General features: G+C 42.7%; 2 protein-coding genes across 2 annotated transcripts; one reads left to right on the top strand and one right to left on the bottom strand.

Moving 5' to 3' along the window:
• Positions 1-24,085: 24,085 nt before the first annotated feature.
• Positions 24,086-127,712, top strand: XPO4 (exportin 4). Its single transcript, XM_082859723.1, has 23 exons — positions 24,086-24,176; positions 38,786-38,891; positions 44,046-44,187; positions 48,333-48,471; positions 58,402-58,518; positions 59,230-59,383; positions 75,763-75,875; positions 80,114-80,271; positions 80,501-80,675; positions 102,419-102,595; positions 103,071-103,213; positions 103,717-103,862; positions 104,729-104,906; positions 108,237-108,396; positions 108,916-109,085; positions 109,861-110,035; positions 113,148-113,441; positions 114,346-114,529; positions 117,666-117,784; positions 119,151-119,282; positions 119,793-119,909; positions 120,322-120,414; positions 122,958-127,712. Exons 1-23 carry the CDS (start codon positions 24,108-24,110, stop codon positions 123,153-123,155), a joined length of 3,459 nt encoding a protein of 1,152 aa, XP_082715849.1. The 5' UTR covers positions 24,086-24,107; the 3' UTR covers positions 123,156-127,712.
• On the bottom strand, positions 96,289-96,782 carry LOC309974512 (small ribosomal subunit protein uS19-like). Its single transcript, XM_082859162.1, has one exon. It carries the CDS (start codon positions 96,765-96,767, stop codon positions 96,330-96,332), a length of 438 nt encoding a protein of 145 aa, XP_082715288.1. The 5' UTR covers positions 96,768-96,782; the 3' UTR covers positions 96,289-96,329.
• Positions 127,713-128,592: the final 880 nt, after the last annotated feature.

The following is a 128,592-nucleotide window of genomic DNA, read 5'->3' as shown; positions in this document are numbered from 1 at the left end:
GTACTTGGTGGGAGGCGTAGGAACAATCTGCTCCACCTTCCTGGAGGTGGAAGTGGGTTTCGGTTTCAATTTCGGTTTCGAGTAACGAAGGCTCACAACTCACCTCAGTCACGCCGGCCACGTTGCGCAAGCTTGTCGCCGTGCTCAGCGGCCCACGCTGGACAGCACGGGTCTGCGCAGATCCTCTGGCTGTGCGTTAGTCCTTGCGCTGACACCTGGCAGAATCTGGGCACTAGCGGAGCAGTTGGCCTTCATCTCTTTCTCATGTGTCATTCCCTCTTGGGTAGTGGAGAGACCACCCTTCCTCGGCAGCGGGTCAGCTGACGTGACCACCCACAATGTCCAGCCTTCAGCTCTGCAGCATTGCGCCCTCTTTCCTGCTTGCCCGCCGCTCTGAACGCGCGGACCCTCCTAAAGTCACCAGCTTCCTGCCTTTTCTAAGCCGGTGACTGGTGTCTCCAAAAGGGTCAGAGTAGCTTATGGGTCCAGGACCCGGGTACAAACGTGGAGCCCGCCTCCCCACCCCTGCAGTGGGAGCTCGGAGTCTTAACCACTGGACCGCCTGGGAAGTCCCCAAATTATATTATTTTTAGAAAAAGAGTCTCTGTCCATATCTCGCCATTTCCTGCTTCCCAAACACAGCCTCTCCCATGTCTTCTATGTCATTTTTCTGGCATTTTCACTGATTGATAGGCTCTTAATGATATTTCTTGATTTACTTATTTTAAATATTTTCTATCAATGACATATATGGTGATTCTCTTATAGGCCTCCCTCAACCTCTGTTTCCTAGTGTAAGTTCTCTCACAACTTTTAGTTAAATCAGTTATCAACGTAAATATTATGAAGACTATGCTGGGGAATTCCCTGGCAGTCCAGTGGTTAGGACTTTCACTGCCGTGGCCCCGGGTTCAGTCCCTCGTTGGGAAACTAAGATCCCATAAGCCTCGAAGTGTGGCCAAAAACAAAAACCAAAAAACAAAAACAAAAGACTGCTAGGTTGTCTTTGAGCCAAATAGTGTATTCTGATTATGTTTCCTTCTCATACAAAAAAATTTTCCTCTTGGACTTAGTAATTACCTTGTTTTTTCATTTACTTTGTTTTCTTTGAAAGTACAGGTGTTTTGTCCATCCTTCCCTCCTTCCCTCCTTCCTCCCCTCCCTCTCTCCGTCCCTCCCCAGTTGCTGCGGTGGATCTGTCAAATCCCAGCCTGTTTTCCAGGAGCACGAGTGCTGTGTCTACCTCATCCTGCAGTCTGGACCAGCTGCCCTTCAAGCCTGACAAACAGCTGTCATCTTGGGAATTCTCTTTGTCACTTTCCTGTGTTGGATCCCATTTTGCCAAATGCCGTATCTTCCTTTTCCTCAGTTTACACCTGGAAAAAAGTTGGGGTTCTTGCTTGTCCAAAAATGTCCCTTTTCTACTTTATTGAAAATATAAATAAATCTAAGATTCTAGGATGAAATTCACGCAGCATTTTGGAGGCATTAGTCCTCTGTTTCCCAGGTTCACAGTCTTGTTGAATACCCTTTCTCTCTAGAAGCTTCTAGAATCATCTCTGTCTACCCTGTGGTCTACACTTTATGGCGATGTTCCTCCACTGGTTTCATTTATTGTCCTGAGCACTGAGGCTTCAACCTAGAGATGTGTGCCCTTTGGCTCTGGAGAATTTTCTTGCATTATTTTTAAAAAATATTTATTTATTTATTTTGGCTACACTGGGTCTTAGTCGCGGCATGCAGGCATCTTAGTTGCCGCATGCATGGAGGATCTAGTTCCCTGACCAGGGATTGCACCTGGGCCCCCTGTATTGGGAGTGCCGAGTCTTACCCGCTGGACCACCAGGGAAGTCCCTTCTGGCATTATTTTGAACTTTATTCCCTCCAAAGATTCTCCAACTCCTCAGCCGATTCTCTGATTTCTTATATTTATTTCCTGTCATCCATGTTTTTTCTATTCCACTTTCTGGAAGGTTTCATTGACTTCATCTTACAGATTTCATGTTAAATTTTGGGGGCGAAGGTATTATCTTTTTAATTCCCAAGAGCTCATTCTTGTTCTGCAATCAGTCTGTCCGTCCCTGTTTTATGTCTTCGGTATTTGTGTTTGTTACCCCCTTATCATTTCAAGGGTTTTAAATTCTGCTCCCAAATGGTCTGTATTTCCTCTGGGCTCCTTTGTATTATGTTTTACTCTTTCTCCAAATTCATGTTGGAGGCTTTCCTTAAATGACTCTGACCATCTTTTTTTTTTAAATAACTTTAACGAGATATAATTCACGTAAGTACAAAAAATTCACCCAATTAAGGTATATCATTCAGCAGTTTTTAGTATATTCACAGACTTGCAGAAACATCACCACAATCAACTTGAGAACATTATTATCACTCAAGAGAGGCCGGGTTCCCTTCGGCCGTAACTTCCATTGTTCGCGACCATCACAAGTGCACTCCTCAGACAACCACTGATCTACCCCCTGTCTCTACGGATTTGCCCCTTTTGGACGTGTCATATAGATGAAATCATACAGTAAGAGGCCTTTGGTGACTGGCTTCTTTCACTTAGCGTCATACTTTAAAGTCTCGCCCATGTGGCGGCACTGCAGCGTGTCATTCCTTTTTATTGTCAAATAGTATTGCGTTGTGTAGATTTACCCCATTTTATTTCTATTTATCCCAGTTAGTGAACATTAGAGTTATTTCTGCCTTTCGGCTATCGTGCACAGCGCTGCTCTGAGCATTCATATGCAAGTGTTTGTGTGGACATACTTCATTTCTCCTGGGTGTCAGCCCAGTAGTGGCTTTACTGGGTCAAATGGCAACACTGAGAGCCTTCTGAGGTGGTGCTAGGCTGTTTCCAGAACAAGTGCACCATCTTACATTCCCTCCAGCAATGTATGATGGCTCTAATGTTTCCACATCCTCAGCAATTTCATTTTTTCTTTTTGGTGTCCTGTGATGCCCTCCCCCATTTTTTTATTTTGCTGAAGTCCAATTTATCTATTTTTTTTTTCTCCCGTTGTTTTTGCTTTGGGTGTCCTATCAGAGAAGACTTTGCCCAACCCAAGGCCATGAAAACTTACTCCTGTATTTTCTCCCAAGACTTTTATAGTTTAACCCTTCATTTAGGTCGGTGATCCATTTTTAGTTTATTTCTGAGCAGTGAGATGAGGGGTGTGATTTCACTAATGTGCGCACGTGAGTAGCAGGGAGTCCCAGAACCATTTGTTGAAAAGACTAACCATTCTTTCCCCGTTGCATTGACTTGGCACTCTTGCCGAAAATCAACTGACCCTAAAGTTTTAAAGGTCTGTCTCTGGACTGCCCATTATGTGTACTTGCCCTAGCGTCAGTCCTTACCGTCCATTCTCGTGTAAGAGCTCAGCACTGACCACTGACTGGAAGCCCCCCGGGGGTCAGGGAGTGTGCTTTGGTGGCTGTGAGCCTGAGGTCTTTTTGTGTTTGCAGGGAGGGCATGCCTGCTGGTGCCTGCTGGTGGTCACACACCCAGGTACGGGCCTTCCCTGTGCACCCCTCCCCCTCCCTCGAGAGCCCTGCCCCGCTGCTTCCACTTGGCCGTGTGCTCCGTCTCCGGGAAGGATCTTCCATGGTGTGGAAAGAAGCCTCCTTGCAGCGTGACGGCTACCTGAAAAGGGTCCCCGGTTACTCGGCCTCTGGCCCTGCCGGCGTGTCTGTGACTCTTAGATGGGCCACTGCGGGCCCTCCTCACTCAGCGCCTTGTTCCCGCGCTTTCTGTTTGCACTGAGAGCTCTGCCTGTCTCCCCGGACCACAGGGGACCGGCTCCTCCTGTCTCAGTGTGTTGTACGGGCCCAGCTGGCTACGGATCAGGCCTCTGGAGGTATCTGCATCCTCCCACTTCCCTGACACCATTAACGTGACAGGAGAGAGGTTTTATAAATTAACAAAACTTATTTTTCAGAGCAAAATGGAGCGGAAGTACAGAGAGTTCCTGTCCACCCCGTCCCCAGACACACAGCTTCCCCCCAGTGTCAGCATCCCCCCCAAGGTGGTACCTTTGTGACGGTCAGAGAACCCACACTGACACGCCGTCATCTCCCAGAGTCCACAGTGTGCATTAGGGGGTCCCTCTTGGTGGCGTACTTGCTATGGTTTGGACAGATGTACAATGACGTGTATCCACCTTATACTCTCACGTGGAGTAGGGCTGCCCTAAGAGCCCTCTGCGCTCCACCTATTCACCCCTCCCTCCCTGTAACTCCTGGAAACCACTGAGGTCTTTTTACTGTTGCCATAGTTTCGGCTTTTCCACAACTATGGAATCACACAGTCTGTAGCCTTCTCAAATTGGCTTCTTTCACTTAGTCATATGCACTTAAGGTTCCTCCAGGTCTTTTCATGGCTGACAGCTCATTCCCTTTTAGCACTGAATTATATTCCATTTTCTGGATGGACCACAATTTATTCATTCACCCACTGAAGGACATGTTATTTGCTACCCAGTTTTGGCAATTATGACTAAACCTTTTATAAACATCCAGGTGCAGATTTTTGTGTGGACATACTTTTTGACTCATTGGGGTAAGTACTAAGGAGTGCAGTTGCTAGACTGTATGGTGGGAGTGTGTTTAGTTTCGTAAGAAACCGCCAAACTATCTTCCACAGTGGCTGTACCATTGTGCGTTCCCACCAGCAGTGAGTGAGGGTTCCTGTTGCTCCACATCCTTGCCAGCTTCTGGTGTTGTCAGGGTTTGGGATTTTGGCCATTCTAATAGGTGTGTAGTGTGGGTCGTTTTAATTTGCTTGCATTCTCCTGATGATACGTGATGCGGAATGTGTTTCTGTGTGCTTTCTTGCTATCTGTACCCCTTCTTTGGTGAGGTTTCTGTTGAGACCTTTCGCCTATTTTTTGACCACGTTGTTTGTTTTCTTACTGCTGAATTTTAAGAGTTCTTCGTATATTCTGAATAACAGTACTTTATCAGATGTGTCTTTTGCAAGTATTTTCTCCCAGTTTGTGGTTTATCATCTCATTCTCTTGACAGTGTCTTTCACAGAGAAGTTTTTAATTTTAATGAAGCTCAGATAATCAATTCTTCCTTTCATGGATTGTGCCTTTGGTATTGTATCTAAAATGTCATCGTTGGTGCTTCCCTGTCGGTCCACAGGTTAAGGCTATGCTTCCAATGCAGGGGGCGCGGGTTTGATCCCTTGTCGGGGAACTAAGATCCCACATGCCGTGCAACTCAGCCAAGAACAAAAGTCACTGTCATACCCAAGATCATCTAGGTTTTCTCCTATGTTATACTCCAGGAGCTTTATAGTTTTCTGTTTTACATTGAGGACCATGATTTTTGGTGAAAATAATTTTTGTGAAGGGTGTAATGTATGTGTGTCTAGATTCACTTTTTTGCATGAGGATGTCCAAGTGTTCAGGGACCATTTGTTGAAAAGACAATCTTTGCCTTTTCTCCTTTGACAAAGATCAGTTGACTATATTTATGTCTGTTTATTTGAATGTTGATCCAGCCTCTCTTACCTGGGACAAATCACACTTGGTTGTGGTGTATAATTCTTTTTATACATTATTGGATTCGATTTGCTAATATTTGTTGAAGATCTTGCATCTATGTTCATGAGCGATATTGGTCTGTACTTTTCTTGTAACATCTTTGTCTGCTTTGGGTATCAGGGTAATGCTGGCCTCATAGAATAAGTTATATTCCCTTGGCTTCTATCTTCTGGAAGAGATTATAGAGAACTGGTATGAGTTCTTCTTGAGTTTTTGGTAGAATTCACCAGTGAACCCATGTGGGCCTGGTGCTTTCTGTTTTGGAAGGTTGTTCTTTGTTGAGCTACTTCCCTTAGTAGATACAGGCCTATTCGGATGATCTGTTTCTTCTTTTTCTTCTTCTTGTTCGTTTGTTTTTTAAAATCTGTTTCTTCTTGTGTGAGTTTTGGCAGCCATTGTGTTTCAGAGAGCTGGTCCGTTTTATCTAGGCTGTCGGGTTTACCCTCCTAATGCCCATGTGCTGCTGATAATCCCCTCCTGCATTTCTGATATTAGCAATTTGTGTTTTCTCTCTTTTTTTGTTCATAAGTCTGGCTAGAAGCTTATTGATTTTATTGATCTTTTCAGTGAACTGGCTTTTGGTTTTATTAATTTTTCTCTTCTGGTTTCCTATTTTCAATTTCAGTAGTTTCTGCTCTCTTAAGTCTTTATCATTTATTTTCTTCTGCTTACTCTGTATTTAGTTGCTCTTTTTCTAGTTTCCTAAGGTGAAAGTTTAGTTTATTGATTTTATATTCTTCTTCTTTTCTAATATATGCATTCAATACTATAAATTTCCCTCTTGTCACTGCTTCTGCCACATTCTACAAAATTTGATAAGCTGTATTTTCATTTTCTTTTAGTTTAAAATATTTTAAAATTTTCTTGAGATTTCTTCTTTGACCCATGTGTTATTTAGAAGCATGCTGCTTCATCTCCCAGTATTCTGGCATTTTCCAGACATCTTTCTGTTATTGATTTCTGGTTTAATTCCATTGAGGTCTGAGAGCTATGATTTCTGTTTTTTGAAAGTATAAAAGTGTGTTTTGTGGCTCAGAATTCAGTCTGTCTTGAATGTTCTTACTAAAATAAAGAGGATTGGTTGAAAATCTGTTTTAGAAGTTACCCAGATCATCTCCACAACTCTAGCCGGACAAGTGGCTGCCTTTCCCCCAACTGGAAAAAGACGGGAAAGTTTTCTCTGAGGATGGTAAGCTGGAGGGTTGCTATGGTTACAAGGCACGGTTTGGGACAGAGCTATGAAGTGAATATGTGCGTACTGACTCCTTCAGCCCTCTTCTCCCACTCAGCTCTCGGAATACCGGCAACAAGGTTGTCATCCTCTGGGCAGGAGACTGGTGGTCTCCTCTGGGGCCTCTGAACAGCCCAGGAGGAAAAGACTGGAAGATACTGATATCAAGGTTCTCCAAGTAGAGGGCCCGGCGGGATTACCTCGCATGGCAGCTTCATGTGCACACGCAGAGCTTCCCATCAGCATTTCCACGGCCAGCCCTCGCATAGGAACCTCTGAAGCGTAATGTGAGGCTGACGTGGACGACGCAGACGAAAATGAGCCCGAATGAGACTGTAGAAGAAGAGCTTCAACAGACTGTCACTGATGTTCTCAAGGTAAGAGAAGATGTTGCAGCCTTGAAACAAGAAGAGAATATATTTAAAAGGAACATTCAGAGGACAAGAGGGAGGTCTTTGGAAAATTAACAATGATAGCAAAAATTAAAGTCCGTGGAAAGTTTGGACAGTAAAGGAACTCTCCCAGAAACAAAGAGCCAAAAAATGAAGAAATGGAAAATAAAAGGGAAATGTAAGGAACGTAGACGATACGTCCATGTCTATATCTGAGCTGTGGCAGTTTCAGAAAAAGAAAAATACGTTAATGGAGTTGAGGAAATCTTCAACTCAGTAATTCAGGAAAATGACCTAGAGCTGAAGGATATGTTTTTAGATTGAAAGGAGCTGAAATGCCCAGAACAGTGGGTAAAAATAGACCCATACAAATGTGCATCATAACATATTCCGGAACGTCTGGAACAGAGAGAATGCTACAAGCTTCGGAGAGATAAAACAGTCCATGTACAAAGGATCGAGAATCAGAAGGGCTTTGAAGGTAACACCAGCTCTAGATGTTAGCGGGTGATGGAACAAGGCCTTCACATTTTGTGAAAATAATTGTTTTCAACCTTAAACTCTATCCTCGGACAAGCTATTAATCAAGTGTGAGGGTAGAATAAAGACATTTCAGACATTCAAGAATTCAGAATGTTTTCCTCCCATGTCCTCTGTTTCAGGAAGCTGGAAGCAGACATGGGGTCCAAGAAACGGGTCTGACAAAGGGGAGGAAGAAGGGGCTCAGTGGGAGCTGCGGAAGGGGTCCCACGTGACAGCTGTGCCCCAGGTGCGGGGGGCAGGCTGCTCGCTCGGGACCAGCGGAGGGTCTAGGGTGGCCTTTGCTGGGAAGAGGTCCTTCGCCTGCCTTAGAGGAGATTCGGTACTTGGAGAACAGTTTGGGATTGGGTTTGGGTTGAGGATATAAAAAACTAAGCAAATGGAAAACACGAGCCAATTATTAATTCTAGGGAAAACTAAAGGTTGTATGGAAAAGTGAAAGTGATTATAGGAATAGTGTGGTTCGTTTGGGGATAGCGTTTACATAGTCGTAGTAATATGTTAATTATTGACTAAACCAAACGTCCAAAAGTCTGACAACGTGTATTAGGAAGACAAGGGAATGGGAAGGGCATGCCTGGGTATCAGGGGAAGAGGGTTTAAAAGGAGCTAAATTCTCATCTTCCATGATGGGAAGTAATTACATCATGCCGAGACGAAAACTCAAGGCACTGCCTTACAAGGATGCAATCCTTACAAGGATGCAATCCTTACAAGGATGCAATCTGGACACAAGTCCTTTGTCAGATATACGTATTGAGAATATTTTACCCCATTTCCTTAATGGTGTCTTTAAAGAGCAGGTTTTAGTTCTGATGAAGCCAAGTGTGTTATTTTTCTCTTATTGTTAGTGCTTTTGCTATTCTATTTAAGAAATCGTTTCCTTCCTCAAGATCGTGAAGAAATTCCCGTGTTTTCTTCTAGAAGCTTTTTAGCTTTAGCCTTTATATTTGATCTGTGATCCATGTCAAAGTATTTTTGTGTTTAGTGATTTTTGCTAAAGTGAACATGCCTTACTCTTCCATTGACTTCCTGTGCCTTTTTGCGCATAGCAGGCACTTGTTAATTTGTTGTATTTTATCTATATGTTTACCTATATGTTCCTTCTGAGCAGGACCTATGAGACAGTCATTTGTGTTCGCCCTGACCCGTCCCCATCACACACCGCTCCACACGGTAACAACCCTCCGAAAAAGGAGCCCAGAGGAGCGAGGGCACCAGCCACGGCTGTTTGTCCCTGTGCCGCGGAGCCAGGCAATGCTGTGTTCCTCAGATGCAGAAGGTGCATCTCGCAGGCACAGGTAGAGCCCGCCTGGGAAGGCCGCACACGCTGGGCACTGGGCATGGGCAGTGGCTGGCCCTGGGGTCCGTCTTCTGGCCTTTTCTTCCTGGGATTTCACGTGCCCAGATGCTGGCGTTCAGTTTCCGTGCTCTGAATTCTAAGCCAGCCTGTAAGCCACGGCCACTTCTTTTCTCCCTGGGAACTCTTTGATCTTAAGCTTTATCTCCCAGTAGCATGGAGTCTCGTTTCAAAATAAACCCCACCTGGGAGTGCACACAAAGTCAATATTAGTAACTCGTTAGTGCTTAGACACAAACATGTTTTTACTTTCATCTACCCAAATACAAAATAAAAAGTCAACCACAATCATGGAATGCAGCCACCAGCTTCCTGCTGAGAAAACCCAAATCTGCAGGGACTTCCCTGGTGGCGCAGTGGTTAAGAATCCGCCTGCCAATGCAGGGGCCATGGGTTCGAGCCCTGGTCCAGGAAGATCCCACATGCCGCGGAGCAACTAAGCCCGTGCGCCACAACTACTGAGCCTGCGCTCTAGAGCCTGCGAGCCACAACTACTGAGCCCGTGAGCCTAGAGCCCATGCTCTGCAACAAGAGAAGCCACGACAATGAGAAGCCCGCGCACTACAACAGAGAGTAGCCCCCGCTCACTGCAGCTAGAGAAAGCCCCCACGCAGCAACGAAGACCCAAGGCAGCCAAAAATAGATTAAAAAACCCCAAAAAACAAAAAACAACCAAATCTGCACTGGTTCCGTCACCATCGAACAAGGACAGGAGCAGGGGGGACACTGAGGGCAGAGCTGGGCCGAGGTCCTGCCGCATCTCCCAGGACACTCGCCAGCTCTGGACTCGGCCACGGCTTCCAGCCCAGAGCATGTCCTTGTCCTCATTTCTCTGCGCGAAGGAATGACGTGAGGGGCTATGGAGGACCAGCCCTCCCCCACCCCCTTGGGGCCCTCGAGACCACTGCCCAGACGTGAGCTGCTGGTGCCCGCGTCCCGGAAACAGCCCCAGTCTGAGTGAATCATCTCCCTGATGAAGCACCTTCCATGATTTCCGTTGCCCGAGGACAAGGTGGTGCAGCGCTGGAGAACCTGGCCAGCCCAGCCCAGGCCCCTCGCCTGCGGGGGATGGAATCGTGGGAAGCTTCGGCTTCGGATGGACTTGACTTTCAGTTCCTGGCGGGTCTGAAGCTGTGTGACCTTGGGTGCTTTTCCTAACCTGGAAGAGCTGCTAAACACCTCAGAGGCTCAGGGCCCTTAATTCCTGAACACAAAATGATAACGGTGCCAGTGGGAGAATTAAATGAAAAGCATCTGCAAAGTGATGCAGATACTCTAGATGCTGCTGCCGGGCCGGTTCCCCTCTCGCCTCCCGCCTGGCAGCCACCCGAAGCCACTCCCGCATGAACCCCTGTGCGCTCGGCCCTCCTTTGCCTCTTTCCTTTACCTGAAACGTGCTTGCCTTCAGGCCTTCACCCGAAATCTACCACGTGCCCTGAACACCAGGTCACCTGCCGGCATCACCGCGAGGGCACGCCCGCCCAAGGCACCCGTGGTCTAGCCCAGCCAGGGAGCGGGCCTCTGGCCCAGGAGCCACACCTGTGTTGTCAGGACTGAGGCTCCTCCGAGGCTCCCTGGAGGCATCGCTAGGACCCAGCATCGCTGGGCACAGAAGGAAGCACTTGAAGTGTCTGCTGAGTAAATGAGTGAAAATTAGTACCTGTTGATCCCCTCCCACCCTGGCGTCTGAGGGAGGGCTGCCGCCCTTGTTAAATATGACCGTAATCTCTCTGAGCCGCAGTCTTGTTGTCTGTGAAATGGAGCTAATACTAGTGTCTATTTCAGAGATTTTACTGGTAAAGATGAAGGGATACACTGCAGGTAAGGGATGCACTGATGATCTTTTAAAGCGTTAGATCGCTGTCATCAAACCGTGCTGCCCTGGGTAAGTCACACAACTGTTCCTTCTCAGCCTGTGCATCTGTGAGAGGACAGCGCAGAGCCAAGTCATTTCTAAAGCTATTCAAGCCTTCAAGGATTTCTGTAAAGTCAGTGTTTAACAAGCTCATATGATTCTGAAAGGGCGTTTATAGAATAAGCTCTCTTTTGTAGTAAGAAATTTGCAATTCAGGGGCGTGGGAGCACGGATGGAGTCTAAAGCAGCTTTAGTAAATAGTACAGCTGAGAAGTGATTCACTGAGAAGTGATTTTTATGGAATATTTTTTTAAAGTTTCTTAAATATCTACACAAAATAGAGAAACTAGTTTTCAGCTATTAACCTAACTGCTGATCCCTTTTTGTGTCGGGAAGCCTCTCCAAACCTGCCTTCCCGTGTCCATCACGAGAGCGCACTTCCCGTGTCCATCACGAGAGCGCACTTCCCGTGTCCATGACGAGAGCGCACTTCCCAGTGTCCATCACGAGAGCGCACTTCTCGTGTCCATGACGAGAGCGCACTTCCCAGTGTCCATCACGAGAGCGCACTTCTCGTGTCCATGACGAGAGCGCACTTCCCGTGTCCATGACGAGAGCGCACTTCCCGTGTCCATCACGAGAGCGCACTTCCCAGTGTCCGTCACGAGAGCGTACTTTCTGTTGGTCCCTCAGAGAAGTAACAGTTTCCACTGGATGGTGGTTTTCAGCTTATTTTCATGCCTATGATCTCATTTAAAATTTGTCACGGGGAGGGACTTCCCTGGTGGCCCAGTGGTTAAGACTTTGCCTTCCAATGCACGGGGTGTGGGTTTGATCCCCGGTTGGGGAACTAAGATCCCGCAGGCTGCAGCCAAAAAGTAAAAAAAAAATAAGTAAATAAAGAGAAGACAATTTAATAAATAAATAAACAAAGAGATAAAATTTGTCACAAACCTGAAAGATGGCAAATACTGGCAATTCACCGTTCAGCTGAGGAAACCAAGGACAGGGAGACCTGCCTGGGAGAGCGAACGCGTGTCACCCCTGTGCTCCCAGCCAAGGCTTCAGGCTTCGTGTCCTTCTCAAAGACTCTGTTCAAAGGAGACATGCGTTCTTCAAAATAAACAGCCCCGTGGTGGTTAGTTTTATGTGTCAGCTCAACCAGCCATGGCCTGCGCAGATGAAACATTATCTGGGTGTGTGCGTGTGAGGGTGTTTCTGGATGAGACGAGCATTGAATCGATGGACTCATATTTTCTGTATATTTCTAAGTTTCCTACAATGAAAGCGTGATCCTTTACATCCTAATTCTAAGAAGGTAGAAATGGGGGCTGGGCTCTAGGGTCTAGGTGCACTTTTCGCTCTAAAATTCCATACGGTTCACAGTTCACAGCACACGAGGGTTTTTCCCTCCACTGGTATAGCAGGATGTAGTACAGGTTTGCTAATAGCAGTGCTGTCTGGCATTTCGCTTCTAAATCTCGGGAAGACTGCATTGTTATCTGTAGAACTTAAGTGCTCGGTCGTGTTCGTCTGCGAAGTTTGTCCACGCTACCTGAGGACCAGACTGAGCTAGGACAGTAACGCGTGGAGAAGATAATAACGTTTTACTTGTAAAGGTGACGTCACAGTGGCAGGGCAGCTGGTGCAGCACTTACTCATCCCAGGGGCGTGTTCCTTCCTCCAAGATGTGGTAACGCTTCTGACAGTTTCTTTAAGGCAAGGCGAGGAGCCCAGCCTGCTCAGAAAGGCAGACCCAGGGGTGAACCCGGTGTCTGCGCGTGCGGCCATGTGCCGTCAGTCCCGATTTCCCGTCTTTGTTCCCACCTGGGGAGGTGGTGTGCAGAGGGAGAGGCGGGCGGGGGTAGGAGGCCCCTGGCTGGCCAGGCCTGTCTTTGGGGCAGTCCGTTGCAAGGCAGGGCACTGCCTGCCTCGGGTCGCTGTGGGGGGCTGGCTGAGGCCCCGGCAGTCTCCTTTGGTGGCTCATGCGAGGGCAAAGCGGGGTCTCCAGCCCGGACGGGTCCCAGCCTGAAGCCCCTCAGCTTCTTGACTCTGCCCTCACGGTCAAGGCGGTGGTGCCCCTTCTGGACAAGTATCCTGGACCAGGTCCCAGGCCTTGGGTGATGACACACGGATTCCCGTTGGTCCCTCCCCTCCCCCGTCTGTCCCACGTTGAGTCCCCTCCCTGCAAAAGCCCGTTTCTCTACTTTCACAGCCGACCTTTACACGCCCCCTTAAGGCCAGAACCCGCATCTTCCGCACTGCCCCCTCCCAGATGTGTTCCTGTCTCCTCCTGAGCCAGGGTGGCTCCGTGTGGTGGGTGCATCTCTTCCACCAGCTCCCGGGTGGGTGGCTCCGTGTGGTGGGTGCACCTTTTCCACCAGCTCCCGGTGGGTGCTGTGCTAGTCGCCCGAAGCCACGTCTGGTCCGGAGGGCAGGTGCTTTGCGTACCTCCCCACGGCGCCCCGCTGGGGACTGCGCGCTGCTTCCCCTGGTCAGGCCGCCCCGCGGGAGCAGCGACCACCCGGGGGTCTCACGCTGTTCTTCCACAGGAAACAGAAATACGCTTGAGAGAAAAGAAACAGTTTCTTTTTGACAAATGCATGTCTTTGTACACAAGTCTTTTCTGCATCTCTCATTATACCCTTTAGACATTTCCGAGTGGATTTTCTGGAAGGGGTGTGCTAACTTACACCCCGTGGGAGCGTGAGCTCTTAATACCGTTTGTGAAGGTTCTCTTAGTCTTTAAGTTAAAAACATTTATATATGTTATTTATTTGGCTGTTCCGGGTCTTAGTTGCGGCATGCAGTATCGTTAGTTGCGATGTGCGGGATCTAGTTCCCTGACCAGGGATCAAACCCAGGCCCCCTGCATTGGGAGCGTGGAGTCTTACGCACTGGACCGCCAGGGAAGTCCCTCATTTCTGTATTTTGAATAAATATACGACGTGATGTTTCCTGTGGGCTTTTCCTTCATTCCAGGCTCAAAGGCTTGGCCGGAGGTTGTTAAGATCTCCACGTTCCATTCAGGGAGCCTGGGGACACCCGGGCTTCCTGAGGCGTGCAGGGCGGCGGCCCAGTTGCCACCAGTCAGCCCTCCAGACCCTCTCACTCCTGGCAGCAGAGACTTCACTGGACGGACGTTGGCTCAGCCAGAGCTGTTGCCCGTCGGGAACCCTGTGTCACCCCAGTGGGAGAAGGAAAGCTGGAGAGAGTTGAAGGTTCAGGGTGGGAAGGGGAGCAGCTCCCAGCTGGCCTTGGGGCCAACCCCTCCCTTGGGTGGAGTCGAGGCCATGGGTGACAAGCGGACCCCAGGAAGCCAGCTCGAGAAGGTACGTGGGAGATCGGGTCCCAGGGCAAGCAGCAGCCTGGCCCCGGGCCTCACTCCTCCGGCCCCTCCAGCGGCTGGCCTGGGACCCGTGCAGCCCCTGCGCGGGGAGGGCCACCCACAGGGCTCGGGTCCCTCAGCGTCAGCCCGAGGGCAGGGGGTTACCGGCGGGAGTGGGGAACTTACCATGAGGAGTCAGGTTCCAGCTCCAGGCCCCTCACCTGTGTGAGCCATTTCTGTGTTACTACCTGAGGGTCCCCAACCTTTTATACAGTTTTATGAGCTTCATATCTTGATCTGCACCTGACGGGGGTCACAGAAGGAACCCTCGGTCTCCCACACACTTCTTTCTTTCTCCATCAGAGACGCCAGGAAGGAGGAAAAAGGGGGCTGATGCACTCCTCCTCGACTCCCACTTCAGGCACAAAGCACTTACGCAGGATGCATCAGAAGTCACGGCATCTGCCCAGAATGTCTCTAAGGGACTGGCTACCCAGTGGGAAGCGGTCGTTTGATTTTGGACAAAGTTCTTGGAGGTGAGGGTGGAGATAAATATGTGCTGTTCCAAAGGATTGAGTCACCCAGGTTGGAAAGTCATAAAAGGATGTGTCGCTGTGGTTCCCAAACTGTGTGCCGAGGTGCCCACGTGCCGCCCACCCACAGGGGCAACGAGGGGGGTTTCAGATTCTCAGGGAGACAGTGATGTTGGTTGGCTAGACTCTACCTACAAGCCAAGGTGGCTCAGTTTCCACAGCACCTACACTACATTCCCCGCAATGACATACATCTTTGCATAGCTGGGGTTTTACGGGTGCCTTGATGAAAAGCAAGCTCCTGGTGAAAGTCACTGTGGAGTGGGAAACAAAGGTGGCGGCAGCGTCGGGTCTTGTGCCAGGATTTGAGGAGTCGTGCAGTGCCCGACAGGCACACACATCCCACTCACAGTGGTGGTTACTTAAGAATGAAATTAAAATAGCATTTTCCTTTCAGTTTACTGTATTTTTTTCCCAGATGGCTACTAGGTTTTTAGGACACAGACACTTCTTAAACTGTTTGGAACGAACGACCTAATAAACGAACTGCTAGGCAGTCCTTTTGTCATAGAAGCCCTGAGAGAGATGCTAAGAACCATGAAGTGAGAACGTTTGGGAACCTGCCGTGGGCATCCCACCCCACCCACGGAGGCAACCGCAGATGCTGGGTTTCGGTCCGTCCTAGAGATATTTAATGTACGTGATAGCAGCTCACATTTATTTAACTTTTACTTTGTGTCAAGCGCTGTTCTAAGCTTTGTGTTTCTTAACGAACTTAATCCTAGAGATGAGGCCACAAAAGCGCCCGAATCCACATCCCCCCGCCCCACCCCCAGTAAGGGCTTCAGGGGCTGAGCTGACACAGACCTGCTCTGCCTTACCTCTGTGCAAAGTCGGGGCATTAGCTTTAAATACGTGTCAATTTGATAGGAAAAGATAGCAGTTGTTAGAATATTAGTTTCTTTAAACGCTTTTTTGTATCTTTTTTGGTCATTTATATTTATTCTTTCCACGACTGTCCTTTGTGAACATCGTTAAGCTTTTGAAATGTCACCACTTTCTAGGTGTCTCTACAACATTAATGTGTTAATTATTTTGAAACACCCAATCAGGGGAAAGGTTGTCGTGCTAACTGGAACCTTCTCCTCTAAACTTCAGTAGGTCAGATCCATTTTTTAAAATTAGGTGTTTACCTGCTAGACTCAGAACACTAATCTTGAGCTTTTCCCTCATAGCTTCTAGGTTAAAATGGTTATTTGAGAAAAAATAAAAAGAGAAGACTCTGCCTACCTCATAAAAGAAACCTTAAAACGTTTGTCTCGGACAATCCATGACTGTGGGCACTGCAGAAGTCACTTCTGCTGATTGATTTTCTCGTAACAGGGGACTGCTTTTTTCCAAGTCTGAGGAAGAAATCGACGCTGTGTGACATTTTCTTATCCAGGTTTTCTGATGTTCACGACTGACCTTTGCTGACTGTCCTTCACTTCTCCACGTGAGACCTTGTTCCGCATCCTGGTTGGTCTGGAAGGGCTTTGGTGTCGCACTGCTGAGGCCTCCACTTACTGGCTGGCGGCCCCCTGAGTTCACGTGAGGAGTGGAGTTCTGAAGAGTCATGCAGGTTTCCTTTATTATATTACTAGTTAGTGCAGACAGCTAACCTGCAGCACAGGTGTCACGAAAACAAACTTGGGTGTGCTTGCCCCAGCACGATAAAGCCAACCCACGGCCCCCAGGAAAGGGCAGCGTTTATTGTGTTTAATTGCAGGCCCCCAAGCAAGGAGAACAGGCAGCTCAACGCTCAAAAGACCCAAACTCCCCGATGGGAAGGCCTTTTAAAGACAGGGGGAGGGAGGGGGCTTGTGGAGGGCGTGATCAGCTCGTGGACGTGCTTCTCATTGGTTGGTGGTGAGGTAATTGGGAGGCAACATCATCAACCTTCTGGTTCCAATTGGTCTGGGGTCTCCGTGCTTGTGGGCAGCATGCAGTTAACTTCTCCCACCCGGAGGGGGTTTTAGTATCTGCAAAAGAGAACATGGCTCAGAATATGATCTACAGCCCTGGAGGAGGAACTAAAGGTCCTTGGCTTTGTTTAATGGCTAAACTATTATCGTTTTGTCTTGCTTGACTGTTTTCCTTTCTTTCTGCATTTTCTCACTTCTCTGATTAATTTACTCTTTGGAACTCGGGGAAGGCCTAGGAGGCAAAGGTTTCTCTACAGACAAGAGGCAGGTGGAGGGCATAGCGGGGATGGGGGAGTGGGTGTGTGTGTGTGTGTGTGTGTGTGTGTGTGTGTCTGTCTGTCTGTCTGTCTGTCTGTCCGTCCTGGGAAGGCCCCACAGGGTCCCAAACAGTCACACATCAGCTATGATCCGGACTTCAAGAAAAGGTTGTTCCCATAGAGTTGCTTTTTCTTGGATCGTCTCACTTTTTTTACCCAAAGGGTGACTGTTGCATAAAAATATAAAGGATTCCTTTTTCCAAATAAACCTGTCTTTTCCAATTAATCTGGGGTCCTTAGGAACTAGTAAAATAATGTAGGTGAAATACACCAGGTATATAGGTATTAACAGAGGAACAATATAGAAACTAAGATAATGCACTTTATAAGTGGCTCTATGAGTATTTTTTAAATTATTATTTACTTTAATTAAGGAGAAATAACTAGAATCCACCTTGATGATTTCAAGAAGGCTTTAGTACTTGGAATGAAAAATAGTTTAAAGCTAGGGAAAGAAAATAAAATTGTTGCCCTAAATACAGCTGCAGGTTTTCTTCCTAATTAAGTCAGTTGTTTTCCCCCCAGAATTGTGACCTTAAAGAGCTGATGAACTGAAGATGAAGGCTTCAGTTCAAGGCAGAGGTGGCCCCAGGGCATCATCTCGGCAGCTTGGGGATTTTCTATTGAAGTGGCCAGTTGTTTGGATAAATGGGGATTCATACCTAGAGGCTTTAGAACTCCATAGGTGGGTTTGGCTACTCTGCTCTGATCTTCCACAAATAACTTCCAGAGATCATCTGAATTTTGTTGAGCAGATTTTTTTTTCATGTTTCTCTTCTGGCCCATATAATTTGTACTAAATAGATATAAATAAATGTTGCAAGTCATTTCTTCGCAATAAGAGGTTATATGATCACAGCTGAAACAAAAACAGAGATACTATTGAATATAATAGTAAGAATATATATAGAAATGCTCTTGTGCAAATGTGTTTGGTGGTTTGATTTCCTTTACTCTGGAATATACATACAGAGTAGACTCGCCGGTGCCTACTCCAGTAATAATTTATCCTGAATTCTATACAGAGTTTTAGTCCAAAAGGTACCATAGGTTCTCTGAGTTCCAAGTTCAACCAACAGACAGCAGAGGGAGCCGGATGCTTTTGCAGCTGAGATTTGCGCTCACCTTGAGGGCTCACAAGATGTCTTGGCGTGCCCTTTCCGTGGAGAGGAAAGTAGGGATTATTATTAAACCACCCGCAAATTGCAGTGTTTTCTTTTCACATTTTAAAAAAATTGAAGTATAGTTGATTACAGTGTTGTGCTAATTTCTGCTGTACAACAAAGTGACTCAGTTATACATATATATACATTTTTTAAAATATTCTTTTCCATTATGGTTTATCTCAGGAGACTGGATATAGTTCCCTGTGCTATATAGTAGGGCCCTGTTATTTATCCATGCAATGTTTTCTTTATTTCTTTTTATATCTATATATGCTGGGAAGGTGCTGTTGAACCTACACAGTCACTTAGAAGTGATAAATACTGTGCAGATTTCTATGTTAAGGCAAATCTGCATTATGTGTCCTTCCGCTTCCCTCCTCCCCACAATTTAAAAGCTAGACAATTGTCAGGGGACCCTGGAATGGCGTGGCTTACTCTGTTCTTGAACCACTGTGGGTACCTACTACTTGTGCATCACACATTGAGTCAACAGAAATATGTCGGACAGCACTGTGTTCAGTGTGTACATTGAGCGCCACCTGGCACATGTTGAACCCTTCAAATGGAAGCTTGAATGTTTTAAAAGCCATGGGAGTCTCTACATGAATTTGTCACAAGTTTTTTGCAGGACGAACAGTATGAAGCAGATGGGATTAGCTGATTCAGTGAATAAGTTCTCTAGTCATTACTTTCCTCAGACTCGGAGAGATTATTTTAAGGCTACGGAAAGAACAGAGTTTTACCTGAAAGGTGACTTTTCCTTTTACGTAAACAGTGCGGGGACACAGTCGGGCGAGCCGGCGGGGGCCGTCTTTGAGAAGGGGTGGGCTCGCGCTTTGTTGGAGGGTACACAGGACTGCAGTCATCACAGGAGGCACGGATGCGGCTCCAGCTGAGGGTGGCAGTCGTGGGGACCGTGGGACCAGACTGGCCAAGGTTGTTAGAAAAGCAAGCAAGCAGCGCTTGCCAAATGCTGTGTTCCTTCCAACCAGACAAATCGGAGGACGCGCTTCCAGATGGCTGCATTCACCAGTGCGGCGGTTCTCAAAGTTTCGTTTTGGATCCTTCACGGTCTTTTTTTTTTTAATATAAATTCATTAATTTTATTTATTTATTTTTGGCTGTGTTGGGTCTCCGTTGCTGCGCGCGGGCTTTCTCTAGTTGCGGTGAGCGGGGGCTACTCTTGGTTGCGGTGCGCGGGCTTCTCATTGCGGTGGCTCCTCTTGTTGTGGAGCACGGGCTCTAGGCGCGCGGGCTTCAGTAGATGTGGCACACGGGCTCAGTAGTTGTGGCTTGCGGGCTCTAGAGCGCAGGCTCAGTAGTTGTGGCTCGCGGGCTTAGTTGCTCCGCAACATGTGGGATCTTCCCGGACCAGGGCTCGAACCGGTGTCCCCTGCATTGGCAGGCAGATTCTCAACCACTGCGTCACCAGGGAAGCCCTCCTTCACACTCCTAACAAGTACTGACGGCCCCACTGAGCAGGCTGCTGGCTGAGCTGTCAGGTCGGGAGAGGAGTTAACAGCGCTCCTTCTGGGCCTCTGTGAGGCAGGCCCCTCGCCCCCCGTGGCTGCCGGGTTTACCTGTTTTGCTGGCATCAGGTCCACGCTGATGACACAGGGCTTTGTCCAGCAGGTAGAGGGATGGATCCAGAAGACCCTGCAGGGAGAGCCCATCCTCCCAGGAAGAACTGAGGAGGATAAAAATGAGACCAGAGGCTTTAAAAAGACCAGAATATTTTGGAATGTTTGGCAAAATATTGAAAGTTGCCATCAATAATGACACATAATACTCAGGTCAGGGCTTCCCTGGTGGCGCAGTGGTTGAGAATCTGCCTGCCAGCCATGCCTTTAGGTTGTTGGGTCGTAGGGACAATTCCAGAGATCTGTCTGGAAAAACAGAGGTCTTTATCACAATCTCAAAAAATTGTAATGGGATGGATGTCTTATAATGTTGAGCTTTATAAGGAAGGTGGCGTATTGTACTTGGTTATTGATTAGAAGCATTTTACTTAATAGGAGAGTTGCTAAGTTCTTACATATCATATAAATTTTAAAAAGAAAGAAAAAGAAAAATAGACTCTATAATTATGGTGCCACCCTGCTGAATAGGGTTCAACAGCGTGAGAAAGTCTTGATTTCATGTTGTAAAAGTAAAGTGGTTCAGAAGTAAATTTCAAGATGATAGGTTGTGAGATCAGGAGGGATAAAGCCACGGACTACGTTTTGCAATTACTTCGATATACACACATCAACACTGTGCTATATTAATCAAGTATTTAGTATTTAAGAACTCCAAAGAGTAACATTTCACAGACATATCATATGTGCAGAAATACACTTTCTGTACAAGAGAACTATTTTAAAGACATATTTCCCTTTTGGTCTCATGTTTCTGTTTCTGGGGAAATATATTAAGTTCCTATAATTTGATACCATAATACTTTTGGTTCTATACTGCTACCTTGAAAGGTTTCAGAACTTTGGGTTATAAGATCCCTTAACACTCTCTAGATCAGGTGTCTTCTATATCAAAAGGAATTATTAAGTGTTCCCATCTAATTTGGGCTTTAGAGATGCCTTCTAAAAGAGAGATTTTGTTCTTCTATGGAGTCTCTCAAGTAAAATAGAATAATCTCGCACTCTGTTGCATAATTCATCTATTTTCATGTAAGGGCCTCACTGTAGTTTTGATTTGCGTGAAATTATTTTCTTAATTTCCTTTTCTGATGGTTCGTTGTTGGTATATAAAAATGCAACTGATTTTTTAAAATTGATTTTGTATCTTGCAACTTTGCTGAATTCATTTATTAGTTCTAAAAGATTTTTGTGGAATCTTTAGGATTTTCTATATATACGATCACATCATCTGTGCACAGAGATAATTTTACTTCTTCCTTTCCAATTTGGTTGCCTTTTATTTCTTTATCATGCCTAATTGCTCTGGGTAGCACATCCATTAGTATGTTGAATAGAAGTGGTAAGAGGGAGCATATAGTTCGATCCTGTTTTTTATCCCTTTAGCCAATCTATGTCTATTTTTAAAGTTTTTTTTAAATAAATGTGTTTATTTTATCTGTTTATTTTTGGCTGCGTTGGGTCTTTGTTGCTGCGCGTGGGCTTTCTCTGGTTGCGGTGAGTGGGGGCTACTCTTTGTTGTGGTGCGTGGGCTTCTCATTGCAGTGGCCTCTCCTGTTGTGGAGCATGGGCTCTAGCCGCGCAGGCCTCAGCAGTGTGGCACGCGGGCTCAGTAGCTGTGGCTCGTGGGCTCTAGAGCGCAGGCTCAGTAGTTGTAGTGCATGGGCTTAGTTGCTCCGCGGCATGTGGGATCTTCCCAGACCACGGCTTGAACCCCTGTCCCCTGCACTGGCGGGCAGATTCTTAACCACTGCGCCACCAGGGAAGCCCCCGGTCTATGTTTTTTGATTTGTCTATGTCAATTTAAAGTAATTACTAATAGGATGATAGCCATATGAAAATTCTGATAGGATCTACCCTCTGATAGGATCTTAGGGACCTACTAGGTATTCTGGGACTTAACAAGTGTCCCCAGGCCACACTTTGAGAACTGCTGCTCTAAGGTACTTCATCAATATGTTTGTGTTGACAAGATGTTTATGACTTGACAAAAACAAACAAACCCAAACCAAACCTGTTTCCAAGGAGAAATATATAATATACTCAACTAATCACTTTTGGTTAAGAATAAGTAGGAATAATTTTGCACCCCATGACATCATAGGTGTTAAAGGCATACCCTAAAAGTACAGGGGATGTAATATCTGTGAAATGTTTTTGATTCCAGGAACATTTCGAGCAGATTCTTAGGCCATAAATATTTCTCTTTTGTGTCTAGTGAGAAATTATTGGAATTTGCGCAACTTTCTTCCCTTCTACTTCAGGATATGAAGAGCCTGTGGCTAGGCTGGACTACTACTCCTTACCCCGTCCCGCACCCCCAGGAGAGCGCTACTGTTGCATAGTAAACCAAGAAATAACAAGAGTCAGGCATTGGAGGGGAGGTTAAATTAGTGGGCAAATTCTAGAATCTTCCAACAGTGAAATTCTACAACTCTGCCCTAAAATTCATGGCTCCATTATGGGAGATGTAACTTCAAAATGCTAATTTGATAGGAAGCATACTCATTCTGACATTTAATACTTTTCCTTCTTCCTCTTTCTTAAAGAGTGTCTAGATGTAAAGTTCTTATGTAATTGCACAAAACAAATGCTTTGGAACACAGGGCCCAATCTGAAGCATCATAAGCCTCAAACATTTAATGTCACAAATACTCATTTGTCTACACTTTTGCAGATATATCATGGAACTGCCGTAATTACTATTTGTAGTGGGTAGAGACATTTTGTAATCTTTTGTAGGTTGCTTTATAAAGATCTTCCTTGACTTAGGATGGGATTATGTCCCAATAAACCCATCGTAAGTTGAAAACATCCTAAGGTGAAAATGCTTTTAATACATCGAACCTACCAAACATCACAGCTTAGCCTCCCCTGCCTTAAACGTGGTTAGAACACTTAATATTAGCCTACAGTTGGGCAAAATCATCTGACACAGAGCCTGTTTTAGAATAAAGTGTTGACTGTCTCATGTAGTTTGTTGAACACCGTACTGAAAGTAAAAACCAGAATGGTCTTAACGGTACCAGTGGTTCACCCTCGTGATTGTGCGGCTGACTGGGCGCTGTGCCCCACGAGGGTATATCGGACAGCGCATCGGGACCGCACATCGCAGCCCCGGAAGAGATCAAAAATCGAAGCACGGCTTCCAATGAATGTGTAACGCTTTCACACCATCAAGAAGTCGAAAAATCGTTAGGTCCAGACGCCTGTACTTAGTAAAGTATTTATTGAATGCCTACTACATGTTAACCACCTAGTTTCACACAATTCTTAAAGTAAAAAAGGCCATTCACTGCACTCACTTTGCCCTTTTGTAACGAAATAAAAGGTACTTCGTTTCTCAAGCAATAAAAGCCTTGTTAATTCACTTCCTCAACTTCAAGTTGTAGAGATGCCCAATATAAGAAACCCGTTTTTCAATGGAGCTAATAATGCAATTCTGTTGCAGGGACATAAAAAAGGGAAAACCCCAAAGTATGGCTTATTTACCACTGAAAGAAGAGATAAAGGAAGACGTTAACAGAGGAAACTTAACGAACACTGAAATGAACGTGACTTTCTGTGCAGCCCCAAGAAGCAGAACAGCACCAAGAGCTAGAAACCTACGCGTAAGTAGGTGTCAGCTCAGAAAAGAACAAAGTTTCCAGCAGTTGGAGCTGGTGTGAGCGCTGAAACAGTGAGGGGAGGAAGAGTGGGTTCCGAGGTCCCCTAACGGACCTTCCCTCCAGGCTCCACACCGAACATCGCTGCTGCGAGGTCCCCACACAGCACAGCGGGGGCGGCGCGCTCCACCGACTCCGGAAGCTAGGCTGCCCGCCGAGGGGGCTCCGGTCTCGTCCCCGTCCGGTGCCCGCAGCTCGGGGCTGTGTGAGGGGGGGGGACGCGAGCGGGGAAGACGCGCGCTCCGCGGGGTCGCAGGCACTTCTAGTCCCGCAGGCCGCCCTGCCCCGGATGGAACACGGCCGCAGAGGACAGGTTCGGGCCGGAGGCGCCCCGGGTCGGGCGGCGGGCGGCGGGCGGCGGGCGGCGGGCGGCAGGCGGGCAGGCGGGGACCGGCCCAGGGCAGGGGAGCACCCCGCCGCGCGCCCGCAGCCCTAACCCCGCGACCCCGCGTCGACGTCGGCGGCGGCGACGGCTCCGGCGGGAGCGCGCGAGCCCGGGGCGCCGCGCGATTGGCCGGCCGGGCGCCCGCTCCCAGAATGCAGCGCATGGCGCGTCATTGAAGAGAGACCATGATGGCGGCGGCGCTGGGGCCCCCAGAAGTGATCGCTCAGCTGGAGAACGCGGCCAAAGTTCTGATGGTGAGTGGCCGCGTCCCCGCGCCCCGCGTCTGCTGCCTCCGGCGGCCCTGCTGCGCTCGGCCTTGGCGCCCGCCGGGCTGGCGGCCGGCCGCGGCCTCCCGGGAGCCCGGGGCTGGAGGGGGCGGCTGGCGTGGCGCAGGACTCTCCCTCCGGCTCTGCGCCTGCCTCCGTGCCCCTGGCCGGACTGTCCCTTCGCTGGGTGTCGGGCGCCCCCGCCGCGCAGCGGAGTGGGGAGCCGAAGGAAAAGGGCTTCTTGCGCCCCAGCCCTCCCGCGCGGGGTCGGGGAGAGGCGGGCGCGAGGTCGGGGGCTTGTGCGCGCCGCTGGGGGGTGGGTGCTGGCCGAGGGCTGGCCCGGCCCCGGTGCTGTTAGCAGCGCTCGTTCCCCTCGTGCCTTCGGGTCCGCGAGTGCTTTCTCCGGCCTGCAGCCACGGTTGGGCAACCGCAGTCGGCCGCACGTGGAAGGACCGGCGGGCGGGCGGGCGGGAGGGAGGGGAATCTTAGGGACCAAGGTCATTGGGGCAAAACTTTGTCTAGTACTGAGCTCTGTGCGGGTCGCGCGTTGAGAAGAGTTGGGTCTACGGTCCTCGTTGACTTCTTTCTTCCCCTTACAGTACAGTGAACAGAGCAATTTAGTGAGTAGGTTATTTACCTACTCGAGGAGTTGAAGCCTTCCACGCAGGGAGTAGAAGTAAGGATAAACCATATTTACTCAGTAAACTGTATTTGCTGGCTCAGTTTTGTTTTTTGTAAATCATGATTTCCGTGCTTGTAGATCTCTTTGGAAGCTAGAGGCTTATTTGATTTCTTGAATTGACACAGCCTTTCTAAGAATTGAATGTAGCCAGCTTCGTTACCTTTTTGCACCTTTTTTCCCCTTTTGGTTCGGTGTTTGGGTTATGTGTTCAAGCATCATAGTTTAAAATATTTGAACTAATTCTAGCATAGTTTGTAGTTCCTTTTCTCAAGTTTTGTTTTCACACACAACACCAGGTAGCTCATGAAATTTAGCTCATGAAACTGAGAAGCCTAATTAAAAGCAGGATTTACTTGCTGCATTATGAGCGAAGTTAGGTGCATCGTTTTGTCACAAAAACTGACTTAGACAACGTTTTCAGACTCTTCCAAGTTAAGTCCAGAAAAAACTAGCTACGATTCCCCCTAAATACAAAGTTCTTAAAATCTCTGACTTACAGCGTTTCCTGAAATATCTGAAAAATCTCTAGGAGCTAGAGGCCCCATTTTCATTAGACTTTGGAAGGAGTATGTGACCCCCAAAACACTGCTTTAGTTCTAAGGTCGAAAAGGTAAAAATGTGCCCTTCATCATTGGCCTGAGTATTTATTTGTTTTTTTTTGCGGTACGCGGGCCTCACTGTTGTGGCCTCTCCCGTTGCTGAGCACAGGCTCCGGACGTGCAGGCCCAGCGGCCTTGGCTCACGGGCCCAGCCACTCCGCGGCATGTGGGATCTTCCCGGACTGGGGCACGAACCCGTGTCCCCTGCATCGGCAGGTGGACCCTCAACCACTACGCCACCAGGGAATCCCCCTGGCCTGAGTATGAATTAGCATTTGTGCTTGCTAGGACCTTCTGTCTTCCCTGGCAAAGCTAGTTTTATCACCTATAAGGGAGTAGCTGAGAAGAATCGGAATAAATACTGTTAATTGAGTGCACATTGCCTGCCAGATGCTGTGCTTGATGCTTTACACACTTTGTTAATCCTTGCAGCCGCCTTACAAGGTTGAGAGAGAGCTTAAGGTGGCCCAGGTTATGTAATTACTAAGTGGCTGAATTAGGTCTAGAACTCGAATCTGTCTGGCTCTAATACTCGCTCTCTTTCTACTCTACCTTACCACCTCTCATATGTGTTGTATAGGTATCCATTTACGTACTTTTAAATCTTTCCATAAGAGTATTGAAAAAAATGTTATTAAAAATAGGAAATTCCTGGGAATTCCCTGGCGGTCCATTGGTTAGGACTCCATGCTTCCACTGCAGGGGGCCCGAGTTCCATCCCTGGTCAGGGAACTAGGATCCCACAAGCCTCGAAGCACGGCTGGAAAAAAAAAAAAAAGGAAATTCCTTTTTGGAAGTGTCCACTTACTATTTAAAAATGTGGAAGAGTAGCGCTTACTGCATGATTTCTCAGTATGAAAGCTGCATTCCATTTTATTATAATTAACAATAATAGCTCACATTTTATCGGGTGCTTACCGTGTGTGAGGCACTATGCAAGCACTTTGCATATATTACCGTATTTAATCATCAGTGACTATGGTAGTTATTACTTTCATTTCCATTTTCTGGACTAAGGGACTGAAACGTGTAGATGCTAAGTAATTTACCCGGATTTTCAAGGCAAGTAGCAGAGTGGGGACTCCAGCTCAGCTTTGTCTGTTATCAGCCTGTGGTTCTTGGCCTGTGGGATAGTGGGACTAGAAAGCAGGTAGATTCATTAATTTGGGGATAGCTAAGATTGTCAAATCTCCTTCAGTTACTTAGCATTAGAAGATTAAAAAAAAAAAGAACAGGTGATCGTAGCATTTATCAGGTCTGTGGGTCGAATGGATATCCCTCTAAGGAAATTTTTTTTTCTCTCTTTTTTTTTTGGCCACGCCACGCGGCTTGTGAGGCCCTAGTTCCCCGGCCAGGGATCAAACCCGTGCCCCCTGCGGTGGAAGCGTGGAATCCTAACCACTGGACCGCCAGGGAAGTCCTTGAGGAAATCTTGTTTGTAGAAAACTGCTGTGTATTTTAGCTGTTACTATGTTTTGGGATTCAAAGTAATTAGTGATGTCTTTCACGATTATTTTTGCTTAATTTTTCCATTTGGTAGTCCATATATTTCTTTCATGAAAATCAGCTTGGAGTTTTAGTGTGTAAAACAATCTCAGGAGATCTTTTCATGCAGAGGTCTTAGGGAGTTCACGATGGCTATTAGAAGGAAATTGTAAGTAAATTTTTGGGTGCAGACATAACATTTTTGGTAATAGGGTTTATAGCTTTTATCAGCCTCTCTCAGGAAATAGAGACCCTGAAAAAAAAATCTAGTTTAAGTGTTTTGCCTTCCATTCTATGGATGGGGAAACTGAGGTTCAAAGAGGTAGAAGTGACTTGCCAAAGGTAGGTCACAGAACAAATTTGTGATAAGAGTGATCCAGAACCTAGATCACCAGACTCCCATTTCAGAACTCTTTTAAAATTTACTTACTCAACCATGTTACTTCTCAAAGTCAACATATTATAATACTATAAATGTTAAATATTATTGCTTGATGGGAAATTTCAAAATGTGTTTTTGGTTATTGCAGTTGCTTCACTGTGAACACCTATATTCTTTCCTCTTTAGGTTATTGGATAAGCTGCCAATAAAGTAGTATATTAGACCTTTAGAGTAAAAAAGATGTTTATGGGATTTAGAGATGTAGGTCTCAACATAAAGCCTGATTCCCCGCCCCCCACCCCCAAAGTAGTAATAGGGAGTATTTTCTGTACATGTTTGTGAATACTGCTTAGTCTTCTGATTCAAGACAGTGAGGTTACTTGCTGGAAAATAAATTTGAAGGTGAACAAACTAGAATGAGGAAGGGCTTTTGTAAATTAGTAACAGTATGCACGTGACGCCATCTATTCTGAAAACAGTGTGCAAATGGAGCGTTGTTTAAATAGGTCTTGAAATTTTCTGTTCCAAAAAGATTCCAGTTGTTGGCTTCTGCTTAAGATACCTAACCATGCGTTTTTGAGAGGATATTAAATACATACAGAGTAAGTAAAGTGGACCACACTTCTGTGCTGACATTCTCAGCAGTGAGAGTGACTGTAAGAACTTATAGCAGGTTACAGTTACAGACCTGAGAATTTGGTGTTGCTGATACATTTTATGTCATTTACAAATTATGACAGTAATACTGGAACATGTTATTTTAAAGTACATCAACAACACACAATGTACAGAATAACAAGTGTTCCCTCCTTTCCCCACTCTCAGTCCCCTTTCCTAAGCAATCTGTATTAAGTTTGAATATACTGTGACCTTATTTCCTATGCTTTTACAATATACATTATGTAGTGCTTTCTGTATAAATGATACACTGTAAATATTATCCTTGATTTAAAAAAATCTTATCAATGCCTTTCTGAATAGTAAGAAATTCAAGCTGTGCAGAAAGGTATATGGGGAAAGTAAAGGCTCCCTAAGCCCCCATCTCCTCTCTTCAGAGGTCACTGTTCCTTGAGTATCCATCTTGAAGATCTCTGAGCATGTAAGAGCACACATATGTCCTTTTTTAAAACAATCAATCAATTTATTTATTTATTTTTGGCTGCATTGGGTCCTCATTGCTGTGCGCGGGCTTTTCTGTAGTTGGGGCGAGCAGGGGCCACTCTGCCTTGCGGTGTGAGAGCTTCTCATTGCGGCGGCTTCTCTTGTTGTGGAGCATGGGCTTTAGGCGCGTGGGCTTCAGTAGTTGTGGTACACGGGCTCAGTAGTTGTGGCTTGCGGGCTCTAGAGCGCAGGCTCAGTAGTTGTGGTGCACGGGCTTAGTTGCTCTGTGGCATGTGGGGTCTTCCCAGACCAGGGCTCGAACAGGTGTCCCCTGCAGTGGCAGGCGGATTCTTAACCACTGCGCCACCAGGGAAGTCCCTAATGTATTTTTTTACATAAATGAGATGGTGTGATCCATATCTTCCTGCACTTTTCTTTGTTGACTTCATTGTGGATGAATTTTAAAGAAGTTTATTTCCATTTTCTCCTTTATGTGAATAGATATAAAATAAAGGATGTGTTAGGATTTTACAGACACCATAATGGAGAAACCTAGTATTCTTTTGTTATTAATATTGCATTTGTTTGAACCATAAATCCAAAGAGTGATTTATTTATTGTCTTAAATTTCCTTGGTTTTGCTCCCCTGGCTCCCTTGGATAAAGGGTTGTCCATAACAAGTGTGTCCAGTGACAATATAAAATAATGCAGAGCACATATGTTAATTGATACTTTATAGGAAAGTAATTTCATATATTTGTTTTAAAGCTGGAATGGATTTTAATAAATCTAAATGCAGCTTTTATGAGAGAGATTCATGATTGGTTTTCATGGCTTTTATTTTGGAATTTGGTTAACATTTTAAAAGCATCTGCAAAAATGTAGTGCTGTAGAAAAATCCTTACCATCTTGTTTGATTTACTTATTCTGCAGCATTTCTTCAGTACACGTGTGCTGGGCACGATGCTACGTATGCTGAGGAGACAGGAGAAACAGGCCTTGTTTTCAAGGAGAACAAAAGTCTAATGGGGAAGAAAGGCAAAACTATTAGCGAGTATTAGGTGATGTTATAATAGGAGCATATGCTGCTGCTCTGTGAGAGTACAGAGGAGGGACTTCTATCTGAGGCTGAGATGGGACCTAGAGAGGGCTTCTCAAAACCTAGGTGATCCTTAAGCGGAGACATGAAGGACAAATTGGAGTTCTCCAGTTGGATAGGGGTGTCCCAGGTAGAGGGATATATTTGTGTGAAGGCCTGAGAGAACCACGTGCAGTGTGTTTGGGGAATAGTTGAGCATTTATTTAGTGTTTCCCGAGCCCCTTCTATGTATAAGGTATAATGCTTTTTGTGTGTGTGTGTGCGTGCGATCAATAGTGCACGTCATAAAATTAATAATTTTGCTTATAGCATTTACTTTTCATATTGAAAAGATTCATTGTATCGTGTAAGCATTTTTATTTATTTCAACCTTGTCTTTTCATCTCTGCTGTGGCGCTAGATATTAGACTGGCACTAACAGTTCTTTTTCTCAAAAAACTAGGTAACGGGGAATTTTTATTTAAAATTTAGTTTAATTAAATTTGTATTTTGCAGTTGGATTTGTGTCAAACTCAGCTAACTGCAACATAACCAGTGATCCAAAGAAGAAATGTGAAAGACATTTGAAATCATCCATAGATAACCTAAAAGGCAGCTGATAAAATTTAACAGCATTTTATGATTAAAAATTCAATAAATTAGGAAATGATAAATCTATGATAAAAATAATTATTTGAAACCACCAGTAAATGGAGATAGTCTTATGAGTAAAATAGGGAGTTCTAATAAAACTATTATTCAACACTTTCTGAAGGGGAGGGCCTAGCTGATACAGTAAGATAAGAAAAAGAAATAAGGGACTTCCCTGGTGGTCCAGTGGCTAAGACGCTGTGCTCCCAATGCAGGGGCCCGGGGTTCGATCCCTCTTCAGGGAACTAGATCCCACATGTTGCAACTAAGAGTTCACACGCCGTAACTAAAGATCCTGCATGCTGCAACTACAAAAAAGAAAAAAAAAGATTCTGCCTACCGCAACTAAAGATCTGCATGCTGCAACGAAGACCCAGTGCAGCCAAATAAGTAAATATCGGAAAGAAAAGTAAAAAGATCATAATTTGCAGGTAATATTCAGAAAGAAGAAATCCAAGGAAATTAACTAAAAAACTATTACTAGAACCAATAGTTGTTTGGTAAGGTGGCCAGATATAAGGCAAATAAACCAATTGTAAGATTTCCTTTATACCAACAATGGTCAGCCTAAAAATGGAAAAAAATCTCATTCTGTTAAGAATAAAAACTGGAGGAATAAACTGTAGGACACTATTTAATAAGAAATATACAACATTTTTGTGACAAAAACTAGACAGCTTATTTGAAGAATGTAAAAGAAGATCTGAATTAAATGAAGGTTGTGTTCCTCAATTCAAAGAGTTAATCTGGTTAAGGTGGCAGTTCCTTCCTCATTAGTCTATATACTGAATGTAATATCAGTAAAAATCCCTCTTCCCTCCTCACCCTTTTTTGAGGTGGGAGAAAATCTTGACTGATTAATTAGAAAATATATATTATCTGGAAGAATATTGCATGACAGTAACAAAAAACGTTAAGAAAAAGAAGAAAGGAGGGTTTGGGGGAGTTTGTACCAGTTATTGAAATGTATTCAGAAGCTACAGTAATTGCAGGGTTGTGGTGCTGGCGTGGAAAAAGAATGGGAAGTTGGAATAGAATAGTGCAGAAACAGACCTGTGATTGAGACGATATTTCAGGCTGTGGATGTATGGAGATGGACAGCGTGTGTGGACGCATAGCAGGCTGCACGTTTGGGAGATGGTCTGGAGGTGTGTTACAGGAGCCTTGAAAGTCTGCATGCCCTCTGACCCAGCTGTTCCACTTCTGCCCCTTCATTCAGCCTCCCGAAATACTTGCATATGGGAAAAGCACTTACTGTAGTGTATATATACCTTGCTGTAGCAAAGAACTGAAACAGTGTGCATGTCTACTTGGAAGAAATTGTGGTAAATAAACCGTGGTACTCTGTATAGTGGAATATTATGGAACTTTCAAGAAATGTGGGTCTAATATGTGATAGTTTTTTTTGTTTGTTTTTTAATTTTTTGGCTGTGCCGCATGGCATGCGGGGTCTTAGTTCCCTGACCAGGGATCAGACCCGTGCCCCCTGCAGTGGAAGTGTGGAATCTTAACCACTGGACCTTGAGGGAAGTCCCAAATTTAAGTTTTGCTTTTTGGAACTTTCTGGAATTTTTTCCCCAAATATTTTCGATCTGTAGTTGGTTGAATCCTGAGATGTGGAACCTGTGGATTCAGAGGGAAGATGATAATTATTTACAAGTGTAAATTGTAGTACATTTACAGCTCATGATTCTTGCAGAACATTTTTTCTAAAAAGATTGAACTCTTCACATAAATCAGTTTCATGTGAGTTTGAATTTAATTTTAGGTGTAAATTTATGAATATTTTAATGTTCCTGTGACAGTTATTGTTACTTGCAGAGGTTATACAAGAAACCACAAGTAGCTTAATGATTTGTATGTAATTAAAAACGCCCATTTATGTATCCTGTGGTTGTATCTTCAATTGTAGGAAAAAAGTAAAATTGTCTTCCTCATTAATAAATGGTTCATACAGAGCTTTATGTTAAAATAGCATTCTTCTCCATTGAGTGTGACAATCTCTGAATTTAATTTCTATTTCTAAACCTGTAGATGTTTGCTTTGCTGTAGCAGTTTGAAAATCAGAGATTCTTTTTAAAAAATATTTGTTTATTATTTGGTTGCACTGGGTCTTAGTTGCGGCAGGTGGGCTCCTTAGTTGCATCTTGCCAGCTCCTTAGTTGTGGCATGTGAGATCTAGTTCCCTGACTAGGGGTTGAACCCGGGCCCCCTGAATTGGGAGCACAGAGTCTTAACCACTGCGCCACTAGGGAAGTCTCCAGAGAGAAGAATCAAACTTTATGAAAAATTCTGATAACTCCCTGAAATGCTTTATTGTGGTGTCCGTGTGTACATTTTTGTTTTGTAGTTTACTGAGAAAGTTTACTGACTTCCTGTCACAGTGCTCAGGCTGGAGAGTTAATGTCTGTGCAGGTGCCTCAGGGACGGGCTCTGGGGAGGGAGATGCAAGCTGGCCTCGCCATGGGTCCGGGTGCTGCTGCCTGCTTGGGCCCAGCTCCCACCCTAGCCACCTTGATCCGGTGCCCCAGGCTGCCTCGAGACACGTGCACGTGTGCCTGGCCACCATCCTGTCCTCACTACTCCCATGCACGCTCCATTGTCCCATTGGGCTTCGCTTACAAAACACAGGTTCAGAGATAAAATGATTAAGCATTTCAGGATGGTGAGCGCAGAGTATTGCATTAAGCATGGGGCCCTGTGGAGAGTTGGGCCCCATGCTACTGCCCTGGTCACACATTGAGGAAGCTGGCCTTGGGCTGCGCAGACTGGGCATCAGTCCACACGTTGGATCTGCTCTCTCCTTCCTGAACCTTACACGCATGGATTCCCTCGGCTTAGAACACCCTTCTCCCTCTTTTGCCTAGTTGACATTTAATTTTTCAGATCTCAGTGTAGGTGTTTGCTTTGACAGGAAAGTCTGACCGCTCTGAACTAGGTTAAATTCTCTTCCCATGGCGCCATTTGCTTTAGTAACATTGATGGCATCCACAGTTTTGTGCTGCTTATTTGATTATATGATTGACTTCTCTGCTGGATTGTAAGCTCCTTGGGAACATGGATTCTGTTTGTTTTTGTTTATCAGTGACTCACTGTTGTGTCTGAAGCATCTAGCACATTGCCTGGCACATAGTGGACATTTGATCGTAATTTGTGGATGGAAATATGCTGTAAGGGAAGGGTTCCAGAGACAGATTACCCAGGTTTGAACTGAAGTTTTATTACTGCTTTCCCTTTGTGAGGCTTTGGATAAGTTTTTATCTTTCCAGCTTCTTCCTTTTTTTTTTTTAATTTATTTAATTTATTTATTTTTGGCTGTGTTGGGTCTTTGCTGCTGTGCGCGGGTTTTCTCCAGTTGCGGCGAGCGGGGGCTACCCTTTGTGCAGCGCGCGGGCTTCTCATTGCGGTGGCTTCTCTTGTTGCGGGGCACGGGCTCTAGGAGTGCAGGCTCAGTAGTTGTGGCTTGAGGGCTCTAGAGCGCAGGCTCAGTAGTTGTGGCACACAGGCTTAGTTGCTCCGTGGCATGTGGGATCTTCCCGGAGCAGGGATGGAACCTGTGACCCCTGCATTGGCAGGCAGATTCTCAACCACTGCGCCACCAGGGAAGCCCATATTTCCAGCTTCTGAGGACCCTTCTCCCATCTTTTTTTCTGCATCAGCCACACTAGTTCTTTCTCCATCCTTCCCTCTCCTGTCCTTGGTCCTGTCACAGAACCTTTCATACATTGTTCCCTCTGCCTAAAACGCTCTTCCTCTCTCTCACCTGATCCTTCAGGTCTCCCCATAGTCGCTTTCTCAGGAAAGCCTGCCTTAGCTTCTCAGAAAGGTGAGACTCACCTGTCCTATACTTAGATAACACCTGCCCCATCTGGAATTTTACATTTATTTGTGTGGTTAATTAATGAATGTTGGTCTCCCTAGCTAGATGCTAATATGTGTTAGTTTAGGGACCTTGTTTGCACATAATAGTTGCTTGGTAATATTTGTTGAATGAAAGAAATGAATAAAGGGGGAAGGGAGATGAGCCTAGAGAAATAGGCAGGGGCTGGGCTATGTAAGGTCTTATTGCACAATAATTAGCTTGGACTCACCCTGTAGTGTGACATGTCAGTTCTGTGGTTTCACTCTGACAGCAGTGTGAAAATCTCATCTGAGGGAAGCAATTTGTGAGGTGGAAGACCAGTTAGGAGGCTGTTAAGTTGTTCTGCAAAGAGATGATGAGACTCTGAACAAAGCCAGGGTGGAAGGGAATATATTAATATTCTTAAAATTTGTTTTACTGCTAAGGTGACTCTTATGGTAAAAAGAGAGTGAATATATATTTGACGGGAGCTAGGGAGTACACCAAAACAGCTTGTATAAGCTAAAATTTCTCAATTTTTATCCTAAAAAGTTAATAGAGGGACTTCCCTGATGGTCCAGTGGTTAAGACACCACGCTCCCAATGCAGGGGGCCCGGGTTCGATCCATAGTCAGGGAACTAGATCCCACGTGCTGCAACTATGCAACTAAGACCTGGCACAGCCAAATAAATAAAATATTTCAGAAAAGGTTAATAGAAATTTTATTCTAGTCCATAATATATCCATGTTTTAATATAAAATTATTTGACCCCAATCTTGCTGGTCTATCTATATTTTATGGATTTGTGGCAGGAATTAGAGAACTAATTAGAAAACAACAGTAGTATGATAGTGACCTAATCAGATAAGATGTTAGAAAAATCACCCTATTGCTAGACTAGGCAGCACACATGGAGCAGTGTTGACATTTAGGAATTGAGCAGCAGTAGAACATAGAGAGTCTGGAGCCAGACTGTTTGCATTCCTCTTGACTCCACCCCGTGACTTAGCTGTGTGACATTTGGCAAGTCACTTAACCTCTATGCGTCTGTTTCTTCTTCTCTAAACTAGGAAAATAATTATTTCCAGAGAGTTAATGTGTAGATTAAATGATTTCATTTACATTAAAAGGAAAGTGTTTAGAATAGTGCCTCATACATAATAAGTGCTCTATAAGTGATAGCAGTTATTTTGTACATTAATCTATCACATAACATCGCATCAAATCATATGAATCTAGGTAACCTTATAGTAAGCACTCTGTAAATATTTGTTGAATTAATTAAATTTCTTCAAGAGTAGTGTCTTCCATATCTGCACTCTCCAGTGTGGTGGCCAGTAGCCACATGTGGGTGTTGAGCTCTTGAAACGTGCCTTGTGCAGAGGAGGAACTGAATTTTTTACTTTAATTAATTTACATAGTCAGTGGGGGTAGGGACTGCCATATTGGGCTGCGCGAGTCTGGAGTGTGACTGTATCTCTTTGCGTTCATCTTCTGCTCTGTAAATATTGAGTCCAGGTTTCAAATACTCCTCATGGGTCCTGTCTCTACTCCTGGTTGTTACATTCTCACCCTCAAAATGTAGTACTGATTCTAGACATCAGGTGAATCTTTAATACATTTTTGCTTATTATTCTGATTCTTTTTCCTGCTTTAGAATCATCAAAACAATACTTTTGAAAACATTGATGGCATTTAATATTTTATTTATTTATGTATATGTGTACGTATGTATGTCTGTGTTGGGTCTTCGTTGCTGCGCGCGGGCTTTCTCTAGTTGCAGCAAGTGGGGGCTACTCTTTGTTGCGGTGCGCGGGCTTCTCGTTGCAGTGCCTTCTCTTGTTGGGGAGCACGGGCTCTAGGCGCGTGGGCTCTGTAGTTGTGGCACGTGGGCTCAGTAGTTGTGGCTCGCGGGCTCTAGAGCGTAGGCTGAGTAGTTGTGGTGCACGGGCTCAGTTGCTCCGTGGCATGTGGGATCTTCCCGGACCAGGGCTCGAACCCATGTTCCCTGCATTGGTAGGCGGATTCTTAACCACTGCGCCACCAGGGAGGTCCCAATGGCATATAATATTGATGAACAGAAGATGACCATATTTTTTGCTTCCTAATTGTGAGTCATTTTTATTTTTAGATTTATAGACACCAGTTAGAATGAGCAAGACAATTACTTTTTTTATTATCTTTGTATACACACCTGCCTTTAGCATTTATCCTTTAATGAACTGTATCAAGCAAACTTTTTACACAGATATCGTAAGAGGGTAAAAAATACTGTCATATCCTTTTAGCAAAACAAGTTGGTTCCAGTTATTGTCACAGAATATTGGGTAATAAAGTAATTCTAGCGTAATGACTGACTGGATGAGAATAGCATGTTTCCTTTTTGTCCTTGGAAGTATATTGTTCATTCACTGATTCTTGAGTTTGAGAAAATTCACCTAGGGCAGGGTTTCTCAGCTTTGTCACTGTTGGTGTTTTGGGCTGGGTTGTGCATTGTAGGATGTTTAGCAGCGTCCCTGCCCTTTATACACTAGTTGCCAATAGCACTCCCCAGTGTGGCAACCAGAAATGTCTCCAGACATTGCTAGATGTCCCTTGTGGGACAAAGTTGCCTCAGTTGAGAACCACTGATCTAGAATATCAGTATCTCAAGACTCAAGTTCTGAGGTTACACTTATATGATTAGTTTTATCATCATTAATGGAGTTTGTCTGTTAAAAACTTTCTGCAGTGATAGGAACGTTCTGAATCTGTGTTGTCCAGTGTGGTAGCCACCAGACATGAGTGCTATTAAGCACTTGAAATGTGGCCAGTGCAGCCAAGGAACTGAATTTTTTTTTGTTTAATTTAATTTTAACAAATGTGGCTAGTGGCTGCTGTTTCGGACAGTGCAGGTTTAGTGTGCTGCTGTATGTCTTTTTGCATTCAGCTTCTGACTTATCTCTTAATTGTGAAATGCCTCTCCTTATCAGTTTTTTTCTCTTTGTCATTATGGGTAGAAAATTCTCAATTCCCAACACTCTTCAATGAAACCTTAAAAAAAAAAAAAGACTACAAAGATGGTGTTCCCAGATTTCATTTATACCTTGCTGAAAGATCATGTTATACTCTGAGCAACGTAGTAGAAAAGTTGAGGATACTGTAATAGTGCTGATTTATTTTGTTATTGTATTACTTTTCTAGGTGATTTTATCATTTCTTATTTATCTTTTTAATAAATTATTTATTTTATTTAATTTTGGCTGCATTGGGTCTTCGTTGCTGCTCACGGGCTTTCTCTAGTTGCAGCGAGCGGGGGCTACTCTTCGTTGTAGCGCGCGGGCTTCTCATTGCGGTGTGGCTTCTCTTGTTGCAGAGCACGGGCTCTAGGCGCGCAGGCTTCAGTAGTTGTGACACATGGGCTTAGTTGCTTCGCGGCATGTGGGATCTTTCCGGACCAGGGATCAAACCTGTGTCCCCTGCATTGGCAGGTGGATTCTTAACCACTGCACCAGCAGCGAAGCCCCCATACTCAGTATTTTTGTACATTATATTCCATTATAGGTTATTACAAGATAATGGCCGTAATTCCCTGTGCTGTACAGTGTATCCTTGTTATCTATTTAACGTAGTTCTTTAATGGAAATATTTTCATTTTTATCTAGAGAGCTGTAGAGGGTGCTATATCATTAGGAATAGTAGTCTGAACTGGCTTTAGCTAATTATAAGAATTCCTTTAGGCAAGAGAATCAAAGTTAATTTTTCTTGGATTTACTTCTTTTTTTTCTATTTTAACTGAAGGTAGAGTAACTAATGTTGCATAATTGATATAGTTTGTAATGAATATTAATCTAATATACCTGGTTATGTTTTTCATCTTCCAGAGTCTTTGAATACAGTTGAAATGATGATTTCCCCACTTTATATTGGTTACAATAACAAAGGTTTATTTTCCTGCCAACTCCCCTCACCCTCCCCTCCCCTCCCAAATTGAGAAATCTGATATTTTGATCTGTATGCTGTATAAGCAATCTCTTCTCCTTCTCTTCAGATGGGTCTCAGTAAGGTCAAAGATAACCTTTGAATGTATATTTTAGGAATGTATATTTTAGGTAGCGCTGTTCAGAAGAGTATTATCTTTGGAAGAAAGACTGTTAGAACAAAATGGAATTTAAAAACCTGAGCAGACTTTTAGGAGCTGTTTTTGTTGAGAGAGAAGGCTGGCTTTTCTGGCTGATTAATTGATTATTCAGAAAGGAGTTTGGTAAACTCCAAACTTCGCTGTTCCTAATTTTTCTGGTTTAATAGTGATTTTAGAAAACTAGAGGTAGAATTATCTGATAATATTTCTATCTTAAAGGATTGTTTTTAGAAGTTCAATTTTTAGTAATTTTGGATTCATTTTCACCAGGGCTGAAGAATAGAAATTATTTGAACTTGGTCAGTTTAGATGGAGTGGTATATTTCGGAATAAAAGGCAGTGAGTAGGCTATGTTTTTTTAAAAAATTACAAAAAGATGTTAAATAAATATATCTTTCTTAAATGTAGGCAACTTGAAAGGATTCTGATCCAAACCTTGTCAGGAATTTGTTTCTTTTCCCTGAAACTGTATTTTAAATATTTATCATGAAGTTAAATACTATAGTTACTTAAGAAAAATTAAGCAAGAATTTGTACTCCCGTAGTCCCCTGAAAGTGAAAGTATTTCTCTTGTTGTGGGTAAAAGGATTGCTATTGTTCAAGCTTCCTTATTAAACAAGTGTGCTCTGTGTTTGTGTTTGTTTTTAAATCTCAAGGCACCACCTTCCATGGTTAACACTGAGCAGCGCCAGCATGCTGAGCATATATTCTTATCATTTAGGAAATCAAAATCACCATTTGCAGTTTGCAAGCATATTTTGGGTAAGTGTTTACTTTAAAAATACCTAGTTTTTCTATCTTGAACTTTAGATATTTTAAATTCCTTTAAAAATAAGCAGGTTTGTACAGTTATAATTTTCCATTAATAATCATTCCACTGAAGTGGCTTTAAAGATATTCCATAAAGCCAGAGAGAAAACTCTGATTTTGCTTTGGATTTTTCTTCCTTAAATAAAACATTCAATAAGTTGTTTTATTATTGACCGTAATATCAAGGCTGTTAATGGTGGGAGGAAAATCTAATGTTTTTTCTGTTGTTTTCAAGTATGATATCACTTACAGGAAATGTACTATAACGTATTCCAGTGTTTTAAAATTAAGATTATTTTGGGGGGTTTCTACAGTTTCTTTTAGTTGTTTTTTCATCATTTTTTAAAAACCATGTAGTTTGTACTCAGCTCGCTTAGCGAATATTGGTTAGTTCTGTGTAGGATCTTCATCGTATGTCCTAAAATGAAGCATTGATTTTTAAGTCTTGTAAAAAATGTTTTGTGAGTACCTTATGTCTGACATATGTATGGAAGTGATCTCTTTCCTTTAAAAATTATCACAGAAGTCATAACTTATTCAGAGATGGCATTTTCTCTGCCTCTTAGGTATTTTTCAATAATAGTTAAGAGAGATTTCATTGGTTATTGTTATTTTATAATCTGATAATTGTTGGCTGTTTTTCTTAATTGGAGCCACTTTTTTGGTAACCCATATTGAAGGCTTAGAAAAGAAGGCTATTTGAGTTGTCCATGACCACAGAATTGGTTAGTTGAGTGTTAGGAACTAAACTATCTGACCTTTTATCCTTGTGCTTTTAGGAAGACTAATCCGTAGCCACCAGCACTCTGGTTTCTGGATGGAAACAGCCTGCCATTCCAGCTCTGTGTGCAGAGTGCTCTCCAGCTCAGGGCTGGGGCGAGGACTGTGGGGCTCAGTGGGCAGGGCCGGGCGCCAGGGTGCCTGCGGCCTGGAAGCAGCTTGAGGAAGTCACTTCACCTCTCAGGCCCTTTTTTCATCTGTGAAATGGGCATAATGATGTCGTTTGCCTTAAATGGACTTGACTGTCTTAAGTCGTAGTGAGGTGCAGATGTAGTAACATATGAAAGCACTTTGTGAACAGTCATGTAAATGTCATTGCCCCGTTAGTTCATTTCAGATGGCCTTTGAAAAATGCTCTGTCCTCTGCACGGAGCTAGCATCGGCGGCAAAGGCGGCCTTGTCTCCTTCAGGAGTTAGATCTTACATTAGAGAAGCAGTTTAATAACCACCTTTAATTCTAAATGAGGCGGGGATTTTTGTTTTTTGGGTTTTTTTGAGTAGTCTGTTTTTATACTCGGTTGAATTTGCTTCTGGCACTAAGGAAATTTGTTATCTTGTGGAGAATAACTCAGTGTTAAATTAAAAGAAGCAAAACTAAACATCATTAAGAATTTAAGGGAGCCTTACTTCATCCTTACTGCCTTGAAACTGCTGAGCATTAATAGATGTAGAAAACCTCAGATGATCTGAGTCTGGCTCTTGTGGCTGTGCCCTCGCTGCATAAACAGGGTCCCAGCGGTGTTTCATCTGACTTCCGACTGACTGTGACTCAGTTGTCCTTCTGTGCTAGCTGGAAATACCTGATCTAAGTGATAAGTATGTTATTAGAGTGTATTTGTTTATACCACTCTTTCCTTTTTAGAGTATGTATATTTTATGAAGAACTATTGCTTTGTTATGATGTGAGCTTGTTTTAGAATACTTTTGTTTTCCTGATAAAAATTTCTAAAGAATAGTATTGCTAGTTCCAGCCGCGCTATTGGAAGCAGTTTGGGTTTTGAGACATTAACTGTTTAAAAGGTTGGGTGCATGTGTGATAAGCATAATCATTAATGTACTGCAAAGCCTTGTGTTACATTAATGTGTACATCTAAACTTCACAGAAAATCTTAACTCCTTACTCAGTTGCCACCAGCCCAGAAAGGTTAATTCCTCTAAGAAGACTTCTCATGCACGTGGCAGTCGATCGCAATCCAGAATTTTCACATTCTTATTTCGGGATTATAAGTCATTTTTATAGAATGTCTGGGTGATAGATTCTAATGAAGGGGAGACTTTCTCTTGGATGCTTCCCTTTTCTGGCCTCTTAAAATTCTTCCTTCCCACTTCTAACTTAAGTTTTATTATGTTTCTCATTTTATCTCATTTCTTTCTCGTCTTATTCTTTTGTTTTCACTGTAGTTTTAATTTCTTTGCTCTTTTCTGTGTGTTTGTGTGCGTGCGTGCGTGTGCATGTTGCATGCTTGTGCGTTTTGTTAGAAGAGCACTTTCAGACCTCTTGGCCTCAGAAGTCTTTGGCACTTAGGAATTTACTAGTTTTATAGGGTCAGGTGTTCCTTCAAAAAACCTGTGAGTTCTGCTCTTGTTAAAGAAATACCCCCAGACCTTGAGGGGTCGGTCCAGCACTTCTGGAGCTAACTTAGCAGCTTCCTTTTGCCCTTTTCTCAGGGAGAAAAGGATTTCTTTCGTTTCTTATCTTGGAGGTAGCCGAGACAAAACAGAACGAGCCTGAGACTTATTCCATTACTGTTGGTGTGCTTGTGTGTGTCACTGTGCAGTTTACGTTGCCTCTGCTTTGGACAGGAGCCCCAGGGCCGGAGAGGGGAGCATAGTTGCCGGAAGCCAGAACGCAGTGCTCTTCCTCTCGGCCCTTACTTTCACTCTCGCTTTAGTCTTCCTGGCTCGAATTCAGATGGCCGGCAAGATGTGTGTGAATTTTATTTACGTAATTATTATTAAAGAGTTACTGTGGTAGGAAGTGAAAGCTTCCTGCTAAAGTGGCTTAAACTAAATTGTCGTCTAAACAGTGTCCTAGTCAGTGGGAAATCATCCCTAAGAGTATTAGAAATTCTAGATGAACTGTGAGTTCTGCACAAGGACCTTGCAATTTTGAGCATCTTTCCAGCAGGAAGCAAGAATAAGGCTCCTGTGTGTGTCAAGTCCTCATCCTCCGCTGGCAGGCTTCCGGAGCTCCGGCGAGCATCTTCTGCACATTTCTGTTGTGTTTAAGTGCAGTCTATGAAGGCCAATGGCAGTTTTTATGAGAAAGTGTAATTTATTAGGTTAGGAAAACTTTTAACTTTGGAATCTGGCTTCTTTTTTTCAGATTCCTCCATTCTTAGAGACAGTTTCTTATAGGAATAGTAATTTAGAGATCTTCACTGATACCAGACAGAGAAATCTAAGGAAAAGAGGTATCTTGAAAACTTCTGAATGTGATTTACTTTCTGTAATTGTACCCCTACTGACCCTTGCAAAAAAGGGGAGGGGGCAGAAAAAAGCTAGGCTGTAAGCACAGGGAGTTAGACAGGAGCGTGTTTCCTTGCTCACGAGAAGCAGGAGTATGTGCTGGGCCTTGTCTAGTTGGCACCTGCGCTTAGGGCAAGGCGCGTGTCACCAGAGGACACCACCCAGCCACGCGGGCTGCAGTTTCCTCTCACAGTCAAGTGCAGGGATCGGATTAGATGATCTTCGGAGTTCTATTTCTAAAATTCTATGAGTCCCTACAATTTTGCTTCCTTGTTAAAATCCATGGTTAAGAATTTCAGGTCCTTAAAATGTTTACGATTTCAGCAGAAAGTACAGATAGGCAAACAACCATCATTTTCTTTCAAGAAGAGGTTTATAATAAGAGATGATTTGAATTACCTTTATGAGGCAGTACCATATTTCTCCTTAGTGAGCAAAATAGATAGAACTGGTTTCTGTTTCTAGTCCTCTTTGAATAAAACACTTTTTGTTTTTCTCCTGGAACTTTAAACACATCTTTTTATAATAGGTTTACATTTTTGGAAGCTGTTGCTTTATTTATTCATTATATTTTAAGGTTTCTAAATTTTTGTGAGTTCTGATTACCATCTCAATTAGAATTCATGTTAAGATGGCATGGACTAATCAAACTTAAAAAAAAATAAAGGTCCAGATTGGTTCCTCTTACTAGTTTTAATATGTTCAAAACTCCCGTGCTGTAGTCTAGTGTGATAGGAATTGATGTAGGCATACCTTTTCTCGCACATTTTTATAGAAAATTGTGTCAAGATCACTTGTAATATTTTTAAATGGTCTGTGCTTGAAATGGAGGGAAAATGATGTGCCTGCCTATATCTTCATACTCTTCTGAGAAGTTCTTGAAGGTGTTATTCTGTGCCTAGAGGTGTTTCTCGGGCTTCCAGGCACTCCTGTCTAGTGATCTTGGCAAATACCCAGGAGTTGAATCAGACTCTGCATGGGTTTCGCATGATGGTTATTTTGTAGAGCTTCAAAAAATTTCTGCTTTTTCTTGACTTCATTTTGACTGTTTCTCCCTTTTGATAATGCTATTTGGAAACTGATTGTAGTGGTATTGCTGAATTAAAGAAAAAATAGAAAATTAATGTAAAATATTTCTTCGGTATGTTAATTTTCTATTTTTTTCCCCTCCTGATTCAGTTCTTAGTTCGGATACTGTAACTTGCTAGTTAAAGCTGGATCTTTCTGAGTGTAGCTTTGGGATTTTACTCAGTTTGATCAGTATTGCAATCAGAAAATGCACAAGAACTTCTCACCTTGTGTAAATGTGATTCCCCCCCCCTTTTTTTTTTTAACATTTTGAGAAAATGAACATGATTGTGTTTATTTCTGAACTTGCTATTGGAGATGGGCCATCCTGCTGAAAGCTTAATTAATTACTGAACAAACATATTTTGACAGCATGGCTCCTCGCAGATAGTAATGTTCAAAGACTAGTTTATTAGATACTTTTCTGATACAAAGTTCTGTTTTGCACAGGGTGAGAATCTCTTAGGAAATTTTCTGATTGCTTTATATTTTTATTTTATTTTTTTTAAAGCTGTGTTATTTTTTAGTTCTTCATGCTTTGGAAGTAACAGTTGAAGAGAGGTGAGGAAAGTTTGTGAAAATTGTGATCGGTGATTAGCTGCCACCTGCCTGAGGTGTCTTCTGAGAGGAACTAACCTCTTTGTGGTGCTAGAGCAAAGGTCACTGGATAAAAAAGGAACAGGTAACCATCTCATTCCTTGTCTGAAAGTTCTCTTTAAAATTAAGAAATGCAGAATGTTCAGGGGAAGGTGAGCTGCTGTTTGAAGAAGGTGTCTGTTTCCTCCTTAGAAACAAGTAAGGTAGACTACGTCCTCTTTCAAGCTGCCACAGCCGTCATGGAGGCCGTTGTCCGCGAGTGGATCCTCCTGGAGAGAGGGAGCGTCGAGTCACTGCGCACATTCCTCTTAACCTACGTCTTACAGAGGCCTCAGTAAGTGCGCAGGGGAGGCGCCGCCAGACGCTTCCCTGAGCCATCCTTTGGGATGCTTTTTCCTTTACTTTTTAATGATTGACATTTATGGTTAAGCTCTTTGTGGGCTTGTATTTTAAAAACCCACACACGATTGTAGGTTGTTTGGGGACTTAATGAAAGAATACTTTTTAATTTAAGCTTGTGTCACTGGGTTTTGTTTCTTTGAAGAGATTGTGCTTCGATGTTAGGGTTTTTTGTTGTTGTTTAGTTCCGGGATTTTGGTTATAAATAAAAGTTGATCTTTGACTCTGTCGAAAATCCTTTATACTTAACTTGATCTTCTTTTGGTTCTTGGTATGTATTATAAGACGTAAGTGAGTAGCCAGGAGGGTGAGGGGAGATCAGGCACCATTATCAAACCAAACGTTACACGTATATATATGTGTCAATACATAGAAACGTGCATTGAAAAGGTTGTAGAAGAAAAAGTACCAGATTCTTTAATGATTTTTTTTGGATAGGGGATCAGATTTGAGGAATGGGATGAAAGTGAATTTTCTTTTTATATTATACACGTATTGTTTAAAAAATTTACAAGATTGTGTGTATTCATTGCTTGTATGATTTAAAAACAAATGAGGAAAACTATTAGCTGTACAACTTTGGGAGAAATTCATTTACTCTGTATCTTTTTTTTTAAAGTCCCCTTAATTCCAAGTTGTCTTCTAAGACGAGGCAGCGTACATTGTATGTATGCAGTTTGTGCCGTTGAATACTTTTTTCATAGATACTTAGTTTCACACTCAGTGAAGAAAATGTTACATAATCAGAAATGCTGGCAATTCGGAATGTTGATTGACGGCAATAAAGATGCATAAAACTTTCGAGCGTGCTGTCATACCTTTGTTCCTGCTGACTTCACTGACAGCCTCTGAGTTCATAATATTTAATAATAATTACTGGCATGACTTTTGCACTCAGTAAAGTGCTAATAAGTGCTTCACGTATCGAAAAATGTATGAGAGGGAAAAACCAAGTGTTACTTAGCCTGTTAGCATTACAGGTTTAATGGACAGCGCGCTCCAGGGATGAGCAGGTGTACATATCTCTGAGTGAGGGTGTGGCTTATTTTTTCTGATTTTAACAGAATAAGGAAAACTTGCCCCCATTTCAAACCTTTCTCTTCTCCTTCATGCTGGTTTTCTTCCTTTATTTACATTTTAATCCGTTGTTTAATGAACCCTTTTGGGTGGATACCAACTTGCCCTGGAGCTGCTGATTTATCACAGCCCCACCTCCACGCCCCACTGAGCTCGGCCGGTTTCAGCTGTGTTTATGCATGTCATCTCTTGTGTCATCCAGAATCATCTCACTGTAATAATTTTGATTCAGGAGTTATTTTAGAGTTGATTGTAGGGTTCCACATTGAAATAGTTCACTTATATATTGTCTCCCAAACTCTTTCTTTTTTTTGCTGTGCAGCTTGTGGGATCTCAGTTCCCCCACTAGGGACTGAACCTGGGCCATGGTACTGAAAGCCCAGAATCCTAACTACTAGGCCACAGAGAACTCCCCCAAACTCTTATTTTGGAAAAAAGAAAAAAAAGTTTTCAGCCAAGTTGAAAGAGTAGTACTGGGAATAGTACTGGGAACACTCACGTGCCCTCCCTAGTAGAGGCTCAGCCAGCATTTAGTGATGCTACATCCCTGAAGACTGCAGCATGTCTCTTCTAAGAGATCATCTCAATACTCCTGATATAATTACTATATTTATATTATTTAATATAATTCTGACCTCATATTTTGATATTCCCAGTGTTCTGGAAAATGCTGTTTATATCCTTTTCCTCCTTTATAGGTTACTTTTTTGATCCAGGGTTTAGCCTCAGATTACATGTTGTATTTAGTTGTTGTGTCTCCTTTTTTTTTTTTTTTGCGGTACACGGGCCTCTCACTGCTGTGGCCTCTCCCATGGCTCACGGGCCCAGCCGCTCCGCAGCATGTGGGATCTTCCCAGACCGGGGCACGAACCCGTGTCCCCTGCATCGGCAGGCGGACTCTCAACCACTGCGCCACCAGGGAAGCCCTGTGTCTCTTTTAATCTAGAATAATTCTACCTTTTTTTTGTCTTTCATGACACAGACATTTTAATCTTGTAGAATGTCCGATGAATGGATTAGAGTCAAGTTAAAACTTTTGGTGCTCTGCATGGGTAGAATGCTGCAATACTGTAGAATACAGTATTCTATACTGTAGAATACTAAGTACGTAATGTTCTCTACTTCCCATTGCATGCATGGAAGTTTTCCTTTTCTATTTTTTCCTCCTAATTGTGATTAAGATTTGCACAGAGTGAAATGCAGGTACACTTTTTAATTTTTATTTATTTTATTTTTTTGGCCACACCGCATGACATGTGGAATCTAGTTTCCTGACCAGGGATCAAACCCACACCCCCTGCATTGGAAGTGCAGAGTCTTAACCACTGGGCCACCAGGGCACACTTTTTTAAAGGCAGTATGGCATAGTGGTTGAGAAAGGGGCTGTGAGTCCCCCTCTGCCACTTAACTCCATGACCGTGGGCAAATTATTTAACCTCTCTGTGCATTAATTTTCTGATTATTAAATGGAGTGAATAACAGTACTGATAGTACTTTACTAAAAAGATTGTGAGGATTAAGTGTACTAATTTTTGTGAAGTTAGTTTATATAAAGACAGGTCATAGGCACTCAATAAATGTTGGGTATTATTATTTATTTTCCTAGTAATTTATAATTTTTGCCAGTAACAATGTTTAAAGCTAGCTTTATATACATTTCTAGTAGCAGTCAGTGTGTTTGAAACTATCGTGTCCCCTCAAAAGTACGAATATTCCCTTTGGTCAAGTCACACTCTTGCACACAGTAGGATCTTTGCTTTTATTCACTTAGTGAATGCTTCAAGTCTGTTTTGAAGGAATACTTTTCGTTCTTGACAGAGCGAGACACGTTCGTTCGTTTGTATGAATGTCTGGTGAGTGCGTGTTATGCAGCAGGCGGCGTGCTTTTCTGTGGGACTACAGCAGCATGCTCGGCGCGGCGCGCTTCGTGTTGTGTGAAGTGTGAGGGAGCCCTTCTGTGTACTGACCAGCCACGTGCAGAGAGTGGCATTTACAGGCCAGGAACTGAAAGAGGTTTGGTGTAGCTGTGGTCATGAGAGTGCGTGGAGGGGCTGCGATGAGAGGGGAGCAGATCCCTGGCCATGAAGGGCCCTAATTAGAAGTGGGTGGCCATATCGTTTATGTCCAAATGGGGACACCTTTCAGAGTAAAAGAAAGCACTATTCATCATTGTTCTGGACAGCGGGTAAATTGGGAGTACCCCAGGAAGGCTGGGATGGGACCCACTGCTTATAAGCCGTGTTAGGGAATTTGGGTTTTATCCCAAGGGCATGTGGTGGTTGTATCTGTACGGCATTCTAGAGGCTGGATTATAGTTTAGGATTATGTTTTCTGAGCCTTCTTTTTAAGAAACCGTTGTGAAAAGGCAGTTAAATCCGTGTGCCCTTGTGGCCCAATGGCCCTTTGTAGGAGGTCTCCATCTGAGGTGGGTGCTTCTGCCACCACACTGAGGGACAGATATGAACATTAGATATGAACATTTACAAAGGTTTAGAAGAGCGTGTATGTTTCCGTAATGTTGTATCTTGGCTAGCTAGCATGTTGCCTTTCCATGTTAAAGGGAATGGATCTAAGATGATACTGCTGGTTGGAGATGGAGATTAGGTCCGAATGTGGCTCTTAACTGGTAGAATGTTCATCTGGCTTAGTGAGCTGATAACACCACCCGGAGCTGCTGACACTCACGTAGCGCTTAGTGTGCACGGGGTGCAGTGTCAAGAATATGTAATTCTTGTGACAGCCCTGTTACTGTTATCCCCATTTCACATGTGAGAAAACTGAGGCTCTGAGTGTGAACGGTCTTGCCCAGGGTCACATAGCCAGTAATAACTGGAGTGTGGATTGGAACCCAGGTCTCTGGCTGTGGAGTCAGCGCATAACCAGGAGCACGCTACCTCAGATGTGAGCCGTGCTGTCAGCAGCTGCAGGCACAGTGAGAAATTGGGGAGTCTTTTTATATTGGATTTGTGTAAAAGTTTTCACAATGATTTTTATGTTTTACAGCCTCCAAAAGTATGTTCGGGAACAGATTCTATTAGCAGTAGCAGTAATTGTAAAACGAGGATCATTAGATAAATCAATTGACTGCAAAAGCATTTTTCATGAAGTCAGCCAGTTGATAAGTAGTGGCAACCCCACTGTGGTAAGTGTGCTAACTATTCGTAAATACTTAAAAGTTTTATTTTGTATTACGCAAATACCGTTATAGCAACAGTAATGGATATCTACATAAAAGAAAAAAGGCACAGTCTAAGAAATCAAGCAATTTCCATTTGTTCATGTTTTCCTCTAGTCCGTTTTTTACATGTGTACGTACTGTAGATACAGTATACTTTGCTTTTTCATTTGATTGTTTTTTATGTTGCCAGTGTTCATAGTCATCATAAGTTCATAAACCTCGTATGGTTTTCGTAATCCTGTTTAATGGTGTCAAATATTACAAGCTAATGTACCATAATATTCTTAACCATTTCCCTTCTGTTGAACATTTCCCCCTATTTTTAATAAACCTTTGACAAGTACTAGTGATAATGGAAATGTGAATAAAATATAAAATGATATCTGACATAAAAATTCTTAAATGTTGCAATACTAATAGGCCAAGGTATGCCATGACTACCAGGTGTGACTGTCAGCTTCCTGAGTTTTCTGGGAAGCCTGGTTGGTTTTTCCCCTCTCCATCTCCTGTCTGCCTGTGAGAACCGGTCAGCTGGGAGGGTGACGGGTTGTGGCCGCCCTGTCAGAGGCCAGAGGAGCTGGAGCTGGTGTTACTGATCAGCTGTGGTTGTTGGCTGGAACCATTGACTTTTATCAGCTGGGTGAGATTTAACTCATGTTGAATTGGGGTTGGCAATACCTAGCTCTTTTTTTTTTTTTCTTTTTTCATTGAATTACAGTTGATTTACAGTGTTGTGCCAGTCTTGGCTCTTCTGATTCTCAGGTATTAAATCTTTAAATATTTTGGGTAGTCTATTCACTTTCCCAGTTTCTTTAATCATTTGAAAGATATCTGTGAGGCTGTACCCCTTACGATTCTTTATGGTTGGTGTCTTCAGTGGGCCCTCGGCGTGTGGTGTGATTTTAGGTTGTTTGTGGTGTGAGTTAGGGTGCTGTGGTCATTTTAGGAGGACCGCGTGCACCGTCCCTTCCCTTTCACAGTGTCTGGGTCTCTCCTCGCCACACAGATGTGTGCTCACCTTCCCGCTCCTGCTGTCTGCCCTCCACTCTGCTGGGAGTGACCCAGCAGGGTCTCCACCGAAGGAATAAATGAGCAAGTTGTCAGGATTTCCTGTATCTACCCTAGGTATTTTTTGTTTTTCCTTTGGAATTTTCCTTATCAACTTTATTGAGAAGTAATTTACATGCGTTACTGCGTCCATTGAAAATATACACTTCAAGTGGGTTGTGACAGTTCTGTGTACCAGTGAACAGTCACACAATCAAGATACAGAATGTTTCTATCTGTGTTTTCATTATTGATTGTGTAGATATTGTGTTCTATGTCATTTTTGTGGCAGGTTTCTTCCGAGAGTAGTGCTGTCCAGTAGAACCTTCTGTGTTGATGCAGTGTTCAGTATCTTTCCTCTCCAATGTGTGGGACCGCACTAGCCATATGCTGATTTTGAGTGTTTAAAATGTGACTTGTGTGACCAAGGAACTGAATTTTTAATTTTATATAATCTTAATTAAATTTTATTTGAATTCAGATAGCCACATGTCGCTAATGGCAACCATATTGGACCATGTAGTCTAGAGACTTTAATATCTAAAGGTCTAATTTTATGTTCCTAACACTTAATCTTAGTATTCTAAAATTTAATTGTTTATCTAAAACTAACAACTTCGAAGATGTGCATGTTTGAATCATTACTTTTTTTTTTTTTTTTTTTTTGCGGTACGCGGGCCTCTCACTGCTGTGGCCTCTCCCGTTAAGGAGCACAGGCTCCGGACGCGCAGGCTCAGCGGCCATGGCGCACGGGCCCAGCCGCTCCGCGGCACGTGGGATCTTCCCGGACCGGGGCACGAACCCGTGTCCCCTGCATCGGCAGGCGGACTCTCAACCACTGCGCCACCAGGGAAGCCCAATCATTACGTTTTATGAGTTATTTTGGCTTTGATTTATATAGTGAGGAGCTCTGTTGAAAATAGTCCCCAGATAAGATTCCATTTACAATGTTTTGAGGTGAAAATGATTGGGAAGCTACTTTTTACTAATAATAACCTATATGCTCTCAAAATTCTCTCTATTGGTAGACAGTCTCCCATTTCTGATGAAGAGCTTTGCTCTCGAGATACTGATGCTTCAGGGCTGCCCACATTCATTGTGTCAGTACATCCGTAGTCTTACATTTCCGTGGATTTCTGTTAGCATTTCCTGCCTAACTAATGGCCGTGTGCGCAGTCCAACGGGGACGTCACTGTTGGTCAAGGGAAAATCAAGTGGTGGTCTGACTAGCCAGAACTCGTAGGGAAAAGGCTTGGAACGGAGGCTGCTACTTGGAAATATTATCCCAGCCCCTACTGCTCTAAATCAAGTTACTCTTCATCATTTTGGCTCTCTTCGTAATGTGTCAGGTGACACATTGTTTCACTTGACAATCTGCAGTGAAGGAGTCCAGCTCATTGGATTGACCAGGATTTAAACTTTAGGAACTTAAGCAGCAACTCTGGGATCTCTGCTTTTATGATTGTAGTTGGGTGATCATGTTGACTGGGGTTTCAGTATTAAGGTAGGATTTCTACAGTCTGTTCTCACCCCCACGAGTAGCTTCTTGGCAGCCGGATGCCGAAGGATCTGGAGCCCTGGCCCCTCAGGAATGAGCACACACTCGGGAATTGTGTTCTCCGCTTCCTCTCCCCTGGGTAATTTGACCCACCATAAAAAGTAGGCCCACTGCAACCTGGCAATTGGTTTTTTTGAGCCACTGAAATAACTGATGTTCTGAGAATGATTGGAACAGATGTAGCTGTCTAGTTAGAGAGGATTTTGCTCTGTTCACAGTACATACACTTTGAGGGGAGTGGATAAATTTAATATCCTCGTGAAATATTCCAAAGCAGGAGGAGTTTTTTAAAGTTGAATTTCTGCTAACAGGGTTGAGAACTTCTGTAGCGGTAAGAAGTCAGTAGCGGGGGGTAGAATTTAATTTCAAGATTGCTGGATGAATTTATTTTGGTGACCACACTGAAAACACAACTCAGAAAGCATTCCTGCGTTTATATGGCAAGTTCAGAATTCCTGCCTGGAGCCATTCCTGCTCATTCAGCAGGTCTAAAAAATGAGGTTAGAGGTTACAGACCAGTAAAACATTTTAATCTATCTTCGTCTCTGTCTTCTCAGACTGTTAAGAATTTGTGGGAGTGCTTCAAGAATTTACTTAAGATTTTCTTAGTCTCAGAGACATGAATAGCAGTGGGAGAGAGGTTTAAAACTTTGATAAGAAAGTAAAATGGTAAAATCAGAATATTGATACAATGTTGGCTAGAAACTTTCTTTATAAAGGTGATTTTAAGAGATATTTGAAAGGAAGAGATAACTGACTCTGGTTTTTTTTGGATGAAAGAAAGGGTTGACCTCATGAATTATTAAGTTAGGTGACTAACTTTACCCTTGCACATCTTCTAGAATGATGCTTCCAATAAACCCTAATTGACTGGGAACTGTATGTAGTCTGGCTTTCCTGCTTGCTTTCTAAGAGTGTATTTTTTGGTCCAGCATCATGCTAGTCAAGTATGCATGTTTAAATGAGTTTAGGGGCAGGATAACATGATACAACACAGATTTTGATTTTGGATTTACACTTAGGTTCAAATCCTAGCTCTGCCATTTACTACCTACTTAACTTGAAAAATTGTTTAACTTCTCTAGGTGGTGATTTACTAATACGTGGAATAAATGTGGTAATATCCAGGCCCAGAAGAGGAAAGACAATATTAAGTGCATTTAGTAAGCATTCAGTGAATGTTTGTTTTATGTCCCTAGTTAGTGGTTTCACAGCCCTTTGTTTATAGAATCTTAGGACATGAACTATCATCTCTTTCTATCAAATAATATTTTAAGTGTTGAAAATCAGAAGAAAGTATTTATACTATTATCCATGGACGAAAACTAATTGAGTATTTAAAATATATATAACCAACGTATTAGCTTTCCTTTAAACGCTCTGAGAAGTATCTTATGGTCTTTGTTCTCTGTAGATATTTATGAGTTAAACGATTTCCTGTGGAGATTGTATTTTGTAGCCCCATTCAGTTTTCTGTGTATCGTGATGTCCTCTCAGAGGGACAGTGCTCGTGCGGCTCTTACGTTCTGTGCTGTCTGCTCCAGTCTGTGCACAGGCTGTCCTCCCTCTGTGGCTGCTTCACCTTGCTTTGCAGTGGTGTCAGACCTCAGAGGGGTACATACAGAGGCTTCACTTCCCAAAGAAAGTGGTCAAATTTTTAATTTTAATTAGCATTTAAGCTAAATTTTTAACCTATTTCATGTTTGTTTTAGTTCCTTTGAAAGAAGTAGGCCTATTTAAGTCACTTTTAAAGCTGTTGAACGCATCATTTAAGCCTCCTTTCTTCCTCTTTGCCATGCTAGAGAGAAGAGGGTGAGAAATTCCCCGTGTGCTGCAGTGCTGCCCCGGACGTGATAGCAACTTAATCTCTCTTATCACAAGTCTCATTGATGTTTGCTTAGAGGAGCAGCTGGAAGTCTGCTTTATGTATGGCAACCTTTCATAAAGTTTATTCTTGGTAATAAAGCTCCTGGGGTAAGAGCCAGGCTATTATAAGAGACAGTCCTCTCTCTGAACAAGAGTATTTTATTTTGTCAGCTGGAGTTAGTGTTTGAGTATCTTGTTCTTGTGACAGTAGGCTGGAGAGTAAGGCAAACTGTCTCTGAAGGGTGTTTTTCCACTGTCGTGAAATTAGTGTCTTTTACTGGAAATGAGAATTCTGCTGAAAGATTTTTAATGCGAAGACAGCAGTTACTTCAGTTGTTAGCCAGTGAATTAACTTGTGATTTTTTAGTACTTCAGTGAAAGAAAACATATTAGACTCTTTCATAACCTCGAGACCTCATTGAATTTCTTCTACTTGTTTTACATATTTAACTTTTCTCTTTGAAATTCATCAGTAGGGAAAAAAAATAGGGAGCACATCATTTATTCATTTTCTGCCTTCCCTTGTGTTAATGTCGTGTCAGGCACAGAGGCAAACATTGGTTTATTAATCCAGGTGATGTTTAGTGAGTATGCACTCTATTGCTCTTGTGATGCTTTAGTTTAGTATATATTTTTTTTAATGGATAACTTATTTTGTGATTTTAATTTGGTGGATTGCAGATAACAGTCAAGAAGGACTAAGACGCCAAAACAGGTTTTTTTCTTTTGTTTTTTTTTTTTGCGGTACGCGGGCCTCTCACTGTTGTGGCCTCTCCCGCTGCGGAGCGCAGGCTCAGCGGCCATGGCTCACGGGCCCAGCCTCTCCGCGGCACGTGGGATCTTCCCGGACCCGGCCACGAACCCGTGTCCCCTGCATTGGCAGGGGGACTCTCAACCACTGCGCCACCAGGGAAGCCCCCGAAATAGGTTATTTTTTATGATAAGGATGAGAATACTGTTGCCGCTTCACCTTATATCTTATCAGAACCTGCTACATTTACATAGTACTTTTTGTTGCGTTATCTGATTTGAAGGTTAGGACAATTGTGTGAATTCTGCAGTGTGCAGGGTAATAGCCCTTTTCATAGATAAGAAAATCGAGGCTCAGGTAGATGAAGTGGTTTGCTCTCAGTTACTTGAAGTGGTAAATCTTGGACTCTCAGAGCGCAGATTTTCTGACTTCTTTTTCTGCACTATTGAAAGAGACTGCAGAGCGTTGTTACTCAGAATTTATTGGGAGATAGTTGTGATAACGATTATTGTTTGGTTTCTGACTTACTGAAAATGAAAGCTGTCACTTTGGGACTGCTTGTTAGTGCTGGTCCAGTGGCCAGCAGCAGCGAGTGACAGGCACAGACAGAGTGATTGGGCAGAGCGGTGGGCAGACGCGCATCGGGGCTTGGGGCTCCGCCCCCAAGTGTCGTAGGCTGGGAGCCCTGCCCTGTGTGTTTCAGCAGAGTCCAGGTGCTCTCCTTGTCACCACGTCATGTAATCATTGCCTTAGAAATGATTCTCTTGGAAAATTTTACATGAAGGAAGTTTCATTAAAAGTGTTTGCTTGCTGCATTTGGAAAATTAAGATACTACCTGAATTCTTTATGATCCTGGAGAAGCATTGCCATGTGAGCCTCTTGGAAGTCTAAGATTTGTACTAATGGTACTCTCTACTGGCTTCATCCCTGTTAACTTCAGTGTTACAACCCCATATATGCTGCTTACCAGTCAGTCCGTCACCTTTCAGCTGGTTTCATTGAGGCTCACCTCTCTGCAGTACCCACCACAGGTTTTGTCTCCGACCCTCTGAAGTATTGGCATCACCATCTCTAGTACAGAAATAAGATCCAGCCCTGCCTGAGGCAGAGGCAGCCCTGGAGGCACTGGTCCGTCGGGGGAGGGAGGGGGGTCAAGAGGTAACACACTCGGGGTGACCCCTGACACCTAGAGTGTGAAGCAGGCAGACGGAACGTCCACAAGGGTAAGGACGACAAGAACTTGTGGGTGCCTTTCCCCCGCTTCCTTCCTCCGTTTCTCTGTCCCGAGAAAGAGCTTCCCTAGCTGTCTCAGTGCCCCTGCTCCGCAAGTCACTTTATGTTAGTGAGATTTAATTGATAAATGGTTGTGGAAATGAATAAACGTATCGGGTAATGCGTCTTAGACACACGGTGTGTGCTTGATTCCTCTGTGAATAGGGAGAAGTGCTTTGCTGATCTGTGCAGAGTGCTTTGCTCTTTTAATGTACAATCAGTGCTTCCTATTCATCATTCTCCAGGAATTTCTTAATTAGCACCTCTGAGCCACAGTAGTATAATCTTTTTTTTTTTTTTTTTTGGCCACACCATGCGGCATGTGGGATCCTAGTTCCCCCACCAGGGATCGAACCCGGGCCCTGACAGTGAAAGTGCCAAGTCCTAACCATTGGGCCGCCAGGGATTTCCCTATAATTAATGTTTATGATGCTAATCTCAAATCCTTTCAGGGCTTCCAGGTTAAGGAGCAATTAAACTGTTTGGTTATCTTTTAATGATGAAAATATCTTACTGAATTTTAGTTCTTATAAAGCTGGTAATTTTAGGTGGGTCAAGGCCAGGACATTTGACTTCTGGCATTACCACAAACCATGCTGCATAATTTATTTTTATGTATTTCTTAAGTCTTTGAGTGGTAAATTTGGTAAGGAGACACTTGTTTTGGAAAATTTGTCCTTTTATTCCATAAGTGGAAAGTGGAAAAAGTAGAATACAAAACAGTACATTGGGTTAATAGTAATGGTATTGTAATAAATAATGTATAACTGCATTTCAGAATTGGAAAGCTGTAAACAGATATTACAGTAGTAACCTATGGATGGTTATTTTTGTAGGAAGAAAAAGTTATTTAAAAACAAAATATTCTTATGTTCAACAAGCTAATTCCACAATAAGAATGTGTTTTGTTCATACTTATGCACTAAGAACACACTTTCTTTTATGGGTGAATTTGTACTTCATTGTCGTGAAGTTTGTAGTTGTGGTGGGATGTCTTTATTGCTACATCTCAAAAGCAGTCCCATCCCACCGAGGGCTCCTTGTTTGTCTGCTGAGGCTTTTACTTTTAAAAACTCTTCCTTTTCCTAAGTAGTAACCTCAAAAAGCTTGTCCCTTTTCACTGCTCCTGCCCTTTTCTGCGCTCACTGACCACAAACATGTGCTTGTAATCCTAGGAAGTGTTTATTTCACAGAAAAATAAAGCTTTATTGTGAGTACATGTTGGCTTCAATCATTAATTAGAGTTGTGTTACTAAAAATTTAAATATGGTCATAGTCTAAAAATATGTTGTTTTGTGGTGAATATAGTTTGGCACTAAAAAACAATTTGTGGCTAAATTACTTGTGCAAAACTACTGTAGATAATTTATTGGTAAGAACGATAAGTTTGTGTTTGATGGTGCTTCTGGGTTCTTTTCAGCTTGCATGTTTTCGTATAAGTTGTGCATGAATTCTGTTTTCAGTATTCAGTAGATTGATTATCTCACCTGAGATTCCAAAATTAGTTTCCTTTTTTTAGTAAGACGCATTTTCTTAAACATTTAGGTATCTGTTCATAGTGTCCTGTTCACTGAAGTCTTATTTAGAAAGAGTAGGAGAAGAGCAAAAAATATGGGGAAAGATTGTTTTCAGGATCATATGGTCTTGTAATCCATCATGGTAGATCCTTGTAAGTTAACTTTTCCTTTTGAATTTCATTAATTTGAATTTAATACTACCCACTTTCCCCACCAAAGCCTAGCTGTATTTAAAAACTGTTCATGGTTGATCCCAACGGTATTTAAATGTATCTGAACTTTTGATTGCTGGCACTTTGGTCATTAATCACCATTTTAAAAGAAAGCCATTTTTTAAAATACAATTTTGTTAACTAAAAAAGTGAACGATTGTACTTGATGTGTTTCTAAGGTCTCTTTCAACTGTAAGATGAAGTATGTGATAAACTGTTTCTCTGTAAGAGGCTCTTTAATGCTTGGTTTCTTCCTCCTTGTGCCTGGGTCCATGCAAAGGCAGTTGAACTTACACACTTTTCTTGAAAATTGGGTAAAAGGGGACATTGTAATGTTAAAACAGATGTATCAATATATTTTGAAGTACAATTACAGAGAGAGATGGGGGGGGGAGAGAGAGAGAGAGAGAGAGAGAGTGTTTAAGCTAAAGGAGCTATAGTCAGAGGACTTACTGTTGAACACAGCCCTGTCTGTATACCCCCGGATTCCCAAGGGTATTTGCACGTATTGTGTGTTGTTAGGGCTTCTTGGTGTGGAAAAGTCTGAGAAACTGCTTGAGTCTCTGGGCTAGTGTGCCATCGTAATTGCTAATTATACATCATACTTACCCTAGTTAAGACTGAGGCAAATAGGAATTTAATTCTTTTTTACATTTTCTTAGAGGAAAGTTTTAGACATATACACAAATATACAGATACACTACAAATAGTCTGTTGGTCACCTATGTAACCACCATTCATCTTCAACAAATATCAACTCATGCTAATCTTTAGGAATTTAATTTTATGTATATTTGCTAAGATTTGCCAAGATAAGCATCTGTAAGGTCAAGGTACTGACATCAGAAGCATTTCTGAGCAAAGATGTTGCAGTTGGTGGGCGGGTAGGACCGTGCTCAGCTGTTGTATAAGCTGCATAAATAGTATCATCTTGACTTTAATCTTTCGGTTGTTCAGAGGTAGTGTGCATATTTCTCTGTAACCCTTGGAAACTTGCCAGAATAATTTGTATCAGCCCCATCATGGCACCTTGACTCTGAATAGTCCATGAATAAAAGCAGCGAGTTGAGAGTAGACGCTTGTTGGATACAGCCATTGAGAAGGAAAATCGTCATTTTCAATTTTAAAAACTTGGGAGTACTACGTGGTTAATGTTTTGGAGACCATAAAATCCGTTTCACTTTTCATCTATTTGGAAATACATTTTACAGACATCAGAACGCAGAGTCAGACAGACCTGGGTTCAAATCTCAGCTGGCCCGAATTACCTGCCCTTTGAATCTCACTTCTTTCAAATGTAAAATGGGGATAGGGATTGTTGTGTGAATTCAATGAAATGATATGTTAAATGCTGATCATCTTAAAATATCATTTACACTCTGTAGTTGAGTACTAGTAGGAGTACTCAGGAGTGTGTCCTGAGTTCAGGTCTCAGATAGGTTTGTGTAACTGGAGTGAGGAGGAATACTAAACAGTCCCAAGGCCACTGGGAAAGGAGAGCTAATCTTTATCTTGTCATATCTGACTTTCTGGCTGGTAGGTATAAGATCTCAAGATACCATGGAAGATCTAAAGATAAAAATGTTTCATTATGTTTGAACAAATATTGTATTGAAACAAAGCATCGGGAAAATAATGCCTCACAATGATTTGTTATCAAATAATTACAGCAAACTCTGGCCTGTTCTATTCTAACTGCACTATTGAGTGAATTCTCAAGTTCAAGTAAAACTAGCAACATTGGACTGAGTATGGAGTTCCACGGCAACTGCAAAAGAGTTTTTCAGGTACCAGTATTTTTGTTCTTGTGTTTTAATTATTAGATCACTCACTTTTCACTCAATTTGTTGCTAATGGAGTGAGGACATTGCTTTTATCTAGTTGAACAATAGCCTATACTTGAAGGTTTGCGTTGTGATTTCACAGGATATAGTAAAGCGATAGGTATGGTGAACATAGTTGACGGTTTAAGATTATTTGTTTAATTCTAGTCTTAAAAAGGAAATGCTACTATTAAGACCCTTAGCTTATTAATTTTGTTCTTATTGTGTTTAGATAGAACTAATTCAATTGGTGGGACTCCGCTGGCCTTAAAAATAGGCCTGGCTATATGCCAGAGAGGGCTGTGTATTTCAGTGTTATTGCAGATGGTGTGGGCTCTTTGTTTCGTGTGTATTGTTTGGCTCTGAAGTAAAGTTGTGTGAAGGCACTGGTTTCAATCCGAGGGCTCCCACTGAAGCTGCTGAGCCCTCAGCTCTGTCGTGGTCGTCAAGACCTGCTTCTCTAGGGAGTGGCATTTATGTGACAGTAAATGTATTCAGACCGGCATCACTGTAACGTAAAAGCAGGCCTAAAAATGGAAGATGTCCTTGAAGAAGCGATATTTTCTGTTGGAAGCTTTAAGGTTTTTATTTGTTTGTTTTGTTTTATGGTTCTAAAAGGGAACATATCTTGAATAAGCTTTAGATACAAAAACACGTTTGGTAAATTTACTGCAGGAAGAAGACCTCCGTCAGATCTTCCTGCTGACGGTGGAAGTCCTGCAGGAATTCAGCAGGCGGGAGCACCTCAGCGCCCAGATGTCATCCGTGTTCCAGCGCTACCTGGCGCTCGCCAACCAAGTCCTGAGCTGGAACTTCCTTCCTCCAAACTATATCCTTTCAACAACCGAACGGTTTATGTGTGGTCACTTTCATAGATTGAATTAATTATGGCTAAAAGTACTTTATCTCTGCAGATTTATGAAACATGTTGTTTGAAAGAAAATAAGAATCTTTTAGAAATGGAATTTTACTTTATTTTATAATACCACAATGCAGTAGAGTACTTAGAAAATTTTCAGTTTCATTCATAACTTTGTAGAAGAGGGTTGAATAAATGGAAACATTTGGTGGGTCATTGGGCTGTTGCTAACCAAGGGATAGGAGTATGCCTTAGGAAGGGAAGGGAAAAAGGTGGGAAGTGCATTTTACCAAGAAACGGAATCATTTTCTCCTGTAACATGTAAATTCCATTCAGATTTTGACTGACTTTCCTTAAGGCGGGTTTGGAGTTCTCTATTTGATCTTTGTGGATTACAGTTGCTCAAGTGTAGATAATAAGGTAGTAACATGTTTACCCTTCGGAGAGTGTTCCCAGTATAAAAGTAGGAAAAGTCCATTTCTAGCAGGTTATTTATTAGGAATACAAATTAAGTTTAAATAGGTTATATTATAGATACAAAGTGTCTACCTTTTTATCATTTACTAAAGTGGAGAAATTTGTGTTAGAAATGGAATTCTAGTTCAGAGTTTATGATTTGCTTTTCTAGAAATGGAATTCTAGTTCAGAGTTTATGATTTGCTTTTCTAGAACATTGCTACCGTGATAGATTAAAAGCAGTCATGTACGGTGGGCTGCCCGTATGTATCATAGTTGAGTCACACAGATCCAGGCTTAAGGTTCAGCCAATCTCAGGCAGGTTACTTAACATCTCTGAGTCTCAGTTTCTCCAAATGTAAAATGAGGATATGGATTGTTGAGTGAATTGAAGGAAACAATACATTTAAAATACACTCAGGAGTTAGCTCCTGTTTATTGAGCTCTTGGTAGCCTCCTTGAAGTCTCCTCCTCAGCTTGCTGTGCTGTGCTGTTTCTTCTTGATCTGGTATACTGCTTATGGTATAGGAAATTACAGGAAGTTTACTTTAACCTGTTCTAGGTATTGTTAATAGGAGGACAGCGGTGGGGGTCTATTTAGGAGAAAAGGGCAGATGATAAGCAAATAGGACATAGATATCCAGCCACTTGAGAGATGAGGATGAGCCGGGAGCCCTGCACTCACCGACACATATCTGAGCTATTACCTGGGCTGTAAACTGTGAGCTTTTTAAGGGGGCGGGGGCGGGGTGTAACTCTTTCTTCTGTTTTCAAGCTAATAATTCATGTAATAGAAAATGAGTTGTAAGATGCCATGTAGGGTGCGAGGTCTCTGACGGGAGCCCCGAGTTCTTTCTCAGAGGCGGTCGTGGTGAGTGGCTGCCTTGCAGGGCAGAGCTCACAGGGAGGCTAGTCATGCCCCCTTCTACCCTAGTCGCTAATCCTCCTTCTGCTAATAGTCAATTTTATATCTTCAGTATATTCCTTTTGGCTGGTAAGAGGCACATATTTTCTTAGGTTTGCTTTTAAAAAATTTTCCCCTTTGTGTTTTGCTATCTAATTTTTGCTCTAGTTTTTGTTAGGGAAAAAAAGATGTTGAAAAACTTTGAGACAGATTTAAAAAGTAACAGGCCATATGGAGCTATCAAAACATTAATTATATATGGGAAAATCAAGGAAAGTTACACTGCATATATTGTAGCCAATTTTAAAGTCTCTGTTTTAGGGGAAAATTCAGTTGGCTGAAAAGTGACTGTTTTGTAAAGGGAAACAGTGCTCTGGGAGTTTGGAAACAAAGTTTGTCTAAAGATACACACATAAAATATTTTTATAAAGCATGTAGATAAAGCTTTGGAAAACTTGTCATCTAAAAATGATAGGCAGGACTACAGTGTTGCTGAAGGAAAGAATTCATCGTTTAAAGAAAAGTAGATCTTGCTCTTGATGTACAATGTTCTGTTTCATGGCTTACAAGTGAGCTTCTTTGTGCCTATATGTGTTCCTACCGCAGCCATTTGTTGGGTAACAGCTACAGTTAAGCATTCCTTCCTTTAAGTGGATTAGCTTAAGTGTAGGACAAGAATATGGCAATGGAATTAAATGAAGCTGCGTTGTCAGTGCTAACTAAGAAAACTAGTTTCAGGGAACCCAATTCTGCCATAATTTCTAATTTTGGCGATTACTTGCTGATCTGCTGTTCAATAAGCTGGGAAGGAGTTCAATAATTATTTAGTTTTTTAAATTAATTAATTAATTAATTTTTGGCTGCGTTGGGTCTCCGTTGCTGCGCGCGGCTTTCTCTAGTTGCAGCGAGCGGGGGCTACTCTCCATTGTGGTGCACGGGCTTCTCATTGTCGTGGCTTCTCTTATTGCAGAGCACCGACTCTAGGCACGAGGGCTTCAGTAGTTGTGGCGTGCAGGCTCAGTAGTTGTAGCTTGCGGGCTCTAGAACGCAGACTCATTAGTTGTGGCGTATGGGCTTAGTTGCTCCATGGTATGTGGGTTCTTCCTGGACCAGGGATCGAACCCTTGTCCCCTGAAGTGGCAGGCGGATTTTTAACCACTGCACCACCAGGGAAGTCCCAATTATTTAGTTTTATACCTTGAAAAAGGTCTAATGATCATATTTAACTTAACTAATATATTGAGTTGATGTCTTTTTAAAATACGATTTGTCTTTTAGGATAGACAGAATAGCAAGTAGACCTTGTAAAAAATACGTTGTGTGCTTTGTATCACATCTATTTGATCATTTAGAATAGTATGTTAAATGAGTCTGTGTTAAATTACCAGTATCAGTTCCTATTCATAATTTTTGTAATCTGCTATCTTTTTTGTATCTTTTTATTTTGAAGTAATTTTAAGCATGCAGGAAATACTACAAGGGTAGTTGAGAGAATTGCCGTATGCCCTTTACCAAGATTCACCCGCTGTTAACATTTTGTCCCATTTCTTACTCTTCCTGTCTCTGTCTCTCATTACACACACACACACACACACACACACACACACACACGTGTACGTGCGTTTGTATGACAGTATGTGTATATTTAAACACATTTCTTCTGAATCATTTGAGAGCACTTGCAGACATTATACCCATATACCTCTGAGTACTTCACTGTTTGTTTTCTTGTGATCAAGAATTTTCAAATTGCACTGCGGTTCTTATAGGAGAATGTCTTACAAAACTCTAGTATGATTTTCAAAACCAAGAATTTAATGTTGACACATTGTTATTATCTAATCTGCAGTCCGTATTCAAATATTGTCAGTTGTCTCACTAATACCTTTTGTAACTGTTTTCAGTACTTTGTATTTAGTTGTCCTAAGTCATCTTTGATCTGGAAAGCTCCTCAGCTTTTCTTTGTCTTTCATGAATTTGACATATTTGATGTGTATAGATCAATTACTTTAAAAAAATACCCCTCAGTTTGGGTCTGTTGGATGTTCCCTCCTGATAGTTCTGGGTTATTCATTTTCGTAGGACTACTGAGTAGTGGTTCCTTTATGTCAGGAGGAGTGTGATCCAGTTTGTCCCATTTGCGGGGAGCGGGGGGGTTTCTCTTTGATCTTTTGGTTAAGGTGGTGTGTGCCAGGTTTTTCCATTGTAAAGTTGCTGTTTCTTTTTGTAATTAATAAACAATTTGTGGTGTTATACTTTATATAAATATCCTGTTCCTCCTAAAATTTCAACCATTAGTTCTAGCATCCCTTGGTACTCCTGGCCTGAAACAGTTGGTGCGGTCGTTGCACATGGGTGATTTTTCTGATCCCATCATCTCCTTTTGTGCTTATTTGCAGCTTTCTGCCATAAAGAAGAGGTTTCCTTTCGTCATTGATTTATTCATTTATATCAGTATTGACTCAGGGATTCTTCTTCTTCAGAATGGATTGTGGTCTGTTGCTGTCATTGTGTATTTTGCTGCCCACGTTGTGCCAGGTCTGGCCCTTGTCAGCTGCCTTCTGTGTCCTTTTGGTTTGTCCCACTGTTCTAAGTTTTAACTGAAACAACCTGGGTTTAAATTTTTAGGAATGAATGACTTATTTTAGATGTTCTATGAAGAGTTCACTCTAATTATTTAAAAGTTTTCTTTTAAATGTTAAGAAATTTAAACACTGAGCTCCCTTAAACAAAATATCTGCATGGACCCACTTTGTCTGTGCCTGTGCTCAGGTAGTGTCCGTTGCAGTGATAATTGGTTATTTTCTAGGACAGCTTTATTGAGATGTATTTCACATACCAAACCATCTGCCCATTTAAAGGATACAATTCAGTGGTTCTTTGTGCGATCATAGACTTGTACAGCACGACTGTCGTTAACATTAGAACATTTTCATGACCCCAAAAAAGAAGCCCTTGTATCTGTTAGTGGTCATTCCCTGTTTCCCCCAAATTCACCAGCCCATGTCACTCACTCATCTCCTTTCTGTCTCTATGCTGGACATTTCATGTAAATCGAGTCATATAATATATGGTCTTTTGTGACTGGCTTTCATTTAGCCTGATGTTTTCAGGATTCATTCATATTGTAGCATGCATCAGCACTTCATTCCTTTTGATTGCCACATAATATTCTGTTGTAAGGATAGGCCATATTTTTATTTATTCATTGATTAGTTGATTGACAGTTGGATTGTTTCAACTTTTTGGCTATTATGAATAATGCTGCTATGAACATTCCTGTGTAGTACAAGTTTTTGTGTGGACTTAATATTTTCATTCCTCTTGGGTATACCTAGGAGTGGAATTGCTGGATCATAAGGAAACTCATTGTTTAACCTTTTGAGGAACTGCCAAGCTGTTTTCCAAGGTGGCTGTACCATTTTACAGTCCCAGTAGCATTATATGAGGGTTCCAATTTCTCCACATCCTGGTCAACACTTGTTACCTGTTTTTTGTTTATAACTGTCTTATTTCGTATGGAGTGGTATCTCATTGTGATTTTGATTTGCGTTACCCTCGTGGTTAATGTATCAAACATCTTTTTTGTGGTCATGGGCCATTCGTGTATCTTCTTTGAGGAAATGTTTATTCATATCCTTTGTCCATTTTTAAATTGGGTTATTTGTCTCTTTAAAATTGAGTTGTAACAATTTTTTATATCTTCAGATAAAAGTCCCTTAGCAGATAAATGATTTTCAAATATGTCCTCCCTTTCTGTGAGTTGTATTTTTACCTTGTTTTTTTAAACATTCATTCATTCATTTATTCATTTATGGATGGCTGCATTGGGTCTTCGTTGCGATGTGCAGGCTTCTCATTGCAGTGGCTTCTCTTGTTGCGGAGCATGGGCTCCAGGTGCCAGGCTTTAGTAGTTGCGGCACGCCGGCTCAGTAGTTGTGGCTCAGGGGCTCTAGAGCGCAGGCTCAGTAGTTGTGGTGCACAGACTTAGTTGCTCTGCGGCATGTGGGATCTTCCCGGACCAGGGCTCGAACCCGTGTCCCCTTCATTGGCAGGCAGATTCTTAACCACTGCGCCACCAGGGAAGTCCCTGTTTTTACTTTTTTATGGTGAACTTTGAAGCACAGAAAGTTTTAATTTTTATGATATTTAATTTATGTCTTTTTTTCTCTTGTTGTCCTGTCTCAGAAACCATTGCCTGATCCAAGGCCATGAAGACTTATGCCAGTGTTCTTTTCTAAGACTGACTTCTTACATATAGGCTCTTATATTGAGGTCTTTGATCCATTTTGAGTTAATTTCTGTATATCATGAGAAATAATGATGCAACTTGATTCTGTTGCATGTGGATATCCAGTTATCCTAGCAGATCATTGACGGTTGATGAGAAGGAGGAAGAGTCTGGTGGAGTAGGAAGCACTGGAGAGAGAGTGGTGGTGGGCGGTGACTGACTGCAACTTCGTTGCCCTAACGTCATTTGTGGGTTATTCGTCTTTTTAAGATTTATGAGTTGTGGGACTTCCCTGGTGGTTTAGTGGTTAAGACTTTGCCTTCCAGTGTAGGGGATGCGGGTTTGACCCCTGGTAGGGGAGCTAAGATCCCACGTGCCTTGCAGCCAAAAAACGAAAACATAAAACAGAAGCAATGTTGTAACAAATTCAATAAAGACTTTAAAAATGGTCCACATAAGGGCTTCTCTGGTGGCACAGTGGTTAAGAATTCACCTGCCAGTGCAGGGGACACGGGTTTGAGCCCTGGTCCGGGAAGATCCCACATGCTGCAAAGCTACTAAGCTTGTGGACCACAACTACTGAGCCTGCGCTCTAGAGCCCGTGAGCCACAACTACTGAGCCCACACGCCTAGAGCCTGTGCTCTGCAGCAAGAGAAGCCACCGCAACGAGAAGCCTGCGCACGGCAACGAAGAGTAGCCCCCGCTCACCTCAACTAGAGGAAAGCCTGTGCACAGCAACGAGGACCCAATGCAGCCAAAAATAAATAAATAAAAGAAAAATTTTTTAAATAAATAAATAAAAATGGTCCACATCAAAAAAAATCTTTAAAAAGAAAAGATTTATGGGTTATAAGAGTTCTTTGTGAACTCTGAATATATAACACAAATTCTTTAGTGGATGTATGATTCTCACATATTTTCTCCCATTCGGTGGTTGTCTTCTTTCTTTATGATGTCCTTTGAAACATAGAAATTTTTAATTTTGTTGATGTCCAATTTATCTATTTTTTCTTTTGTTGCTTTTGATATATTTAAGATGGCTTTGCATAATCCAAGGTCACAAAGATTTTTTAAAATAGACTTTTGTTTTTTAGAGCAGTTTTCGGTTCATAGCACTCTTGAGCAGGAGGTACAGAAAGTTCCCATGTGCCCTCTCCCCGACACGTGCATGGTCTTCCGTCATCACCACCCTACCAGAGGGGGGCTTTTTTTTATAATGGAAGAACCTGTATTGACACATCATTGTCCCCAAAGTCCGTAGTTTACATTAGGGGTCACTCTTGGTGTTCTGTAGGTTTGGACAAATGTACAATGACATGTATCCACGTTGCTGTCTCACATAGAGTAGTTTCACTGCCCTGCAAGTCCTTTGTGATCCACCTGTTCACCCCTTCCTCTCCCCGTACGCTAGGGACCCGCTGATCTGTTCACTGTCTCCACAGTTGTGCCTTTTCCAGAACGCCATATGGTTGGGATCATACAGTGTGTAGCCTTTTCAGATGGGCTTTCCCCGAGTCACATGCAGTTAAGGTTCCTCCATGCTCCTCCATGGCTGATAGCTGATTTCTTTATATCGCTGATTAATATTCCACTGTCTGGATGACAGTGGACTCAGCCATTCCACCAATGAAGGACAGCTTGGTTGCTTCCAAGTTTTGGCAGTTATGAATAAACATGTGTGTGCAGGTTTTTGTGAGGATATAAAATTTCAGCTCCTTTTGGTAAATTCCAAGGAGTGCAATTGCTGGATTGTTTGGTGGGGGGGTATGTTTAGTAAGAAACTGCTAAACTGTCTTCCGAAGTGGCTGCACCAGTCTGTGTTCCACCGGCAGTGAGGGAGCGCTCCTGCTGCTCTACACCCTCAGCAGCGTTTGGTGTTCTGGATTTGGACCTTTCTCCTAGGGGTGGGGTGGTATCTCATTGTTCTGCTTTGCATTTCCCTAAAGACCATGTGATGTTGAACATCTTTTCATGTGCTTATTTGACACCTGTATGTCTTCTTTGGTGAGGTGTCTGTTAAGGACCTGGGTCCATTTTTAACCAGATGGTTTGTTTTCTTATTGTTAAATTTTAAGAGTTCTTTTTATATGTTGGATAATAGCCTTTTATCAGAGATGTCTTTTGTACATACTTCCTCCCAGTCTGTGGCTTATTGTCTTATTCTCTTGACAGTGTCTTCCACAGAGCAGAGGTGTTTAATTTTAGTGAAGTCCGGCTTATCAAGTCTTTCTTTCATGGATCATGCCTTGTTATTTTGCTGAAAAGTCATTGCCAAACCCAAGGTCATCTAGATTTTCTCCTATGTTATCTTTTAGGAATTATATGGGTTTTTGTTTTTTTGACCACGCTGTGTGTCATGTAGGATCTTAGTTCCCCGACCGGGGGCCAAACCCGCACCCCCTGCATTGGAAGCATGGAGTTGTAACCATTGGACTGCCTTACAGTTACACATTTTACATTTAGGTCTTACAGTTACACATTTTACATTTACAGTTACACATTTTACATTTAGGTCTATGATGCAGTTTGAGTTGATTTTTGTGAAAGGCGTAAGGTCTATCTGTATCTTGATTCTTTTTTTTTTTTTTGGTATGTGGATGTCCAGTAGTTAAGTACCATTTGTTGAAGACTTTTTTTGGCTCCATTGCAGTTTACTACTTTGTTAAAGATCATTTGACTTCACGTATGTAGGTCTGTTTCTGGTTTCTGTATTCTGTGCCGTTGATCTATTTATTCTTTCTCCAATACCATACTGTCTCGGTTATTGTAGATTTATAGTAAGTTGAGTTGTGTCAGTTCTCTGACTTTGTTCTTGTCCTTAAGGTCACAAAGATTTAGTCCTATATTTTCTTCTAAGAGTTTTATGTGGGTCTGTCATATGGTAGGTCTGTGATCCATTGTACGTTTTGTGGAGATATAAGGTATAACAGGATCCTGTTGTTCCTGCATCATTTGTTGAAAAAGGTATTTTTTTTCCGGTCGAATTGTTTTGGCCCCCTTGTATAAAATCACCTGGCTGTAAATGTGACAGTATTTCAAGATTATTTAGTCTTCTCTCTGTCTCTTTCATATCCATTTGAAGTTTAGGATCAGTTTATCAATTTCTGCAAAAAAGGCAGCTGGGATTTTGATAGGGATTATGTTGAATCTGTAGATCAGTTTGAGGAGAACTGCTATGTTAACAAATGGCAAAATATTAAGTTTTCCAATGCATGAACATGGGATGTCTTTCCATTTTTTTAGATCTTTAGTTTCTTTCAACACTGTTTTATAGTTTTCAGAGTAGAAGTTTGAACTTCTGTTAAATTTATTCTGAGTATTTTATTTTTTAATTCAATTATAAATGGAGTTGATTTTACAATTATTTTTGTGTTCATAGTGGTGTATAGAAAAACAAATTTTTGTATATTGATCTTGTACCATGTAGCTTTGCTGAACTTATTTTTTAGTTCAAATAGTATTTTTCTGGATTTTCTGTGTATATGTCTTCTGCAAACCTTTTTTTTGGGGGGTGGGGGCAGTGCCATGCAGCATACGGGATCTTAGTTCCCCCACCAGGGATGGAACCCGTGCTCCATGCGTTGGGAGCGTGGGGTCTTAACCACTGGACCGCCAGGGAAGTCCCTGCAAACCATTATTTTTCTTAAAGGATTATTACATGTAGGTTTTATACATGTAGAAGATGATTTAGGAAAGCATCCTCCACTCCAGGCCTGGTGCAAAGTCTATAGCTCCTGGGCTTTGGCAGGTGTTAAAATCATCTCCTGGCCCAGTGAGCTAATTGCTCTGGCCATTCTGCCCTGGTCTTACTGTCTTGAAAGATCTGAGATGAAATCCACCTGCTTTTCATTCTGTTTTAGATTACTATTGTGTAAAGAAAGTACCCTAGTCCTAGGATCATCTGTTATACCACCACCCCATTTACAAATGGGCGCTAGGATTCTGGATGGTCTGGTCTCTACCTTTCTCTCCGAACTCTCTTTGTCCTCTTTCTGTTGGTGCTGCACCCACAGGCCAAGTTTCCTTCTGCCCTGGCACCTTTGCAGGTGAACTTTTCCCTTGCCTCCTAGTTGTGCCTCTGTCATTCACTCCAGACCAGGTCAGGTTTCTTTTGATGTGGCTTTTTTTTTTTTTTTAATTTACATTTTTGGCTGCGTTGGGTCTTTGTTGCTGCGTGTGGGCTTTCTGTAGTTGCGGCGAGCAGGGGCTACGCTTGGTTGTGGTGCACAGGCTTCTCATTGCGGTGGCTTCTCTTGTTGTGGAGCACGGGCTGTAGGCGCGTGGGCTCAGTAGTTGTAGCTCGCAGACTCTAGAGCGCAGGCTCAGTAGTCGTGGCGCACGGACCCAGTTGCTCCGTGGCATGTGGGATCTTCCCGGACCAGGGCTCGAACCCGTGTCCCCTGCATTGGCAGGCGGATTCTTAACCACTGCACCACCAGGGAAGCCCCTGCTGCGGCTCCTGATATGCATGTTATACACACTTCTCTCCCATTTAGCCCACTTGTCCATTGTAATTTTCCTTTTGTTAGCCTGCTGGAGCAGTACCTGTTTACTGCTTGTCTGGAGGCTCAGGAAAGCACAGGCCGTGTTTTGTCCACTGTGTTGTCCACACTGTGCAGTATCTAGCATGTAGTAACAGATGCCTAACAAATAGATATGTTTTAGTTATTGAGACAAGGTGATTCAGAAGTAGTGTCTCCGTTCTTGGCTGTCTGTTCCTGCTGCTCGTATTGTTTAGCCATTAGCTCACCTAGCGTCCGTAAATGCTTCGGGGTTTTGGCAATGCTAATCATAAATGACAATATCGTTTTGTAATAAGAATGCTTGGCAGGTATGTTTGGTATGTTGGCTTCAGTAATAATTCTTTTTTTAGTTTGGTTACACTGCCTTTTATTGGTATTCTATTTTTGTGTATCTGATTTGGTTTTGGTAAAAATTTTTTCAACTCAAGCTCTTGGGGAAAGCTAGCTAGATCATAAAATAGTAACGGGACACAGAAGCTTTCACCTAAATTAGGATTTCCAGTAAAGCCAACGTTACTATTTGGAGGCAAGGCTTTGGAAAACATTCAGGTGAGGTCAGTTCTCCTTTATTTCAAAGGACTTTGGTTACTTGGACTAAGTGCTATGTGAGACCGGGCTCAGTGGTTCCGTGCTGTGCCAGAAATAGCAGTTTTTGTTGTTAGAAAAGTTAGTAGTGACAGAGATTAAAAATATAAGAAGAAAAGCTGGGCTTCCCCTTGCTTCTGAAATTTTGTTTTACTAATGAGGTGGGATAAAAAGAAGATGGGAAGATGGGGAAATTATTCCTTTTGTAAAATGTCCATTGTTGCTACAAGATCTTCCTGTATTGTGAAGTTCTTATAAGAATAGGCAGTGGAGATTTTCAGACTTTCCATGTTTGCCTGAGGGTAATTTGTAGCTGTTGTGTGCCTCTTTTGTTGTTTTACTGTCGGTCACCACCACAAGATGATCCCCATACAGAAGGTGTTCATAGATGGACTAGACCTCATTTGCATGTGGAAGGCCCGGTGTGTTTCAGAGGTGACCACCCCCCTTCTGTTAAGAGCATGCACTTACAGGTCACACTGTGTGGTTGACACAGAAGACTTTGTGGGTTTATCCAGTGGCAGTCGTGGCCGCTGCGGCTGAGCTCTGTCCTCCTGGCTCCTCAGGTGTGTGTGGTGCTGGCCGGCGTGTCCAGGGCAGGGCAGGTGCTGCGTGTCTGTGCCTCTGGTTTCTCAGGAGCGGGTGAGCTTCCCCAGCAGAGAGCTTTAGAGCTCGGTAGGATGGCCGTGGGAGAAGGGCCAGGAGACGGAGAGTTAATTCTTCAGTGTGTGTGCGAGGTTGAGTTGACTTCCAGCTGTGACTGATTTCCAGGGGACTGAGAGCACAGAGCTCAGAAGACGGGCTGGGTTTTCGGACTTCAGAATTGCAGCCTTGCTCACAGACGGGCTTGTACGGTGTCCAGTGACAGGAGAGTCCTTGTATGGTAGCTCCTGGTTCTCGAAGTGGTGAAAACACGGCAAGGTGAAGTGATGTTGATGCGATGACAGATTTTTAAAAAGACATAGGATTATTAAAGGCTGAAAGCAGCTCTTTATGGCTGTCACGTGGGTTGAATTTTATTTGATCACAAAATGAATGATTCTGATACAAAATATAAATTACCTGAGTTTAGTATTTATTTTAGAAAAATATGTAAAGCCATAGCCCCAGAAAATTCTTGGTTTAAAATCTGATTTGAATTTTGGTAAATGATTGCTATTTAATGGTATCAATCTGGTGTGACTCATATGTCTCCTAAAATCTAACAGGCATATAATAAATGATCAATTAGTAAATAATCACTTCACTGTCAGACTTCTCTTTTATTGGTAATATATTTGGATAAAAATAAAGCAATATAATGTTGATATTATGACATGGCTGTTAAAGTAGTTCTGTGAACGGAAACTTTTGCAACTTTTAAATAGGAACCTGCTGTTTTATTAAAACTGTTAGAGACTATTGCTTTGTATAACAGTTTTTTGGGAAAAGTTATTTTTGGATATCAGGAAGAGAGAAACATGATTAACATTTGTATATGATAGTCTAGGCTTGGAGAGAATTATAGGTTATTAAACAAGAACTTGAAAAAAGTAAAGATTTTTGAGAAGGAATAAAGGAAGACGCAAAACTAGGAAAGAAGGAGGAAATACTGCTTGATTTACATTTTAAATCGTTAAAAAAATATTGTCTTAAGAGGAGAAGTGATAGAATTTTAGTGATGGTCTTCTCCTTGTTGTTTTTAAAGTATTCTACATTAAGAATTATCTGGGGAGAAGTGGTATTTTGGGGTCACTTATACACAGATACAGAAATAGTTGGTAATACCAAATTAAAAGTTGAATGTGCAGAAACGGTCCAGATCTGCATGTGAAAGTCTGTTCACACTGTGATAAGCTTCTAACTAGCTTTTTAATTGAAAAGTAGTGCATGCGCCTTCTTAATAACAGTATTTCAGGCAACACAGAAGGGCCCTTATTCCCTCCTCTTTACAGGCAGCGCCTTCAGCAGATTCACAGTCCAGTGTGCTGACTACAACGTGTATTTCTTGTTCGAATAGCACTGTTCTTAAAAATTTGTTCCATTCATTACTGTACTGTTCTTTTTGCTGTTTTTATGTTAAGGCTGTATTAAAATGCTTTTGAAGATAATTACATGTTCTTTTCGTAGAGAGAGAGAGATTATTTATAACTAAGTCATACGGTTGTGTCTCACTGTACACACTGGAGCATGTGTTCATTCTTATTATGAACAACTGGTACCGGGTGGCATTGCTAGGCTGGCTGGTAAAAGGGAAGGTGGGTTAGTCTGCAGTGCTGTAGGGTAACTCTTCAAAGAACAGTTAGTGTGGCCTCTGTGCCAGGAGCGCTACCAGTGAGCTTTCTTAATAGGAGGCAAATGTCATGCCAGAGGTAAAGATCCTTTCCAGGTTTGGAGTTAAAAATAAAACTCACATGGAACTTTAAAATAATTATTGGAGAAAAGTATTTTATGATTGTGTCAGATATTAAAGTCTCAGATCTCCTTGTGCTGTGGGCAACATGCAAGGAATGACAATTCTAAAACCATGCTGGTCGTCAGCTTTTTAAGAACATTTGGCCATACAGACTGGGCACTGGGAATAGTGTGTTTAAAACAGGCCAAGATCAAGAGAAGCTAACATCAGGATTAAAAAAAATAAATAAAAGATTTGAGGATTATTTTGCACCCGATGTTTAGGTGAGCAATTGCATTTAATTCCATCTCATAGCTGGAAAAAAGGCTTCTCTCAAACTTACATCCTTCTGTTTCCTCTTAATGTAAGTAACTGATATCTACAAGTATTTATGGAGTGTCCACATTTTGTAATTGAATGAAAGATAGCAAAGAGATCTTGGTCTAGGTCTCATTTCCTTTTGTAATATTTATTAATCTTTGACGTTAATCAACTCTCACTTGCTAAAGGACCTGGACAACCCCCTGTTGTTTTGTAACTGGCAGTCTTGGTCAGTTGCAGGGCTCTTCACTCGCTTGAAACGAGCTTTTCCACATTTCCAAGACTAGCAAAGTCCATAAACACCACTCTTTGCGTCCGCCCCCAGCGCCCCTCCTCTGTGTTGGGCCTCTGAGGGGCCTCCGCTGCTCCTCACCTGAGGGCTGTGTGCATTTGCTCTGCCCAGGTGGCTGTGCGAATGAGACCCAGGACAGGTGGCCTGACCGTTTCATTACGGTTCAGTGACTCTGTCTCACATCCCACCTAAGGTAAAAGTAAAATCATGACACCGTTAGTGAGCAGATAAAGTATTAAGACATTCTGTTATTTTCCTCATGGAAAGTGTTTAGTGATGATACACATATTTTGTTTGTTAGATTTGGGTGTCTGACACATAAAGTTTCTTACCATTTTAATGTCAGATTGCAACTCCTTAAAAAATGTAACTAGATTGTCATAATTTGTGCATCTTTGTTCAATGTAGAACTCAATATAAGTATTTAATAAATACTTTTCATTACTGAACAATTTATATACCAAAAAATTGCCTTTTAATTGAAAAAATAGGACATTGAAAATTAAGGGAATTAACCTGGAAAAGAAGTGGAATATTTTTTATGAAGTACAAAAACTGCGTCTTACTCTCAGGTGCTTTATTTCATGTGCTTGAGCCTCCTTGTTTTTTTGGGTTTGTTTTTTTTTTTTGCAGTACACGGGCCTCTCACTGTTGTGGCCTCTCCCATTGTGGAGCACAGGCTCCAGACGCGCAGGCTCAGCAGCCGTGGCTCACGGGCCCAGCCGCTCCGCGGCTTGTGGGATCCTCCCGAACCGGGGGACGAACCCGTGTCCCCTGCATTGGCAGGCGGATTCTCAACCACTGCGCTACCAGGGAAGCCCGAGCCTCCTTGTTTTATGTCCCAACTTTTACTGTGGAAAATTCCAAAGGTGCACAAAACTAGAATACAGCTTCACCAGCTGTAAGTTTTATTTCCTCTCTGCTCTTCCAGCCCCAGATTATTGTGAAGCACATCCCAGACATCAGATTTCACCCACCACCATTTCAGTTTGCTTCTCTAAAGGATAATCAAGCCCCCGTTTTTAGATAACACATGGAAAGACCTAGTGTTTAGCTGTTGTGTTCTCTTCTGGGTGAGAGCCCAGTACTAACAATCTCACACCAGCTAGGTGCCTCGCGAGAAGATGAAGTCGTTCTAGAAGCTACGGACACACCAGTGGCTCTGGGTCAGGAGGCCCCGCGCTGCTGCTGTTTCAGAGTCCGGCAGCTCCTTCCTTTTGGCCCCAGTTCTCCCTGCCCTCCACAAGGGGGCAGACAGAGGAAGAGAAAAGTGAGATTTAAACGAACCTGGTTTGAGTTTCACTTTTATTCAGCAATTAAGTGCAGTCACAGAACATTTCTGGAGTGATTGTTCAGAAACAAGCAATGGCTTCTTTTCTGAAAGAACTCTTGGTGCCCCTCCTTGCTCTTCAGACACAAAATAATATTAGTTATTTTAAAAGAGGGTTAAACAAAAATCTTTTTAAAAAATTTCCATAGCGTTGCCTTTAATTTTCTCTGTTAATGATTTGGGCTTTAATGAACATGTAGAATTTGAACTTATATCTAATTTTTGCAAACCGTAGTTTGGATAACTTGTTGAAATTTCTCATTGGGTGATGAGAATGGTCTAGCTCAGGGGTCCCCAACCTTTTCGGCACCCGGGACCGGTTTCAGGGAAGACGGTTTTTCCACGGGCGGGGCGGGGGGCGTGTTTCAGGCGGTGATGCGAGCGATGGCGGGGTTGCGGGGTTGGGGGGGTAGCGGCAGAGGAAGCTTCACGTGCTCGCCCACCGCTCACCTTCTGCCGTGTGGCCCGTTTCCTAACAGGCCGCGGGGCTGATGCTGGACCTCGGCTCGGGGGTTGGGGACCCCTGGTCTAGTTGGGCATTTGATGAGCGTGGAAGGGGCGTAACGCTGTCTGTGCCCAGACAGGTTTCTTCTTTCCTGAAACCTCAGTTACCGTGTCTGTGTCCCTGAATGAGTTATGTTCACAAACACCTGCAGGTGTATTTTATGGTTACTCTCTGTGTGGTAAAGACGGTGTTCTGTTTGAAGCAGCTTGACAGTGAACACCTGAACATCATAAGCGTTGCTTTTTAGCCTGGGATAGAGTTTTATGTAAAGTGACAATTGTCTTTGTGTGGAGTTGATGAGCTGATGTTTGGAAGTTCTTCTTCGGTAGGATGTATATTTGCTCCTCCTTTTCTCTTTTTGTTTCCCAGTAAGTGTATTTCTTTTGGGAAAATGCTATTTTTCCAAGCAGACTGTATGAAACTCACATTTTGTGTAAGTGGTTTTAGCTGCTGTAAGATATTGGGGGACATGATGGGATCAACATGTAGAAATGGGTTCTTTTCTTGCATGTGTTTTGGCATCTGTTTTGCGTTAGTGTTTCTCCTCCTGTTGCCACCACTCAGATCACCTGTGCTCAGACTTTATGTACCCCTGCAGCATGATATATAATTATGATGAAACTGTTATCTACATTCCTCTAGCATTCTTTTTTTCAGCACTTAATGCCTTTTATTCCTTAGCTTCAGGCGTGAATTATGTAGCATATGTGAAGAGGCTTAAACTGTTTCCATTACATTCTTTCTGGATCGCTCCGTTATATTTAGGATATACTTACATTTTAGACAAAGTCGGAATGTTATTGTGGTTGACCTTGACCCCAGCTAACTGGGAAGACATTATATAGCCATGTTTGAGTCCTCGCAAAATGTGCTCCTGAAGCCCACGGAGTCCTGGCGGGAGGCCCTTCTGGACAGCAGGGTCATGGAGCTTTTCTTTACCGTAAGTCCTGCTCTCCCTCGCCAAAGGGAAGCCACAGAAAAGTGCCACGGGAAGAATGCGTGCTTTTGTATCTTTTTTAAGTAAATCAAGACAGATTGCTTTTCTCCTCCAAAGCCTTCTCTCCTGATCAGTATATTTGCTTAAACAAAGATTATATAGAAATGTTTTTGCTGGTTTATTAAAATGTTATATAATTATGAAGGGTTTAACGTCGTAGAGCTCAAGCTTTTTGGTCTCAGGGCCTCTTTACGCTCTTAAAAATCATCGAGGACCCCGAAGGGCTTTTGTTTATGTGGGTTATAGCTATTAGTGTTTACCATGTTAAAAATTCAAACAGAACTTTAAAAAATAATTTTTTAATTCACTTAAAAATAGCAATACCAAACCACTACATATTAACGTAAATAACATTTCAGTGAACAAATAGCTATGTTTTTTAAAACAAGCAGACAGAAAGTTTAGTGAGAAGAGTGGCATTGTTGACATTTTTGCAGACCTCTCCAATGTCTGGTGTCACAGAAGACAGCCAGGCCCTCTCATCTGCTGCTGCGTTCGCTCAGTTGCAGTGTTCTACAGTCACGTAGAACGTGGGTGTGTGACGGTAGGAATGGAAAAGGCAAACACTGCCTCAGTGGTATTATGAGAGTAGTTTTGACCTTACAGACAACCTGACAGGGTGTCAGGAACCTTTGGGGACCCCTGGGCCGCACTTTGAGAAGTGCTGTTCTAGAGCAGTACACTTGCTGTGTACTGATGAGCAGCCGTGGTTAAGTTACTGAATACCAGTTTATTTCAGCTGTAACTTGCAAATACCAGGAAGTTAGGAATGTGCTCCCATGTTTGCCCAAGAGGGCCCCCCAATGTAATAGTCAAAAGCTGGAGAAAATATGGAAACTACGTGTGTGTGTAGTATGTGTGTGTGTGTTTTGGATACAGGTTTGCAGATGTAGGGCAAGCATGCAAGTCAGTTAGGTATAATGACTGGGGCAAAAGTCCAAATAAAGACCAATTAAAAAGAAAAAAGAAAGCTATTTTGCTAAATCCCAACCATTAATTATAGTTTACCTTTTCATGTGTTTTAAAGGTACTATTCACGAGCCTTACAAATTTCACCCCTAGGTGTACATAAAAATATTTTTCTATAGAAATGTTCAGACTGAGTATTACCTTGCATTTTCTTCTTTAAATCCGAGAAATGATGGCTAAAAACGTTATCAGTATCAAAGATAATTGTAACTACATTTTAACATTGTGTTGCCTGCCTCTGGCAGAAATTGTTTTGATGTGTATCCAAGTTCAGTTCTCTGTGTTATTCATTTGACTGAAATTGGATCCTGTTCCAGCAGTTTTTGAAAAGGTGAAAAACTTGCTGGCAGTGCTGGAAACAGCTCCCCTGTCTGAACAGCTGTCTGGACGCAGTAGACAGCTGCTCCTGTCAGCTGGGAGCCTCCACATGCAGATAACTTCTGCATCTGAAAGTTAACCCCTTTCACCTTGTGATTTTAACAGTTTTGTGTTTGTGGCCTATTACTTTTTCATGTATGCACTTATGAACAATTTTAATTTTGTTATTTGTTAGAAGAATGTCAGTGACTAATCTTTTCATTCACTTTTTGTTTTAAGTTTATTTTCAGTTACGTGAATTCATTGCCTATTTGAAGCAGTTTTCCACTGCATGTCACTTTTTCTCTAGATCTGAATCGCTGCACTTATGTGTACTGTGTCGTGGCCTCGAGACCCAGCTGTGACCCGTCTGGGTTCAGGAGACCTTAGATGGCCTTCTGCCCCCTACAAGTTCACAAGCTTCTCCAGTTTTCTTCTTTCCATTAGGTGTTGGAGAAACCACTCTCCTTAGTTTTTCCTTTTTGACATATTCTTCCTGATCTCATTTATGGTCTCTTCTTACTCTGCTCGTTGGATACATACTGGTGTTCCTATCTCAGTTCTCAGCTTTGCTGACTGTGTACGTGTTCCTTGGGCTTCTTTTTCCACTCGTAGCTCACCGAGCGACACTTCTGCACCAAGGACTCCTCGTCTGTATTCAGCACAGGCTGCTCCTGTGTCCCAGAGCCTCGTAATCCTCGCGCTGGGCGCTTTAACTTGGATGCCCGAAGTCGTCTCGGATTCAGTGTGTTCCCATAGGACTCAGCGTCTTACTAACGTACTTTTCTTTATTCCTTGTCCGTATTTCTTGTCTTGCTTCTCCAGTCACCTCCCTGGGTCTTCCGCTAGACTTTGCTTTTCTTCATCCCTCTGCTTTTCCCTATTCAGGTGGTGAACTCAGGTTTTAATTTGTGTAACATGGTTCAGATATGGTAGAATTCCTTTGTAATGGAAGAGAGCAAGAATCTACCGTGTTACGTAAGAATCAGCCATTGATTTATCATGTTTTATGTGGTTCATATTTTAGGAAACATAAGTATGCCCAGTAAAGTCAGGCTCTGAGGACAGTTTCTTATTTTTATTTAATTTAGTTACATAATCCATGTTGGCTGTTTCTTTTGCTTCCTCATGTCTGGACCAGGATTGAGCAACCATTTGGCTGTGTGGGTGGAGAAGCAGCCCTCTGTGGTCCCAGGTTGCGTTGTCTCTGTCATGTTTAAATGTTGATAAGGTTAAAAAAACAAGGTGACAGAAATGTAGTTACAGTTTTCAGATAAGGAACTTCAGAATAAGCTGTGTTCAGAAGTTCTTGAATAGAATGGATATATGGATTTGTGATTGTACTTTAAATTTACTGTATATAAAACTTAGAATGTATTTTGAAAAACCCTTGTTGTTCTAGACCAGGGATTGGCTGGGTAGAATATTAGGCTTTGCAGGTCATTAGTTCTCTGAGGCAGCTTCAGCTCTGGCCTCCCAGTACAAGCAGTTACAGCAAAACTTCACTGATGGCTGTTACAACGTGAATTTTGTATAATTTTCACATGTCTTGAAATATTATTCTTTGGTTTTGTTTTTCCCAACCACATAAAAGGGTAAAAACCATTCTTACCTCACAGGCCACACAAAAGCAGGCAGGAGGCCAGGTCTGGCCTGTGGGCTGTGGTTTGACAACCCCTTTTCTAAACCCCTTTCAGCATGTCAGTAGATAAATTAACTTTGTAACTTAACAGCGAGTTTTTAGTATTTTAAATTTCTTAGAACCTTAAGCAGTTCAGGAATTAAAGATTAATGGAATCAACCAGTGAATTAAGGGTTTATGAGTATTCACTGTGTCCCCGCACTGTACCAGTGAATAGTTGGGAAGCATCCTAACTTCAAGTAATTTATAAATGATTGCAGAGTCAGAGTGAAATAACCTGACACAGATAGAGAATAAATGTTTAAATTGTGTGACACTCAGAAAGCACAGAGATTTGTGTAGGGAAAGAGGGGCTGGAAAATTCAAATCCTTGTGGAAAGTGGAAAGTGGCCACAGTAAATGTGGTGGATTAAGATAAACAATTACCTGTGATTTCTCTGCTAAAAATATTTTCCTTGTCTGTTTTAATTATGTAAGTCTGAGGATATTAATGACACTGTAAAATTAGGGAGCAATATTTTGGGAGTGTTTCCTTCATCAGAACACTGTATGCCAGGTGTTTCACCTCAGTATTGCAGCATTGAAATAAATTCTACGTGAGGTTTAAAGTGAATTTAAATATAATTTAAGTAAAATTTAAACATTTAAAAAATTTATTAATAGCAATGATATAGGATAAAATGAGATTCAAATAAATTGTAGGCAATATCAGAGTTGATGAAACACCATGTTAATATATTGTTTGAATGAGTGAATTTCTAGGGATTGGGGGGCATGCTGGTTTTGCGAGTGTGTAACTGTCTGCTTCCAGCGAAGCAGCATCTATATGCTCTTGCCCGAACTTTGCTGACTTTAGCAAGAAGCTGCAGCGGGGCATAGTTAGCATAATACAGATGACTGTCGTTGCTGCTGTTTTTAGAAGAAGCAGTATGTCTGACTGGTTGGCATCTGTTTCTTTGTCATAACACGCCGGAGACAGTTCAGTTTTCAAAATGTAGGTAGCTCTCCACTGACAATTAATTGGTATGTTTAAAATCATGGCCTATAACATAAAATGGACTGAGGGACAATTTTCAAATTTAGTTTAACTCGGGAATTAGTTGTCTAGAAATGCTCAGCTACAGTGAATTTTTCTCTCACCTCGTTTGGCACGATAGACACGTGACCCTTACAAAAGAATTTATGTTTATGGATTAGCGATTCTTTCTAACAGGTACATCGAAAAATCAGAGAAGATTCCGACATGGCACAAGACTCCCTGCAGTGCCTCGCCCAGTTAGCTTCTCTTCACGGACCCATCTTCCCCGACGAAGGGTCCCAAGTGGATTATCTCGCACACTTCATTGAGGGCTTACTGAATACCATCAATGGGTAGGTATCCTGGCCCTTAGAACCAAAAAGGAGCTTCAGTTCTTCCTCATGATTAACAGTGGAGGAAAAAAGAAACTAGCAATTCCCTGCTTTTATATTTTAGAGGAGAGTTACATGTGTCAGTTGAAATGAGTACACAGAGATGTGCCTTTGAAAATGAATGGGTGCATGTTTGGAAACGAGTTACCTCTGCTCCACTTAACGCTGATGCTCATGCCTTGGGTTGTAGAATTGAGATAGAAGATTCTGAAGCTGTGGGCATCTCCAGCATCATCAGCAACCTGATAACTGTGTTCCCTCGCAACGTCTTAACCGCCATTCCAAGCGAGCTCTTCTCGTCCTTTGTGAGCTGCCTGACACACCTCACGTGCTCTTTCGGGCGCAGTGCTGCACTGGAGGAGGTGGTGAGTGGCTCCGACTGAACCGCGCTGTCTCGCAGGGGGACCTGCTCTGCCTCTGAGGCGTGTCTCATGGCCGCTAATTGTTTTAAAGGAGTGCGTGTTTGTTTATATGTGCAAATCATTTGGCAGTCTGTGTTTGGGAACATGACTTCTTAAAAATTTGTGGAAAATCACTTTAGTAGACTAAATTTTATTTGTCTCAAGATTTTATTTTATTTTATTTTATATTTTTTTTAAAATTTTTGGCTGCGTTGGGTCTTAGTTGCTGCATGCGGGCTTTCTCTAGTTGCGGCGAGTGGGGGCTACACTGTGTTGCGGTGTGCGGGCTTCTCATTGCGGTGGCTTCTCTTGTTGAGGAGCACGGGTTCTAGGCGCGCGGGCTCAGTAGTTGTGGCTTGAGGGCTCTTAGAGCGCAGGCTCAGTAGTTGTGGCGCACGGGCTTATTTGCTCTGCAGCATGTGGGATCCTCTTGGACCAGGGCTCGAACCCGAGACCCCTGCATTGGTAGGCAGATCCTTAACCACTGTGCCACCAGGGAAGTCCCTGGTCTCCAGATTTTAAGTTGAGATAATTTAGTACCTGAAAGTAGGAAATGGAATGAAATGTTTTTATTAAAAACTATGTTGAAAGCCATTTTAATAATAAACTCTTTAAGTTCAAGGGGTGCTAGGAACTTTATGGTATGGTTGTGATTGTGTATAATTTTAAGTGTTTTTTGAGAATTTAGAAATCTTGGGCTTATCTGGAAATTATGTAAATATAATTTAGTTCAAATAATTGTAACCCTGCTTATTTTGATTAATTCTTTTGGTGTTTTTTTATGGTTTTAATAATATATCTTGGTAAATTTTAATTTGCATTAAAATTAAGACCAATTCCTGTAGTAAAGATGTTTTTTGGCACAGATTTTTAAATGCTTATCTTCCACATTTTATATTTAATTTGGAAAACTCGTACTAAACTCCTTGACAACACAGCTGTGTTTGTAACAGTTACTGGGAATAACTACGTTAATCTTGGGAAGTAATTGATTTTTTCCCTACCAAGTAGTTATTAAATTGTTGAAACTAATTTTTTTTTAATGAAATGTAGATTCTTTTCAAAGATTGTAAGGGTAAAAAGAATATTTGTAGACCTCTGATAGAATTTCATGTTAAGTCCGAGCGGTTGTTTTGTTGGGGGTTTGGCAACATGTGTGGGAGTGATTTGTGCCCCTTCAGAGGTGTCAGAGCACGAAGAACTCGGGAATGACTGTGTTCACAACAGTGGGCGCCCCAGTGGTTTGACGGGAAAGGAACCAGGCCAGGAAGTTATTTATGTGTTGGAAAGTGTCGGTCATGGAGGAATAGAAGTTTACGGGCCTCATATGTGAGGTCTGAATTTCTAGGGAGAAAAATCATGTACTAAGCATGGGAGCAGAGGGAAATTTTAAGTATTTAAGCTGTACTCAAACTCTTTTCAAATGACCACAAATTCTGAATCACTCGGGTTTCACGTAACATCCCCCTTTCCCCCACCCCCTCCCCCTTGGTTAAATGGCACGTTGATCACATGTTTAGAAACACAGCTGCCTTTTATTATAGTTTGTGGGTTAAGGATGCTTCTAGAGGAATTGCTGGAAGATTTGTAACATTCTTGGCTTGCACATTTGAGGTTTAGAATTTATTTATTTTGCCTAGGGGACTAACAACTTGGAAAACAATTTTTCTGCCAAGGTTTGACCTAGAAGTGTTGGGACACAGGGAGCCTGGATGCGCTTTCAGAGAGTAGATGTTTAATTGTGCTTCACAGGGAGGCATGCACTGTACCTAATGGGCCTCATTCAGGAAAAGGGCTATTTCTTTTCCTTTCTTTTAATTGGTCGATTTCTTTTAATCTGTTTATGACATTTAAAAAATGGTGTTAGAAACAGTTGGTTACCCATGGAAACAGGCAGAGGGAATAGATTTGTCTGATGCTTTTGCATGACTCGTAGCAGCCAGATTGGCGAGGGTTGGTGAAGTCGAGGGCTAACGGGGGTCCCTGCACGATGAGTTACCAGAAGACTAAGCGAATCCTAAATGTATCTCAGCCGTGTGGGGTTTTCATTCTGGCTGTGTGAGCTGGGGGCGGGGCCTGGGGAGTGGGCGGCAGGCGGCGAGGTGTAGGGACAGACCCAGCCCGGCTGAGGTGGAGCTTCTGGGACGCAGGGCAGGGCACCTCGTGCACAATACATAGTTGTTGACCTAAGATGGCAAAAGGTATAAAGAAATGAGCTTATATGTAAAAATCGAAAAGTTGAGGCATATTAAAAAAACTGCTTTGGGGAGTCATGCGTGGTGAGAAAGATGACGAACTTTTGAGGGAGACGCTGCGGCGTGAGCCAGAAGGAGTCCTCAGCTGCAGGGCCTTGGGCAGGTTGCTTCACCTGCTGTGGGCACGTTTCCTTGCGGTGTAGTTAGGATGCTGGTCTCTTCTGATGTTTCGTGGGGTGGATTAATGTGAAAGTGCCCCTACGGTGTGCACAATAAAATGTGGAATTATAGTGATACAAATGAACCTTTATAATGGCCTTTACTAACAGCCGTATTATGTGTGCTGTCCTATGAGTAAGACCAGATCTTGAGTTTTGTTGTTTCATGCAAATCAGTAATATTATTTATTTTTTAAAATGTTGTCTTTTGTGATTTGCTCTCAAATTATATCTCTTTTTTATTTTTTTGCAGTACGCGGGCCTCTCACTGCCGTGGCCTCTCCCGCCGCGGAGCACAGGCTCCGGACGCACAGGCCCAGCGGCCACGGCTCACGGGCCCAGCCGCTCTGCGGCACGTGGGACACCCCCCCCCCAGACCGGGGCACGAACCCGTGTCCCCCTCATCGGCAGGTGGACTCTCAACCACTGTGCCAGCAGGGAAGCCCTGTATCTCTTTTTTAAAACACAAATTTATTTATTTATTTATTTTTGGCTGTGTTGGGTCTTCGTTGCTGTGTGTGGGCTTCTCATTGCAGTGGCTTCTCTTGTGGTGGAGCATGGGCTTCAGTAGTTGCAGCACGCAGGCTCAGTAGTTGTGGCACATGGGCTTAGTTGCTCCGTGGCATGTGGGATCTTCCCGGACCAGGGCTCGAACCCGCGTCCCCTGCATTGGCAGGCAGATTCTTGACCACTGTGCCACCAGGAAAGCCCCAAATCAATAATTTTAATATTAGGTTTTTAAAAACAATTTTAATCTTGTGAAATGTTTTGTTTTTCTTTAATATTGAAAGAGTTTCTTTTCCCAGTAGGAAAACAGATTCAGCAAAACACTTTTCTTGTTTTTTTAGTTGTGCTCAGGAAGGAAGGTTTTATTTTTATTTTTAACATGTATTTATTTATTTATTAACATATTTGTTGGAGTATAATTGCTTTACAGTGGTGTGTTAGTTGCTGCTGTATAACAAAGTGAATCAGCTATACATATACATACATCCCCATATCTCCTCCCTCTTGCGTCTCCCTCCCACCCTCCCTGTCCCACCCCTCTAGGTGGTCGCAGAGCACCAAGCTGACCTCCCTGTGCTATGTGGCTGCTTCCCACTAGCTATCTGTTTTACATTTGGTAGTGTGTATATGTCCATGCCACTCTCTCACTTCGTCCCAGCTTACCCTTTCCCCTCCCCGTGTCCTCAAGTCCATTCTCTACGTCTGAGTCTTTATTCCTGTCCTGCTCCTAGGTTCATCAGAACCAATTTTTTTTTAAGATTCCATATATATGTGTTAGCATATGGTATCTTTCTCTTTATGACTTCACTCTGTATGACAGACTCTAGGTCCATCTACCTCACTACAAATAACTCAATTTCGTTTCTTTTTATGGCTGAGTAATAGTCCATTGCATATATGTGCCACATCTTCTTTATCCATTCATCTGTCGTTGGCCACTTAGGTTGCTTCCATGTCCTGCCTATTGTAAATAGTGCTGCAATGAACATCATGGTACCCAGCAATACACTTTTGTTTTACTGTAGTATTTTTTCAAAACTATATTTATTTAGGAATACATATAGATTGTCTCTTGTTTTAGGAACTCGTGTCTTAGATGGTGATTATGTTGCTGTAGCAAGAATTTAAAAAAGCAACTTCATGGGAAGAAAAATTCTTGATACTAACATGTATTCTTGAACTATGTTCTTGTTTGGTGGCTGTAGCGTGTGTATGAAGAGAGGCTGTTATTTATGACTGCCCTCAACTTGCAGTGAACTGAAAGTCTCTGCTCAAAAAGAACAACTCCAGTCTTCAGCCACTTTATTCTGTTGGCTGTTAAAATTTTTAGGTGTTGGGCTTCCGTGGTGGCGCAGTGGTTGAGAGTCCGCCTGCCGATGCAGGGGACACGGGTTCGTGCCCTGGTCCGGGAAGATCCCACATGCCGCGGAGCGGCTGGGCCCGTGAGCCATGGCCGCTGAGCCTGCGCGTCTGGAGCCTGTGCTCCGCAAGGGGAGAGGCCACAGCAGTGAGAGGCCCGTGTACCGCAAAAAAAAAAAAAAAAAAAAATTTCTTGGTGTTACTTGAGGCTTCCTGAAGCCAAGAATTTTTTCGTTGCACCCGAGAAATCAAATTTTTGTCTATTGCTAGACTGGAGAAGTGAGATGGATTATAAGATGAAATTATTGCCTTAAAAATTAAAATCCTAACAAAATAATTGTTCATATTATTATGTCAACTATTTTATAAAATGTCTATAATACTAGTATATGCATTTGAATTGATTCAGTGAAATTTGAAGAGAATATGGCTTGAACTCTAGACTCTCATTTGTTTCTTGGTTTCTTTTGTCGGTTAAGTTCAGCCCCGAAGCCAGAAGCCACATAACATGTTAACTGAACAGAGCAACCGTCATGGTCCTTAAACTTTGAAGTGTGTTTGTGTGTGTGTGTGTGTGTGTGTACGTGCGCATGAGGGCTGTGGGTTGGATATGTAAGGCAGGTGGGAGGTGATGGTAGTAAACTTTGCAAAGGAAGAACTTCATATTTAATTTTAGTACATTTGTTCCCTAACCTCAAGACCAGCAGGCCAAGGTAGAAGAAGAAATATCTTGATAAAGTTGTTGGGAAGTCCATTATAGAATGTAATGCAGTAAAATAATTTTGCAGTTCCTTAGGTGAGTGAGTGCATTTAAAGTTCAGCATTCTTAACTCAAAATCTAGTTTCTCCAGCTCGATGGATAATTACTCTGTGGAGAGGAGGTGTGGTGAAAGAAATGCATTGAAGCCAAGTTACAAATGGAGAGGTGGGAAGCAGGAATTTGGGGGTATTTCAGGGATAAGAGGGAATAACTTACTGTCTGGAATGGTGATGTCAGTACAACACAAATGTGTGGTCGACCCTGCACCTTAACTCCCGGGGGAAGGGATGGTTTGAGAAGCTGTGCCAACCTCCCTACCCAGCATTCTGCTGGCCAGGGAGGAATGAATGGATGATAGTCCAGACGGCGACCCAGCTGTCCAGCTGTGCTGTGTGCACTCATTTCCTCTGCTTGTTGATCAGAGAAGAATTAAATGAGATGCATGAGTAGCCTTGCACATTTAAAGTATGCTTCTTTTTAATCCTAACAGTGGCTTTACCTCTGTTCAGGATATTTGAAAGAAAATTGGTTACTATTACAACTTAAATACAGATTCTTATTAAAAGAAATCCTTAAAATAATTTCTATGTTTCATTTAATTCTGGTTGGGTCGTAATTTTGCCATGCAGTGTTTCCTAACTTGGATATGAGTCAGCCCTGATTTTTCAGTCTGCTTCCAGTCCTAGCACAGAACCAATGTTTGTTTTACAGAATTCTTGCACTTGAGATAGAATGTAGTGGATTTAGATTAAAGCTTATTTATTGTCGTAACTGTGGTTTCATATAGTAACCTTTGTATTGCTTACAAGACTAGCGTTAGAAACATAACCAGAGCTAATGGGCCAGGGTTTTGAAAATGGACGCTAGAAGGAGGTGGAAGAAGAGATGGCCCTCCTACCTCAGGTAGGGCAGGTGAGTCCCAGCAGTGCCGGCCCCTTGGAGTACTGCTGAGTCAGTTCAGTTCCGTGAATATTTACCCATCACCTACATGTGCCAGGGCCTGTGTTTGATGAATATACGTTCTTTAGCATTAAGAATTTGGAAATACATATATGTTTCCAAAAGGAAGAAGTTACGTTAATCTAGGGGTGTAACATTTAAAAACTCTCTGAAAATTACACCTTGGACTCCTGGTGCGTTTGTGGGGAGTCGATTTTTTTTACGTGATCTATTTATAGGATTCTTCTAGCAGCTGCACTGCTTGTCCACTAAGTCAATTTCTCTTGGGGGATTTCAGAAGCCAGGAATACTGTCAGCTGCATAGGTAGTCTGGAGTCAAATTAATTCTGTGCTGTCAGGACTGGCTATGGAAAAAAAATGAGAGAATGAATTAATTTCTTTTGCATTTGACATTCAAAGACTTCTAAATTCTTTTTAAAATGGAGAGCTCATGATCTGTTTGTGACATTTCTGCGATTTTTCTCTGTATTGCCATTGTTGCTTTCTATGATGCTACACTAGGAAGGAATATTTATAGCAGATGAGTAGCAGCATGAACTATTATAATTCAGTCTTTAATCTTTCATGTGCCCTTTCTTACTGTTTTACACCATGCAGTACATGTATTATTTGACCTGTCATTGGACTTGGGGGTTATGGCTATGCCTGTAAATTTTAAACTTACTGTGAAATATTCTGTTCACGTAAAGTGAAAGCTTTATATATATATATAAACATTTGTAAAGAAAAATAAAATGAACAACTGTCTGCCAGCCATGCAGATTAAGAAACAGTATATTGATAGGACCTTTTCCCCCTTCATTTACCTGGAGTTTCCCCGTCTGTTGTTATAAGCACAGTTTATGTTGTGCAGACTTATTCCTGCCAGTTGATTTTGTATCATGTTTGCAAATGAGCACTGCCAGGGAACCCCTGGCCAGTGCTGTTGGCTCCTTTCCCACCCTCTGCGACCTCTGACTGTTCAGTTTGCTTTCGTTCCCAAGTCCTTATGAGAGCAGTAGAGCAGCCCCAGGCTCTAAATAGGGAACACAGAGTTGAACAGGGCTATTCCTCAGAAATGAAACATTCCATGTGAGAGCTAATGGCCCACACCCACCTTATTGCAATTTTTATGTCTATGAATCATAATGCTTTTCTTTTTTGTTAATAAATAAGTAAATTAATTTATTATTATTATTTTTTGGCTGTGCTGGGTCCTCGTTGCTGCGCGCGGGCTTTCTCTAGTTGCGGCGAGGGGGGGCTACTCTTTGTTGTGGTGCGCAGGCTTCTCATTGAGGTGGCTTCTCTTGTTGTGGAGCATGGGCTCTAGGCGCACGGGCTTCAATAGTTGTGGCTCGTGGGCTCAGTAGTTGTGGCTTGTGGGCTCTAGAGCGCAGGCTCCGTAGTTGTGGTACACGGGCTTAGTTGCTCTGCGGCATGTGGGATCTTCCCGGACCAGGGCTCGAACCCGTGTCCCCTGCATTGGCAGGCGGACTCTTTTTTTTTTTTGCATTACGCGGGCCTCTCACTGTTGTGGCCTCTCCCGTTGCAGAGCACAGGCTCCGGACGCACAGGCTCAGCGGCCATGGCTCACGGGCCCAGCCGCTCCGCGGCATGTGGGATCCTCCCAGACCGGGGCACGAACCCGTGTCCCCTGCATCGGCAGGCGGACTCTCAACCACTGTGCCACCAGGGAAGCCCGGCAGGCGGACTCTTAACCACTGCGCCACCAGGGAAGCCCCTATGGATCAGAATGCTTTTCTTAACTGACTCATGTAACTTATGTTTACATATGAAGATAGCACTCAGGGTCAAAGAAAGAGCTTTCCGATTTCATGGAAATGATTCGGAGTTGTCACGTTGGTTATTTGCTCTTTGTAGAAAAAAAGCTATTGGAGTTCTTTGCAGCATAACAGATATTAGAACTACTGTAGCACAGGATTTATCATGTATACTTTTACAGTATCTAACGTTAGGGACACATGCATACACTTAATTTTTTTAGAGCAGTTTTAGATTCACAGCAAAATTGAGTGAAAATACAGAGTTCCCATCCCTGCCCCAGTACACCCAGCCCCCCGCCATCAGCATCCCTACCAGAGAGTGCATGTGTTACACCTGATGAACCTGCACCGAGGCCGTCATCATCCTGAGCCCATGGTCTACATCAGAGTTCACTCTTTGTGTTGTACACTCTGTGGGTTTGGACAAATGTGCAGGGATGTGTAGCCACCGTTACAGTCTCATGCAGGCTAGTGTCACTGCCCTGAAAATCCCCTGAGCTCTGCTCTTCACACCCCCACCCAGCCCCTGGCAACCACGGATCCTTTTATTGTCTCCATAGTTTGGCCTTTTCCAAAATGTTGTATAGTTGGAATCGTACAGTAATGTTAGATTTTAATCTGAAGTTCACATCATTGTTAAAAGGCGGAGCAGTTCCACATACTGAAAGTTGTCTTTCCCAAGCTTCATTTGCCAGCATGTCCAGAGAAAAAATGAACTGCTGCTTCTAAATGTCCAAATACTCACCAGACGCAAAAGCAGCTTTCTTTCTGCGGCTGAAGAGCTGCAGGTTCACCTCCAGTACACTTGCAGGTTAATTATGGACGTTGACGTGTCAGTGCTGATAGCATGTTTTGATTACCTTCTCCACCCTCCGTTCCCAAATGGGGGAAAGTGGAGTCAAGTCGCCTCCTAAGCTCTGCGCCCCTCTCCAAAGCCCTCCTGGCAGCAGGCCCGAGACACCCCAGGCAGGAGCAGAGTGTCTGGCTTGGGCCCTCGTCATCTTGGGGCACGTGCTCCGGCTTGGCGGCTGGGTCTTGGCCAGAGGGGCTGTGGAGCAGGGCCAAGGTATTAGGAAAAACCACTCGGCTGGGTTTCAGTTCTCTGTGATTAGCCTGAAAGATTTAGCTGCCAATTGTCATCAGCCAAATTGCTCACACTTTGCCTGATGAGTTACTTGTATTGGTTTCCAAGTGGAACAGAGGCCCTGTACAAGTTTGCAGTTCTTATTTTAAATCACCATCCAGTGATAGGGGCTCTGCTGGTCTGCTGTGATCTTCTGTTTTGTCTAATATCAGGGCTCTATGGGAGGAATTATGGAATGCTCTTCCAATAGTAAAAGGCTTATAAGGCTTTCCCATTTTATTTGTACTTTTCTGTATCTGAATGATTACACCATGATAAGCATGCATTGTATATGTGCTAGGGAACAACAGAGAGAGTTCTTAGAATTGCCTACTGCTTCCTTCTGAGCGGTGGGGTCAGAGGATGCTGTTCCTCTTAAGATATGTTCCCAGTCTGTTTATTTTGGCAACATAAACTGTTAAGACTTAACAAATGATTTCTGCAAAGCACATGCTTTAAGTATGCAGAAACGGTCTTACTCATCTCCTGCTCCGGTACTTAGCTGGCATTAGTGATTTCTGCTGCAGGCACACACCAGCTGCTGCAGCGACCAGATGGGCACTTACCTGGCCTTTTGTTTAAATTTTTTTTAACATCTTTATTGGAGTATAATTGCTTTACAGTGGTGTGTTAACTTCTGCTTTATAACAAAGTGAATCAACTATACATATACATACATCCCCATATCTCCTCCCTCTTGCGTCTCCCTCCCACCCTCCCTATCCCACCCCTCTAGGTGGTCGCAGAGCACCAAGCTGACCTCCCTGTGCTATGTGGATGCTTCCCACTAGCTATCTAGTTTACATTTGGTAGTGTATATATGTCCATGACTCTCTCTCACTTCGTCCCAGCTTACCCTTCCCTCTCCCTGTGTTCTCAAGTCCAACCTCTGTGTCTGTGTCTTTATTCCTCTCCTGCCCCTAGGTTCTTCAGAACCATTTTTTTTTAGGATTCCATATATATGTGTTAACATACGGTATTTGTTTTTCTTTCTGACTTACCTCACTCTGTATGACAGACTCTGGGTCCATCCACCTCACTACAAATAACTCAATTTCGTTTCTTTTTATGACTGAGTAATATTCCATTGTATATATGTGCCACATCTTCTTTATCCATTCACCTGTCGATGGCCACTTAGGTTGCTTCCATATCGTGTCTGTTGTAAGTACTGCTGCAGTGAATATTGTGATACATGTCTTTTTTTGAATTGTGCTTTTCTCAGGGTATATGCCCAGTAGTGGGATTGCTGGGTCGTATGGTAGTTCTATTTTTAGTTTTTTACGGAACCTCCATACTGTTCTCCATAGTGGCTATATCAATTTACATTCCCACCAACAGTGCAAGAGGGTTCCCTTTCTCCACACCCTCTCCAGCATTTATTGTTTGTAGATTTTTTGATGGTGGCCATTCTGACTGGTGTGAGGTGATAACTCATTGTAGTTTTGATTTGCATTTCTCTAATGATTAGTGATGTTGAGCATCCTTTCATGTGTTTGCTGGGAATATGTATATCTTCTTTGGAGAAACGAGGTCTTCTGCTAACTTTTGGATTGGGTTGTTTGTTTTTTTGATATTGAGCTTGCATGAGCTGCTTGTATGTTTTGGAGATTAATCCTTTGTCAGTTGCTCCATTTACGAATATTTTATCCCTTCATCTTGTTTATGGTTTCCTTTGCTGTGCAAAAGCTTTTAAGTTTCATTAGGTCCCATTTGTTTATTTTTGTTTTTATTTCCGTTTCTCTAGGAGGTGGGTCAAAAATGATCTTACTGTGATTTATGTCATAGAGCGTTCTGCCTATGTTTTCCTCTAAGAGTTTTATAGTTTCTGGCCTTACATTTATGTTTTTAAAGTAAATTTACTTACGTATTTATGTATGTATTTATTTATATATATATATTTATTGTCTGAGTTGGGTCTTTGTTGCTGTGTGCGGGCTTTCTCTAGTTGCGGTGAGCAGGGGCTGCTCTTCGTTGCGGTGCATGGGCTTCTCGTTGTGGTGGCTTCTCTTGTTGCGGAGCAGAGGCTCTAGGCGCGCAGGCTTCAGTTGTCGTGGCACGCAGGCTTCAGTAGTTGTGCCATACGGGCTCTAGAGCGCAGGCTCAGTAGTTGTGGTGCACGGGCTTAGTTGCTTCGTTCCCTGTGGGATCTTCCCAGACCAGGGCTCGAACCCGTGTCCCCAGCATTGGCAGGCGGATTCTTAACCACTGCACCACCAGGAAAGCCCTGGCCTTACATTTAGGTCTTCAATCCATTTTGAGTTTATTTTTGTGTACAGTGTTAGGGAGTGTTCTAATTTCATTCTTGTACATGTAGCTGTCCAGTTTTCCCAGCACCGCTTATTGAAGAGGCTGTCTTTTCTCCATTGCATATCCTTGCCTCCTTTATCAAAGATAAGGTGACCATATGTGCGTGGGTTTATCTCTGGGCTTTCTATCCTGTTACATTGATCTATATTTCTGTTTTTGTGCCAGTACCATACCATCTTGATTACTGTAGCTTTGTAGTGTAGTCTGAAGTCTAGGAGCCTGATTTGTCCAGCTCCGTTTTTCTTTCTCAAGATTGCTTTGGCTGTTTGGGATCTTTTGTGTTTCCATGCAAATTGTGAAGTTTTTTTGTTCTAGTTCTGTGAAAAATGCCATTGGTAGTTTGATAGGGATTGCATTGAATCTGTAGATTGCTTTGGGTAGTAGAGTCATTTTCACCATGTTGATTCTTCCAATCCAAGAACATGGTATAATCTCTCCATCTCCTTGTATCGTCTTTAATTTCTTTCATCAGTGTCTTATATTTTTCTGCATACAGGTCTTTTGTCTCCTTAGGTAGGTTTATTCCTAAGTATTTTACTCTTTTTGTTGCAGTGGTAAATGGGAGTGTTTCCTTAATTTCTCTTTCAGATTTTTCATCATCAGTGTATAGGAATACAAGAGATTTTTGTGCATTGATTTTGTATCCTGCTACTTTACCAAATTCATTGAGTAGCTCTAGTAGTTTTCTGGTAGCTTCTTTAGGATTCTCTGTGTATAGTATTATGTCATCTGCAAACAGTGACAGTTTTACTTCTTCTTTTACGATTTGGGGTCCTTTTATTTCTTTTTCTTCTCTGAATGCTGTGGCTAAAGCTTCCAAAACTATGTTGAATAATAGTGGTGAGAGTGGGCAACCTTGTCTTGTTCCTGATCTTAGAGGAAGTGGTTTCAGTTTTTCACCATTGGGGACGATGTTGGCTGTGGGTTTGTCATATATGGCCTTTATTATGTTGAGGTAGGTTACCTCTGTGCCTTCTTTCTGGAGAGTTTTTATCAAAAATGGGTGTTGAGTTTTGTCGAAAGCTTTTTCTGCATCTGTTGAGATTATCATATTGTTTTTATTCTTCAATTTGTTAATGTGTTGTATCACATTGATTGATTTGTGTATACTGAAGAATCCTTGCATTCCTGAGATAAACCCCACTTGATCATGGTGTATGATCCTTTTAATGTGCTGTTAGATTCTGTTTGCTGGTATTTTGTTGAGGATTTATGCATCTGTGTTCATCAGTGATATTGGCCTGTAATTTTCTTTCTTTGTGACATCTTTGTCTGGTTTTGGTATCAGGGTGATGGTGGACTCGTAGAATGAGTTTGGGAGTGTTCTTCCCTCTGCTATATTTTGGAAGAGTTTGAGAAGGATAGGTGTTAATAGAATTTGCTTGTGAAGCCATCTGGTCCTGGGCTTTTGTTTGAATTTCAGTGCTTGTGATTGTTCTGTTCATATTTTCTGTTTCTTCCTGGTTCAGTCTCAGAAGGTTGTGCTTTTCTAAGAATGTGTCCATTTCTTCCAGGTTGTCCATTTTATGGCATATAGTTGCTTGTAGTAATCTCTCATGTTCCTTTGTATTTCTTCAGTGTCAGTTGTTACTTCACCTTTTTCATTTCTAATTCTGTTGATTTGAGGCTTCTCCCTTTTTTTCTTGATGAGTCTGGCTAATGGTTTATCAATTTTGTTTATCTTCTCAGAATACCAGCTTTTAGTTTTATTGATCTTTGCTGTTGTTTCCTTCATTTCTTTTTCATTTATTTCTGATCTGATCATTATGATTTCTTTCCTTCTGCTAACTTTGGGGGTTTTTTGTTCTTCTTTCTGTATTCTTGTTTCTTGAGGTAGGATTGTATTGCTATAAACCTCCCTCTTAGAACTGCTTTTACTTCATCCCATAGGTTTTGGGTCGTCATGTTTTCATTGTCATTTGTTTCTAGGTATTTTTTGATTTCCTCTTTGATTTTTTTCAGTAATCTCTTGGTTATTTAGTAGCGTACTGTTTAGCTTCCACGTTTGTATTTTTTACAGTTTTTTTTTCTGTAATCGATATCTAGTCTCATAGTGTTGTGGTCGGAAAAGATACTTGATATGCTTTCAACTTTCTTAAATTTACCAAGGCTTGATTTGTGACCCAAGATATGACCTATCCTAGAGAATGTTCCATGAACACTTGAGAAGAAAGTGTATTCTGTTGTTTTTGGATGGAATGTCCTAGAAATATCAGTTAAGTCCATCTTGCTTAATGTGTCATTTAAAGCTTGTGTTTCCTTATTTATTTTCATTTTGGATGATCTGTCCATTGGTGAAAGTGGCGTGTTAAAGCCCCCTACTATTATTGTGTTACTGTCGATTTCCCTTTTTATGGCTGTTAGCATTTGCCTTATGTATTGAGGTGCTCCTGTGTTGGATGCCGAAATATTTACAATTATTATATCTTCTTCCTGGATTGATCCCTTGATCATTATGTAGTGTCCTTCTTTGTCTCTTGTATTAGTCTTTATTTTAAAGTCTGTTTTGTCCGATATGAGAATTGCTACTCCAGCTTTCTTTTGATTTCCATTTGCATGGAATATCTTTTTCCATCCCCTCACTTTCAGTCTGTATGTGTCCCTAGGTCTGAAGTGGGTGTCTTGTAGACAGCATATATACGGGTCTTGTTTTTGTGTCCATTCAGCCAGTCTGTGTCTTTTGGTTGGAGCATTTAATCCATTTACATTTAAGGTAATTATCAATATGTATGTGCCTATTACCATTTTCTTAATTGTTTTGGGTTTGTTTTTGTAGGTCTTTTCCTTCTCCTGTGTTTCCTGTCTAGAGAAGTTCCTTTATTTGTTGTAAAGCTGGTTTGGTGGTACTGAATTCTCCTAACTTTCGCTTGTCTGTAAATGTTTCAATTTCTCTGTCGAATCTGAATGAGATCCTTGCTGGGTAGAGTAATCTTGGTTGTAGGTTTTTCCCTTTCATCACTTTAAATATGTCCTGCCACTCCCTTCTGGCTTGCAGAGTTTCTGCTGAAATATCAACTGTTAACCTTATGGGGATTCCCTTGTGTGTTATTTGTTACTTTTCCCTTGCTGCTTTTAATATGTTTTCTTTGTGTTTAATTTTTGATACTTGGATTAGTTTGTGTCTTGGTGTGTTTCTCCTTGGGTTTATCCTGTATGAGACTCTCTGTGCTTCCTGGACTTGATTGACTGTTTCCTTTCTCATGTTAGGGAAGTTTTCAACTTTAATCTCTTCAGAAATTTTCTCAGACCCTTTCTCTTTCTCTTCTTCTTCTGGGACCCCTGTAATTCGACTGTTGGTACGTTTAATGTTGTCCCAGAGATCTCTGAGACTGTCCTCAATTCTTTTCATTCTTTTTTCTTTATTCTACTCTGCAGTAGTTGTTTCCACTATTTTATCTTCCAGGTCACTTATCCGGTCTTCCGCCTCAGTTATTCTGCTATTCATTTCTTTTAGAGAATTTTTAATTAATTTATTGTGTTGTTCATCATTGTTTATTTGCTCTTTAGTTCTTCTAGGTCTTTGTTAAACCTTTCTTGTATTTTCTCCGTTCCACTTCCAAGACTTTGGATCATCTTTGCTGTCATTACTCTGAATTCTTTTTCAGGTAGACTGCCTATTTCCTCTTCATTTGTTTGGTCTGGTGGGTTTTACCTTTCTCCTTTATCTGCTGCATATTTCTCTGTCTTCTCATTTTGCTTAACTAACTGTGTTTGGGGTCTCCTTTTCACAGGCTGCAGGTTCGTAGTTCCTGTTGTTTTTGGTGTCTGCCCCCAGTGGATGAGGTTGGTTCAGTGGGTTGCGTAGGCTTCCTGGTGGAGGGGACTGGTGCCTGTGTTCTGGTGGGTGTGGCTGCACCTTGTCTTTCTGGTGGGCAGGGCTGCGTCCAGTGGTGTGTTTTGGGCTGCGTCCAGTGGTGTGTTATGATTTTAGGCAGCCTCTCTCTTAATAGGTGGGGTTGCGTTCCTGTCTTGCTAGTTGATTGGCATGGGGTGCCCAGCACTGGAACTTGCTGGCCGTTGGGTGGAGCTGGGTCTTAGCGTTGAGACAGAGATCTCTGGGAGAGCTCTCGCCGATTGATATTATGTGGGACCGCGAGGTCCCTGGTGGACCAATGTCCTGAACTCAGCTCTCCCACCTCAGACGCTCAGGCCTGACATCAGGCCGGAGCACCAAGACCCTGTCAGCCACACAGCAACTCGTGCAGATGTCGTATTGCCAACCTGGTTCCAACTGACACTGTGAGGAAGGAAGGAACGCCGAACCGCCCTCACCAGCAGAGCGGGAGAGGCGAGTGCCTCCCCCATCCCCTGTCATGCCCACTGTTCCCACACTCTACTGTCCGACGCCTCTACCTGGCCTTTTTAAAAATTAATTGATTAATTAATTAATTTAGACAAGTCTCTACCTTTATTGGCCAGCAGGCTACTTAAGGGGGATGAAGCGGGAGGAGTGGGTGGCCCCAGTGCCGGGCCGGCCGTGCTTCACAGGCTTGTAGGTGATGGAGAACTTGCCTAGGTAGTGGCCGATCATCTCAGGCTTGATTTCCACCTGGTTGAAAGTCTTGCCATTGTAGACGCCCACCACGCTGCCCACCAGCTCGGGCAGGATGATCATGTCGCGCAGGTGCGTCTTCACCACCTCGGGCTTCTCCATGGGCGGCGCCTCCTTCTTGGCCTTGCGCAGCCGCTTCAGCAGCGAGTGCTGCTTCCTCCAGAGGCCGCGGTTCAGCTGCTGCCGCTGCCGCGAGCTGTACAGCTGCATCAGCTGCTCATAGGACATGTCCAGCAGCTGGTCGAGGTCCACGCCGCGGCAGGTGAACTTGCGGAAGGTCCGCTTCTTCTTCTGCTCCACTTCCGCCATCTGGTTGGCTCTTCAGAAAGGCTACCTGGCCATTTTATATGCCTTTTCTTCTGTCCTCAGAACCAGCATCAATGACTTTATTATATCATATATGATGAAGAGAAAAAATAAAACAGATAATAAAGTGACTGTGGGAGAGCCCACAGCCCAACTCGAGAACTTTCCTGGTCCTGAGGTTGCTGTAACTGGAGTGCTCATCCACTCCTGTTGCTAGCTGCACGCCCCCACCCCGCCCCCCCTGCAGGAGAGGTGGCCGCTGTTCTAAATTTTAACATTCCCTTGTCTTAACTTCTCTGATCATTTATATGGTAAGCTGTGTCGTTGTGTGAATATTATACCACACCTTGTTTTCCCATTCTGCCGTAAAGGAAATTTTGGGTTTCCCTTTTCTGCCGTTACGGTGTTAAAGTAAACGTTCTTCCACGTGTTTCCTAGCAACTTTCGTGAGACTTTCCTAAGGTCTAAACCTCAGAATGGAAGTTTTGGATCATAGGCTATGTAACGTTCAGTTTTCAAAGATAGTTTCCCGGAACTTCCCTGGTGGTCCAGTGATAAGACTCTGTGCTCCCAGTGCAGGGGGCCCGGGTTCGATCCCTGGTCAGGGAACTAGATCCCGCATGCTGCAACTAAGAGTCCGCATGCCACAACTAAAGGTCCCACGTGCTGCAACTAAGATCAGGTGCAGTCAAATAAATAAAATAAATGAATAATAATAATAATAAAAAAATAGTTTCCCATCGTTTGCTCAAGTGACTGGACTCCATGCTCACGGTGGTGTCTGCATTCCCGTTGACCCACATCTTCACCAGCACAGCTTCTGCCAGACTCACAGTATGAAATATGATCTTAATTTGCTTTCCCAGGTACTAATAACATTGAGCATCTTTTCATACATATCAATACATAATTCCCATGATTATTATTATGAAATGCTTGTTTACTCTGTTGCTTGTTTTCCTATCAGATTGTCTTTTCCTTACTGATTTAAAGAAATTCTTTATATAGTCTGCACACTCATTTCTTATTGGTTTATTTGTATTGCAGATCTCCTAGTTTTGTGGCTCCTCTTTTCACTTTATGGTATCTTTTTTTTTTTTTTAATTTGGAATACTTTTAGATTTACAGAAAAGTTGCAAAGCTAGTACGGTATTCCCATATACCTAGTTTCCCCTAATATTACCATCTTGTATAGCCATGGTACATTTATTAAAACTAAGAGATTAACATTGGTGCATTTTTAAAAATTTTTAAAAATTTTTATTTAAAAAAAATTTATTTATCTATTTGTTTTTGGCTGGGTTGGGTCTTCATTGCTGTGTGTGAGCTTTCTCTAGTTGTGGCAAGCGGGGGCTACTCTGTGTTGCGGTGCACAGGCTTCTCATTGCGGTGACTTCTCTTGTGGAGCACGGGTTCTAGGTGCATGGGCTTCAGTAGTTGTGGCACACATGCTCAGTAGTTGTGGCTCGCGGGCTTTAGAGCGCAGGCTCAGTAGTTGTGGCACACAGGGTTAGTTGCTCCATGGCATGTGGGATCTTCCTGGACCAGGGCTCTAACCTGTGTCCCCTGCATTGGCAGGCGGATGTGCAGTCTTGATATTCAGGCTGTAATATCTGTACATACAAGTTTGACTTTTTAGAAGGGGCTGAAGATACAGTTCCTTAGGAGGATCTCATGCAAAAAGAGGAAGCACACCTGCTTCTCAGAGGAATGTTTCCTAATAATAAGTAAAAAGAAAAAGAAAAAATCTCTTGCAAAGCTTCATATAGTGAACGATACGGAATCCTCAATCCCATGACAACAGATGATGCTGGAACAGGTTTTATTCGGCTCTTTCTTACAACATTGTTTAACCCTCAGTATACCACCAGGGTCTAGTTTTTGAGTTTCGTTTTTGAACAGTTCTAACTATTTTAAATGTCAGTTTTTCATAACTTTTATTCTTTCTTAGAGACTTTAGAACGAAAAGAACATTTATTACCATGTAATTATCTTAGTATAAATCTAAAACACATTATGGATTTTTAGTGATCTGATTTCTCCCATATCTTGAAGCATTTTGCTATTTCATGGTCTTGGGAAGTATTTCACCATTACTCATCAACTCCCATCCATAATAAAAAAGAGACTAAAAGAATAAGAAAATGGAAGAATGATAGAGTCACCTACAAGGATGGTATAGTAGTGAAATGAATCACCACAAATAGAATAAATGGCTACTCTTCATTATTTTTCAGTTTCCTAATTGCATTTTCCAAAATATAGCACAGTCTTTCAAGAAGTCTTGAAATAACCATCTTTTACGTTTTGTTGTTAATTGTTGTTTTTAACATTTCATTGGATGCTATTTGAAATTCAGAATTTTTCATTTTTCTGCCCATAGTAACAAAGAAAAGGAAATTGTCAGAATAAGATGTTTCAGTGATAAAACAAATCAGAAGGTGAATGTAAAGAGACAGCAGCACTCTGAGCTGTAATAACGTTGGTAAAATTCATAGTATAAGTGAAATCTGGGACTGAGTTTTAGGTGATCAGTTTGCTCAAGCTCAATAATTTATGAGCAAACAGTATATTTCCAAGGACAAAACAAAAATATGGCATTCCCATCCAGTCAGTTATTCCATGGAAAAACTTCACCCAATATTTTGTGAGTTCAGAGTTTACTAAAGGATACTGACAGTATTTCTGTATCTTTTTTGATGTTCATGCAACAGTATTTACTTAATATGGTTTGTAATTGTATTGATGGTGAAAGCAGTATTTACAAAAGGGGTTGGAAGGAAGTAAATGATGTAATGAAAAATATTGGTTGAATTGATCATTTTTATTGGTATTTATAAACCTAAATGAATATGTTATACTGCATTTATGGAACCAGGAATATGGCTGTCCTTCAACAAAATTATGAGCTGTCAAGGTTTTAAAAAGTGTAAAGCATTTTGATGGTACATGAGCGAGCAGAGCCAGCATTAGTAGTAAGTTAGAACCTCCTAGAGTTAGATTTTGCAAGTACAGTTGGTCCTCATCATTTGTGGATTCCATATTTACAAATTCACTTCCTTGCTAAAAATCCTTTGCAACCCCAAAATCAGCACTTGTGGAACTTTTCATGATTATTCATGGACATGTGTGTGCAAAGAGTGACGAAAAGTATGATCCGCCGGCTTGCTTGTTCCCAGCAGGGGTCAAGCCGGGTAGTCGCGCTCTGCCTTGTTGTTTTCACCCTCACACCATAAACAGATGTCCTTCTCACCGTCTCCAGTGCTTCATTTTTCGCATTTTTGTGTGAAACGGCATTTTCCAAAATTCTGTCACAAAATATTGACGTTCTTGCAGTGCAATGACTGATAGGATGATTTTGCTGTTTCCGATGGCCTCCAGGTGCTGTGCCCAAGTGCAGGGAGGATGGGGTGAGCCTTAGGGAGAAAATCTGGGTGTTAGACGAGCTTTGCTGGACAGGCTGCTGGCCATGAATCAGCAGTGCATGTGAAATAAGGTGTCTGTACACAGAAACACACATAAACAAGGTGGTCACTGACCTCTCCACCTGCGCATGGTGAAAGCTGCAGTGACCAGAGTATTAGCTAATTCAGTGTTTGCGGGGACTTTGTAGGACACAAACACCACAGGTAATAGTAGGAGTCCAGTATTCACAACGTGAACATGTCCTAGTTAGTTACATTCAAAGAATGTTGCCTGTTTTCAGTATAAACACTTTCAAGGCCAGAAAAATAGGAATAAAATTTGGGTTTGCTATTTTAAAATTCTTAATAAAATTATCTAGTGAAGTTTTTTTCACTTTCCCTTTAGTTTTATGTAAAGTTTTCACAAAATTACTTTAAAAAAATAAATTTATTTATTTATGTTTGGCTGTGTTCGGTCTTCGTTGCAGTGCGCGGGCTTCTCATTGTGATGGCTTCTCTTGTTGCGGAGCACGGCTCTAGGCACACGGGCTTCAGTAGTTGCAGCATGCAGGCTCAGTAGTTGTGGTGCGTAGGCTCAGTAGTTGTGGTGCACGGGCTTAGCTGCTCTGCAGCATGTGGGATCTTCCCAGACCAGGGATCGAACCTGTGTCCCCTGCATTGGCAGGCGGATTCTCAACCACTGTGCCACCAGGGAAGTCCCCACAAAATTACTTTTAAATATTTTTTAAAAATTTAAAGGTTCATTTGATCCAGAATATGACAATTTTTCTTTGTATTCCGTGGGTTAATAAAAGCGAAAGACATAAAACACCATTCACTGGAAGCAGTTCCTTAGGTGCTTGTGTAGTCTAATCTGGAGGTGGTATCCTGATGGTCCAGCTTACGCTGGAATACGAGAAATAGATCTCCCATTACTTTCTTTTTTGAGTCATTGACAAATTGCTGAAATAACAGTTTGGGGTGGCGTTCTCTGATGGAGGTTCTAGAGTTGGTGTATTTGTAGGTTGAGGCCTGTTTTGGAAACCAGGAGAGCAAGTTGTAGACCAGACCTGTAGACCTTTCGTGTTCCTGGTTCCTGGTTCGCTACATATTAACAGAACATCTGAAACTGTGCCAAACAAAACCTTCTAAGGTGGAATACATAGCTCGAAGGCTCTGCTCCTTTATTTCTAACAAATTACTTACGAGAGATGCCGTTATTAAAAACTGACCCCGGAGTGTATGCTTATCTCTTGTGGCCTGTAGTGTATGTTCTGCAAGTGCTTTGCTTGCGTCTCCCTTTTTTCTATTGGGTTGAGCTTGAAAGTCAATGAATGGTATGTTATTTATGTTTTTGCACCAAACATAGTGCTTGACACCTAAGTGTTCCGAGTTTCACTGAATAGTGATCTAGTGAATTTGTGGATGAAGAAATCGATGCAAAGATTGAATTATGTACCACATTACTAACTAATGGCAGAGTTCAGACGTGGGTTCTTGCCGGCATGTGAGAAGATGAGCAGAGCTGTCTGGCGTCCTCCGTGTGAGCTCTCCCTCCTCAAGTGGCAGAATCCTTTACTCTGAAGCTGTGTTAGGACCCAGCCTGTACATGGTGGTCGCATCCAGGCCTGGCTCCTTCCAGTCCGTCTGCTCGCCGTCCATGGGGCTTCCCCGTGGGTCCTCACACGTGCTGCGCTGTTCCCGAGGGCCCTCCTGCCTCTGCGCCCTCCTCCGGCTTTTTTGAGGCCCATCCTTGCCTTCCTGGTTTCTAATAAAATGTCAAGGAGCATCTGTGAAGCTCTCCCCATGTGTTCTTAAATATGCTAATTAGGCCAGTCTGTTCTCATCATTCTTCAGTTTTTCTAAAATCATTTAATCTTACTTTAATCTAACAGTTCTCATCTTGACTACAGGAAAACATTAACATTATTTTTGTTTGAAAAACACATCTGCAAAGCGCTGAATGGCTAGTCTTTTACAGAAATAAACATTAATTCCTATTTGCCTAAGAATTTAGATTAAGTTAGAAAGATTTTAGAAAGTTTAATAAAAAGCCTACACATATTTACTGCAATGTTTGAATTGATCAGTTAATTTTAAGACGAGCTCAGTTAGCTTGATCATTGATTAATAATTGGGAACCTTTGTTAAAGGAAAACCTGTAACCCTGTCTGTCTGGCTGTGGGATGCTTGCTGTGATGTCCGTCTTACTCTCTGGCCATCTGTCTTGTGAATGTCCTTTGCTCTCAGCTGGATAAAGACGACATGGTGTACATGGAAGCATACGACAGGCTGCTGGAGTCCTGGCTGACGCTGGTCCAAGACGACAAGCATTTCCACAAAGGCTTTTTCACCCAACACGCAGTTCAAGTGTTCAATTCCTATATTCAGTGCCACCTGGCAGCTCCCGATGGCACGAGGAATTTGGTAAGTTTTAAGCCAGATTGTAATTAAAAATCTATTTCATCGTATAACAAATACTAGAAACATAGGTGAGCTCCTTCAGAGGACTTGCTGAGAGCATCAGATGGAGAGCAAAAGTCTAAACAGGTTCGTGTTTTGTGGGATGTGGCTTGTAGTTACCTTCATCTCCTTAGTTTTCAGTAACCCACCTGTGCCCTGCTAGTTGTCAGGTCATATCCAAAGGACTGTGGATCTTAAAGGTGTCAGACCTTTTCAGTGACAGAAGTTGAAGTCTCTGGTGTGGGAGGTGGGTGGGAGGTGTGCACTGGCTGTGTTGACGTGCGACAGTGGGGGGGCCATACCCCCACTCTTGCTCTCCGAGTTTCCCCCTTGTTGGTACCTGCCTGGGCGGCCGGCATGGCTCTGCTCGGCCTTCCTCTTCGCGTGTGGTGTTGCGGTTACGTGACAGCTCCGTCTTTATTTCTTTCATCGATAACAGACTGCCAACGGAGTGGCCTCTCGTGAGGAAGAAGAGATAAGTGAACTTCAGGAGGATGATCGAGACCAGTTTTCAGATCAACTAGCCAGTGTAGGAATGCTAGGACGCATTGCTGCAGAGCACTGTATACCTCTCCTGACAAGGTACACACAGTCCAAAGACACCCCATGGACAAATACTGTCTATTCACAATCCCCCGGCGAGCACTTAAAGTGTTTAAAGACTTTAAACACCCCCTCCCCGTACCCCAGCACACGGAACAAATGGACAGAAACACACTCACGATTGCGTTCCTTGGCTTGTACATTTGGAGCCCAGGCACCACAGCATAGATGGCAGAGAGATTATGGAAAACATGGTATGAGAAGTGATGGGACCCGTATCAGTAACATCTTGGAATAACCGGTTTTCAAATGCCTGTTGTAATAAACCTTGATTGTTTGTAAAGCGATGTTTTAATTCTATGTCATAAACAATAAATCACAATTCTTATAGCGCCATGAGAACATTGTGTACATAATAAATATTTTTGTATATGTGTTTTGTGCTAACATCTTAATTTCTGCTGTCTAATAAGTGGCAATAAGTCGTTCTGGGTCTGTGCTTACTGAGCTTCACGAAGCCGTTGATATTTTCCTTCTTGTAGTTTATTAGAGGAAAGAGTAACGCGGCTCCACGGGCAGTTGCAGCGGCGGCAACAGCAGCTCCTCGCTTCACCTGCTTCAGGCTCTGCCGACAGCAAGGTGCTGGATGATCTGTACGAAGATATCCACTGGCTTATTTTAGTTACAGGTCGGTTGGTTGTTTCTTTGTAAAATGTCGTTGCCAGCAGAGCAGTCTCAGCCCCAAGAAAGCTTCCTGAGTTAATAATGGTAGTTCATACGTAGGGTTGGCTTGAGATCTGGATACAGCTGTGGTATGCCACAGAGCTACGGCTGCTTCTCTCTACAGTACTGGCTGGCACGTGTTCAGTGCCACATGTTTTATGTGGAATTCATTGTAGCCCCTGCATTAGTACTATTATTAGGTATTATGGTCGTCCTTGTTGCTGTTATTATTACTATTTACAGTATTACTATATTACAATTATTATCATTGTTAATTATCACCCCGTCTTATACGCAAAGAATCTGAGACTTGGAGACCAGCCCTGGTCACACTGGTGTTAATGTTTGGAGCCAGAGTTCAAATCCCAGCAGTCTTACTTTTCTTTAGGGTCTTCTTCTGTAACCATGTTGTCAGTGTTTCTGTATTTTAAATAATCAGGGGAAAAAAAGAAAACAACTTTAATGTTTGGAAAGGCATTCCCAAATATTGACTTTTGATAAAGATAATAGTAGAATTCCTATTAACTTTACAGAATATAGTACTGAAAATTATTAAAAGATCACAGAGTAAAAAGCCTACATGTCAGTTTGAATTATAAAATTGGTGAATAAAACTTTTGTCCTTTGTCCTTTCCTGTGTTTTTTGAGGGTTAATTATCTTAGAAACAGAAAGTTTCTCATCAAACTTGAATTAACATATTAACATTTATAATTTACTTTTACATCAATTTATATGGTGTATATAAATCAGATAAAACTGAAAACATTTATAGTACAATTTGTTAAATGTAGATTGTTAAGTGTTCATTTTTAATTTTTTTTAAACTGAAGGCTACCTCTTAGCTGATGATACTCAGGGAGAGACTCCGCTAATACCTCCAGAAATAATGGAATATTCCATTAAGCATTCATCTGAAGTTGACATTAATACAACACTTCAAATTTTGGGATCTCCAGGAGAAAAGGCTTCTTCCATCCCAGGGTACAACAGAACAGATTCTGTGATTAGGTAATATGACCTCTATAGCTGTGCTCTTGTAATTGATTCTGTCTTATAAGTTCTGAGTTGACGGGTAGATGACTCGAGGGACAGGCGGGTTGTAAAGCTGACACACGAAAGAAGATAAAACTCGGAGAAGCCTTGAAGCAAACAAGGATGGCAAGTACTCAGCACACTTAAGCGGTGCCACTCTGGTGGGGATTGGCAGCTGTGTCCAGTACCGAGGAGGACAAGTGTAAGGTTATTCTGGATGCAGTGAGGCCTTGAAGGGACATTTGGTCTAATTCCTGCAGACACAGCCCTTGACCATCAGAAAGCAGTGCTAATGCGGGTTCAGGCACCTGAATGAAAGCGCCAAGAGTGGGAAATTCTTAGAAACCAGGTGAACGTGAACACGTATTTATTGTTCAGGAAGCTGGAATGACTTTCCGGTGGCTTTCCTGGCCTCTCATAAAGTAGAAATATTTGTCCTGAGTGTGTGTGAACCTTGAGAGCCCTGTTATAAGATGGCAGTGTGCCTCAGATGAAAGAATTCACTGTGATCTTCCTGAGAGGAGTGGTAAAACTTCCATTAATTCTTGATGGTGAAGTTAAGGAGGGATGAACGTGAACTAAATATCCTCCTAAAAGTGGATTTGAAAACAGCAATTTAAGTTTCAGCATCTTAAACTTTAAATTTAGGTTGCAGACAGAGAGAATAATGACATAATATTGGTTTTTGTCTGTTGCAAAATCATGAACTCAAACAAGGTGCTGTCCCCTCATTCTTTTTATTTTAATGCAAAATAACATAGATACCATTTAAACCTGTGCGATAGAAAATATGTTTTTTTTTAATTAAACTGTTAAGTGGATATCAAGGAAATGTTTGGGAATTTATTTCCTTTATTGTTGCATTCTCTGATTTGAAATAAAATGTCAATGTCAATGCTCTATTGGAAAAGTTTTATTTCTTCCTTTTGGGATTGCTTTCAGCATTAGGTGGAGTAATTGCTTTGGTTTGGTTCATGGTGAATGTTAACTGCGGAGTCAGTTCATTTCAGGGTGCTGTCCTGTTGTGTTCTGTGTCACTGTTCTTGCCTGGGCAGTGCCCTCAGGAATGCTTTCCTTGTATTTTCAGTGCTTTTTCAATTTTTGCCAGTCTTGGGTATCAGTGAGGGAGCAAAACATTTTGGTGTCTGAGAGCAAAGCCTGTGAAGGGTTGAGGCGGGGACCGGAACAACAGGAGTCACCGTTGTTCTTCAGTCCAAAGAGCGAGTGTGACATTGAACGGCAGGAGGGAGACAGACCTTGTTTACTAAGAAAGTGGTTTGCATTTCTTGAAGAAATCATCATTTGACAAGTAACTATCGAGTGCTTACTCCGTACCAGGCACTGTTCTAGAGCAGACAGATTGCTCCCCCTTTCAAGCTCCTCGTGTGGGAGAGGGAAGAAGTAAGGGAATGGCACGGTTGTTAGCAGACTGTCAGTGCCGTGGGAAGGAGGCCGGCTGCCCGAGGGCCAGGTGTGCAGACCTCAGGGTGTTACAGACCTGTCGGTGTTACAGGGTGCCGTCAGCGTGGGCTTTACTTCACATACTTCAGGGACCCCACTGTTCTAAAGACGCCTCCCATTAATTTATGTGAACGCGTTTTCTCAGTGCTCATATCTATTGAAATGAAAAACAGGAATCAAATTACACATGGACTAATTTGGAAAAATCAAACCCTGCCACATTAATCTTATTAAGATACATCCGTTTTATTTATTTATTTTAATATTTTTAAATTGCAGTATAGCTGGCCTACAATAGTGTGTAAGTTACTGGTGTAGAATATAGTCATTCACAGTTTTTTAAGTTTATGCTCCATTTATAGTTAGTATAAAATATTGGCTATATTCCCTGTGTTGTACGTAAAGTTTCATTTTTAATAAATGTGTTTAATAATTTATTTAAATTTGTGTGATATTTTGCTCAATTGTGTACTACTAAGTTTTGTAACGATAACTCAATCCAGAAGACATTTTTAACACAGTCTTATCACTGGAAAGTTTTAAAAATTATATTTTAATATCTATACATACTTGTTTCAGAGAAGTATATGGTGTGATCGATAAAGCGAGTATAAGAAGTTTATTATATTAGGATAATAGTCTGTGGGGAAATGAAATAGGAATAAAAATTCAAGGCGAAAAAGAAAGTGTAAAGCTTCCAACTGTGAAAGAAAAACTTGTTTCTCTTTCACATGGATGGTGATGGGTATCAGAATTCTAGGGTAGTTAAATCCCAGCGCATACATTTACATGGTTGCTGTGATTGCTTAGTGCACGTTCTGAGAGCCTGCAGATTACATCATTTAAGCTCTTTATTCTTATGGGGAAAATTTGATACTTTAACTTAAAATGCATTGTGAGATCGTTGGCTTAGTTTTGCTCACATACACTCTAAAATCATTTTTAAAACTGTGAGCACTGTTGGCATAGCGAGTGTATGTAGTGAAACAAGAAGACCGTAAACCCACCTGTGTAAAGAAGACAGTCAGAGAAGGGGGATGTCGCCAGCTGCGAAGGAGGTAGCAGTGGGTCAGGGGCTGAAACTGCCGTGAGGTTTCACAGCAGGGAGATGGCTTCACTCACCCTGAGAGCAGCGATGAAAGCAGCGTTCCTGCCTTAGCGCTGATATTCCTAGAATGGTGTCATGATGGGCTCTTTCGCCTAAGTCCTTTGCTTCTTTGCCTTTTAGCTAAAGTCAGGTTAAATACAGATCCCTTGTGCCCCCCTTCCAAACCCAGAACAAAGCCTTTTTTTTTTACTGGTCTGCATATTGTGCTGTGTTAATGCTGCTCAGCATATGAGTTCGGTAGTGTAGAAAGGACAATACATGCACTTATGTAGGTAATTCTAGCAACATTTTTATTTAAAAATAACGTTAAAAGTCAAGTTTGTTAGGAAATAAATAGGACTGTCAGATTTAGAGACAAGACTGAGTATTCAGAACGTTCTGGATGAGTCGCTGGCCCGTCCCCACACCATAAAACGACCAGTGTCTGTGGGTTTTAAGTAGCTTTTAACTGTGTGCATTTCTCTGTTTTGAACCTGAAAAATCTCTTTAGACAGTAGTGCTGAGACTCGCACGTGTAATCACAGCCCAACAGAGGCCATGACTAGTCCAGCCATGACTCGCTTCCTTTTCTCCTGCTTCCTGAAAGGTCAGCAGTAAAATGGGGCATCTGTCTCCAACTCTCTTGAAGAAAACTTCAGAGAGTTGAGAAACAGAAAAGGGCTTTTTAGGAAAAAAAATATGGTTAGACAGCCAATAAACTGATAAAGGAATAAATGACTTCCTTTTTGTACCTACAGGCTGTTGTCTGCTGTTCTCAGAGTTTCAGAAGTTGAGTCTCGGGCAATAAGGGCAGATCTCACGCACCTGCTAAGCCCTCAGATGGGCAAAGATATTGTTTGGTTTCTAAAACGCTGGGCAAAGACTTATCTCCTGGTGGATGAGAAACTGTACGATCAGGTCAGAATGTAAAACCGTTTGATTTCGTTTGGATTTATGAGCATGGGAATTATAGAAATGAGAACATTTTTCTTGGTGATTTTCTCATCAGAATGTGAGTAAGAGCTGAGCATCTTCCACACTGGAGAAAACTGTGTGGACAGCGTGCCGTTTTGTTAACTTTTCCTAGAGCATATCATGTGATTTCTGCTTATTTTAACCTATATTAAGTTCAGAGTACTGTTTGGGAATGGATTAATTTATGTTCTTTGTATTTGGTGTGAATGTGTGACTGTGTATGTAATATGAGAATAACTAAAGCTAATAGGAAAACCGCACTGGGAAACATCAGTGGATTGATGATGTTCCTTTTTGGACTTTGGAAATGAATACATTTAGAAAATTGGTGTGAAGTAAGCAATACTTCTGATTTAGTGCTAATTTCAGTTTGATTTCTCTACGGGTTTTTTTTTTTTTGTTTTCTTTCCTTTTTCCGGCAGATCTTTCTTTCTGACCTTAAAAAATTTGTTTTCTCTGAAGATAAGCGTGCCATTCAGTACAGCGTTTGGAGCAGACACAGAGGGCTCTCAGTGGATTGTTGGCTACCTCTTGCAGAAGGTCCTCAGCAACCTCTCGGTGTGCAGCAGTGAGCAGGACCTCGCAAATGACACAGTGCAGCTGCTCGTCACTTTGGTGGAGAGAAGGGAGAGGTGAGCTGACATGTGTGACTTCAGTGGAGTCTTTTCAAGTGGTGAACGGTTACACGGTCCTAAGGTTTAGGTAGACCCAGCGTTTTTGGAGCAATGTGTTTTAAAAAATATATCATAGTCTTGTTACAAGTGCAAACAGGGCTTTTCCATGTTACGACTGAAGATTGCATAGATGTTCAAGGATTTGTCATCAGAGAATCTGTATGAGTAACATATTTAATTCAGTAATTTACAGTTTTAATATAGAATAGTCTTATTTGAATTTTCAGCTGTCGCATTAGTATTATCCCATTTTAAAGATGAGAAAAACTGATAATTTGACAATTAATAATTTAATTTTGCAAAGTAAAATTTTTAGTGCTTTCTACAACAAATTCTGGAGATGTTTTCAGTTTTCTTACTGTATAGGAAAATGATTGTTATTATTACTGTCATTGGCTACTATTTATTGAATTCTTGTAATTTATTAGGTACTGTTGCAAACACTTCACATGAAGTATCTGATTTAATCATTTCATCAGTCTCAGCCGTGAAATTTAGGGCTGTTATTACTGTTGTTATCTTTATCTTATAGATCAGGAAACTGATAATTAAGAGAGATTAAATAAACTTTACGTTGACAAATGGCTAGTTGGGTCTGAATACAAGACTCCAAAGTCTATACCAAGTTGTCTGTGCTGGACTTGAAACAGAAGTTGAAGCTCGTAGCCCTGCACTTTGTTTACTTAGTGCACATGCAGTGTAAGCAAGTAATGCGTCTTGTCTCTCCCTGCAGGGCAAACCTGGTGATCCAGTGTGAAAGCTGGTGGAACCTAGCCAAGCAGTTTGCGAGCCGAAGCCCACCTCTGAACTTCTTGTCCAGCCCCGTGCAGAGGACGCTGATGAAGGCGCTTGTCCTGGGGGGCTTCGCTCACATGGACGCAGAGACCAAGCAGCAGTACTGGACAGAGGTAACCATTCCCCTGCCTTTGACGGCTTTTCCACGTCGCCCTGCCGGCGTTTCATCTATGTGTTGCCGCAGACAGTCTGTGGAAACATAGCTTTTCTGGTGTTTTCCCTCCTAACGAGTGGGTTGGCGCTTAGAGTTTGTCCGACCTGCTGACCTGCTTGCGTGAGGACGTTGAACGCTGTCGAGTGCCCGGCCCTTTAGACACCTTTTCCCCAACGCGAATGACAGCCTGAGCTGGTGTGTTGCTTCTCCATGAAGAACCCGTGACATGTTCCTTTGTCTTGGACAAGGACATACAAATTAACCACTGTGTTGGCTTTCTAGGGCTGCTTTGACAAAATACCACAAACTTAGTGGATTAAACAACGGAAATTTACTGTCTCACGGTTCTGGAGGCCAGAAATCCAAGATCAAGGTGTGGGCAGGGCTGGTTCCTTCTGAGGCTGTGACGGAGGGCCTGGGGTTCCCGGCCTTTCCCGGAGCTCCTGGTGCTTTGCTGGCAGTTTGCGGCGTTCCTGGGCTTGTGGGTGCATCACCCTGATTCCCCTGCATCTCCGTGTGCCCATGTCTGTTCCAAATTTCCCCTTCTTATAGGAACACCAGTCATACTGGGTTAGGGGCCCGCCCAAAGGACCTCATCTTAATAGCTAATTACATCTGAAACAGCCCTATTTCCAAATAAGGTCATGTTCTGAGGTACCAGGGGTTCGGACTTCAACACATGAATTTTGGCGGGATGTAATTCAAGCCATAGCCACCACCCTGGACACATCGTCTCATATAATAAGGTTTAAATTGGGAACCAAGAGTTACCAGTGCAGGTAGGTTGCCAGCCTGTAATCCCTGTGACTGGATGCCCTTAGTGTTGAGAAAGGGCACAGTAACAGAAATAGGCAGTAGTCTGCGACTTCAGAGCCAGAATGGAAATCAGCCTGACCATGTGTTTCCAGTTTAAATCATTTATTTTCATACGTGCAGCTTTAAATAGAATTAAGAGATCCTCTTCATGAATGTGCCTGTTTACTCTTATGCCCAGGGGAGTTGGAAGGGGAAAAACAGGCTGGAGCTTTGTGTTGGTCTTCACCCAGTAGGACAGAGGCTGGACATTGCAGCCCACAGACCAAATCTGGCCTGCTGTTTTTATAAATAAAGTTTAAAAAAAATATTTATTTAGGGCTTCCCTGGTGGCGCAGTGGTTGAGAGTCCACCTGCCGATGCAGGGGACACGGGTTCGTGTCCCGGTCCGGGAGGATCCCACATGCCGCGGAGCGGCTGGGCCCGTGAGCCATGGCCGCTGAGCCTGCGCATCCGGAGCCTGTGCTCCGCAACGGGAGAGGCCACAACAGTGAGAGGCCCGCGTACCGCAAAAAAAAAAAAAAATTATTTATATATTTGGCTGCGACGGGTGTTCATTGCAGCATGCAAACTTCTAGTTGTGGCACGTGGGATCTAGTTTCCTGACCAGGGATCGAACCCAGGCCCCCTGCATTGGGAACGTGGAGTCTTAAGCCACTGGACCACCAGGAAAGTCCCTATAAATAGTTTTATTGAAACACAGTCATGCTTAACCGATTACATCTTTTCCATGGCTACTTCTGCACTACAGTGAAATCATAATTGAATAGTTGGGCCAGAGATAGTACGTCCTGTAAAGTGTAAAAGATTTACCCTATGGCCCTTTATGAAATATCTTCTCTTTTTTTTTTGCTAATGGGAAAGAGATGAAGATAGTGGCAGAATCCTGTGAATGGCGTCAAGGAAGTCTTTTTTTTTCTTCTTTTGAACTTAAATTACCTAAGGAAGTATGATGATAGCATGCACTTATATTTTTTCCATAAGTAATAATTTCTTTTTTTCAGTTTTACTGAGATGGAATTGACATACATCATTGTATAACTTTAAGGTGTACAGCATAATGGTTTGACTTACATATATTGTGACACGGACAGCATCTGTCATCTCACAGATACCAAAAAAAGTAAAAGAAAAAAAAATAATTAAGGAGCATTTTTTTCCTTGAGATGAGAACTCTCTGATCTCCTCTCTTCACTTTCCTACATCTCATATAGTCATCATGATGTACGTTACATCCCCAGGACTTTTTTTTTTTTTTTTTTTGCGGTTCGCAGGCCTCTCACTGTTGTGGCCTCTCCCGTTGCGGAGCACAGGCTCCGGACGCGCAGGCTCAGCGGCCATGGCTCACGGGCCCAGCCGCTCCGCGGCTTGTGGGATCTTCCCGGACCGGGGCACGAACCCGCGTCCCCTGCATCGGCAGGCAGACTCTCAACCACTGCACCACCAGGGAAGCCCCCCAGGACTTATTAATCCTGTAACTGAAAGTTTTTATCTTTGTCTTCCTCCCTCCTCGATTCCACGTATAAGTGAGATCGTACAGTATTTGTCTTTCTCTGTCTGACTTACTTTACTTAGCATAATGCCCTCAAGATCCATCCATGCTTTCATGAGTGGCACGATTTCCTTGCTTTTTATGGCTGAGTAATATTCCATTGTATATATGTACCACATCTCCTTTATCCATTCATCTGTCGATGGACACTTGGGTTGCTTCCGTGTCCTGGCTATTGTAAATAGTGCTGCTATGAACATAGGGGTGCGTGTATCTTTTCGAATTAGTGTTTTCACTTTTTCAGATAAATATGCGAGGTGTAATTGCTGGATCCTATGGTAATTCTATTTAATTTTTTGAGGAACATCCGTACTGTTTTCAAAGTGGCCGTACCAATTTGAGTTCCCACCAACAGTGTACGAGGGTTCCCTTTCCTCCACACCCTCGCCAGCACTTGTTATTTCTTGTCTTTTTGATGGCCATTCTGATAGATGTGAGGTGATATCTCATTGTGGTTTTCATTTCCGTTTTCCTGTTGACTGGTGATATGAGCACCTTTGCACGTGCTATGTTATTTATTTGTTTGCCAGAAGTTAGGATCCCCTTCAAAGTGGGGCTTGTAACATGTGGTTCAGGTATTTTTTTGTTTTTTGTGCTTTTTTGCCTCCAACAATTAGAAATGTTTTGGAAAGTAAATATTTACCCAAGTTGAAGAAACTAAGCATGTAAATCAGACTTTTAAAAAATTCACGCTTTATTTTTGTAGGTTCTTCAGCCTCTTCAGCAGCGATTCTTAAGAGTGATAAACCAGGAGAACTTTCCGCAGATGTGCCAGCAGGAGGAGGTGAAGCAGGAGATCACTGCCACGCTGGAGGCCCTGTGTGGCATTGCTGAGGCTACCCAGGTTGACAATGTAGCCATTCTTTTCAACTTTTTAATGGACTTCCTTACCAATTGCATTGGATTGATGGAAGTTTACAAAAATACCCCCGAGACTGTCAATCTCATCATAGAAGTTTTTGTTGAAGTTGCACATAAGCAGATATGCTATCTTGGAGAGGTGAGCACGGTCTACTTTGATCCCTTCCAGATCAAAACTCCTGATAGCTATAACAAAATGATAGATACTTTGCTTCAGATTAAATGAACGTTATTTGAAATAATATTTCTATACCTCCAAAAGAACTCAGAGTTCAGAGGAAGGCATATTGAATGAATGTAAATTCTTGCCCTAAAAATGTTAATAATGAGGCATTTCTTTGGGCTAATATGTTACTCTGTCAAACTCATTCACATGAGGAATATTTGATAAAACAAATGGATTATGGTAGAAAATGTTAATAAATTGCTCTGTGGTAGAACCCTAGGACTTAGCATTTTAAGTGGCAGTTTGCATCTTTGTTTTGTAAGTCAGATGAATGTTCAGATACACTAAGTTCTTTTATATTCAGTCAGCAAGGATGTTCGTGATTTGTGTGTTTGTTGTTGTTGTAGATCAAAGGAGCCGGCTTAAAAGTGAGGTTACATTTGGTCAGTGTTACAAAAGGCGTCACAGGTGCACCGTTCAGAGCTCAGGCCAGTGCCCTTTATTCTAATGCTTGGTGCTCTGTGCTTCTGCACCTTAAACCATTCTACAGCTTAAAGTAATCCACGTCGTACAAGAAGTTAAAGAGCAGGAGTAAAGCGGTTCTGTTGCCAAAATTGTATTGTCTTTCTAGTAGGCACAATCTAATGCACACAAAAAGAGTGTCAAATTTTATTGTTAGAAAACTAATGTTTTAAATATAACCGTAATCTTTATGCTTTCTCATTTTTGTCAGTGCTGTAATGTAGTTTACGACAAGCGTTAGAGCTGCTGTTGGGATTCAGAGTAAATTTATTGGATTACATCTTGGGCTTCTGTAGTGTTTATGTTCCCCAGCCAGGCTCCCCCAGCAGCCTGACCTCTGCCTGCTTTTTCCCAGTCCAAAGCCATGAACCTGTACGAGGCATGCCTCACCCTGCTGCGCGTGTACTCCAGGAACAATGTGGGGCGGCAGCGGGCCGACGCCCCCGCGGAGGAGGAGGAGCAGTACCAGGACCTGCTGCTCATCATGGAGCTCCTCACCAACCTCCTGTCCAAGGAGTTCATAGACTTCAGCGACACAGGTAGGCGCGCCCGCGCTCGGCCTCTAGGCCTGCGCTTGCTTCTGTCCGAGCGAAGCAGTGCTTGCGGTATGTGACGTCTCACGAGGAGGCCCCATTTACAGAACAGGCGGAAGCCAGCCGGTCCCCGCGGCCACGGGCAGGGCGGGACCAACAGCCCTGTGTGCCTGGCCTTCCTCTGGTAGAGATGAAAGTGCTGGTGTCTTCCCTGTCCCAGGCTCCTAGCCAGTGCCGGGCACTGTCCCTGTCATGGCAGCATGAGTCTGGTGCCACTGGTGCACGCGTTTTAGAGGCCAGGAAACAGGCCCAGGAGTTTACACCACTTGCCTGCAGGTGTGCAGCTCGCGCACCCCAGCGTCTGACTTCAGAGGCCAGTGTCAGAGCTCGCTTTACTGACGAGTTCCCCCTCCGTGTCCTCTGAGGAAGCCCCAGCCCTGTGCCCACTGCAGCCTGGGAGCCACTGGACTTGGGGGCTGACAGGCGACACTCCAAAGCCCTAACCTGGGGCTCCCCAGCAGCATGACCTTGCAGAGTCTGTTGCCTTCCTGGGCCTCCCTTGCTGTTACAGGGGCTGTGACAATCGGTGCCTGCCAAACTGTTCACGATGTGCCGGCAGGAACCTCCGGTGCCTGCCGTTGCCGTTCTCGTCACCGCTGTGGTCACAGGCGGGCGTGTCCGGGTGCCCGGAGCCCCGCGTGTCCGCAGCTCTCCTTCAGCACCTCTTGCCCACCGCCTGCCTTGCCTCAGGACACAGGGGCCTCCAGCTCCACGGGGAAGATGTGCTGTCCACGTCTCCTCCCCGGGCTGAGCTGCCCGCAGGCAGCGGGTGCTGCTGCCCCTCCTTCCTCCGACCCCTTCTTGCCCCCTGCGCTCAGCACACCTGACACTGGACGTGTTCTTCTCTGTTCCCTCCACTGGTTCACTCAGCAGAGGTTTCTGGCAGAGCTGCCCTGTGCCAGGTACCGTCAGCTTCAGCCCAGGAGCTTTACTGCCCTGGGCAGCTGACAGGGCACCAGGTGAAGGGCGTCCGCTGCCGCTGTTTCCAGGCCCAGCCACTCGTGCGCGTGTCGGTCCCAGACTTTGATTCCTTCAGGCCGGGGTTGCTTCACCTTTTCTAGATCAGATGTGCCTCTGAGGCCTCAAGTTGTTCTGAGCCTTTGCCTTGAAGGGTGTATGTTACATGACCCGCTGAGGTTCACATGCCGTGTTAGTTGATTTGTAGACTTCCCAGGGATGTAAGGACCAGGATAAGAGCCCTGTACCCTGATGAACTGACTCAGTTAAGAACTGATACTGAGAGGGATGGGAGAGCTTTGTATGAAGGGCATCTGGAGGGGACAGAAGCCCTCTCAGGCTCCCCTGGGAGTGAGCTGTGGAGTAAACAGTATGGGTAAGTGTGGACGGGCAGGTTTTCAAAAGAAAAAAGCAGAAGGATTGAAATCGTAATACAATGTTAGAAAAGAAATTGAGGCCAAAATGCTCAAGATTGAAAGTACAAAATAAGGGTAAAAAGAATAGAATAAGGTGGATAGGGTTGAGGTCTGGAAAAAAGAAGATGAAGACAATTAAAATAGGAAATGATCAAGCAACAGATAAAACAGATGGTAAAAAGGGAGAGAATATTTTTAAGTAATTATTAAAAAAATAAAATACAGATAATAGGTGAGATAAGAGAAAATATTTTAAATATTATGAAATAACATTAACATACCAGGTGAGATATAAAAGCATAACTGAAAATGAGCCTCTGCACGACATTCTTGAGCCCCTGGCAGAGCCCGTGGCTGCAGAGCTGAGTCCCACAACCCAGGCCAGGAGCCGTCTCTCGAGCAGACCCAGCGGCGGTGGCCAGCCTGCCATGGCCCCGGCCCAGCAGGCCCAGGCTTCCTACTGGGTGGATCCAGGCTCGCCATGCCCGGCTTTGGAAAATGGGATTCTTGCAGCTGGAACTGAGGCTCTTGGAGAAAAGTACAAAATTAGGCTGAAAACGTGGTTTTTAAGTAGAAGTGCTTTTTTACCACATTTTGTCCTTTTTTTCCCCCTTGTTCTCAAAGTAAATACACTCATAATAGAAAACACTTGAAGTACAGGGACAGAAAAATCACCCATGCTTTGACATAATCCAGAGTAATTGCATTTTGTTAATTTCCCTTTTGGTTATTTTGTATAATTTTTTTGTGATTATGCTCCAAATATAATTTTATATTCTGTCTTTTTCATTAATGTATCATTAGCCTCTTCCTTGTCATTAAAATTTTTCATGACTTTTTGATGGCTGCGTGGTAATCCACATTTTGGAACCTAACCCTGTTTTTGTAATACAGGACATCTGGAGTATTTACAACTTTGCTGTTACAGTGATAAACTAATTACTTCTGTGGATGAATCACTGTCTAAATTTATGTTTATATCCTTACTATATACAGCGCTCAAAAGTTTCTTATTATATTGCTTTTGAGGGTAACTATCACACTGTATCCTCACCACCATTTACATGTTATCATTCAGAAGTCACTTGTAATCTAATGAATCAGAAGTAGTACCTTCAAAAACTTTGTATTGCTTGCTTAATGATTGGATCGAACTTGTTTTTTTTCATTGGGCTTATGGTTTTGTTAGGTGTTTGTTTGTGGATTTTGGTCCTTTATCTGTTAAGGTTTTAAGATTCTGAGTAATTTATATGCCTCCTTTATGGATTAAGGGTAATAATCCTTTGTCATATTAGTAGCTTTTTAAAAAAAACTTTCTTTTTTTATGCAATATTTAATTCCTATATCTCCCCCCATTCCTTTCCAGCTTAGAAAAATCCCACACACCTAGGAGAAAAGTGAATAGTACTGTGGAAATTATTTAACTCATAGTATGACCAATGTGTCAGTGGGGTCAACTTTACTTTTCAAAAAGCATTGATTAAGCGTTAGTTTTACTTTCATCGTCGTAGAATGATAATGTAAACACAATATCTGCGTCCAGTATTCAGACCCTAAACAGGACAACACAAAAGGGTGTATTATCCTCTTATAGATTTATTTCGTCTTGGGGGCTTGACTCCGCTTTCACTTTCATGCAGGAGAACATACCCACCTTCGTAGGTTTATTGATGTTACAGCTGTAAGACTGCGTTGTTCTCACTTTATAGATGAAGTGTTTAGGGGTCAGGAGCCTGGGCCAGCAGCAAACAGATCTGTGTCGGCAGCCGATGTTGTGTTATATGGAGTGAACCTGATTCTGCCCTTGATGTCACAGGACCTCTTGAAGGTAAGTGAAGAAAGGAATGTGAACGTTAAAACCGCATATGCTTGAACTCGAAGGTTCAAGATATTTCAGGCACGAATACACGTCCGATTTAATTAAGAGGGCCAGTACCTACTCATCTGTTAAGTGTGTGTGGAAATAAAGTGTTTGTGTGGCTGTCCTGTGTCCTTCACACCCATGCCTTCCCTGAAGCCCTGCACTCACTGATCCCTCAGTGTCAGGGAAAGGCTGGTTCTTCTAGAACCCAAGTGCCGATGTTCGCGGTTTTGATTCCCTCGTCATTTGTCGTTCAGCAAATACAGGAAGTTTCATGTGTAGTGTATTTCTCTGGTGCTTTCCCAACATCATTCTCAGGCTGAGGGTTTGGGCAACAGAAGGCATTTCCCAGCCGCTCCGTGGAGAAGTGGAATGGTAAGAAACCAGGGCTCACACAGCTGGTCAAGTTCCATACGTTCTGACTGTACTGGGCCTTGGTTTCTCTCACTGGTTGATGTCAAGGGTGTGGTGGTGATGAGGCTGACCTTTCTCCCACTCTGAGTACCATCGAGGGAGGGTGTCTTCTGCGTTGTCAGGAGGTGGGAGGTTGGAGAGGAAGAGTGAGGTGGACAAAATAGAGGGGCAGAGGGAGGGGCCTGGGGAGGAAGCAGGGCTGGGAGGGGCCTGTGCAGTTGAGGGTCAGAGTGAGAGCTGTTAGGTTCCCAGCACGCGGCTGCGACTGTAGGCTTGTCCCTCCTGGAGAAGTGTCTCTGCGGAAAGCAGCCAGCAGGGTGGGAAGTTTAGGAAGCTCTGTGTATTGATTTGCTTTTCGGGTTCTTTTGTTTTTTGGTGTTTATTCATCAAATAAACCATTAGACATTTAGATGTGTATTTTCTTAAATGAGGCTAGCTGTAGATTACCTGCTTTTTACCTCAGTTCTCCAGGACTGTGCAACCAGTAAATAGATGTTGGAAGTGTGCAAGGCTGAATACTCCGTTCTAATCCTGATTTTAACAGTTTGTATTACGTTCTTGTATTTTTCCACATGCTTGAATGCAAATGCTTTTATTCACAGGCCATTTAGTCATTTGAGATTTGGCTGCTTTGTTCACTTTTCCAAGGTAAACATAGAATATCTGGAATTGGCTATGGCTTTGGTAACTATCCAGAAGATGACTGTTTCTGCTACGTGTTACTTTCATATTAGTTACTAAAGTGTTCCCGTTCTTGTAACTCACTTTTACATTTAATTAGGTCTTTATGTTTTCTGTATCCTGTATATGTTTTAAACAAATCATTATACTTAGAAGCTTGATGGTTATTACTTTATTCCATTAATGAAAACAAGTTAGATATCATTAAACATCTAAATATTTAATATTTCTTTTTCAGTTTCCAACCCTTTGTAATCAATACTACAAATTAATCACATTTATCTGTGAGATTTTTCCTGAAAAAATACCACAGCTTCCTGAAGATCTTTTTAAAAGTCTGATGTACTCGTTGGAACTAGGAATGACGTCATATCCTTTGAGTGAACATCGTGATCACTTGTCACTAGGGAAAAAGAGGTTGCTAGAAGAAAAGTTTTCAAAATTTGTAGTTTTTCTTTTGTGGTTCAGTCTTATTTCTTTAAAAAGCAGTCATGCCTATAGCTGCCCTACTTCTGTGTTTCTTTCATTAACCTGCCCCCTCGTCCTCCTTTCACAGACCCAGAGGCATTCGGCCCCGGGCCCCAAAGTCACTGTCTCATGGAGCCCAGGTAGTAGTGCCACATCCTGTTGCCGCGTCTCTGATCTTTGCCACTTGGTTGTGTGCATCACAGTCAGAACACACACAAAGCTCCAATCCTGGGCCCCAGACACATACGGATAATCTTGGAAACACTGGGACTCTCCTGTCCTCACCTAGCTCAGTAAAGACTCACCGACGTACTCACCTTCTAGAAACAGCCATCCATTGGATAATAGCTTTAATTGTTTATCTTCTGTAAGTCAAGTATCTCTAGTTTGTTCTTTGACCTTCGTGATCAGAATGAGTTCGGAGGTTTGCCAGCTGTGCCTGGAAGCTTTGACCCCGTTAGCTGAACAGTGTGCAAAAGCACAGGAGACAGACTCGCCACTTTTCCTGGCAACACGGCACTTCCTCAAGGTGAGATGTTTGGGTGCAGTCATTGCCCGGGGAGGGCGGGGGGGGGGGGTCTTCCCTCCAGGGGGCAGCACCTTCATCCACGAGGAGATCATGCCTTTCTGTTCACTGCAGTTTTTGGAGATCAGCTTTCTTGGATACGTTATCCTCCACGGTTATTTTGTGTTCCTGAAATTTTACGTGGTGAATATAACATGGAATTTGATAATTTGATTATTTCGTACACCACAGCAAGCAATAACATCTTCATGTTATCCTTGGATTTTTTAAAAACCATTTTCTTTACTTTTCAGATTTGTTTAATAAAGAAGAATAACCTCTTTGTCCTCCTTTTTCCCTTTCGCAATGGGGAGCGGCTGGAGGGTTATATGGTCATCATGTGTCTTTATTGAGAGGTGTTACTGTGTACTTTCAGCTGGTGTTTGATATGCTGGTTTTGCAAAAGCACAACACAGAAATGACCACCGCGGCTGGCGAGGCGTTCTACACGCTGGTGTGCTTGCATCAGGTACTGGACGCGCCTCCCCGGGCCCCTCGCTCTGTGTAGTGAGGGGATTTTCAGACAGATGGGCCGTTTGTCCCTCAGTCCTCAGAGGGTCTGTGCCTCGGTGCTTCCGCACCATTCAGTGAGGCTGTATTTCTTTTCTTTTTTATTTATTTTTGGCTGTGTTGGGTCTTCATTGCTGCGCGCAGGCTTCCTCTAGTTGCGGCGAGCGGGGGGCTACTCTTCGTTGCAGTGCGTGGGCTTCTCACTGCGGTGGCTTCTCTTGTTGCAGAGCACGGGCTCTAGGCGCGCAAGCTTCAGTAGTTGTGGCTCGCAGGCTCTAGATCGCAGGCTCAGTAGTTGTGACGCACGGGCTTAGTTGCTCTGCGGCATGTGGGATCTTCCCAGACCAGGGCTCGAACCCGTGTCCCCTGCATTGGCAGGCGGATTCTTAACCACTGCACCACCAGGGAGGCCCAAGGCTGTGTCTCTTCGCACTCTCGGCAGCTCTAACTTTTAATGTTGCGTCTATCTGACAAGCTGTTAAGAGCAACTACTTTCCCTTCTCCACTGTTATGAACCGTCCTTTATGTCTATCGCTGCCCTAAAGCTTGTCCTTACACAGCTGTGCTGGGAACCAGGACTCAGGACAAAGTAACGGAGACACAGTCTCTGTCCTTGAGGAACTCACAGCTTTGCAAGGAATCAAGATGGATAAACCTGGGGACCCCGACGAGTCTGCCTTCAGAAAGCATGGAAAGCCGCAGTGTGTTATTTCGTAGCGCAGTCTGGAAAACTGTGGTTGGTTGGAGCCTGGAAAGCCTCTGCAGCACTCCGTGACGGGGGCTATAGCAGAAGGAGAGTTAGGCTGGCTTGCCTGTCCCTCCCTGTCCCTGTGGAGGGTGCCCATCAGGTGTGCGAGAAGAGCCGTGTCGGGCCCTCAGCTGCCTCGGTTTCCAGTCTGTACCCCCACCACTCCTCCCCACGCACAGGCACACAACCCAACGTGACCAAGTCATCGGCCAGAGCAGCTTTTTTTTTTTTTTTCCCTTCAGTATAGAGGCTGTAGCATTTGCTGTTGCTGTGACTGGTACGCAGGGTTTGATTTTATTTCCCTTCTTTTAAAAAGGGAGGATTTTGAGGAGTCTTGCATGCTACTTAAAGACCCCCTTCCTGCAGCACCTGCGCCCCAGGTGGGGCGGCTCTGGGCTCATCTCTTGCCTCTGCCCTGGATACTGCCTTCTGCGGATGGTGCCCTTCTTGGGGGTGGACCTCCTTGCTCTGCATACATAAGCCGTTGCGTTCTGATGTCTTTTTTTTTTTTTTTTGCGGTACACGGGCCTCTCACTGTTGTGGCCTCTCCTGTTGCGGAGCACAGGCTCCGGACCCGCAGGCTCAGTGGCCATGGCTCACGGGCCCAGCCGCTCCGCGGCATGTGGGATCTTCCCGGACCGGGGCACGAACCCGTGTCCCCTGCATCGGCAGGCGGACTCTCAACCGCTGCGCCACCAGGAAAGCCCCTCTGATGTCCTTTTAAAAACCTGGGCGCACGTTGTAGACAAGGGATCAGGGACTGGGGCTGGGCTGGCCCTGGAGGCACTGCCATTTCTCAGGCAGGGGGCGCGGTGGGTGGGGGGGACTTGAGTTTATACTTATCTCCATGCGCAGGCCTGCCTCTGGGAAGGGCAGCTAGCGTGGCCCCCTGGACTCGTGCGGTGGGGGCGTGCCTTACTACTCTTTTCCAAATGGAGTTAACATCTGGTTTCCCCATTTGCGTCTATCATGACATCCCAGGAAGCTAGTGAGGAAGAGTGACAGGCCTGCTTTTCTCATGAGAGCTTAGCTTTGAGAGCTGCCCTGGTTCCGTTCCCCTTAACCCCACACCCTCTCCTCTGTGTAAGGCTTTACATGCAGGGCAGTAAACCAAGGAAAACTCCAGCCATGCCCTACTGTTCCGTGTCGCTGAGCCCCTTTCTCGGGGAGCCCCTCTGCACAGCGCTCCCTTCCGCCCCTCGCCACCTCCCACGCAGCCCCCATCTGCACGTGTGCGCATCTGCCGTGTCGTGGCTGCCGCCGTGTGGGCAAGACATCTGTGTAAACCTCCAGGAAATCTGAGAGTCAGCTTGCAGACTTAGGGCCTGAGAATCTACCGTAAGTCTGTCGTACTAAGAATCTGTCGTAAAATGCAAAAAAAAGTGCTTTGGAAACACAGAAGGAAGAGGCGGCGTGACAAGGCAGGCGGTCGTACGGGTTCTGGCGCCGCGTGGCCGGTTCTTGCTCAGAGGCCTGTGCTCTTGGGTAGGTTGTGTGATCTCACTGTGTGGAAGAACTTTGGTGTGTAAAACAGGGATATAAACGATATCTTCCTCACACGGTTGTTATAAAACAGTGAGTTACTAATGGAAAGCTTGGAACAGTACCTAGATGACAGTAAACTTTTAGTAAATGTTAAATATTCAAAAGAGCTGTCAGACCCTGCCTTTGGGACCCCCATAGCCCACTACTTTGTATTTCGTGTGGTATTGGAGGAAGGTGCGTGTTCTTATGTGTACTTATCTCTTCAACAGGCGGAATATTCTGAACTGGTTGAAACATTACTGTCAAGTCAGCAAGACCCAGTTATTTACCAGAGATTAGCAGACGCCTTCAACAAGCTCACTGCAAGCAGCACGCCCCCTGTGCTGGACCGGAAGCAGAAGATGGCCTTCCTGAAGAGTTTAGAAGAGTTTATGGCAAATGTTGGTGGTCTCCTTTGTGTAAAATAAACAACAGAGCTTTATGCTTAATCAGATCCTTCCTGCAAAGTGCACTGAATTGCTAACAGTTGACTTGAGTCTTGTCCTTTTTGTCAGTTCGTTGGCCGTTTGGATTTTGGGAGCCTGGCAGGGCACTGTGTGGTGCAGGGAAGCATTACCCTCAGTCCGTCGTAGGTCTTGTAGCTTTTGAATGGTGATTTCAGATTCTCAAAATGAAATTCCACATATGTGCAAAGAGATATGGGCACCATGAAATACGTATTCAGTGCCTTTTCCCTCTTTATCACAGCATTAGGTGGCTACCCAAAGTTTAGCGTTTTCATTATCAGATACCAGCTGGATATCTGCTCATCTGCGTCACTGAGGAGCTGGTTGAAAAGACAGATTCCTGGGCCCACCTGTAGACAGACCCTCAGAGTCAGCATTTGTTTGTCGGACCTTGGATTCCTGGTTTTGATAAGCGCCTCTCCCCTGCCACCCCTGCCGTTTTCAGTCAGTGCAGAAGGCCGGAAAGCGTCTAGAGGGGCGTGCTTGCCCAGCCCTCCCTTTGCGGAGGGGGAGGGGACTGGGCAGGGGGAAGGGCACCGCCAGGTGTCTGGCTTCCTGTTACCACGCTCTCCCTGTCTGTCTTGTGTCACAGCAGCCTGGTAATTGCAGGTTTTGTGAACCTACTCTGATGCCTGAACTTGAGGAGGAAAATACATGTATATTTTTGTTCCATAAGAAGAACTTTAGGAACTGTAGCCATTTCATTGCCTTAATTTTAAGAAGGAATTACACAAAGCAGATTTGTTTAGTAAGAAATCCAGTCTTGCTGCTTCAGAGTCGGGTTAGGGTGCTAGCTGCTGTGAACGTGGGGCCCTCTTGATTGTGTGTATTTATGTGGTTTTATGGGTGAAGTGAAAGGCTCATTCAGATGTAGTGTAACTTTCTGAGTATGTTTCTGTCCAGCCACGTAGCCCATGGCTAATAATTTGCTCTGAATGGCTTGCTTAAGCAATAACTATTTTAAAGGGTGTGAATTACTGATTCATATAGACTCTCACACATATTGGGACATTAGGGCAGTAGTTATTCTAGAGTGGGTGTTATACTCATTTCACAGGAGCCACGTAACTTTAATTTAAGAGATTAAAAAACTCACTTTAGATCCTGTAGTTTGATTTTTCTAATCAGGATTTTTGTACTGCTGCCATGCTCCCCTTAACTCTGTGTGCCAGCTTAAATTATGGAAACGAAAGCTAACTTATAAACACCAGGCACGTGACACTGTGCCCACTTCAGTGTCAGAATCACACAGCACAGTAACAGGCGCGTTCTGAAACTGCGCCTCCGAGGGGCGGGCTTTCTCGTCCCGTCCTTAACATCGTGTGCTCGGCTGACCTCCGAATGTGGTGGTAACAGCTGGACTGCACAGAGTGGATGCGCCTCCCCATGCACGGCTGCACAGCGGTGAGGCAGCTCCATGCTCTTGGCAGTTGCAGTTAAGCAGACGGAGCATCTGAATTCCACCCAGCCTGGGCAGGCGCCGCTGGACGCAGATGAAAGCAAAGCCTAGAGCCACGGCTTTCTGAGGAACATAACCGAGGTGGAGCAAAAAGTCTTAAAAGACATCTAGGGCAAAACTAGTATCACTCTTTCTGAAGCGTACGTATTATTGTGTTCTTAAACATACTTTGGACAGTGCATTTACTCTTAGATTTCTTCTTCTTTCCCTTAAAGAACTTGAAGTCAGAGGCAGCGGTAGTCACTTTGTTTGCATTGTTTCTGGTGTTTCATGTTTCCCAGCTCCCTAGCGCCCAGCAGTTGTGAGCTAAATATGTCCCTGTTCCTTTGCCTAAGGGCACCAAGACACGCAGCCGACTGGATTGGTCCACTGACTGTGACAAAACTGTAATCAAGTTGTTATTGAAAATAAAGATGAGTAGGAAAGGAATGCCATGGTAAACAAAAAGGGCGTCCGTATCTAATATCTTTTATCTAGACAGATGTATTTGCTGTTTGCCCAGATTTTATTACAGTCCTGCATTTTCATTAGACCGCTTTTAATTGAAACAAGATTTTCTTCAGATTGGACCAAATAATACATAAGATATCATCAGAATGTTGGTTAGTGGCAAACTGGAAGGAAACGCCACCACCGTTTTTAGGTAGTGGGAAAGGCAACTTAATTGCAACAGCCAGGCTCTTTTCAGTTGTTCGCAGTTTGTTTTCCTGATTGGATATTTGTTTAGTTTGGGACTTTTGTTTTATTTTGTCGAGTTTTGTCTTCAGCTATGTTTGTTGGCTTTTCAGTTTTGGGGCGTTTTGTTTTAATGCTTTTGGCCCAGTGGGTGTCAAGAATACTGGCTTAATTCTAGTAAATTGATTTTTACTGCTAAAACTGTTGTCAAAGGAGTTTTAAAAACAAAAACATTATTTGTGCCCCTTTTTATATATGTTAAAGGGACACTGTTGAGTATTTGATTTTTTATAATGCTGTGTTTTATAAACTTTCTCTTATTCATACACAGTATCCTATCACCTCCGTTTTCAGTTCAGTCTTTGCTTGCTTTTATTTTCCTTGGCCCTTTTATTTCTGAAGGCACAGTCTCTGCAGACTTTGTACCTTCACAGTTTGTATTTGTGTGGCAGCACCTGTAACTAATTCTTGTAGCTCTGTTTGAAGGATTGGTTTGCATTTGTGATCCTGGATGGGTGGCTGCCTGGGGGGTAGGCCACCTGAGACAGTATCTGACAGTGTCCTTGCTGTCTCTTCATCTGTTGGGAGACAGTGGCATGTAACCATCACTGCAGTGAGTTTTCAACAGTGTGACCTTTTATGTAAAAAAGCTTTGGAATTTTTTTCAAACTGGTTTTAAGAATTTAGTCTTACTTCGTTGTAAACTGTGTTTCTAATTATATTACATCACTGTTCAGAGGAGATGGTTAGTACTGTTTTTTCACAGTTTGCATTTCAAAACCAAACACCTCTGTGATGCTTACCCCAGTCAGCATTATTTAACTTCCCTTACTGTGTTTGGTTGAACTTTCTCTTCTACCAAAAAATGTCAAGTCTTCGTATTTTTCCTATCACCATATTTCCCATTTCTGTTACTACTTGTATGAACCCCTCAAGTATTGAAGGGAACAAGTTGTCAGTTTCAAGGATTTCAAGTTTGAGTATCTTAATTTACCGTGTCAGTTGGACCCTTAAAATACTATTTTTGTCTGTTACAATTTTACTTCTTTCTGTTTGCCACCTCTGTCATTAGAGGTGTTGTCATTAGACCTTAGTAAGTTCGCTGTCTCTGACAGATGATTATCATTGTTAGCTCCTGAATAAAATATTAACTGTTTCGAAACCTCAGTACTTCTTAGGGGTTTTTCAAAACCAGAGAATAAGGCACTGATTTGGATATGAGTTCTTAACATTATAATTTTCTGTAAATTCCTCTATAAAACAACATAGCTGATTTGAGGATGTAATAATGTTTTAAATTATTTTAAAATGTAGGTGGATATTCTCTGACTTGGTAACTATATTCTGAAAACACTGCATCTAAGAATTCTTGAAAAATTGATTTTCTAAAATTTTAAAATGTCCAGCTTTAGGTATATTGCTGAGCTCAAATTAATTTGCAGTGAGTGCCATGGTTCACGTTGAACTTTAAACAATTTAATTTAGATGTAAGAAATGTGAAGTATTCCTGATTGATTATAATGGGAACCCATGACATATTTAGCCAAAGACTGTATTTGGTTCAGGTAAAGATTAAAGCTTAATAATGGGCATCCATTCTGTTCTAAAGAGGACGGATGAGGTGATGTGTTGCTGGCCCCTAGCTCTGTACACGTAAGCCTTTGTAAAGGCGGAAACGTGGTGGCGGGGAGGCCCGTGTGTTAGCCCCCCGAGGCTCACACTGCAAACTATCTTTGTCCCCCTCGTCCTCTGTGGTTTGCTCTTCGCCTGGTCCCAGGCTTCCCAGCAGTGGAGAGATTTTGTTTTTGGCTTTTCTTCTAAGTCTGTTTTCTTAGGCCTCTCAGCTCTTAGGAGCTGTCAGAATGTACTAACAGCTAATTTTCCTAGCCTGACATTCAACACTGCATCTGCACTATGTACCTAACGGGGATGTGACCTCAAGTGTGTCCTGAGCCCGGGCTACCTGGTGTGGTGTCTTTTACCACATACAATTATTGACAGATTACAAAGGTTGGTATTGTGATTTGGTTCTCTGTACAAAGGAAAAGGCTCCATGCAGTGAGTTTCTGGTTTAATGGTCACAAAATGTTAGCACTGCTACCATTCAGCACGTGTAAAATTTTTTAAATTTATAAATATTAAAATTTTAAACTTATACTGACTTTTCAGTTTTTTTAAGAGACCCAGGGATGAGTATACTGTTTAAATATTTACCTCTATTAACATTATTAATAAAGGTATAAAGTTGCATTTAATTTTTCAAAAGATGCTACGATTTTAGGAAATAAGGCCATGTACTGAGCCAGTTACAAGCTGAATATAAAATTTTATTTGTATTTTTTAATCCATAAATGGGAGTTAAAATATGTCTTTTCACTAAATATTTTTATGACATTTTTGTTTTGACCATGTGTGATTTGTTCATGGGTGTCTAGCTAGACTGTTGCATGAAACTTATTGAGTGGTGCTATAGTTCATCTACCAGCCTAGGGTGACTGACACTGGGGACATTACACAATCAGAATCATTTTAAATAAAAAACATGAGGACATATCTGCACGGGTAAAATAGGGGTTTGCATTGCCTTCTGGGAGAACACCCAGCCCTAACAGAATCTCCAGAATTCAGAAAGGAATCGAAGTTCCGTTTATGCTCTGTAATATTGAGCATATTTATTTTTATCTCAGCTCACAATCTTAGAAACAATTTCAGAGTTACTAGTTAAATCATTGGATTCGGGGCATATTTGTAGTAAATGTAGTTTGGGTCATTCTTTTTGGCCTTTCAGGGAAAGTGGAAAAGTACCATTCTTCTGTGTGTCAGACAGACTTTCCTTTTTACCTAATTCTAAATCTTGTAAACATATGCAGTGAAAAGTTAATTTTTTTAAGGAAGAAAATGCGTTTTGAAAATATATTTATTTTAAACTTTATATTGCTTGGAATGTTCATTGATTTGTAATGGTATTTCTTAGGTTATATTGAGATCTGATTCCACTCCAAGGATGGATAAAGAACCATTAGGCTGTTTAGGAACTAAGTAGAGCTCATTCATTTTCAAGGGGGAAGCCTTAGGCCCAGGCTGATCACCTTTCATTGGAGGGAGCTGTGGATGATTTTAGAGGCCCCAGATATAAAAATCTGGTATTGTTTCTTAAAAGACATCTTTAAAATATTGGTGCTCTCTAAAAATACAGTCTGTTTATATTGAGTGGTTTATGAATGATGACTTTGGTGCATTAATTAGATTGTGAAACATTTTTGT

The sequence above is a fragment of the Leucopleurus acutus genome (genome assembly GCF_964270905.1).
Source record: "Leucopleurus acutus genome assembly, chromosome: 18".
Taxonomy (NCBI): domain Eukaryota; kingdom Metazoa; phylum Chordata; class Mammalia; order Artiodactyla; family Delphinidae; genus Leucopleurus; species Leucopleurus acutus.
The sequence above is the reverse complement of the archived record's forward strand: the minus strand, read 5'-3'. Positions and strand labels throughout refer to the sequence as shown.

Bases quoted from the DNA above. Each gene is read 5' to 3' on its own strand.
- XPO4 (XM_082859723.1), top strand. From the start codon at position 24,108: ATGATGGCGGCGGCGCTGGGGCCCCCAGAAGTGATCGCTCAGCTGGAG. The intron at 38,892-44,045 runs GTAAGTGTTTAC...TTTCCTCCTTAG, and splicing joins AGTTTGCAAGCATATTTTGG to AAACAAGTAAGGTAGACTAC. The intron at 103,863-104,728 runs GTCGGTTGGTTG...TTTAAACTGAAG, and splicing joins CTGGCTTATTTTAGTTACAG to GCTACCTCTTAGCTGATGAT.
- LOC309974512 (XM_082859162.1), bottom strand. From the start codon at position 96,767: ATGGCGGAAGTGGAGCAGAAGAAGAAGCGGACCTTCCGCAAGTTCACC.